This window comes from Pseudochaenichthys georgianus, chromosome 1, assembly GCF_902827115.2.
Source record: "Pseudochaenichthys georgianus chromosome 1, fPseGeo1.2, whole genome shotgun sequence".
NCBI lineage: Eukaryota > Metazoa > Chordata > Actinopteri > Perciformes > Channichthyidae > Pseudochaenichthys > Pseudochaenichthys georgianus.
This window is the reverse complement of record NC_047503.1, coordinates 46,773,608-46,895,503: the sequence shown is the minus strand read 5'-3', so window position 1 is coordinate 46,895,503 and position 121,896 is coordinate 46,773,608. Positions and strand designations below refer to the sequence as shown.

Sequence of the window (121,896 nt, the reverse complement as noted above, 5' to 3'; positions counted from 1 at the left end):
GGAAGGGTAAGTATGCAATTATTTATAATGCCTTTACGGCCACTACACACGGCGGCGTGCGTTGCCGCTTCAACGCTTCTGCCCATTCACTTTGAAAGGGGTGACGTCACGATTCGCCGAACTGAATTGTGGGAGCAAAGCGTAGCTTCTCTCGAGGTGCTCGCTGCAAAAGTAGAGCAATGTTCTACTTTTGCCGCCTCGACGGAGGCGTCAGCCAATCAAATCCCTCGTATGTAAATCTGACAGTACAAGCACTAGCCAATCAAACCGGGTGTATGTTGGGAGAGCCAGACCGCAGTTATTTCCCATATGTCAACAAAAGGAGGAGAAAATGATCGTGGTGGTAGCGAATCACCCGGTACTCTATGACCAGTCCCTCTTCACATACAGGGATACAAACTGGAGGAGCCAGGCATGGGGGGAGGGGGCAGGGACAGTGGGGGAAACTGGTAGGTCTTCGCTTGTTTGGGGAGTTTATATCCAGTGTACTTCGTTTGAATGGACAGCTAGCAAGCATAGACAGTATATTTAGCCAGCATGGATGTAGCATGAATGCTTTGCTTTGTATGTCTGGGGCGGGACATTCATGTGATTGGTTGTTGGTCGTGTTGCTCGCGTTGACTCCCCAAGCTCAAGACACGCCCACCGCCAAGCGGCAACGCACGCCGCCGTGTGTAGGGGCCGTTAGTGTTTTTATGGTAATTTAACAGTGGTGTCTTGTAAACTAGTTATTGAGTAAGTCTGGATTGTAACATAACATGTGTAAAATGTATTATTTGATTCGTGTAAATATAGCCTTTTAGTGATTGCTATGACCTTACGCTTATAGGAAGTGTCTAAAGAGTATGCAGTTAGATAACAGACAATTTGTTATTATTTATAAGTACAATTCCAATCTATCAGTGGAGAAGATTGAAGGATGTAATTTATAGATGTAACTCCGAATGACCTGACATTTTCCACACATATCCGGGTGGACTTGCTCTACAAATAATCCTCATGGAACCCTAAGCTCCGCCTACATTTTTTTCAACACCAAACTTCGTATACAGCATCGCTGGAGGGTCAGACACATTACCGTAGAAAATTAGCATGTTCAGACGATACATATTGCCGCCATTAATCAAAACGTACTCGCAAAAAGGCGGGGCTTAGAAATAAATGCTCATAACTCATCAACAATGTATCCAAACATCACAGATTTTGGTGGATAGGTTCAGTCTGTCTTGGGAAATACGCACACCAACGAATTTCTATTTTGGACTATAGGGGGTGCCAAAAACACCACCAATTTATAACTCATACATCATTTACACATACTCTGGGGGTGACTACAAACTAAGATTTAAAGCGTCGCAACATATGCAGAATGTGGGCGTGGCCTATACATAAATTGCGATAGCATAAAATGAGCTTCGGACGCAAAACTTGGGACACACGTCAGAGCCCACGACCTTTTCGAGAATGTAAAAAAAAAACGTAATTTTTCCAAAAAACTGCTCACTAGTGCCCCCTATTGTGTGGTAGACACATATAGTTTCTCAGAACTTCAAGAATTTTGGCACAAACATTCCTCATGGAATTGTGGACATATTTGTAAATAGATTCCATTAGCCCCGCCCCCCAGGAATTCGGCCATTTTGAAAAATGTGCGTTTTTCATGCATTTTGAGCACATTCTTGCAAACTCCTCCTAGGGGAATGATCGCAAAAATTCCCATCCAGGACACGTTCAGCCCCTATCCAATATGATGCTAAATTGAGAAGAACATTTTTGATAGCTCAATCGTGGAGGTCGTAAGCTAACAGCGAATATACCATTTTTGACGATTTACATGTTGAAAATTACTACAAACTACTCCGATACAGTTATTCCGATATTCACGAAACACTGTATACACATTGCTCTTATGATTGCGGACACATTTCAAATTGGCTTTTATTAGCCCCGTCCCCGACAAAGTCGGCCATTTTGATAAATGTGCGTTTTTCATGCATTTTGAGCACATTCTTGCAAACTCCTCCTAGGGGAATGATCGCAAAAATTCCCATCCAGGACACGTTCAGCCCCTATCCAATATGATGCTAAATTGAGAAGAACATTTTTGATAGCTCAATCGTGGAGGTCGTAAGCTAACAGCGAATATACCATTTTTGACGATTTACATGTTGCAAATTACTACAAACTACTCCGATACAGTTATTCCGATATTCACGAAACACTGTATACACATTGCTCTTATGATTGCGGACACATTTCAAATTGGCTTTTATTAGCCCCGTCCCCGACAAAGTCGGCCATTTTGATAAATGCGTTTTTCATGCATTTTAAGAACATTTCTGCAAACTCCTCATAGGGGAATGATCGGAAAAATTCCAATCCAGGACAACTTCAGCGCATATCCAATGTCATGCTACATTCATTTCATTTTCATTTCAAACCTTTATTTAACGAGATTGGTCCCATTGAGATCATAGATCACTTTTTCAAGGGAGACCTGCAGCATATAGGTTCCACATGAAACATAAAACAATTAAGGACATTATACATTATATTTACAGGATACATTTACATAGTTATAGACATTAACAAGTGCCCATAGTATCAACAAGCATTTCATTTAGCCTAACTTTAAAAACATGCAGAGGAATGAGATTGCTCAGTTTCAATTATTGCTGAAGATTGTTCCAAGCAAGTGGAGCTGCGCACATAAAAGCTGTCTTACCTAAGACAGTCCTTGCTCTTGGCACATCTAACAATACTACATCATGCGATCTCAGACAATAGCTGCTTGCAACTCTCTGTGTTATCAGAGAGCAGATGTAATACGGGAGTTTACCCAACAAAGCTTTATAAATAAACGTGTACCAATGACTGAGTCTCTTTACAGTAAGTGATGGCAAACCTGCCTTGGCATACAGGGTACAGTGATGAGTAAGTGCTTTACAGTTGGTAACAAATCTCAGTGCGCTGTGATAGGCGGCATCTAACTTGTTCAGGCAATAGGCAGGTGCATTCATATACAACAAATCACCATAGTCCAGCACAGGTAAAAAGGTCACAGAGCCTTTTCCTGGCCTCAAACGAGAAACATGACTTTTACATTACATTGCATTTAGCTGACGCTTTTATCCAAAGCGACTTACAATAAGTACATTCGACCAGGAAGACACAACCTTGAGGAAAACAGAATCATATAAGATCATCAGGTTTCAAAGAGCCAATCGTTTCAAGTGCTACTCAACTGGCTATAGATAAGCCAGTCCTTTATTAGTATATAAGTGCTCTGTTAGCAGTTCTTTGTTAGTCATTCTATCGCTCGAAGTGGAGTCGAAAGAGATGAGTTTTCAGTCTGCGCCGGAAGGTGTGTAAGCTTTCTGCGGTCCTGATTTCAATGGGGAGCTCATTCCACCATTTTGGAGCCAGGATAGCAAACCCACGTGTTTTTGCTGATGGGAACTTGGGTCCCCCTCGCAGCGAGGGTGCAGCGAGTCGTTTGGTTGATGCAGAGCGTAGTGCACGTGCTGGGGTGTACGGTTTAACCATGTCCTGGATGTAGGAAGGGCCAGATCCATTCGCAGCATGGTACGCAAGTACCAGTGTCTTGAAGTGGATTCTAGCAGTTACCGGAAGCCAGTGGAGGGAGCGGAGGAGCGGCGTGGTGTGGGAAAATTTTGGAAGGTTGAAGACCAGACGAGCCGCTGCATTCTGGATGAGCTGCAGAGGTCGGATGGCACATGCAGGTAGACCAGCCAGGAGGGAGTTGCAGTAGTCTAGGCGTGAGGTGACGAGAGCCTGGACCAGAACCTGCGTCGATTTCTGGGTCAGCTGTGGGCGTATCTTCCTGATGTTGAAAAGCGTGTATCTGCAGCAGCGGGTTGTAGCAGCGATGTTTGCAGTAAACGACAGGTTGTTATCTAGGATAACACCCAGATTCCTTGCAGTCTGAGTCGGGGAAACAACAGAGGGGCCGATGTTGATAGTTAGGTCAAGAGAGAGACAATCTTTTCCCGGAAGGAAAAGCACTTCAGTTTTGTCAAGGTTGAGCTTGAGATGATGAGCGGACATCCACTGAGAGATGTCAGCTAAACAAGCAGAGATGCGTGCGACGACCTGGGTCTCTGAGCGGGGAAAGGACAGAATTAATTGGGTGTCGTCAGCGTAGCAGTGGTATGAAAAACCATGCGGGCTAATGACAGATCCGAGCGAGTTTGTGTACAGGGAGAAGAGGAGAGGACCAAGAACAGAGCCCTGAGGGACCCCTGTAGTTAATTGACAAGGGTCGGACTCAGACCCTCTCCAAGTAACCCTGTAGGTGCGGTCTTTGAGGTATGAGGTGAGGAGGGAAAGTGCAGAGCCTGAAACTCCAAGTTCTTGGAGAGTGCGAAGGAGGATCTGATGATTCACCGTGTCGAATGCAGCAGACAGGTCCAACAGGATGAGGACAGAGGAGAGGGAGGCTGCTTTAGCAGTGTGCAGTTCCTCAGTGACAGCAAGGAGGGCAGTCTCTGTGGAGTGACCTGCCTTGAAACCAGACTGGTGCGGATCCAGAAGGTTGTTCTGATGGAGATAGCAGGAGAGTTGTTTAAAGACAGCGCGTTCAAGTGTTTTAGACAGGAACGGGAGGAGAGAGACAGGCCTGTAGTTTATAACATCAGACGGGTTGAGAGTGGGTTTCTTCAGGAGAGGGTTTACTCTCGCCTCCTTGAGAGTGTGTGGAAAGTGACCAGAAGTTAGAGAAGTGTTGATGAAATGGGTGAGAAACGGTAGAATATCAGGAGCGATAGTCTGAAGGAGGTTTGAAGGGATAGGGTCCAGAGGACAGGTGGTAGGGCGGGCAGAGGTAATGAGGGTAAGAACCTCACTTGGAGAGAGAGGGGAAAAGGAGGTTAGTGTGCCGGTTGAAGGTGGCTCAGGTGATCCGGCGGTGAGTAGGGGTGAGTCAGAAAAAGAAGAGCGAATGTCGTAAACCTTTTTTTCAAAGTGGTTAACAAAGTCGCTTGACAGAAGGGAGGAGGGGGAAGGGGCTTTGGGGGGGTCCAAGAGGGTGGAGAAGATGGAAAATAGTTTTTTAGGATTGGAATAGGAAGATTGGATCTTATCTTGAAAGAAAGTGCTTTTTGTCTGAGAGATGGAAGCAGAGAAAGAGGAGAGGAGAGCCTGATAGGTTAGGAGGTCGTCACGGTGTTTGGATTTCCACCATTTCCGCTCTGCTGCCCTAAGGACGGTTCTATTAGCACGCAGTGCGTCATTTAGCCAGGGAGCAGGAGGGGACTGACGAGCCTGCCGAGATGTGAGAGGACAGAGAGAGTCCAGAGAGGATGAGAGAGTAGAGAGGAGAGTTTCTGCAGCAGAGTTTGGAGGCAGGAGTTGGAACGAGTCAGAGGAAGGGAGGGCTGAGAGCACCGAGGAGGCAAAGGTAGAGGGGGAGAGGGAACGGAGGTTACGGCGGACAAGTGCAGGATGAGAAGAGATTAGTTTGTTATGTTTGGAAAGGGGTAAAGAGAATGAAATGAAGAAGTGATCGGAGGTGTGGAGCGGGTTTACAGAGAGGTTAGAAGTAGTGCAGTTCCTTGAGAATATGAGATCGAGGACATTGCCAGCTTTATGAGTCGGTGGGGACGGAGACAGTGAGAAAGCAAAGGCGGTTAACAGAGATGTTAGTTTGTCTATCTTCCCCGTCTGGAGGTTGAAGTCTCCGAGAAGTACAGCGGGAGGGCCAGTTTCAGGGATGTGTGAGAGGAGATGATCTAATTCATCCAAGAAGTCCCCCAAGGCTCCTGGTGGACGGTAGAGAACAACAATGGTCAGTTGTATAGGATGGGTCACAGTGACGGCATGGAATTCAAAGGTGGAAGGAGTGAAGTTAGGTAGCTTGAAGAGGGAAAAGCTCCATTTGGGAGAGAGCAGGAGACCAGTGCCACCTCCTCTGCCAGTGGGTCTGGGTGTATGGGAGAAGGAATATGCTGTGGAGAGAGCTGCTGGGGTGGATGTGTTGGATGGAGTAATCCACGTCTCAGTGAGAGCAAGGACATCCAGAGACTGCAGGGAGGCGTAGCCAGAGATGAAGTCAGCCTTAGGAACAGCTGACTGGCAGTTCCACAGGCCGCCTGAAACTAGGTGCTGGATCTCAGTGGAGCACGTGGGATAGACGAGAGCGGGCCGGTTATAGCGATTAGGAGATACACGGGGCCAGTGATAATTGCGAGAAGACACATGAACAGGAATGGAGAAAATACACATGATTATAGCATGAGGGGCTGGAAAGCTAAACAAAAGAAAAATAAGAATAAGACACCAGTGATACTTAGCTCAAATTAGAGTAGGATTTGCCTCCTCTTTGCCACCCTCGTGACTCCCGCAGGACTCCAATGTCTTTGGCAGTCTTACTCCCGCAGGACTCCAATGTCTTTGGCAGTCTTCGGCTGTCTGACGCTGCCGCTGACGCTCAAGAAACAGCTGCCTAAATGGACGCCTGATTGCTGAGTTCTCACAGCTAAGGTGCCACGCCCCTCTAGTTAGTTAACTCTCAACAGCTGATGGGCGACAACGCAGAGGGGTGCGTATTTAAATGGAGCCCAGACAGAAACTGGACGCAGTGACAGTTTCACGTGGACAGATCTGAGATTTAAATTCTCTCAAAAGTGCCCTTTTAGCTACAACAACTACAGAACAATTATACAGAGTAGAATAACTGAAATAGAGAAGTCTAATTAAACAAGATTATTACTTACAGCGGTTTCTGCGTCCGAGGAGGTGTAGCAGCCAGGTCAAAGGAGTACACTGAATTAACTCGTTTTTGAGACCGCTATTTAACTGCTTTGTCAGCTGGGAACTGGTTTCTCCAGCTGTTTCTACACGTCACGCACAATCAACGCAGAGGGGTGCGTATTTAAATGCAGCCCAGACAGAAACTGGACTTGTTTCTGAAAAAGAAACATAGTCTAACCCTCAGCTTTTTAAGCAGGTTATTGACATGAAGTTTAAAAGTAAGACAATCATCAAGCCAGATACCTAGGTATTTATAACAGGTAACCACTTCAAGTACTTGTCCTTGCATAGTAACAATATCCAAAACAGGCTTTGGTGTCTTTTTAGCTTTTGAAAATAGCATTACCTTAGTTTTATCAACATTTAAAAGAAGCTTAAGTTCAGCAAGCTGAGTCTGAATAATGTTAAAAACAGCCTGTAATTTAATACCAGCCTCCTTAATGGAGGGACCTGCACAGCACATCACGGTATCGTCCGCATAACAATGTAAAGTAGCTTTATTCACATTTTCACCTAAACTGTTGATATGGAGAATAAAAGTGGACCTAAAACAGAACCTTGATGAACACCATTAGCAATGTTTAACCACTCAGAAGATAGCCCTTCAAAGTGAACACATTGGGACCTTTCAGAGAGGTGGTTCACCAACCCACTGCATGGCTGGATATGCCAATACTGAGTAGCCTCTGATGATCGACGGTATCAAATGCTTTGGTAAGGTCAATAAATAGAGCTGCACAACTCTGCTTATTATCTAAAATACTCGTAATGTCATTCACCACTTTCATTGTCGCAGTGATGGTGCTATGTTGCTTTCTGAAGCCTGACTGATGTTTAGACAGGATATCATTTTTACATAAAAACTCCTTTACCTGTTCACTCACTAGGCGTTCGAGCACCTTCGCCAGAACTGACAATTTAGAGATTGCCTCCTCTCCTTTTAGCAAAGGCAAGACATAAGCTGACTTCCATACTTTTGGAATTGCATTTGTGCTGAGGGAGAGGTTAAAAAGAGTAGTGAGAGGAGGAGCAATAAAATCTGCAGCTATCTTTAAAAAGAAAGGTTCTACGTTGTCCGGGCCAGCCGGTTTCTTAGGATCTAGCTTAGATGAGGCTTCATGAACAACATTGATAGTAAAATGAGTAAAACTGAAAGGGTTTTCCAGACCACATTGTTCAGAGTCACGGATTGGGGTGTTCACAGAAGCAGAGTTAGAAACAGAATCAAACATAGAACCGCAGGACACAAAATGATCATTAAAGCAATTTAGCATAGTAGCCCTGTCCGATAAAGAGCCAGATGCTGTGGTAAGGCACAGAGGTAGCTCATTACGGATCTCACCGGTGGATATCGATTTTATGGCTTTCCAAAATTTCCTAGGATTATTTAGGTTTTCTGTGGTAACTGACACATAGTACTTCGACTTTGCACTTTTGACATTTGAAGTGAAGCTATTCCTTAGCTGCCATTCTACCTCTGAGCCTGATTGCCTAGCCTTTGCCCAGGCCTTGTTTCTCTCATGAAGGAGACTGGACAGTTCAGCAGAAAACCAAGGATTGTCTCGTCCCTTCACTCTAAATGTACGCAGGGGTGTATGTCTATCAATGATCTCCATAAAACCAAGATACAAATAAGACCATGCAGTTTCTATATCGGCACACGGATCGATTTTTCCCCAATCAAACCCAAACAGATCATGAACAAAACCCTGCTCCACAAAATGTTTTATGTCTCTCTTAATAATAATACAAGGTTTAACCTTTTGAACCTGAGTGTCCCTAATTGTGGCTACAACACAGTGATCACTCATTCGCAAATACTCCCACAGGTAAGTATTTATAGGGAGCATTAGTTAAAATGAGATAAATTAGGGAGGATTTATTAGGGGACTTAATGTTAGGGCGAGTAGGACTGTCAACAATCTGAGTAACATTCAAAGAGATACAAAGGTTTTTAAAATCCTCTGACACTGCAGTTAACCAGTCCCAGTTAAAATCTCCAAGTAGCACTATTTCCTTGTAGTCTAGTTGCGATAAAAGATTTGCTAGCGAAGACAAGGAGTCCTTGCCAGCTGAGGGGGGTCTGTAACAGCCCACCACCATTACCTGTTGCCCCTTTGCCACTTCTATATTTAAGGCTAAAAATTCGAATTGCTTACTGATAGATTTGGAAACTAACGTGGTTACACTGAACTTATTCTTAACATAAATGGCAACGCCACCACCTTTATTAGGCCGGTCGGAACGATACACATTATAACCATTTAAGGCAATGTTAGAGGCCAAAATAGATTTATTTAGCCATGTTTCTGATAAAACAATGACGTCAGCGTCAGTCGAGCTAGCCCAGATGCGGACAAAATCTAGTTTACTTAACAGACTGCACACATTCAAGTGGATGAAACCCAACTCCTGCTAAAATCAGCAGGAGTAGCGATCTGACTACTACTACTGGGTTTACCAGGGTTAGGTTGTACATTTCCTGACAGTAATAACAACAACAAAAACAGGCATATCTTCCTCTTAAACGACACACATACATTGTCATCTAATTTAGAAACACCGGAAAAGTATGCGGGAGTGTGATTAGAGCTTAAGAACCAGTCCTGAAGAACCATCATCGCAGGAAAACAAAAAAGACAAACATATTTTGTCGAGCAGATTGTCTGTGACAAGGCAACCGGTAATTGTTTGAGCAACACATCCGAACCTTTGCAGGGGGTGCCCACTGCAGGTGGCAGAACAGACCTGAATCCAGTAGACTTCTCAGAATGACTAGAGATCTTCTCATAGTCCAAAACAGTTAACAGGCACAGCAGAATCCCTATATGGGCCATTTTCCCAGACCAGCACACAGTATCCGCGATGTTCCTGGAGCAAAATCAGCACAGCAGCAAAGGACAGGAGAAAACAGCAGCGTGGAAGAGCTCCGGTCCCTCCGTGGTATCCCCGGTGTGAAAGCAGGCCTCTGCAACAGCAGGACCAGGACAGGTGGAAAACAGGCCCCAGCGGTGGTAAAATCCTCCTCCGTACAGCAGCACACGCCCGGTGGAAGCAGGCCAAGCCCGAAGCGTGGATCCACTCCGTCTCTCCGCGACGACTCCGGGATAAAAACCTCTCCAGTACAGCCGTATTCTACAGGTGGGAGCAGGCCTCTGTAGATCGCAGATCGCAGGCAGCAACAGGTGGAGCCGCTCCGTCTTTTCGCGACGTCTCCGGAGGAAAAACACCTCAGTACAGCCGTACTCGACAGGTGGGAGTAGGCCTCGGCAGATAGCAGACAACTAAAACTACTACTTGTATAAGCAGGGATGGCTAAAAGTTTGTAAGCAGGAGAGCTAGATGCTAACAGATGCCAGATGCTAACCGGTAGTGCGAGCCTGTAGACATTGCGACTGCCTCTAATGACAGCGTAGAGCAAAAATCGAAGAGAGGGGGTCCTACCTGCTTCACTCAACTCTAACACTATGTGTCCCATGCAGCTCTGTGTGAAACTTCTATTCTTGCAAGGATAATAAAGACATGTATCCTGATATTGAAGACCAAGCCGGTGACGAGTGATATTTTTATAACAATAAAATAGTTTGAATTGCATGCGTGTGCTTGATAAGAAAACACTGCAAACAGATGAAAAAATAATGAAAGTCCATTATTTGCCAACAAGGTGAAAACGGGCAGACTTAAATATTGAAGTGCCTCTTCACTGAGTGAGTAAAGTGTGTGACCACAGCACAGCCACAGTCCTGCTCTTCAGTGATGGATATAGTTGTGGTAAAGCTACAATCTATGCTGCAGTCTTGATGTATATCAACTGTGTTTCAGGGTCCTGATTCAGTATCTGATGTTTCACTGTCCTCTAGTATGGACTCATACCTGTGGCACATCCAGGCTTCATCCCTCCGTATCACTCCACCGTCTGTGTGGTGGCCTTTTACTCCTTGTCTTAATAGCCACCTCTATCGGGGTTGTGGTTTCTGACGCGTCTCTCTTTGTTTCCAAACAAATTAAGCGGAGATCGTGGTTGAATTAGATGAGCTTTATTGATTGGTCCAGACGGCATATAAACAGGAGGACACATTTCTTCGCTTCATACTTAATAAAAGTTTCAGTCTCCAACAGAACAAAAAGAGCACGGTCAAAAGACTTTTCCGTATCCCCGTCTCATCACCCTCAGCTGTGTCCTATCAACTTACCATATATAGGCATAGCCATGCACGTGATACTGACGCACATATAGCAAATAATAAGTGAGCCTTAAATTAATACATTTTAAACCATAATATGACTATATAGTTTAATCTAATTTATATTATTATTAAGCCTAACATTCAGACAATAATAACAAAAGGAAAATGACTCTAACAGTCTGCTTTAAAAGATCAGTTAACCCAAACTACAAACATACTTATTTCCTGTCCTACCTCCATTGGTATCTAAACATGAAGATCATTGATATTAAAGTTTGCTGCATGGTGTGGGGTCGTTTTATTTCAATTTAAAATATAGGACATATCTGCTTGTATTTTATTTAACTTATCAACCCAAACAAGCCAAAGTTATTTAAAATGGTCTTTCTAATTAACATCAACATATCAACATTATGTGTCTTAACCGTACCAGTTTACTTGATTATGTGGTGACATGTTCATGTTGGTTTGCCACTAAGTTTGTCTCAGTGTTCTGCATTTCTTAGAAGCAACCTGACCACAGAGATAAGAATCAAACCAAGAAAAAATGATGTGTAATTTTCCATTCTCTCTTATAATCAATACTGTGGCCTTCATCCTCTTTAGTTAAACTGCCTCATGGTTCAGAGGTTAATGCATTCCTGTTCCTTCACTACACCTGCAGACTGTGTGACGTCCTCAGTGCTCATAGAGAGGAACTATTTTACCCTTATCATTTTAAATGCTCTTTTCAAGTGTCAGTGGCATATTGGCAGAAACCCACCTTTCCTATGTGATGGGCGTTACTGGCATATCGCTCATCATGCATATTAATTATCTAAAGAGATTGGCGACAGAGGAGAGGCATCTTTGAACACATGGTTCCTCCTTCACTGTAAGTAGAAACATTTTATTGATGTAATGATTCTGTAAACCTCCTGTGAACATTATTTAATCTGACATGTTTTATAGTCTCACAGAGATGAGAGGAGCAGCTATGAGTTTAACTGCAGCAGTGAGTGGATTGGTTGTCTTCCTGCTCTCTGTGTCAGGTACTGTACATCTACACTTTCATTCAAAGCAAATCATGTGGGTAAATGAGTAGATCTGAGTTTTGTGAAATTCAAACTTCCCAAAAGCAATGCAATTAAATTGTGTATAGAATTTAGAAACACCTAGAAATTTTCAGTTTTTTTGTGACACTTGTAATGGATATTGGGAAGATCTTTCCCTGTGTTGTTCAATGTACTTTTCTGTTGTATTTTGCATAAAGTAACTGTCTACAAATTACTTAAGACATTACGTACTGTCTCTCAACCTCCCTTATGTCGCCATACCTCTGCACAAAATGCTGTTCGTTCATTCTCTTATCTCTGACATCAGTGTTTTATTTCTGAGTTGATGGCAGTCCTCAGCTTTTGTCTTATCTGTATATCAGAGAGAAGCAGCTCACTCAGTGTACTGCATTTACATTTACTTTGAACACCTAAGTCCTCAGCACCCTGAACACAGAGTGAACAGAGAGGAAACTGAACAAGAAAAGCACAGACCTGTATAATTAATATGATCCCTGAACATGCATTGATTATGTAAATTCAAAAGGAAAGGGCTCTTCTGTTCCCTGTAGTGTGTTATATAGGTTTGTGTGGATGTAAATGGTCTGCAAAGGCTAAAATCCATGTGTTCCCTTCAGAAGGAGTTTCTCTTTCCCACACGCAACATGTTCGTCCTCTGTTCTATCCTTAGGTATCCCTGCATCCCTACAATGATAAACTCTGATACATATCTCGTAAAATTCTCATTTTCAGTTCAGCTAGAGTTATAGTTAGACTTTATGATAATAACTGCTGATACTCTGAGATGTAAAAGCTTCTCCTGGTTACATTTACCCCAAAATCTATGTTCATAATTGTATCCACTTTGTGTCCATTACTAATTGTTAACTTAATTAATTAACTTTGATACTAGTGTCTGATGTGCTCTGTGTTTCAGTGGTTCAGGGTCTGGATGGCTGGGGAGTGACTTGCTCTTCTACTGAGATCTGTGCAGTGAAAGGATCAACATTGGAGATAAACTGCAGCTACACATACCGATCTACATGGGATGATGGTGAAAACACAGGGGAGAAAACATTCTGGTTTACTAAAAAGGAAGATGGTGAACGTGTAGATCTGACCACAGACGCAGAGTATGCAGGTCGTGTAGAGGATCTCTGTGAAAACAACATCTGCACTCTGAGAATCAGAAACCTGACAGAGAGCGACTCAGCTGAGTACAGGTTCAAGTTCACAACAAACCTAGATGTATACTTGGGTTATCCAGTCACTTTGTCCGTCACAGGTATCTGTTAATGTCCTCAAACATTTAACATTCTATTTTAATTTCTATACATAAACATGATTGATCTTTTTTGTATATTTCTACCATACATTCAGATCTCCAGTTGCAGGTGAGCAGATCAGGATCGTCGACTCATTGTCTCAACAGTTGTCCACCTGGTCATACTTCCTACATCTGGTTCAAGAACAGACAGGAAGTGAAGGGAAATACATCTCCTTATGCATACTTCACTTATGAGTCAGCAGACAGTTATTCCTGTGCTTTAAAGGGATATGAGGAATTCCCCTCTCCTGCAGTGTGTGAGTTTACTTACAGTCTTCCACTGACATTACATGATTGCACTCGTTTTTCATTATTTACCCACCAGAGGTCGCCAGCAGACCTGTCAGTGTCCAAAGATCCTGGTTCAGTGTCTTCATTTCCTGTGTCTTCTGAATTATACTTACATGATGTTTATGGGCTGTAGATTTTGTTCAGTTTGATTTAAAATATAGATAATAAGATATATTTCAACAATAACAGCTGCAGTCTATAGAATAAAAAAGGAAAAATGTGTTAAATGACATGAAGATTATCGCTCTCCTTCTAAATATGTGTAGTGACCAATGTGTGCACTCATTATCTTTTGATAGTAATGTTGTTTTGACAAAATTGCATGTATGCTTAGCAAAGTATTATGAACACAATGCCAGTTGTGCAAAACGTCAAGCAGTCAAAAAACAGTTTGCTCTCCACAAACAGATGATTCTTATTACCTGAAGCTTACCTTTATGCAAATCCTACATAAAGGCTCCAACCTCTGGTCAAAGTCAAAGCTGCATGTGTTTACATTCACCATTAGTTTTAGTTAAGGAGAACATTTTCATAAATAAAAACAATATTATATAAATAATTAAGCATTCAACAGTATATTTACTCTTCTTTGTCAGTTTTTAATAGAAAAGTAAATCAACTTCTACCTGCCACTTTCTAATGAACTATTATTAATTAAAACATATCTTCCACTGTGAAAACTCATCTTGAAATTAAATGTGATTGTTTCTCCTCCAGATGCTCCAAAGCTCCCCTCTGTGTCAGTGAGTCCCTCTGCTGACATGGAGGAGGGCAGTTCAGTGACTCTGACCTGTAGCAGTGATGCTAACCCAGCAGCTAACTACACCTGGTACAAGGAGGATGAAGACTCTCCAAAAGCTTCAGGACAGGTCTTCACCATCACTGACTTCAGAGCTGAACACAGTGGGAGTTATTCCTGTGGAGCCCAGAACAAGTTAGGACGTAGCAACTCCACCTTAACTCAGATTGTTGCGAAAGGTACATTTTATGCATTCAGGTACAACCACAAAGCGTGCTTGTTTTCACATCTGCATTTATTGCAGCACTCTAACATTGAATATGAAATGTTTTTTATTAACAGTTTTGAATACATTTTGTATGTAACATTTATCATTCAAGAAAAATAAACCTCACACCCCCTGCAGTACTCCAAAGTACCACTCTGCATACGTATACCCCCATTAGAGAAACACTGCTGTATTAACTGTCTGTTCCCTGTTGATCACTGTTTCTCAGGACCATGGAGGCTACTACCTTTTGTAACAATCCCTGTTGTTCTCCTGGCTGTCATTTCTCTCTCTTTCTTCCTGTGGATCAGGTGAGCAGATCTAATCGTTGTTTGGTAAATCAATGAAAGTCAGTTTGTTTTTTAAATCATTGAACATGAATTTGTCAGAACTAAAACATTTGATCATTTATATTTTATATAATCTGCTAACCAGAAAAAAGCGGGCTTCCAGAGACTCGTCTGAGCTCGAGCAGAGACCAGGCAACAGGGAAGAGGTGAGAGTAGACATATGTCATAAATTAGTACCAAAATAAACATATTCATCTCACAATCTCTTCAACTCTTGTCTTAGATGTAAATACATTCCTTGTACATTCCAAAGTGTTCCTACTTTTTGTCCTTTAATATTTTCTGTCAAACAGCATCATGTTGATGAAGCAGGGAAATGTCTCCACCATTACCACAGCTGCTGTTGCTTTGGCCTTTTTCTGTCTGGATGAATTCCTCTGTAAAATAAATACCTATTATTTTTAAAAATGTGTAGCTAAAAGTGTTTTTAACCCGGCAGCCTCTACCGGATCAGGGACAGCGGGAGCAGCAGGATGACCTTCAGTATTCCACCGTCCACTTCTCCAACAACCGAGCAGAACCTCTTTACTCCAACATGAGAGCAGGTCAACACCTCGGACACACGGAGCCACAGGAAGCAACGGAGTACGCTGCCGTCAACTTCAAAAGTTGTGCCCCGAGGTGAGCAGCTCCTCACACAGGAACATTACCTCATGTCATAACTTTGAAATATATTCACTGATTTAGTATGCCTATTGTCATTAAGAGATATTATCATGTATTTCTCAGGACCAGACCAGAGGATCCAGCTGAATTGTACAGCGTGATCACCAAAATCCACTGAATACAGCAGGCTTTGCAATTGAACTGTGATACTTCTGTTCCTAATCAATAATGTATTTACGCAGGTTAATATACATTTCTCAAACATATTTCTCAGGATGAGCCTCTCCAAGAATGTGCCATAGAGACAATTTAATATCTTAGAGAAACTTAAAATGATATTAAGTGTTCAGCTTTTATTTTTGTTTTACTCTGAATGGGTAAGCTGTTATTAATTTCAAGTAATTCAAGACTAAATGCGCTGCTTTTTAAATATAACTTGTGTTACATGATTTTTATGTAAAAAAAAAAGTAATAGCTAACTGGCTTATGTGCATATCTCTCATTTCACTTTACAATATGTATTCATGTTCTTCTTGTACTGACTGAAATACGTTCTTCTGAAATGTTTGTTTTATTGTGCCCTAATCCTTTAGAATCTGATGGATCGTTATATCATTTGGTACAGATATGTATACTTACAGAATAAACCCTAATGATTTTCATGACTACTTCACCTTTCATCTGAAATGTCACAACTAGATATGGATGGAATGCCTTGAAATATTGCACATCCATATCTCCCACAATATAAATGACCATGTTAAAGAAACTTAGTGAACATGAAGAAGGTATGGATTGATACCCCCAAATAAAACATTAATAAGTGTACCTGCTAAACATCACAAACAATCAAAAACAAAATACAATCAATACTAGGACCCATCTGTTACGACGCTGCTCCTTAACGCTAACGTACAGCAACAACTCCCCAGGTTAGATATAACATGTGTGTACTGTTTTCAATATTCTAATAAACATTTTTTATAATCGCAAGATACGTTTAGCTATTTATATTACACTGGGTGTTTCAAAGGAATAAGCATTAGTTGATCTACACTTTTTCCACTGATGAAATCACAGACATGTTGCCAAAGAATTTATTTATTTTAAAAATAATGTGTTTTACCTGAATCAAGAATTGAATCAGATACTCAGCAGAAAACGTTGTTTGTGCATCCTGATATTGGATCATCTTAAATCAGAATCAGAAACAGGTTTATTACCAAGTAGGTTAACACATACGAAGAATTTGACTTGGTGTTATGGTGCATACACACATACATACACATAAAACAAAAAATAAAAACACAGCTAAAAAACGATTTTAAGAAAACTATAATAACATGAACAAATATAGCAATATTTCATTTCATTTCATTTCAAACCTTTATTTAACCAGATTGGTCCCATTGAGATCATAGATCTCTTTTTCAAGGGAGACCTGCAGCATATAGGTTCCACATGAAACATAAAACAATAAAGGACATTATACATTATATTTACAGGATACATAGTTATAGACATTTACAAGTGCCCATTGTATCGGCAAGCATTTCATTTACCCTAGCTTTAAAAACATGCAGAGGAATGAGATTGCTCAGTTTCAATTCTTGCTGAAGATTGTTCCAAGCAAGTGGAGCTGCGCACATAAAAGCTGTCTTACCGAAGACAGTCCTTGCTCTTGGCACATCTAACAAGACCACATCATGTGACCTCAGACAATAGCTGCTTGCAACTCTCTGTGTTATCAGCGAGCAGATATAATACGGGAGTTTACCCAACAAAGCTTTATAGATAAAAGTGTACCAGTGACTGAGCCTCCGTACAGAGAGAGATGGTAAACCTGCCTTGGTATACAGTGTACAGTGATGTGTAAGCGCTTTACAATTTGTGACAAATCTCAGAGCACTGTGATACGCAGCATCCAATTTGCTCAGGTAATTGGCAGGTGCATTCATATACAACAAATCCCCATAGTCCAGCACAGGTAAAAAGGTCACAGTGACTAGCCTTTTCCTGGCCTCAAGCGAGAAACAGGACTTGTTTCTGAAAAAGAAACCTAGCCTAACCCTCAGTTTTTTTAGCAGGTTATTGACATGAAGTTTAAAAGAGAGACAATCATCAAGCCAGATACCCAGGTATTTGTAACAGGCAACAACTTCAAGTTTTGTTCCTTGCGTAGTTACAATATCTAAAACAGGCTCTGGAGTCTTTTTAGCTTTTGAAAAGAGCATTACCTTGGTTTTCTCAACATTTAAAAGAAGCTTTAGTTCAGAGAGCTGAGTCTGAATAGTGTTAAAAACAGCTTGTAATTTAACAACAGCCTCTTTAATGGAGGGACCTGCACAATACATTACAGTATCGTCCGCATAAAAATGTAAAGTAGCTTCATCCACATTATCACCTACGCTGTTAATATATATGGAGAATAAAAGTGGTCCTAAAACAGAACCTTGTGGTACACCATTATAAATGTTTAACCACTCAGAAGACAGCCCATCAAAGTGAACACATTGGGACCTTTCAGAGAGGTAGTTCACAAACCACCCCACTGCATGGCTGGATATGCCTATACTGAGTAGCCTCTGCTTTAAGATGCGATGATCAACGGTGTCAAACGCTTTGGAAAGGTCAATAAACAGAGCTGCACAACTCTGCTTATTATCTAAAATAGTAGTAATGTCATTTACCACTTTCATTGTGGCAGTGATGGTGCTGTGTTTCTTTCTGAATCCTGACTGATGTTTAGACAGGATATCATTTATACATAAAAACTCCTTTACTTGTTCACTCACTAAGCGTTCAAGCACCTTAGCCAGAACTGACAATTTAGAGATTGGCCTATAGTTATTTAAAATAGTTGCCTCCCCTCCTTTCAGTAAAGGCAAGACATAAGCAGACTTCCATACTTTTGGAATTGTGTTCGTGCTGAGGGAGAGGTTAAAAAGAGAAGTAAGAGGTGGAGCAATAAAATCTGCAGCTATCTTTAAAAAGAAAGGTTCTACGTTGTCCGGGCCAGCCGGTTTCCTAGGATCTAACTTGGATAATGCTTCATGAACAATACCAACAGTTAAAGGAGTAAAACTGAAAGGGTTTTCCAGACCACATTGTTCAGAGTCAAGGATTGGAGCGTTCACAGGAGCCACACAGCCAAACAGAGAGCCACAAGACACAAAATGCTTATTAAAACAATTTAGCATAGTAGCCCTGTCTGATATAATGCCAGATGCTGTGGTAAGGCACGGAGGTAGCTCATTTGGGATATCACCAGTGGAAATCGATTTTATGGCTTTCCAAAATTTCCTAGGATTATTCAGGTTTTCTGTGGTAACCGACAAATAGTACTTTGATTTAGCACTTTTTATTTGGGATGTGAAGCTATTTCTTAGCTATTATATTTACATTGAATATGGTTGAAATATAGGTTTATTGGTAGAAATACAATTTGAATACAATATGTGCAGTTACAATGTGCTGAATACAATGGGATGACAGTATTATAATAAAAACAACATTCTGTTATCATCATGCTTTGGCTCATTTCATCCTCACGACGATATAAATGTATGTGAATGTGAGAAATAAACCAATGTAACAATTATTTGAAATGTAATTATGTGGAAAGTTTATATATATATTTAAGGGAGAAGCTCAAATTGAAACTTTTCTGAACATTGTTTCCAATTGCAGAGTTGTCAATGGTCCTTCACTTGTCTGTTTCGTCTAAACGTATGTATATGGAGTAAAATGTGATGTGTTTAGGTCAATCTGTTACAATATACACTTCTCGCTAGAAATCTAATCAAAAAATGTTTTAATGGCCAAACTATTCTACAATTTAGGATTTTACAGAGAGAGTTATTTGTGAATAAACGACCGTCTGTAACATTTGCATTCAACGGGAGCACTAGAGGTCAACAACTTTAAAACGTAATTATAGGTCGTATTAAGCGTTTGAACAATCGACCCATTTGGTTGTATGAGTTGGAGTACTTGTTGCCTTCTAATGTATCCTGTCACTGGACTTTCATCACTGCAGCTTTTTATTTATTTACTGTTTTCAGTGTTGTTATGTCAAGCAAAGACATGCCTTTTTTCCATTTTGAAATCACAGGTTATGGAAATACTGGCAATCTTAACCTTTTTTATTAAAGCAAAAATAATACAGAACAGAATAAGACAAATGTAAACACATGAAATCCAGAAGAGTCGTAATAACAGGTGTACAACCTATAAGATGGAAAGGTAAATTAAAGAAAATCATGGCAGACAAAGCATGTGGGAAGAAGGAGTTTCTACACCTTTATAAATACAGTATGGTCTACACACAATGTATATAATTATACTCGCAGGCTCTTGGAAATAGTTTTCTATCAGTGAAATATGACTCTTTACTTTAACCTAGTGGCAGCAGTGGGAAACTGCAACTAGATCAGCTAACGCATGTAGCTACAACACCACCATGTGCAGTGAAGAGCAGGACTGTGGCTGTGCTGGGGTCACACTCTTTACTCACTCAGTGTGACACTTTCATCACTGCAGCTTATTTTCTTTTGACAGTTTCCAGCGTTTTTATTTTAAGCAGACACATGCGATTGTTTTATTTTGACATCACAGGTAATGCCACTACAGTAGTATGGATATATTTTTGTATTAATTCTAGAGCTGGGACTCGATTAAAAAAATTAATCTAATTAATTAGAGGCTTTGTAATTAATTAATCGAAATTAATCGCATTTTTAATCAAATATACATATTTGACCTGAGAACAGTGAGAAGCAATTTTCACATGGATTTTACTCCAAGTGGTATACAGTCGAGTGCAGCCCAGGGAGCTGGTTATTCTCTCAGACGTGGACTTACTTATCCTGGCCCTGAAACCAGTCGTCTGGTTGAGTGTGGGTTGGGTCAGGGTGTGGTTCCTTGCACTCGGTGTCGGGCTAACTGCTACATGCTAGCCGCTACATGCTTTGCATTTAGGTGATACTTTAGGCTTGATGTGCTGCGGTAATATGCAAATTCTTTTTTGCATAATTTGCACACAACCGTGCTCTTATCGACGCTTCCATCCGTCCGTTTTTTAAAACAACATTTCCCATCCACGGGGCCGACCAAAGCGGTCTCATCAGCTTGTTCGTTCATGTTTGACTATTGTTCACCGTGGTTTGTTGTTGTTTGAAGTCCCATGCTGAAGTCATGAACGTTAGTTGGTGCTCCAGTATAATCGGTACGCCTGAAACTCATCCAGTGAGAAACGTTCCGCTGTGCAAAAATAAGTGCGATTAAAGTGCGATTAAAACGCGTTAATTTTTGTGTAAATAATTCATCTTAATTAACGCGTTAAAGTCCCGGCCCTAATTAATTCAAATCAATTCAGACCAGCACAAGGAAAATGTAAACACATGTTATACAGAGCACAAGAAAAGGGTCCTTATAACAGTTATAAAAAAGGAAGCATGATACACAATTGTAATGAGCTGTGATGGTTATATCCCTACAAAACAACTACATGTAACTCTATGCAATGTGAATAATTCTGGGTAGTGTAGTGTCTTCTGCCATCCTTTACTCCGAAAAAATATTTGTTTCTCCGAATCGAAGGGGGAAAATACAAAAGCATTGCACACAATTTAAACCAATCAATGTTGTGTAATCAACAAGGATAATCTGGTGTTTTAGTCGATGAGTAGTGCAGATATCACTGTAAAATCAATCGACAGTAAGGGGAATACTTACATCCGGGTGTACAATTCTCCGTTATCCAATGAGAATGGACGCTCACATTGCCTTTTTAAGGGCAGCCGACACAAACGAATGCCGTGCTTCCATGAGCATCAAATCCCGCCGCAGATGGGAATACATTGCAATCAGTTGAGAGCTATTTGCGTCCCTTTATGAAGCTGAAGGAGCCTAGGAGCGTCATAACTGCACGCCACGGGACCCTGACTAAACGTCGCTCTTGGACGATTATGGAGTGAGAGTGTGTTGTTCACAACGAAACACTTACCCTCGTCAAGACTACTCCCAAACAACCAGCTGTGCGCCCCATCACGGCCCACTGCTCGTAACACGCTACAGCTGTGTGTTAAGTTCCTCTCTGTTCACAACACAACAACTCCATTTTCGAAAGTTACCTCCGAAACGACCAGGTTCAACCACGAGCCCCCATATGTTACAACCCGGCTCGTGGGCTGTAACATAAAGCAGGGAGGCGAGAGGTAAGAATATATAGTTTATTTGTTTAAACACAACACTAAATGGTAGTGATGACAGTTTGACACTGAAGCTTCGAACGGAGCTTCAACCCTGGACTTCCTATTTCATAGAAGCAGTGCTTCGAAGCTTGCTTCAAATCACGTGATATATGACGTCAGAAGCAGCAACTGCTTCAAATCACGTGACATGTGACGTCCGAACCAGCAACTGCTTTATTTCCTGAATGAATCACTTGACTGGTTCACGGTCCAGTCACGCGATTCAATGCACTGCCTCGTCTCGATTCTGACAGGTCACAGGTTGAAACAGTTTTGAATTTGAGCGCTTCAACACTTTATGACCGCTCTAAACAATGTGCAATGTGTGGGTTGTTGCTGTTGAGTTGTTGTTGGCATTACATTTGAATTGGATCATTATAGAGCAAGCCAGGAAGAAAGATAGGTCGTTCTGGCTCGGGAAACACTTCGAAATGTGGAGAAGTTCTGAACTAAAAGACAATTATCACTAATATAAAAACAGTCCAATATTTCAAGGAATAGATAGCCCAGTGGGTAGAGCCGGCGGCCAGAATGCGGCGATGTCCTCCGCGCAGCTGGTTCAAAGCCCGGAATGGATGTACTTTTAATCATTGCTTTTCAACTTTAATACTTTAATAACTGATAAAAGGCCGTCTCCTCCCAAAAAAATGTCCAGTACTCTATATAGAGTCTCTTCTCAATAACCCAATGCACACAATTATCAATCTTTAATTGCAAATAGAACATGATATTCAGTCTTAGTGTGTGTGTGCATCGAATATTTTTCAAAGCAAAGATACGTTAAACCCACTGCAGCCTTGCACTTCGCCAGGAGAGGTCGCTGTAACTGAAGCTTCGAGAAATGAACCTATTTCCGACACAATTGTCCAAGTGGTTCGATGCTTCATTCAAAGCTTCATTTTGCTATCACTACTAAATGGACACCAGCAACAAGTCCCTGAAGCTGGCGCAGAGAGAGTGCCCAAAGGAGTGAGAGAGCGACGTATCCGGCTGGGCTCTTTCTTGAAGGCTTCCGGCCAGGTGTAGCTCATCAAGGCTTATGCAGCTCGTCAGGCAAAGGAACCTGCAAACACAACCAGACGGCACCCCACGTGGTGTGGAGGGGTCGTCACAAATGCAAATACACTACTTCTACTAATAGTAATCATAATCAATTCAATAATATAAATACTATATTATTTTATTATAATATAGTTGTAATATAGTCAAGACAAAACATGCTTATGACATGCTCTAAAACTGATATTTCTTAAATCTGTATTCAAATGTAGTTCTCTCTGTCAGCAATGTATCAACAACTACACACACATTTCTATCTGTATTTCTCTGTGTTGTGGTTGACATGATGCTGACTGTTAGGAGTTAAGGGGAGAGGCTGAGCATCACCATGAAATGTGCAAATTGACATAAAAATGAATAAAAGGGGAAAAATGCTCCATGTTTTTTAGGCTGTAAACTGTAACTGTTATGTAAGCCAACTAGACAGACAGTTTATCACTCTTCCTCCTGTACATATATATTGCGCGGAGAACTGGGCTGAGAACTGCGCACAAGCCGAGCTCATAAGCCGAGGCCCCCTGTGCAATGTGAGGCCCCATGCAGCCTGCATGATCGGCCTGTAGGGAGGGACGGCCCTGGTTTTACAAAGTCAGGGCAAAGGAAGATTGGAAAATGCCTTCATATAAATGAACAGTGAATGATTAGCGATCACATTAATTAGAATAGTGTGTGATTCTCTGAACAGTTCCCTCTCTGTTCGCTCTGTGGTCAGGTTGCTGCTGAGGTCAGTGTGAAAATAACAATAAATGCAGAACACTGAGGTGTGAGCAGCTTCTGTCTGATATACAGATAAGAAAAAGAAGAAGACTGCTTTAAACTCAGAGCGTGGAAATATAACACTGAGGTCAGAGAGGAGAGAAGGAACTAGAAGGGTTTGGTGCAGAGTTATGGCGACATGAGAGAAGTTGAGACATAACAAGTGGACAAAACCCTGAAAAAGTAGCAGACCCAACATAATACAGACAGAGTAATAACCCAGAGTCAGAGGACTGGATGGAGCTGAAGACAAGCTGTGGTCCTTCATTGAAATAAGAAAGATTTGCATTTTGATCCCCCTTGTACCAGCTGTAGTTAGCTGCTGTGTTAGCATCACTGCTACAGGTCAGAGTCACTGAACTGCCCTCCTCTTTTTCAGCAGAGGGACTCACTGACACAGAGGGGAGCTTTGGAGCATCTGGAGATTCAGAGAGACCCGGGTCATTCACAAATGCTTTAAATGTTAATGTGACTTTCTCAGATGTTGCATTTTGGATAAATGGATCAATTTGGATTAATCAATATTGTTTGGTAATTATTTTCATACATGTCCTTTAAAAAAAAAGGACATGTATGAAAAAAAAGTGTATGCTGAGTTTTACATTCAGGGCACAGAAAGATTGGAAAATGCCATGTATTTTTTTCTGCATGGAGACATTTGAAGATCACGTGACATAGACGCCAGCCATTGGATTGAATGGTGAAAAAATGTAGGGATCTTACAATTTCAGAGGCGTTTTTGTAGAAATACTACGTCCCAAGTTGTGGACCAACGTAGTTATTACACGTTTTTTTGTGAGACTGGGTTGGAAAAACACGTGAATTCCTTCTATGGCACTTTAAAACCAATGATACTCTTTGGCTTTGTTGTTTCTTAATCAAACCAGGTAGAACAGAAGTCTACGCAAAAAGGGTTCAGTTTGACACGAGATTGGAAAATGCCTTCATATAAATGAACAGGTCAGATCTGAGGTCAGATTAGCGATCACATTAATTAGAATAGTGTGAGACTCTCTGTCCAGTTCCCTCTCTGTTCGCTCTGTGGTCAGGTTGCTGCTGAGGTAAGTGTGACAAATAACAATAAATGCAGAACACTGAGGTGTGAGCAGCTTCCGTCTGATATACAGATAAGAAAAAGAAGAAGACTGCTTTTTGCTCAGGGTGTGGCAATATAACACTGAGGTCAGAGAGGAGAGAAGGAACTAGAAGGGTTTGGTGCAGAGGTATGATCGCTAAGAGTTGAGTCAATATGTTATGACTTAGAATAAGAATATCTCTCTAAATCACTTAACTTAATAAAAACAGAGCTGGAGATTCTTTAAGTCGTCTTAAGAAAAAAACAAAGCAAAATGTTTTCACAGAGAGAGAGGATGGAACAGTTATGCATGCACTATATTCTCATTTTAACGCTTGTTAAGGTGATAAGCACACTGATATGTTATGCAGATGATTCGAGTAAAGGACAGCTTTTAACTCAGAGTGTGGGAATATACAGTAACACTGAGGTCAGAGAGGAGAGAAGGAACTAGAAGGGTTTGGTACAGAGTTATGGTGACACAAGAGAAGTTGAGAAATAAAAACACAAGAAAACAAAACTCAAAGAAAAGTAGCAGCCAGAGAGATTATAGCAGAGTTCAATTCAGTGACAAGAGTGAAACTAAGACAACTGAAGATCACCTTACATTATTAAACATGAATAAGAAGAATGACTATGATGGGGTCATAAACTAAGGTCCAGTTGTAAATAAGGAACAAGATGAAGGCACAAGCTACTAAAAATATAATAATAATCTAGATGCAATCAAAGCTTTTTGTTTGCAAAGAACAAGGTGGTTCAATAAAAGATCAGTATGTATGTGACGAAGGTAAGCAAGAGTGTAGAGTACCTGGCAGAGAAAGATTTTATTTTTCAATTATTGTATTGCTTCACGGAGTTAACCGTTTACACAAATCCATCCCACTTATTTTCACAGATGATCTGATTTTAACAAGTCCCACATTTCCCAGAATCCCCTCTGTTCATGTGATGAATATAAGTGTAGATGTACAGTACCTGACACAGAGAGCAGGAAGACAACTAATCCACTCGCTGCTGCAGTGAAACTCATAGCTGCTCCTCTCATCTCTGTGAGACTATAAAACATGCCAGATTAAATAATGTCCACAGGAGGTTTACAGAATCATTACATCAATAAACTGTTTCTACTCACAGTGAAGGAGGAACGACGTGTTGAAAGATGCCTTTCCTCTGTCGTCAATGAGCAGAAGACGGATATCAGGCTGTTAACAGACTAGATGTACTTCCTCTTTAGACGATTAATATACATAAAGAGCCAAACCAATCCAGTCTCACGGCATTTCCTGTTATAGTCACGACATTTAATCTATTGATTCCTGTTCACCAACACGAGTTTCCTCTTTTTTTCGTGTCACACAAAACAATTTTAAAAGCAATGTATTTCTATTGGTAGTATGTTTTGTGCCTGCAGCACGTTCGGATTTCATATCGCATTAACACCATATCCCTACATGCATTGCGGCTAAAACATCCAATCAGTGAGCTTAAACCATAGCTGAGGATCTTGGGTAATCAGTTCAGTGGCAGTGTATCACAATGATGCTCGAAATGTCCCTTATAGGCCTACGTCTGTTTCCGGTTACTTTTATTTTGAAATTCAGTTCCTGACGGACGCCAAAAAAAAAACGAGATTATGGAATTAAACAAATAAATAAAAACAAGGATAATTGTGTGTTATTGATGAGTAAATAACAGTGTGTTATTTAGAAAAGAATAACAAATTAGAAGGAAAAAATATTTTAAAAATACAGATTTCAATATTCTGAGGCTCTGAGCCCCATTTATTTTCCTCACAGACGACAAAAAAAATCCGACATTATACGATTACAAATAAAAACAATAATCGTAGCTATTGAGTAAGAACATGTTTTTATGAACCCCACAGCTTCCGGTCTTCCAAGACTCGACCGGAGAAAAATACGTGCTGCAGGCACGAAACATACTACCAATAGAAATACATTGCTTTTAAAATCGTTCTGTGTGACACGAAAAAAAGGGGGAAATCGTGTTGGTGAACACAAATCAATAGATTAAATGTTGTGACTATAACACGAAATGCCGTGAGACTGGGTTGGCAAAACCCCAGTAACACCCACTACACAATCAAGTTTGGTCGTTTAACAAACAATACACTTTTCTTAAACTAAATAAACTCTGGGTAAAGACCCGTTTAGCTGCCTATCCTAGAAAGGATTTAAAATGATAAGGGTGAAACAGTTCATCTCTATGAGCAATGAGGATGTCACACAGTCTCCAGGTGGAGTGAAGGAACAGGAATGCATTAACCTGAAACACCACGAGGCAGTTTGACTGAACAGGATGAAGAGAACCAAATTAATTATAAGAGAGGATGGAAAATGCCATATAATTTCTCTTTGTTTGTTTCTTCTCTGCTCTCTCTGCGGTCAGGTTGCTTCTGTTTCAGAGAAATGCAGAACACTGAGACGTGAGAAACTCACATGCCTGTAAGTGTGAACCCAACATGAAACACACACATCACACACATAATCACACTATAGTTAAAGAACGCCATTGCTGTGTATATACTACTGACTTCTGAGAAGAATCTTGACAAATAATGCTGTTCTCTCTGCGGTCAGGTTGCTTCTGTTTGCAGAGAGATACAGAAAACTGAGAAGTGAGAAACTCACATGCCTGTAAGTGTCAACCCAACATGAAACACACACATCACACCCATAATCACACTATAGTTAAAGAACGCCTTTGCTATACTGATACTACTGACTTCTGAAAAGAAGCATGACAAATAATTCTGTTCTCTCTGCGATCACGTTGCTTCGATTTGCAAAGAAATGCAGAACACTAAGTCTTTAAATACTGTACGTGACAACCCAACATGAACTGTCACGTGATGGTAAGGCTGCGGGACCCAAACACAGTCCAAAGAAAGGGGAGGAGGATATAGGGATACAATCAAAAGGCTTGCTTTTATTACAAAGCCGATACAAAAGGGGGACCAGGCCAGGTAATGCAAAATACACAAAACAAGGCAGGGCATCTGGGGCAGGTGGCCCGGGGGGCAAGGCAGAGGCTGAGCATTAGCAGAGTTTCTGGCAGGGAAATCTGGGGGTCTGAGACAGGGGCGAAGGCAGCGGTGGGGAAACTCTGGGGGACGGGAGTGGACCGGGGAGCAAGAGCCGACAGGAGAGGGTAAAGGAGTGAGGGACCCCGACGGGAAAGGAACTGGTGCCAGTGGGACTCCCGACGGAGCTGGAGGTATCCGTTTTATTACCAGGTAGGTTTACACGCACGAGGAATTTGACTAGATGTCGTGGTGCATAAAAACAAGAATTAAAAACACAGGTAGAGAACTGGACATTTTTTAAAAATAATAAAAAATATACAGTAAAATGTAACAGTATTTACATTGCAATAGAATCTAATAGAGGAATACAATATGGAATACAAATCAGCTGTAATACAAAATAATGTTGTACATTACGTGCTAGGGGTGGGAATCCCCAGGCTCCCCACAATACGATACTACCGCGATACTTAAGCCACGATACGATAGTATTGTTATTCTACGATATGCTAAGTATTGCGATACGATATATTGCGATATTGCAAATCACATGGGTCATATCCATGTCCGTCTTCCCTTCCTGGTTAAACAATGTATTTGCAATATGAAGAGTTTATGTATCTTTGAACCTGAAAAGGAGATGGCGTTGTTTTTGTTACTTTCATTGCAATTGTATTAATGTCTTAACGTAACTTCCTGTTTTATATATGACCATCTTTTTTCTTTATCACTGCTTGTCAGGGTTTGAGTTTTTGTGTGTCTAGTTTTGGGGTTATTTTGCTGTTCTGTCCTCCCTGTCGTTAGTTTCCCTGGTGTGTCTAATTGTGTTCACCTGTTGCCCTTGTGTTTCTCCTCCCCTGCCCGGCTGTTTCTCGTCTCGTGATTACCCCTCCCTGTATTTAGTCTTGTCTCTTCCTGTGTTCAGTGTTGGTTCATTATTTGTCATTCATGTCTCCCTTCATGTTGGTCACAGTCAATTTTTGTTTGGATGCTACCTCGTGCCTTGTACCTGTTCATGGATTAATGTTTCTCAGCTTTTTTGAGTAAAGCTCGCCTTTTTTTCATTTTGAAACCTGCTTCCTTCCTCAATCTGCATTTGGGTCCTATTTTTCCCCAACCCTGACACTGCTTGCAGCTTTAATTTTTTATTTTAGTCTTCAGCTAATGAATTTATTGATGTAAAAGTTAGATTAAGAAAAAAAGAAGCTGAAATCTAAACCTTTCTGATCACAAATGCTGGCTTTTATTTCAATTTAACACAAGAATCCGTCCACATCCTGCACAGCCTCGCTCTCCACAGGGATTTTTCAATGTCGTCCTTCTTTTTTTCCATCAAGTGAGCATCTGAAGAAAATCAAAAATACTTATATGTGACTATAAAAATGTGGAGTGGGCCTGTTCTGATATCTGATGCGGGAGGCTCTAACCTGACTGGACTTCACACCATGTGCTGCAGTGACTCTGAAGTTCTCATACACAGGATCAGAGTCCAACTGATGAAGAGAGAAGACAACATACTGTAAGGCTTTATGGACCTCATTCACTAAACCTGTTTATAATTTAACATTTTAGCAAACATGTTTTCATTAGATTATAAAACACAAGTTCACTTTTGGTGTAAAGTACATTTACTCAAGTACTATATTCTACTAATGAACACACATATAAAAGACTTGTACTTTACTTGAGTATTTCAATTGTTTGATACTTTGTACTTTTGCTCCACTGCAGTTCAGAGGTAAATGGTGTACTTTTACTCTACTACATTTAGTTACTTTGCAGATTTGGATGAATGAATTGAAATATAAACAACTCTTAAATCAGACTTTAGTTACACCTGGAGTAAATTCACAAGCTACCCTGCAGTGGACCAAATGGACCAATCTGCACAATGACTACTTGTATTAATTTTACTTTTGGTATATTTTGATCCTAATACTTTTGTACTTTTATTTTAGTAACATTTTGAATGCAGGACTTATACTTTCAACAGAGTATTACTACACTCTGGTACTTCTACTTTTACTGAAGTACAAGATCGGAGTACTTCTTCCACCTCTGTCCATGAGTCAATTTATAACCAGGTCCTCTCCCTCACCTCTATCTCTTCAGGTTCCTGTGCTTCAGTGGTGGGGTGAGAAATAGTTTTCTTCTTCCTGGATTGAGTACAATAACATCAAATACAGAATTCATGACAGTGAAATGTATGGTTGATAGAAGATTAAAAAAAGAAATGGTGGGAGAACTGAGGGATTTATTTTGTTGTACCTCATCCACAGACCCACGAGGAACACAGGAATCAGAATCAAGACCACCGGAGTCGTCCTGATGATATTCACAATCATTGTTGAACTCCCTAGAAACATGAATACATATGTGATACTTCTAACTACTAGATTAGTAGATTGATACATCTCTTTGTCAGTGTCATCCACGTCTGACACCATGGAGGTTCCTCCTTGAAGACTGACATTTTGTACTATGAATGTAAATTAATGTGAATCAGGTTTGGTGAATGTGGAGAACTTACCTGCCACAACCCTCAGATGAAAGGTGGAGTTACTACGTCCTAACTTGTTCTGGGCTCCACAGGAATACCTCCCACTGTGTTCAGCTCTGAAGTCAGTGATGGTGAAGATCTGTCCTGAAGCTTTTGGAGAGTCTTCATCCTCCTTGTACCAGGTGTAGTTAGCTGCTGGGTTAGCATCACTGCTACAGGTCAGAGTCACTGAACTGCCCTCCTCTATCTCAGCAGAGGGACTCACTGACACAGAGGGAAGATTTGGACCATCTGGAAGAGAAACCATGAATACATTTAATATTACATTTGACTATCACTTCTCAAAGTGGAAGATACTTTTAATTGACAAAAGGTCAGAAAAAACTAAGTTGGAGCTTGATCTCCTTCTGTATAATAAACTGTTACTGACACAGTGGAGTCAACACATTGTTGGAGCCATGATGATGTTTTTAGATTATCCACAGCCAAAGGTAAATGGAGCGTTGACAGTGACCACAGGGTTGAGCCTCAATGTAGGAAGTGGTAAACCCTAGGTGACTGGGATTGTTTGTGAACAGTTTTTTTGTGAGGGACATTGTGTAAGCATGATGTTGATTAATTGTGTACATAATGGTATGGTAAGCATTCATGTTCATCTGTGAATTAATGCATTTTCAGCACATTGTTCAGGTTGATTGTTTTTCTTATAGAAATGTCCAAAAGAAGTTCCTCTGTTTGCCTACAGGGAATGTTACTGGTTCAGTGTCTTTGGACACAGCCATGTCTACTGGCTACCTCTGGTGTGTGAATATGATAAACAAAGTGTAATAATGTTTTGTCAGTGGAAGACTGTAAGTAAACTCACACACAGAAGGAGAGGGGAAGTCATCATATCCCGTTAAAGCACAGGTATAACTGTCTGCAGTATCATAACTGAAGTCTGCATAAAGAGATGTGTCTTCCTTGACTTCCTGTCCATTCTTGAACCAGATGTAGGAAGTATGACCAGGTGGACAACTGCTGAGACACTGAAGTTTAACATCCGATCCTGATCTGCTCACCTCCACCTGCATATCTGAATAAAGGTAGAATGAACAGACTGCCACTATGTTCTAAGTTTTACATTTAGACATGAATGGCGATAATTTCCAGTGTAAATGTTACCTGTGACAGACAGAGTGGTTCCAGGATAACCCACGTATTTATCGTTGCTTGTTGTGAACCTGAACATGAACTCAGCTGAGTCGCTCTCTCTCAGGTTTTTGATTCTCAGAGTGCAGATGTTGTTTTCACAGAGATCCTCTACACGACCTGTGTACTCTGAGTCTGTTCTCAGATCTACAGGTTCACCATCTTTATTTTTAGTAAACCAGATTATTTTCTGAATTGTGATAAATCCACCTTTCCATATGGATGGGTATGTGTAGCTGCAGCTTATTTCCACTGTTGATCCTTTTACTGCACATATCTTAGAAGTGTAAGTCACGCCCCAGCTGCCCAGAACATGTACCACTGTAACACAGAGCACATCAGAGACTATGATCAACAGTCATGGCTTAAGTTAACAAACTAAAAGTGGATCATACTACCAATATGATTTGGGGTTATTAAAGTTAGGAAATGTTCCGTTATCTCCAATAATTAGCTGTCAAGATCATTACAAACTGGAACTGAGCTGAAAGTATCACATTTACAGGTCTCTCATAACTTATTAAAGTTGAGATGCAAGAATATTTCCTACTAATAGCTTAGGTCTATTCATTCTTAAAACAATTTTTTATGGAATTTTCTAACTGGCTCAAATAATAACAGAACAGAAGTCCAAAGACAACGTGTTTGCTCAGTTATATATATTCAGTGCAAAGGAAGAGAAAGATTGCCATGACACATGACTCATTCATAGGTTAATAATATAGTTATCTCCACAACTTCACACATATGTTCTCACGTAACAATCCTGGTCAAACACTTATTTTTATTTAGAATAAAATTGGCACAAACATAATTTAACAGAATATAAACACGAGGTTTGTTTTCTGGCTATTACATCATATACTGAAGCTGCTCAGTGAACTACAGCAGCAGACTGGATAAAGTTACTTGAGAAATATTACAATAATTACAATTCTATTCATTTGCACCAAAATGTTTTTATCCAATGAGACAACAAGATTGTGGGGAACTAAAATGAGTCAGACATTGACAAGCTAAAGAGCTGGTGTGATGTTTAGGAATGTTGTTTGAGAATTAAATAAAAGATTCAAGTTAATAACACTGATGATACTACCTGAACATCAGATGCATACAGTTCAGCAGTGCTGAATTCAGGTGAGAGGAAATGTTCCTGGTTCAGTGTCTTTGGACACTGTCATGTCTGCTAATGGCCTCTGGTGGGTAAACATGATACATTAATGCAATTGTGTTATGTTAGTGGAAGTAAGTTAACTCACACACTGAAGGAGAGGGGACGTCTTCATATCCTTTTACAGCACAGGAATAACCATCTGCAGAATCATAACTGATTTCTGCATAAGGAGATGTGTCTTCCTTTATTTTCTGTCCATTCTTGAACCAGATGTAGGAAGTGTTAACAGGTGGACGACAACTGCTGAGACACTGAAGGCGAGTATTCGGTCGGGATCTGCTCACATGCACCTGGAGATCTGAATATAGGTATAGAAAAACCTATTAAATATGTTCATATATACATATACTTAGATGATATCATGCACAGTATTTGCAAGCATTTTGACTTCTAGACATGAATATAATTTCAAGTGAAAAAGTTACCTGTCACAAACAAAGTGACTCCAGGTTCACCCAAATATTTATCTTCGCTTGTTGTGATCCTGAACCTGTACTCAGCTGAGTCGCTCTCTCTCAGGTTTCTGATTCTCAGAGTGCAGGTGTTGTTTTTACAGCGATCCTCTACACGACCTGCATACTCTGAGACTGTTTTCAGATCTACAAGTTCACCATCTTTGTTCTCAGTGAACCAGAATGTTTTTCCTACTGTGTTAACAGCGTCTTTCCATGTAGATGGGTATGTGTAGCAACAGTTTATCTCCACTGTTGATCCTTTCACTGCACAGATCTCAGTAGACGAGTAAGTCACTCCCCAGTCATCCTGACCCTGAGCCACTGTAACGCAGAGCACAACAGAAGCCACACTCAAAGTTCATGACTTAAGTTAACAATTAGTAAATAAGACACATGGCATCAAACTAAAAACGTATTTATGGGGTTGATGTATCAAGAACAAACTTCAATATCTCCAATTATCAGCAGACAATATTATAAAACCATTCCCTGAAAATGAATCTATCTAAAAAATAAATAAAACTATTTATCATAGTTGAGTTGCTAAAATTTAAAAACATCAGCCCACTCTCTTCAGTCTGCGTACAAATGACACGACTTTGCAAAGGCGTGCAATAGATACGCAGAAGTCAAATTTTGCGTGCATATGATACACCCACGTTATGTTTGTTATGAACGTATCTTAAATGCGTTTATTTTCTATATATCTTTGCCATTTATTTAACCCTAGCCTTAACCATAACCCTATTTAGAGACAATGGACGTCCACTCTCAGGAGAGAGACCTCCAGCATGTGTCCCTGAAATGGGACTCAGGTTATTTCACACATCCGGGACAGAGACCGGGGAAATCACCTCTCTGTGGCCCTTCCAAGACCCCCAAAGGATGGACTACAGACCTCCAGCATGTGTCCCTGAAATGGACACCTCCATAACCTTGCACACCGTGAGTCCCCGGGCCCCCGGAGTTAAGCACTCCTCCACGGACTAAACCCAGATGATCACACCCTACAGAACCTCATGCCCCTGGTAACCCTAAAAGGGGGGTGGATTTTGTGGTGCTTTACCGTCTGCCCATCGGCATCCATATTCAACCTTATTCACGGCACCACCACCCCTTCTGTGGAGGACATTCTCATGCTCCTGGTAACCCTTTAAATAGTCTGATACTACCAGGGCTCATCACTGAACTTTACAAGCCATAAATAATGTTTAAATGGTCGGGAAAAGTGTTTTTAAATGTCTGGAAGAGAGTTTTAGCTTGTCATTTTGCACAATATCATTGAACATTGAACCTCTCCTGGAAATGCACAGAATATGTGAATTTTCAGGAGAGGGTCAATGTTAAATATATGTATAGCAGGTACTGGGTGATTGAGGTCTGATTGCTAGCCATCAGGTCAAGAAGATCAGGGATGCGCTTCTCAGCAGAGATGTTCACAAGTCTTTTTTTGCAAGTCCAAGTCTCAAGTCTTTGGTCACGAGTCCAAGTCAAGTCTCAAGTCTTTGTGGGGTGAGACTTGATCAAGTCTCAAGTCTTTGGTCACGAGTCCAAGTCAAGTCTCAAGTCTCTAAAAAAATAAAAGTCTCATGTCTCTTCTGGTTGTAATAAGCCTTCTATCGTCTGCTGCTATCCAGTCTGTTAAGAATACTGCACAGCTATATCTAAGAAATTCAAAGCACTTACTGTGTTATTATCACTCCTATATCTATGAGCATACAGTATCAGTACTGATTAGTTGTTTGTTATATGATCACTTTAAACAGGCTATTGCAATATGAGGAAAAACATCACACTTTAGCTAAATGCAAACAACTCATAAGCAAAACACTTCAGAATCAGAAATCAGTATCACAAATACAAAGCTAGTAGCAAGCTAAGTTAACATTCCATAGCTGATGCTGAGCTAAACATGTTTGCTAACCGTCCATATGCGTTAATGTGACTGACCTCTCCGGGTGAGTTTTCAAGTGCCTGATGAAATTCGACGTTGTTGCGCCAGCATCCTTGATTTTGATATTGCAGACTTTGCAGTGTGCGCTCCTTTTGTTGGTGCCGCCGGTGTTTTGTTCGAAGTGTTTGTAGTTGAACCTAATTACAAGCGGTACAGCCGCAGGTGTGCCGCCGGTCGCCATTGTGTTACTACGAGGTAGTAACAGAGGCGCGCACGTCTGCGTAATGAGCCCGGCTAAAGTAACTGGATGGCCTACCTGCCTGTCAGCCTTCCATCTGGGCACACATTTATCTCGTGCCCTCATTGGTCATGTGCGCGTTCGTGTGTGTTGGAGGAGGCGGGCTCTATAAGGAAGTAGCAGCCTCTAGCCGGTTGTGTATTTTCAAATTCTAGCGATCTCGAGCCGGTTTCTCTCAAATGTACCTACCCCACCTTTAATACGCCAAAAATAGAAAACACAATGATTGTTCACGAGTCCCAACACACGAGTCCAAGTCGAGTCTGAAGTCTTTTGGTCACGAGTCCAAGTCAAGTCTGAAGTCTCTGTGTGTGCGACTCGAGTCCGAGTCGCAGACTCGAGTCCCCATCTCTGCTTCTCAGCGGCCGCCATGGCGGCGAGAAGCTCCGCCTGGCTCGGCAAACGATCCAGCTTGTTCCTCTTCACCTTAAACTGGTGGACAGTGACAGACTTTTTCAAGTCGTTCATGTTGGCTGTCACCTCTCTGATGATGTGGGTCATATCAGACTGAGTGGAGGGTGTACCGGGTATTCCTCCTCATTGTCTATATCCAATGATGTAGCCATTCCAATGATGGGATTAGTCTCTCGGAGGTCATGGAGCAACTGCAGGGCCACACTATGCTTCAGCCTTGCCATGACCTGATGTGCCTCATCTCGGGAGAACTCAGGGTGGTCATGAGTTACATGACGGTCTAGTCTCTTCCCAGCATACGAACACCCTGTGATGGGACAGGGTTTGGTCCGAACATTTATTCTGCCACTGGCCATTTTAAGAATGATAACTCTTTCCTCCAAGTTCCGCACTGCATGTTTGTGCTTAAGGTGCTTGTTCAAAGCCAGATAGAAGAGTCTGCACACCGGGCATTCGGACGACATCCTTACTAAAACAGACACAGTGAATTGTATTTAAATAATGTTCTGTTTCTCCGTTTATATGCATTAGCGTAACCGGTGATTGCAACAATGGGTACGATGCTTCGAAGCCTGGTACACGGACCAAGGGGGGACTTGGGTTATCACCGGGTTAAATGGTCCCACCTCCGCACCAACGCGGGGCTGGAGATGGCAACATTGGGTCCGATGCATCAATTCATGGTGCCCCGACAATGAGAGGGTTTGGGGTGCCCCGGAACCAGGCAGTACCCCAGCAGGAAACATGTTTTATGGTCAAAGGAGGAAAGAGTGATAGAACCGGGGTAAAGCAAAGAAAGTGTCCGACAATAGTGACTTGTGAGGCGGACAGAGAGTCTGTCATCTCTCGGTCCTATCCTCCAGGCAATGCGGTACCAGAACTGGGTCAAATTGACCAAAATGTAAAACAAATAAGTCTCAATTCATCCATGGAAAAGGGCTGAAAATGAAAAAAAGTATCCAGAAATAGTGCATCATGAGCCCGCAAGAGTCCCCTGTCAACTCCCCTTGCATTCCTCCACAGTCAGAACAAGTCTGAGTTCACTTTTTGGAGATCCATAGAAAAGGGGTGAAAGTGAGAATGTATCCAAAAATAGTGTCTCATAATGCGGGTAGAGTCCCCTCAAACTCCCCTTGCATTCCTCCACATTCAGAAAAAGTCTGAGTTAACTTTTTGGAGATCCATAGAAAAGGGGTGAAAGTGAGAATGTATCCGAAAATAGTGTCTCATAAGGCGGTTAGAGTCCCCTAACAACTCTCCTTATATTCCTCCAGAGTCAGAAAAAGTCTGAGTTAACTTTTTTGGAGAACCATAGAAAAGGGGTGAAAATGGAAAAAAGTATCCAAAAATAGTGTCTCATAAGGCGGATAGAGTCCACTGACAACTCTCCTTACATTCCTCCAGAGTCAGAAAAAGTCTGAGTTAACTTTTTAGAGAACCATGGAAAAAAGTATCCGAAAATAGTGTCTCATAAGGCGGATAGAGTCCCCTGACACCTCCCCTTACATTCTTCCAGAGACCAGTTAAAAAACTTAAAGTTTGGTAAGAACCATGCTGGGGGGTCTCCATGCAACAATTGTATCCGAGCCAGAGCACACATGGAGCGATACACATTCCTCCATGAAGTGAAACAGTCGGTTTTTTCTGAATCCTCTCAAAAACCGGGTTTCCGATTTCGTGCAGACGGTAGCTTAATTAAAAATGATGAATGCATTTTTTTGACGGAGAAGGGGAGGCTTGGATTCCCCTCTCCGTTGTAAGTTGCAACGGGGGAGTGTAAAAGTGTAAGGGTTGAGCTTTTTTGAGCCCCTTCTCCGTTGGCACTTAGTCGTTTTTTCAAGAATATTTTAAAACTTAATTTTTGATTATTTTAAGATATAATTGACCGTTTTCTTTACTTTTTTCTTCTTTCCGCGGTTCGGGGTGCATAGCAGGCCGCCTATGAGCTCCCAAATTCGGGCTGGAACCTCCAGGAATTGTGGGCTAAGCTCCATAAACTGACAAAGTTACCCAGAAATGTGACTTTAATAGCCCAAAAATATATAATACAAATACATTTAAATAGTAAAAGGTACAATTGTGCTCCGAATTACCCGGAATTTGATTTATATAGCCCAATGATAGTGAATACAAATAATTTTCATGGAAAAAAGTGTTAAAACGCCTGATTAATATGTTCGTAATGCTGGCAGCAGGTTCACTGCTGTTAGCAGGGTCTCACACTCACAGGCACCTATGCAGAGATCCAGGGTGATGCACGTGGCTTTTTCTGCAATAAGTCTCTGAAAGGCAGGGGAAAGTGCTGTGAATACAGGGAGAGAGCAGCCAGAGAGAAGCTCCTTGCAGCACATGGCTCTCCCACCCAGACTGCACCCAGAGGACAGGCTGCTTCACAGCACTTTGTAACCCAGGAAAGCAGCTTGAATCGTGGGTACATGAGTATTAAAAGTGCATTAAACTGTTTTAATTCACATAGGCAGAGATCCAGGGTGAAGCACATGGCTCTTCCACCCAGCAATAAGTCTTTGAAAGCTGGGGAAAAGTGCTGTGAATAGAGGGAGAGAGCAGCCAGAGAGAAGCGGGCTGTGAGAGCCACAGAGCGCACCCACAGAGCTCCTTGCAGCACATGGCTCTCCCACCCAGAGGACAGGCAGCTTCACAGCACTTTGTAACCCAGGAAAAGGCAAACAGGTTTGTTCACACTTCCAGGATACAGACCGCAAAAACCACCTCTCTGTGGCCCTTCACAGAGCCCCAAAGGACGGACTAAGCAGCTCCAGCATTTCTCCCTGACATGGGCAAACAGGTTTTTCACACTTCCAGGAGACAGACCGCAAAAACCACCTCTCTGTGGCCCTTCACAGAGCCCCAAAGGACGGACTAAGTAGCTCCAGCATCTCTCCCTAACATGGGCTGTGACGGAGCGGATCATATGAGTGATAAAGTTTTGGAGCTTACCCAACCGACTAGGCCAGTGTTTTCGGACGGACAATTAGAACCCCGTCACATGGGCAAACAGGTTTTTTCACACCTCCAGGACAGAGACCGCGAAAACCACCTCTCTGTGGCCCCTCACAGACCACCAAAGGACGGACTACAGACCTCCAGCATGTCTCCCTAACATGGGCACTTCCATAACCTTGCACACCATGAGACCCCGGGCCCCCGGACTTAAGCACTCCCCCACGGACTAAACCCAGATGATCACACTCTACAGAACCTCATGCCGCTGGTAACCCTAAAAGGGGGGTGGATTTTGCGGTGCTTTACCATCCGCCCATCAGCATCTATATTCGGCCTTCTTCACGGCAACCCCCCTGTGCTGGAGGTTCACACTTGAACTGTTTTGTCATATTCGTCTTTCCACGGGTGGGTGCGCCTGGCAAAGCTGTGTACCCAAACTTAAGCACTCTCACTCTGACTAAACACATAAGGACATCCGGGTAAGACCCTAGTGCCCCTGGTACTCCATGTCGTTAAATGAGCTCAGTAATGTACTGCACAACATCACATGGGTAAATGAGCTCCGTAATGCCCTGCAATATCACATTTGGTGTATTTCCAAAATGCCAGGAAGCTACACCTATCTCCGTCATGTCCTGTAAAATATCATTCTTTGTTTATTTCCATCATTCAGGCAAATACACATATCTTTGTCTGTGAATAGAGGGAGAGAGCAGCCAGAGAGAAGCGGGCTGTGACAGAGCGCACCCACAGAGGTCCTTGCAGCACGTGGCTCTCCCACCCAGAGGACAGGCTGTTTCACAGCACTTTGTAACCCAGGAAAGCAGCTTGAATCGTGGGTACATGAGTGTTAAAAGTGCATTAAACTGTTTTAATTCCAATGCGCATTTGACTGCATAAACAGCCGGTCATATGGACAGGAAACTCATTTGTCCACATTTGACTCATGAAATGTACAAGAAGATAAGTACAGCAGAGTCACCGCTGTTAGCAGGGTCTCACACTCACAGGCACACAGGCAGAAAGCTGGGGGAAAGTGCTGTGAATAGAGGGAGAGAGCAGCCAGAGAGAAGCGGGTGTGAGACTCACAGAGATCCTTGCAGCACATGGCTCTTGCACCCAGACTGCACCCAGAGAACAGGCTGCTTCACAGCACTTTACAAGCCAGGAAAAGTGATTGAATTCTGGGTATACATGTTTTAAATACTCTGATACCTCCAGGGCGCATCACCGCATTTTACAAGCCAGGGAAGGTGCCTGAATCCTGGGTAAACATTGTTTAATTGTTTTTAAACGTGTGAAACAAGTGTTTTGTCACTTTCAAAACTCTCCCGTCATTGACCAGAGAAATTGGGTCGATGTTGTATTCAATCTGACCGTTAATATTGCAGTGAGACAAAGTACGTACAATGACCGGAGTGATCCCATGTTCATTTTGTCCCAAAACCGGAGCATTCCCTCACCCAATAAGCTGCTGTATCGTTTATTGCACCGCAAACATTAAAACTGTCATTGGAACGGCGATCAAGCCTGAAGCCACAGAGCTCTTTGTTTTAATGTTTGAGGTGCAATATCAGCGTATCATATGCACGCAAAATCGGACTTCTGCGTATCTATTGCACGCCTTTGCAAAGTCGTGTCATTTGTACGCAGACTGTGAGTGTGTTAAAAAACATATATAGGCCTACATATCGAGGGGTGAGAACGTGACATTTGACATTTGACCAACTTTACAGGAGAGCCAAAACAAATAATTACCATACTTTGTCCTGACTTTGTTTATTAAATTAAATCTTTAATATGAAAACTTCATAAACATGTGGATGACAATATACTTAATGAACAATATTTTGACTTTCAATGAAAAAAATATTCTTCTATCTTTTTTTTATTCGGAAGAAAGTCACATGCGCCTTTTTGGAACGAAATAGTTCAGTGTGTTCTGTGTTAGGTCTTTTAGTTTTTGATGAGTAACTCTGGATTGGTTTAGAAGTCACATGCACCCTTTTGGCAGTAGAAAGAGCTCATCGAGAGCTTTTATTTGATATATATAACTCATTTTTGACCAAAATGTCACTTACCCCTCTGGTTCTCACCCCTCGATATGACACACTAGAGAATAGGAGCACATGTACATCACCTGTTACCGTTTTTTTCAATTGCTAAAGCAATTTCCTTTGAAAGCAGGGCTTATTTTCTCAAAACACTAAACACAATTCACTAAACCACACACAAAGTTTAAAACCCCTCATGTATCCTCCAAAACTACAGAAACACTTACCAAAACCAAACGTTTGCACCAGATATCACAGACTTCCTTTATAGTACAAGACACTTTGTCCAACCAACTACACACTGTGGTGCGCAATCTAAAGCATACTCATCTGTTATGGCGTTTTCTATGTAGAGAATTCTCCATATAAAGATTGTTCAAGTCCACAATATATGTGCAGAAACACAAATATACAGTTGTTATACTTTTATTTTTCTCAAAAACAAATTGGTGCAACATTCATGCATAACACATAGTTACAGTTGTGTACTGTAAACAAAAAAGATGTCTCTGCCAAATACAGTAAATGGAAAGGAAAACTTTGAGGACAAATAAATACAGATACAGCTTTTTTCAGTTGCTAACACTCATAAATCTCACATGAAGCGTATTTATTTAAACTCACACTCAAAGAGAAAAACCTGAAATCAAATCTCCAAAACTCTAAACACATTTTCAACTCTACACCCAATTTGCAATTCACGTGTCACTTTTTGCAAAACACTGCACACGGTTCTCTAAGAAAGACACAGCAATCTGACATATTCACTTGTTTGCCATTTTCAAAACATTGCCATTAAAAATGCTACCCACATGAACCAATCAACAAATACACATGCCAAATGACCATAAAAGCGGCTTTATTGTTGACTCGTCAATCAGGATGTAAGCACTAGAAAAAGCCTTCATGTAAGAAATGTATAAAAACAACAACATGCATGGAATGTTTCTGTTGTAAAGTATCAGAGTGTTTAGAAAAGCTACAATTATTACATTGAAAATGTGGATGTACATTACCTGGCATAGAGAGAAGGAAGACAACAAATCCAATCGCTGTTAAACTCATAGCTGCTCCTCTCGTCTCTCTCTGTTTGGCTTCTTCAATAAAGAAGATTGATGTACACAAGAAAAACTTTCTACGTTAAAAGAAAGGGAGTTCTCACAAAGCTTAACGCCCCTCTGTGGGCTTGAAGGTAGAAAGGAGACAGAAAGCAGGGGGTTTAAAACACCACTTCCTTCCTCTTCACATTATTGCTTTACATGGTTTGTTGTTCTGCAGAGAGAGACCAGTTTGTGATAAACAGAGCACCTCTCCTCACTTCAAGATCTAAAACCATGTTCTGTGAATAAAATGCAAATTACACAAAATACTAATGCAAATTAACATCACTTGATATTATTATGAAGCTGCCTGGACAGTTTCATAATGTGTACAGAAAGTCACATCTCAACATGTGTTCATTGAGGTATAGCTTGGGTTTTACATTTGATAATATTCATTCAAGCCAAACTCAAACCAAACTACAACAAGCAGCACGAGCTGAAGGTTAGCTATCAGTATTTCTGTCTGTGAAGAGCAGGACTGTGGCTGTGCTGTGGTCACACACTCACACACTTCACTCACACACTTCTCTCACTCAGTGTGACAGTCTCTCTTTACTGTGTTCTTTTCTGATGTACACTGCAGCTTGTTTTGTTTAATATTGTTTCCAGTAATTTTATTTTCAAGTGAACACGTGCAATTATTCTATTTTGAAATGACAGATTAGTGACACTAATGCTATCATTAGCATTAGTGTGGACAAGAGTTATGGCAATTTCAACCTTTATTGATTAACTCAAACCAAATCAGAACAGAACGAGAGAAAGGTAAACACATGAAGTACTGAACAAAAGACTAGGGTCAGAATAACAGGTGTTAACAACAAAGCAAAATAGACAAATGCAAGTTGTGATGGCTATGAACTTAAAGAGTAACAAAGACATTAACTATTTGAATGGGTGATAATGGAACTTTTATATTTACATAAACATATGGCAGATTAAGAATGTGTGAACCTTAAGGCCGTACACACACACACCAAAGATAAATGTACTGTACAGGCTCTTGGTAATGGTTTTCCATCAGTGAAATACGGCTCTTTACTTAAACCTAGTGGCAGCAGAATGAAACAGCAACTACATCAGAAAACGCATGTTCCTCTAATATCCCAATGTGCTTTTGAAAAACAACATTTATTTTGGAATGGATACAAAATAACACAAACAAGTAGTTGTTGATTTCAGTGTAGACAAGAAAAAGAACATTGTAAATAAATAGTATTATACAAAGAAAGTAGAAACATGTACTTACAAAACAATGGAAATGGTTTGTTATCAGTAAATAATAACTCTTTAGTAATATCTACATTTCCCAACAATAAAAGCCAGCAGTTAGGGATCAGATCCCTTGTTGCAACATCTCTATATTTTGTAATTTATTTTTGGCAAAAATCATGTTACAACATAATAATAATAATAATAATAATAATAATAAACTAGGCTGAAAACGATTTACCTCATTCTTGGAGAGGTCCACCCTGAGAAATGTTTAAAAAAAATCCATATTAGCCTGTATAAATAAAAATGTGATTGTAAAAAAACAGACGTATCATCTTTCAAAAGCAACGCCTGCTGTGTTTATCTGGATTTGTTGACCGTGCTGTACAATGCAGCTGGATCCTCTTCAGAGTCCTGACCTCTGCTCCTGAGAAATAAATGATGAGTTTTTAGTGGTAATAATAATGCAAAAGGAAGTAAATGATACATGCATAATGTTCCTGTGAGGATCTGCTCACCTCGGGGCAGCACTGCTGAACTTGACGGCAGCGTCCTCAGGGACTTCCTGTTGCTCCGTGTGTCCGAGGGGCCGAGCTGCTCTCATGTTGGAGTAAAGAGGGTCTACCCGGTTGTTGGAGAAGTGAACGCTGGCATACTGAAGGTCCTCCGGCTGATCAGGTACACACTGCAGGGAGGAAAACACTTTCAGCTACACATTTTACATTAATATATTAATAGGTATTTCATTTACAGAGGAATGGACTCAGGACAGAAGCAACAGCAGCTGTGGAAATGATGGAAACATATCCCCCCTTCATCAACTTGATGCTTTATGACAGAAAAGATTAAAGGATAAAAGATAGGAAAACTTCTGGATGAACTTGAAATGTTCTCATTTCTAAGAGGAGAATCAAAGAGATTGAGATAGAAATGAACTTTTTATAGAAGGATGTAAAAGAGCAGCAAGAGGTCCTTCTATGTCAGATCCATTTTCTAGAAGCACTTAAAGACCATGAAATACTCCTCATTATAAATTAGGCGTAATATGTTTTATTTTGTACTAGATTAATTACGTAAGCATCTATTCTCACCTCCTCCCTGTTGTCCGCTCTCTCTTCAGGCTCAGACGAGTCTCTGGAAGCCCTCTTTCTTCTGGGTAGGAGAGTTTATAAAGAGAAAGAAGATCAAATGTTGACACCAGACAAACAGACTTTTAATTACATTACTATGTAATGATTTAACAAACAACGATTACGATGATCAGATCTGCTCACCTGATCCACAGGAAGACAGAGAGAGAAATGACAGCCAGGAGAACAACAAAGATTGTTGCAGCAGCTGGTAGCTTCCATGATCCTGAGAAACAGACATCAACAGAGAACAGATGGTTAATACAGCAGTGGTTCTCTAATATGTGTACCAGTAGTACCCCTAGGTGTACTGTGGGGGGCACATGAGATTGTTATGCCTATAGTTTTTATTATTTCTAAATTATTGAAACTGTTCCAGTTGAATTTAAATAATGATGTAAATAAAACAAATTTATATTTTATACTCCTATTTCCCAATTGCAATTACATTCATGATGAGGCTTTAACTTTATATTTGAATTTAAAGAAAACATTATGAACCCTATCACTGATCCAAGAAACATTTTTTAGAAGTCGGACTACTATGCAGATGATGTGACTGAAACAAACAAGCTTATACGTTTCTGGTAGTGGATGAATGCATGAAACTTACCTGCCACAACCCTCAGATGAAAGGTGGAGTTACTACGTCCTAACTTGTTCTGGGCTCCTGTTACGGTTGCTGTTTGTCTGCTCCTTAATCTGCCTGTGAGTGTTTTCAGCTGTGTGTGTGTTTATGCAAATGAGCTGTGTGGTTGCTCCAGCATCCTTGGCTGCCCATCTCCTGGTCCGCCTCTGAAGATGGTGATTGGATCGACGTCCTCCAATGTGTGTGTTTATGCAAATGAGCTGTGTGGTTGCTCCAGCATCCTTGGCTGCCCATCTCCTGGTCCGCCTCTGAAGATGGTGATTGGATCGACGTCCTCCAATCGCAGCGCACAGCCGGCGCACAGCCGGCGCACACCTGCTGGGGAGGAGTACAAAGGCTGCTGACTATCACCACTCTGGAGGCTCTGTTGAGTGAACAGACGCCTCTCGCATTTTGCTCTTCATTCTGTGGTTAACCTTGTGTGTTTATCTCCGTGTGATATTGGGTGTTAGTAGAGTGTAGAGTAGGTTAGTTAGTGTTTAGAGTATCGTTAGGATTTGTGACTGTTGCCTTTAGGTTAGCTGTGTGTTTTGTGTAGACTCCCTTTGTTAGTTGTACCACTCTTGAAGTGAGGTTTTGTTTCGTTCTTTATTTAGTATATTAGTATTCATTTCCCCGGTATGCCTTTAGACTCCTTTTGAGTCCTCCCTTAGTTTGGTTATCTGTCAACCTGTGCCCTTGTGGCCCTTTTGTTTGTTTCAGGCTGCCTGCCTGCCATTTTGTTACACCTTGCTTTATAATAAAACCACTTATAATTAATACCAATACCACTCTGGTCGTGTCGCTTCCCTTTGGTTCCCCTAGCCCAATAGGGAATGTAACAGCTCCACAGGAATAACTCCCACTGTGTTCAGCTCTGAAGTCAGTGATGGTGAAGATCTGTCCTGAAGCTTTTGGAGAGTCTTCATCCTCCTTGTACCAGGTGTAGTTAGCTGATGGGTTAGCATCACTGCTACAGGTCAGAGTCACTGAACTGCCCTCTTCTATCTCAGCAGAGGGACTCACTGACACAGAGGGGAGCTTTGGAGCATCTGGAAGAACAAATTAATACATTTAATATTACATTTGAATATGAGTTCTCACAGTGAAAGATCATTTTAACTGACAAAAGTTCATAAATAAATACATCAATCAATGTATATAGCTCAATATCACAAATGTTACATTTGTCTCAGTAGACTTTACAGTTTGTACAGAATATGAGTATGACAACACGACACCCTCACATCGTACAAGGAAACACTTCTATAGGAACCCCACATTTAATGGGGGAAAAGGAAGAAACCTCAGGGAGAGCAACAGAGGAGGGATCCCTCTCCCAGGACGGACAGATGTGCAATAGATGCCGTGTGTAAATCGAAGAGATAATACATTTACAGCATAGGTAGACCAAATGTTTAAAAATGCATGTGTTTATAATAAGAAGATGAATCGAGGTGGATTTCAACAATCCTGTGGGAGCCATCAAGAAGTAGCATGGTGAGAATCAGGCAGGACCACAGAGAAAGGTTCAGCAATGACTCAGGATCCCGGCGCAGACAGACACCAAAACATATTTGGAGGAAGCTGGGTTATTCAGAACATGAGAGTATGGTAGAGACAGAGAGAAGGAAGAAGTAAGGTGTCCCCCGACAGTCTAAGCCTATAGCAGAAATGATCCTGGTGCAGTGTCTTTGGGCAAAGCCATGTCTACTGGCTTCCTCTGGCGTGTGAATACGATAAATACAATGTAATAATGTTTTGTCAGTGGAAGACTGTAAGTGAACTCACACACTGAAGGAGAGGGGAAGTCCTCATATCCCTTCAAAGCACAGGAATAACTGTCTGCTGAACCATAACTGAAGTCTGCATAAAGAGATGTGTCTTCCTTCACTTCCTGTCCATTCTTGAACCAGACGTAGGAAGTATGGCCAGGTGGACAACTGCTGAGACACTGAAGGTTAACATCCGATCCCAATCTGCTCACCTCCACCTGCATATCTGAATAAAGGTAGAATGAACAGACTGTCACTATTTTTCTAAGTTTTGTGCTTGTTTTGAACCTGAACCTGTACTCAGCTGAGTCGCTCTCTCTCAGGTTTCTGATTCTCAGAGTGCAGATGTTGTTTTCACAGAGATCCTCTACACGACCTGCAAACTCTGAGTCTGTGGTCAGATCTACAGGTTCACCATCTTTCCATATTTCCATTTAGTAAACCAGAATGTTTTTCCTACTGTGTTAACAACGTCTTTCCATGTAGATGGGTATGTGTAGCTGCAGTTTATTTCCACTGTTGATCCTTTCACTGCACAGATCTTAGTAGAAGTGCAAGTCACTGCCCAGCCATCCTGACCCTGAACCACTGAAACACAGAGCACACCAGAAACTAGAATAAGACCATAACAATAAGTTAATGAGAAAAAGTGGATCATACTACTAATATTATTTAGAGAAATTGTAACCAGGTCAAGCTTCAAGTTCCCCAATTGTCGGAGGTCTACATGTATATCTCTGATGAATCTATAGCGGCCAAAATCCTATTGAACTAAAACAGCCGCCGAGGCACTAGTTAGCGGATCTTACGCAGGGCAATGATCATCCAAGTCCAGACAAGAACCTCCATTTGTGCATTTTATTCCAATAATATAGTACAATGAACAGGTTTCCTATACCTATTTTCCTTAAGCCTTTCCTATGGCTTTCCTTTGTGTGGCTTGAAACACCCTGGTAAAAAAACGTTTGCCTACTGGTGCTCTGGCTCCCACCACCCACCTGTCTCCAATATATACAATTACACCAGGTGCTCTAATCACCCGGTGCCCAAACATGCCTTCAAAATAAAAGCATAGAAACTACTTGTCACGCTAACTACGAATACATATAAATAAATGATAATAATAAACACTATAAACAGCAAGAAAATAAATGTTAAACTATTAAATAATATAATGAGATATATATAGCTCATGAGTAGGGACAGTATTGATAATAAGAGTGTGTGCATGTCAGTTTCCTCTCTGTTCCCTCAGGTTGCTGCTGAGCTAAGTGTGAACAATAGAGATAAAGGCAGAACCCTGAGGTGTGAGCTGTCTCTGATAAACAGATCAGAGCAAAGCTGAGCGTTGCAAGAGAAGGAACGAGCAGGTTTGGTGAAGATTTGTGATCAATAAGAGAAGATTATATCTTCAAAACGAGCTGGCTAGTTTTAAGAATAAACAGTGCAGCATAGGGGTGTAACGGTATCCGTATTCGTCCCGTACCGTCACGGTTCGGACGTCACGGTTCGGACGTCACGGTTCGGCACATGCAGTCACATGGGGAATACGCCTTTTTTTTCACGAGTGGGAAAAAAGTCTGTCCTTCAGGGCAGCATCAACTACACTATTTATAATCCAGGGGGCGGTATTGCACCTAAAAGCTGTTTGCCAGCCGCCCTTAAACAACAAATGAAGAACAAGAAGAAACACAACAACAAAACGAACTAAATACAAGAAGAAGAAAAGTTAGTATGGCGATTTCAGATAACACACAGGAGCTAGAACCCACCTGCTTCTTTTAAATCCGCTGTGTGGGAACATTTCGGGTTCCCTGTGGACTACAATAACGATGAAGTGTGCGAGTGGTGGATCCGACGAGGACGGTGTGTCGGCGTTGTTCTACAGCGGTGCGGTATGCTAATGGAAACACACGCGATACATGCTAAATCATATCAGGAGGCATCACCCAGATTTGCCAATCACCGGAGCCGGCAAAAGACAACAGCAGTTCAACAGCTGATCCCCGCTGTTTTTAAGAAGCCAATCGATATGAGAGCCGAGAGACCAAAATAAATAACGGAAGCTTTTGGCATATGTTTTTCAACGACTTTGCGCTCTTGAAACACTTTTTTATTATTTATGATGTAAGACATTCTTTTTAGTTTTACAGCTTGATGAAACCTTTTTGTTTGACATCAGCCATTATAGATAATCTGGCCATCTGAGTGTGTGTGGTTTGTTTCTAACTGTTTAATACAGTTAATTATTCAAAATGTCAGAGTTCCTTATTTTGAGACTGAAACTTGCACTACTGTTCAAACATAAATAACAACAAACCTGGAATTATGCATTTGGGACCTTTTTTTGCTTTTTCTTGTTGTACCGAACCGTACCGAACCGTGACCTCCAAACCGAGGTACGAACCGAACTGTGACTTCTGTGAACCGTTACACCCCTAGTGCAGCATGTTTTCACAGGGTGAGGAGTGACCAGTGGGAATACACAATATACTCAACAGCATGAGGAATATATTTGAGGTTACTTCATGCAAAAAACAAGCGCAAGATGTGTTTATCATAATTGATGTTGATTATTTCTTACTTCTGGGTGTTTAGATTTGGTCTGTATTACTTTGAAGACATTTTACAGTTACGATTATTAACTGCCTAATTATTAACCTAATTAATACAATTATTTCATTAGTGCTTATCTGAGGTTTTACATTTCAATTGTCAATATTTCAGAAATCCATGTGTAAAAGCAGACGACAAACAACCTGCAGCCCAAACTGAGGCTTAGCCACAAGTATGTCCGCAAGGGAAGAGCAGGACAGTGGCTGTGCTGTGGCCACACACTTCACTCACTCACACACTTCACTCACTCACACACTTCACTCACTCACTTCACTCACACACTTCACTCACTCACACACTTCACTCACACACTTCACTCACTCACACACTTCACTCACTCACACACACACTTCACTCACTCACACACACACTTCATTCACTCACACACTTCTCTCACACACTTCATTCACTCACACACTTCTCTCACACACTTCACTCACTCACACACTTCTCTCACCCACACACTTCATTCACTCACACACTTCTCTCACTCACACACTTCTCTCACTCAGTGTGACAGTCTGCCTTCACTGTGTTCACCTTCTAATGTATCCTGACAAACACTGCACTTTCATCACTGCAGCTTAATTTGTTTTTACTGTTTCCACTGTTTTTACAATCAGACAAATGCACTTTGATATTTTAACATCAACATTTATTGCATTAGATATGGGCGGTTAACATTTCAAACAGATAATTATATTTAAACCAATCAAACCAAATCAATACAGAAGAGAAAAAGAAACATGCTTACAGAGCCAACCAGAACAGGAATTAACAGCAAAGTGAGAAACACAATTATAATGAGCTCTGATGATAAAAACCTTAAAACTACAAAAACATTATATCACATAACATGTTGATAATGGAGCTGGTTAATAAAACGTGATGGCCAACAAAGCATGTGTGTTAAAATGCTGTACACAAAGATAGTTATATACCCACCAGTTCTATTAAATGGTTTTCCATTGGTGAAAAATACATCTCTTTACTAAAAGCTAGTGGCAGCCGTATGAAACTGCACCAAGATCAGCTAATGCATATTCCACTCCAATACCCAATGTGCTTTCCAATAACAAAAGGTTTTATCGGGTGGGTTTTAATCCATTCATCCATCATGTTCAATGTGTTACTTTTAGCAGAATAACTTTTATTTTACCTTTTGAAAGATATGAATGTGACATTTTAAAGGTCACCTAATATGCAAAATTCACTTTTTCATTTATTTTCTACATCAACATGTGTCCCCTCTTCTTCATGTCTCTTCTACATCAACATGTGTCCCCTCTTCTTCATGTCTCTTCTACATCAACATGTGTCCCCTCTTCTTCATGTCTCTTCTACATCAACATGTGTCCCCTCTGTGGAAAGAGACTCTGAAGGTTTAAGGAAAAAAGATTCTTTCTCTTTTTGTCCTGATCCATTTCTATAAAAACCTGTCTGAAAATGAGCTGATCAGATTTTGGCCACTTTATGATGTCATAACGATGTGTTGTCTTGTGTAACCATTAGCCAATCAGCAACCAAGGTAACCCCCGCCCCCCTTATCACCTGGATCTCATCCTAGAGCACCATTGAGTTCTTTGTAACCAAATCTCTCTCAGAGGGGCGTGGGGAGGGGCTCCTTATTTTCATCTAAAGTAACAGACAGAGAATCAGCACTTTGGAAACAGGGCTGAAACAGAGGGGATTATGGGTAATCTGTTTGGTGTTTCAGCCAATCAGAGACAGGTTCTGTATATATCTGAGAACTATAATATATTGATGAAAAACAGTATAATAGGGGACCTTTAAGGCATTTAATCCAATAGTAGTTGGGACATTTCTGATATAAGGTCAAGTAAGCTTCAAAATCATTTGGATTTATCCTTTGGATGATAAATGTTATATGAAGTAATTAGAGAAATGTACAAAGGTAATTGTTTTTTATCATTAAAATCTAGCTCTATGCTAATATCTAGAATTTCCCAATAAAAAAATGCTGGCAGTGGGAAGCCAGTTAGGGATCACATCCTTTGTTGTACCGAAAGCTACTACTTTTTTATTGTGGAAAAAGTAATGCTAACCAAGTTAAATTAACAATTTGATGCATTAAATACATTTGCTACTACAGATGTCCAACTAAGAGTAAAAAAAAGCTAAACCGAACACTTTTGAATCAATACATGTTATCTTTCTTTAAGATACATAATTGTCTCATGGCACATTTTTGGAGAGGCCCATCCTGTGAAATATATTTTAAAGATCAATATTAACCTGCGTAATTTACTCATTGTCAAAAAACAGAAGTATCAGACTTCAATGCAAAGCCTGCTGTGTTCAGTGGGCTTTGGTGATCACACTGTACAATTCAGCTGGGTCCTCTGGTCTGGTCCTGAGAAATACATGATAATATCTCTCAGTGACAATAGGCATACAAAAGCAATTGATATATTTCAAAGTAATGTTATTTTAATCTTGTAATGAGGGCAATGTTCCTGTGTGAGGATCTGCTCACCTCGGGGCAGCACTGCTGAACTTGATGGCAGCGTACTCCGGGACTCACTGTGGCTCCGTGTGTCCGAGTTGTTGAGCTGCTCTCATGTTGAAGGAAAGAGGATTCGCTCGGTTGTTGGAAAAGTGGACGGTGGCATACTAGAAAATAAAAAAAATAATACTTTTTATTTGGAAGTGCCTTGTAGGACACCCAAGGACACCTTTCAATGCATAAAACAAATTATCGAAAAAGAAAAACAGCAAATCCTGAACCAAACACAAGGGGGACAGGGTCAGTAGCATCACAGCATAAATAATGGTTGGTGTGAAGTGGGGATGGTTAGATAATCAACTGAGGATGAGTGGAAGGAGCAGGAGGGGGTATACTCATGTGAAAGGGGTCAGTGAGATGGTTGGTGGGGAGGTTGTGGAGGGCTTTGGAGGTGAGCAGAAGGTTGTATTAGTCAATGTTGGTATTGAAGAGGGAGCCAGTGTAGCTGCTTGAGAAGGGGAATGATGTGGTCAGAGGATTCTGTGCGGGTAATTATCCCAGTTCTGAAAGATTTGGAGCTTGTGGAAGAGATTAGTGGACAGACCGGAGAGGGAACCCTTGCAATAGTCAATACAGGATGTGACAAATGCATGGATTAAGACTTCATCTAGAGAGGGATGGAGGAAGTCTGGAAATGTTGCGTAGGTGGAAGAATTAAGTTTGGGTGATGTTTCTTATGTTAGGTGCATAAGAGAGGGTGGTATGGTGACAACAAGGCTTTTGACTTGACTGGAGAAAGGTACAGAGAAGCAATCAATGATTAGGTTAGGGCAGTGGTTCTCAAACTTTTTCTTTCAGGCCCTCCTTTTGGAGAAAAAAAAAAGTCGGCCCCCCCTACACAAATAGTCACGTGATGGGCCAAGTTAACATTTATTAAAATACATCAATGAGCATTCCTTTAAAAAAAAAAAAAATCCTTTTGCTAGAACAGTGATAATAAAAAAATGCTCCATAAGTCTGTGTACTCAAAGAAATAAATACTTAATACAATTGTGCAATTCCTTTGCTAGAACAATACGTTATAATACTTTGTTATAAACACAGAGACCCAGACGTACTTGTACTGTAGCATATTATTTTCAAATTAATCATTTTTCAAATTAAATAAAAATGATCTTTTTTTTGTTTTGTCATAACAATGTTTCCTCCTGGTCTCTTGCACCCCCCCCTGTCATGCCTCTGCACCCCCCCCTGTCATGCCTCTGCGCCCCCCCTGTCATGCCTCTGCGCCCCCCACTTTGAGAAACACTGGGTTAGGAGGAGTGAAGTTCTATTTCGTCCCTACTGACCGCCAGAGGCGGTGCTTTAGCACTGGATATGTCCATCACGCGCATGCGCAGCTCGAGTACCAATAACAACAAAGTCACCTGTGACCCACGTGACACCGGCTATATCAGCCGGTATTGTCAGAGGATCTGTTCCTTTTCATCTTCTCGCTGCGCGAGGGTACCGTGGCTACGTTTTCGTAGCCTACAGCGTTCAGGTTTGAACGTTTGATCTGAGGGATTTCTCTGCAAACAGCTGGCCGCGTGAAGCTTCGCGACTGACAGTCGGGGCTACGGGTCGTTAGACGCGTCCTCCAGGAGCTGCGCCGGCTGTGCAGAGCCTCGACAGACAGGTTTGTGTCAGCTTGTTGCTGGTGATGGCTGTGTTCCCGCACCCGCTCCCAGCCAAGTTGTCCTGATTACCGTCTTATTGTTTGTGGCTTAGACTTTCTGGTGACGACAGTGTTCCCGCTTCCTCTCCCATAAAGTTGCCCTTATGCTCTTTTGAAAGTTCTGCTTGTGGCGTTGTGCCCGAGCTATCATTAGCATTTGAGTCCCAGCTTTGGCTGCGTCCCTCATTCGATTTAGTATGGAAAGCCAAGAGTGTCATACTTTAAACCCGTTTTTCGTTTAGATGCAGAAAGTAAGGTAAGTACTTTCTATTTTCTAGAAGCTATTATCTGGTCTTAACATTTGTGTTCTGACTTGGTCGCTTGATTGTTAGCAGCAGCCGCTTGGCTAACACCTTGCTGTTGAGCTTAACTATTAACTCAGGGCAGTGCTCCCGCTCCCTGTAGCATAGGGTTTGATTGCAGTAGCGCTAGATCATTGTATTACTGCTCCTAGTACTAGACTCCTAGCACTAGGATGATATGCAGAGAACATCTTCACGGCGGGTGCTGTGTGCTCGGCATGTGCGGTTACTACTGTAACCAGACACGGTTCTATGCGGGCTGTTCTCTTTCTTAGAAGCTAATTATCTGGTCTTAACATTGTGTTCTGACTCGGTTGCTTGATTGTTAGCAGCAGCCGCTTGGCTAACACCTTGCATGTACGGTTAAGCTTCATTATTTAACTCAGCTGGTGAGGGCAGTGCTCTCGCTGCTGCTCAAGGTAAACGCATGGTATGGTTGCAGTAGCGCTATATCGTTGTATTTACTGCTCCTAGTACTAGACTCCTAGCACTAGGACGATATGCAGAGAACAATCTTCACTGTGTGTGCCGTGTGCTCTGCATGTATGGCCATTAAGGAGGATTTCATCCTCCCAATATTATATTGTCTAGTGGGCAGCCGTTGGCTGACACTTTTAGGCACCGGCCACAGTTACTATTGTAACTAAGGTTCTAAGCCGTAAGTACTGGCCATAATTACTACTGTAACTACGGTTCCAAGCTGTGTAAGTACTGGCCATAGTTAATACTGTAACTACGGGGTTAAGCCGTAAGTACTGGCCATAGTTACTACTGTAACTACGGTGCAAGCCGTGCACGTACTGGCCATAGGCAATACCGTAACTACGGCTCTATGCCGTGTAAGTACTGGCCATAGTTACTACTGTAACTACGGTTCTAAACCATGTAAGTACTGGCCATAGTTACTACTGTAACTACGGTTCCAAGCTGTGCAAGTACTGGCCAGAGTTACTACTGTAACTACGGCTCTATGCTGTGTAAGTATCCAAGCCGTGCAAGTACTGGCCAGAGTTACGACTGTAACTACGGTTCTGAGCCGTGTAAGTACTGGCCATAGTTACTACTGTAACTACGGTTAGATGCCGTGTGAGCCCTGGCCATGGTTATTGCTGTAACTACGGCTCTGTGCTATTCTATTCTTTAGAAGCTAGTTATCTGGTCTTAAACATGTGTGTTATTTGACTTGATCTCGCTTGATCTGAACTGCCTTGTTTCTCCGTTAAGCAGGTAGCCGGTGAAGGCTGTGTTCCCGCACCCTCTCCCGGTTACACTGCATCTGGCATTCGTCTCTAACTCAACCAGTGAAGGCAGTTCTCGCCCCCGCTCCTGGTAGACGCCAAACTGCCTTGTTTTTCTGTTAAGCAGGTAGCTGGTGAAGGCTGTGTTCCCGCACCCGCTCCCGGTTACACTGCATCTGGCATTCGTCTCTAACTCAACCAGTGAAGGCAGTTCTCGAAGATCCTCTGCTTAGCCAGGGGGTTCTACTCGGCATACTTTCTCGTGAGCAAGAAAGTCGGCGGATTTCGCCCGATCTTGGACCTCAGAGGAATCAACAGATTCCTGAAGGTTCTGCCATTCTATATGCTGACTACTGCATACGCACAGGTGGAGTGGTTCCCAACCGAGGGATGCCTACTTACACGTGGGCCGGGCAAGAGGGTGCCTTCTATTCAGTTCCTCTGGCCCTTGGGCAGACTGGCAGCTGCCTCGGCCGCTGGGCCCTTAGGCCCGCTGTCGTTGTGCCCCATGCAGATGTGGCTGAACAGCCTTCACTTGGACGCCAAGTGGCACAGGCACAGTGAAGTCAGGGTGTCGCAGCAGTGCTCCACTCTCCATCATGCTGGAGGGGCAGGGCCTATCTCTGGTAGGCGTGCCCATGGGCGCCATCCCATCCCGCCAGGAGACCATCACCATAGGTGCGTGTCTCTCAGGGTGGGGTGCAGTGCGGCAGGGAAGGACCGTTCAGGGTCAGTGGTCTGCCCAGCAGAGTGCGCGCCGGGTCAACGTGCTAGAGCTTCGGGCCATGCAGCTTGCACTCACGCACTTTCTACCCCAACTGGGGGGCAAGAATGTCCGTGTTCCTTGGGGACAGCATGTACATTGTTGCTTAGACAACAGTCCCTTCTAGATAGTGGACGTTCTCACTCCACTCTGAATTTATGTGGCTGCGATTCTGCCCAACATGTTCGGGTCGACGGCGCCACGGCGGGGTGCCACAGGTCGGTGTCCCTCTTTATGAGAGGGGCTTTACGGCAGCGTCCCCCTTGCACCCCGAGGGCTCCGGCTTGGGACCTGCCCTTGCTGCCGGATGCCCTATCACCTCCTCCCTTCGAGCCCCTGGCCCAGGTGGGGCTTAGGTGGCTGCCCACAAAGGCAGCATTTCTGCTTGCCATAGCCTCAGGGAAGTGAGTCGGGGAGTTGCATGTCCTCTCCATAAACAATACATGCCCGAGGTGAGACTCTCAGGCGTTGCCCTTTGGGCAAATGTGGCATTCCCGCCCGGGTCCTTCCACAAACTCACTTCAATCAGCCTGCCCAGCTGGCACGCTTTGACATTCAGGAGTACGGCACATCGAAGTGGCTGTGCCCGGGGGGTGCCCAAAGGGCGTATATCAAGGCTACTGCCTGTATACGGCAGGAGGAGCAACTCTTGAGTTTGCCCTGGCGGCACTAAAGGAGGTTAGGCCCTCTAACCAGTGTCTTCCCCACTGGGTTGTCGATACCATCTCACAGGCTTACGGGGCCAGTGACCGCCCCCTGCCACCAGGCTGAGATGCCACTCTACAAGGAGCATCTCAACATATTGGGCTGCCCTGAGAGGGGTGCCCCTGGAGACCATCTGCGCCGTGGCGTCGTGGGCGTCTTCTGGCACATTCTCCAGTTGTCATCAGGTCAATGTCGCCACTCCCCATTCTTTGGGCGTGGTCCTTTTGCCGAGCTCCGCTGCTTCCAGTGGTGAGCAAGGGCTTGGATTCTTCATGACATTGTTGGTATAGGTCATCCAGTGCTAAAGCACCGCCTCTGGAGGTCAGTAGGGACGAAATAGAACGATAGTTACGGCTGTAACTACGGTTCTATGAGTCCCGGATGACCGCCAGAGTTCCCTGTCACTCAGAATTCTTGTGTGCTCGCGAGAAGATTCGGGGAACAGATCCTCTGACAATACCGGCTGATATAGCCGGTGTCACGTGGGTCACAGGTGACTTTGTTGTTATTGGTACTCGAGCTGCGCATGCGCGCGATGGACATATCCAGTGCTAAAGCACCGCCTCTGGCGGTCATCCGGGACTCACAGAACTGTAGTTACAGCCGTAACTATCGGTTTGTGGCATGGAGAAGTTGGCATAGCAGTGAAAGTGGACATCATGGTGAAGGAGGTAGATGATCAACAAGAGTGGACCCAATACTGACACCTGGAGGATAACTCGTGAAACAGCAGAGCACCCTGACCTGTGATTGCTCGTTTAGACATATTGTTGTCTGACATTGGGATCAGCTGAACATTTGAATGTTATTTGGTTTATAGTTTTTCAAAGGATTGCAGCCAGGACAGAAAACTCAAATGTGGAATGATGGAAGAAATATCCCTGCTTCATCAACATCATGCTGTATGAAAGAAAATATTAAGGACGTTTCAAGACCGTATTAACCTGTTAAGCCTGTTTTTTTTTTTTTTCACGACACTGTGTCTCAGCATCTTAATATTTAAAAACCTATTAATGTGTTATACCAGATTAACGACAAGAATCTCAGCTAACTGACGATATGAACCATTTTTACAGAAACAAAACACAAGTCTCACAAGAAGCGTTAGCATTAGCCCTTAGCTAAAACCGGCAGATGCTACTTCCGGTGCTAACTAGCAAAAACAATTGTTAAAACTTAATATTTTCTGCACAAACTACATATCATCTGAAAGCTGATACTCCACAGATTATTTTGTTATAAGTATCATCACTGTAGGACACACACTCACTGAGCTATCAGCCAGAACAGAGAAGAAAAAAAACAACAGTTTTCAAAACCATAACAATAATGATGTCTTACCGTTGCTTTTTTGTGATCAAAAGTGATCACGTTGTGATCGTGTTCAAGGGAATAAAAACGCTGCTCAAGGTTAATCCAATGTCTCTTAGTCACTTTAGAATTGTTTCTGATAATCTATCATTACATTCATGGCAGCAGAGTAGGTATAAAGTTTCGCAGTCCCGAGCTAATGCTGTCTCACGTGCTGTTTACGCAAACCTCTCTCTACTTGACGTAAGTGTTTAGCGGGATTTACTAACTGTCACTCGATTATATTGGCTTTAACGGTTCAGAAAAGGTGTCAATCACCCAAATCGACCAATGGGTTCCAAAGATATGATCCTGCGTAGTATAAACTACGCCCGCTCCGGCTCCATTACGCATTACGCAGCCAGGAGGGAGAGCTTCACCACCGAGCAGGTGCTAGAGATGGTAGGTGACAATAGCGGGGCTATGATCCTACCAGATTACTCTTCGTCGGATGATGAAGATCTCCTCCAGCCAGACCTGGATCCAGACAGTAGTGACTCGGATTCCCACCACGGGAAAGGTATGTAATCTCTCTGTTTTTATATATTACTTATGTGTTTGGTGGAACTGCATCACAGTGTTATCTTAGCCAACAGGAATGATTAGCCAAAATGCTAAATAGTGTTACTTGTCTTTTTGGAGTTACATTTTCTAAATGAATGGCCAGTGAATGAATATACGTGTGTTTACTTATTTATTTGGTGTAATATTATTCATTTATAGTCCAATATTATCCTATAAGTATAAGCCAGTGAATTAATCTAATCTCTTTGTTTTTCCACATTTGTTAGATGAGGAGTGACCCCAGCAGGACAAAGTCACACACCCAGAAGACTTTCAAGGAGCAGCTTGCTGCAGAATTGTTGGAGTTTGCTGAAGGCCCTGCACCTCCACCACCCCCTCCTCCACCACTCACATGCATGCCCGAGTATTATGGGGAAGATGCCACCAAGGTCAGGAAGAACTGCAGGAGGTGCCTAGATGCTGGACTCAAAAGGGTGAAGACACCTGTGTAGTGCAGGAAGTGCCAGGTCGCTCTGTGCTTCACTGTCAAAAAGAACTGTTTCAGGGAGTGGCACGACCTAAATACTGGAATATTCAGGTAGGTATAAAGTTCAGGTAGGTATAACGTTTTTGAGAGTGTTTATTTAAAAAAAAAATACTTGTTGTTTTTTAGTGTGATTTTATTGTATAGTGTGTTGGTAAAATATTTGTTGTTTTTACAAACCTACAGTGTGGTTTTATTGTATAGTACGTTGGTAAAATGTTTGTTTTTACATGCCTATAGTGTGTTGGTAAAATGTTAATGTAATAAATCTGCCCCAGTTGGAGTCAAATGTTACTTATGTTTCCGTTTTTTTTATTGTGCAAGTACACCTACACACACTGACCTACAGTGTAGTTTTATTGTATAGTGCGTTGGTACAGTTACATACACACCCACAGCTACACTTACACATACACACCTACACATACCCACACACACACCTACACTTACACACACCTACACACACTCACACACAAACAAATATTTAAAAAAATATATATTCTTTTTAAATATTTTGTTTTGTTTTGGGTGGAATGAATACCTATAGTGATGATTCAATGTAATACAATGATTTGTATAGTCTAGTACCTGAAAAAGGTCAAATGGCACTGATGGAACCAAATGTGCCCAAATGTGCCCAAAGCTTATTCCGCCTGGACTTTATTTTCATAAACCTCTCTAAAAAGGTCAAACTTGTTTTGCCTCAATCTTGATACAGGGTACTTATTATATGTTATACTGTGGATTCATAAAGCTTTTAGGCTACCAACCCATCATTCAAGGTTAGTCTTCACTATAAGTAATGGGTTTTCTTTAGGCGGAGACAGGAATTTACATTTTGTTTGCTATGTTCCATCTGAATTTACAGAAAAATCTATATTGATTCTGACACTTCTACATCCAACTCACAGATGTAACCTTGCTTTGATGACAACAATTATTCATATAAACCTTTTAGAAGTGAAGTTATAGTCATTTGTTCTGGGAATGTCATGTTCGAGCCTGAAACCTGAAAAACAGGCTTGGGGTTTAACTATTAACTGACTAGATAAACAGTATTTGTTATAAAAATATTCTCACCTCTTCTGTGTGTCTCTCTTCAGGTTCAGCAGAGTCCCTGGAAGCCCTCTTTTTTCTGGTTACAAAAAAGTGATAAAGTTCTAACAAACAGATTTTCAATGATTTAACAAACAATGATTAAGTTGAACAGATCTGCTCACCTGATCCACATGAAGACAGAGAGAGATATGACAGCCAGGAGAACAACAGGGATTGTTACAAAAGGTAGTAGCCTCCGTGATCCTGAGAAACAGTGATCAACAGACAGTTAATACAGCGGTGTTTCTCTAATGGGGATACTTGTTAAACCTGAATACTGTTTTTCCTTCCCTTTGAATCTCCTGGTGCTCCCAGAGCAGCTGGACAGCTGACCAGCCCAGTAAGTCTAGGGTTTGTCTCAAAACTTTCTCCTGCTCAGTTGTGCCCAGAATGTCCCTAATGTTAATCTTCAACTTAATTCTGAATAAAAATACCTGCATTACTAAGGTCTTATCAGTTTTAGGCACACTGATGGTCAAGGTCTAATTAAAAGGACGGTATCGTCTGCAAACAATGAAATTGGCATCTAATGTCCCAATAAATGGGCACTGTGCAGACCTTGGATTTACCTTACTTTTCTGTTCTTATGTAAGCAAGAAGAACCCTTTATTCAAATTGGGTGTGCTTATCCCTGTTTGTAATCCCTGTTTTTAAATGCCTTTTAAATAATGTATTTATGCTGTATTTGTTCTTAAATGTATTTTGCTTTTAATCTGTAAAGCACTTTGAATCGCCACGTGCTGAAAAATATATAAATAAAATTGCCTTGCCTTGAAACACGGGCACAATACAATTAAATTAACCTATTTTAATGTAACAGAAATAAAACGTTCTTACACCCACCACATCAAGAAAGAAAACTGCATCATACAGACTTTTTTCTGCCTCCTATATGACTGAAAACACACAAGCTGATAAGTGTGTGGTAGTAGATGAATGCATAACAATTACCTGCCGCAACACTCAGATGAAAGGTGGAGTTACTACGTCCAAACTTGTTCTGCGCTCCACAGGAATAACTCCCACTGTGTTCAGCTCTGAAGTCAGAGATGGTGAAGATCTGTCCTGAAGCTTTTGGAGAGTCTTCATCCTCCTTGTACCAGGTGTAGCTAGCTGCTGGGTTAGCATCACTGCTACAGGTCAGAGTCACTGAACTGCCCTCCTCTATCTCAGCAGAGGGACTCACTGACACAGAGGGGAGCTTTGGAGCGTCTGGAGATTCAGAGATTATAATGTAATTATTGCCATAAATGTCCTTTTAAAAAAAAAACATTTTAATAACAGTAAATATTAGTTAAATATAACAATATTTAACAGTCGTTTCTCGATGATGTCATCATTAGCAACTCTATAAAATATGATTAGAAGTTACTGCCAGTTCACTTTTCATTACCCGCTTGTTCCCTGGATCCCATGTAATGTAAAGCAAGCTGAGCTGAAGAAAGTAGTGATGATAAGTAACATCTTCTCTTGAAACAACTAGACAGATTTAAGCTTGTTATCTTTAAATAAACTGTCTTACTCACATTTCACGACAATAGAGATGTTTTCAGATGTACTCCCCCCCAGCTTGTTCTTAGCTCTACAGAAATACTGTCCAGAGTCAGAGGACTGGATGGAGCTGAGGACAAGCTGTGGTCGTTCACTGAGAAGAGGAACGTTACGATTTCCATTCTTCTTGTACCAGGTGTTTGTAGCTGGTGGATAAGCATCACTGCTACAGGTCAGAGTCACTGAACTGCGCTCCTTTATCTCAGCAGAGGGTCTCACTGACACAGAAGGAAGCCTCGGAGCATCTGGAGGAGAAGTGTGAACAGTAAATATTAACAATGTGTTGCTCAATGCATTAGCTCAAAGGTCTCTACATTATTGAACGCTGAATGAAGCTGCATTTCGAGTCATTACAGAGCATTGAATGAGGAACTCATTCCAAAATAACCCTAACTTGAAGGACAGTTGTTGAGTATTTACTAATCTCATTTTGTAGAGTACACTGAAAACACTAAAACATTGACTTTAATTAAATGTATTATCTCATTAAATTAATAAATGTTGCATTAGGTGAGTTGAAAGCAATAATATTTAGTTGAACCTAATATTTTTCATTTTAAATATATATTATTGCTTTCAACCAACCTAATACAATTATGTTTAATTTGTTGACATGATACATTTAATTATAGTCAACGTTTCAATTTTTTCACTGTAGCTAAGGAATATATTTTAGAGAAACAACCGTTAGATATTATGTAAATGAATTAATATGTAACGTTAATAATTGTTCATGGGTATTTCTGAATTGTTATTGGTCATAATGAAGTAATGATTTGTCATTGGTTAAATGCCGTTTAGTGTATCACTTAATCAAGTCACAACTATGCATTGAGTCATGGAATTTAAGGATTTAAAGATAGCCTTGTACAGTTAATAACAGTACATATTAGTTAAATATAACAATATTCAACACTCGTTTCTCAATGATGTCATCATTAGCAACTCTATCAAATGTGATTAGAAGTTACTGCCAGTTCACATTTTGTTACCCGCTTGTTCCCTGGATCCCATGTGATGTAACAACCCAGTCTCACGGCATTTCGTGTTCACCATAACGATTTTTAATCTATTGATTCGTGTTCACCATCACAATTTGCCCCTTTTTTTCATGTTGCACAGCACGATTTTAAAAGCAATGTATTTCTACTGGTAATGTGTTTCGTGCCTGCAGACTGCAGCATGTCTTTTTCTCCGGTCGGGTCGTGGAAGACCGGAAGCTGTGTGGTTCATAAAAACATGTTCTTACTCAATATCAAGCCACAGTTATTGCTTTTATTTTAAATCATATCATTTCGGACATTTGTTGTCGTCTGTGAGGAAAATAAATGGGGCTCAGAGCCTCAGGATACTGAAATCTGTATTTTTTAAAATCTTTTTTTCCTTCTAATTTGTTATTCTTTTCAAAATAACACACTGTTATTTACTCACCAATAACACACAATTATCCTTGCTTTTATTTATTGGTTTAATTCCATAATCTCGGGCTTTTTTGGCATCCGTCAGGAACTGAATTTCAAAATAAATATAACAGGAAACAGACGTAGGCATTTCGAGCGATTACCCAAGATCCTCAGCTATGGTTTTAAGCTCACTGATTGGATGTGTTAGCCGCAATGCATGCTGGGATTTGGTGTTTATATTATATGAAATCCGGAAAACATTTTAAAAGTATAAAATAATACTTAATTCCGAGTGCTCTTGCTTTTCTCTTTGAAAGTCATCACATAACGGCATTGTAATACACGGTTCGGCTGCATTACATACTACAGATCTGCCGTAGTTATTTATTTAGAGAGCCCTGATGAGAAGACCTTTGTAAAAACTGGAAGAAATGGCGCCGAAACTGAATACTTGACGTGGATCATAAATATATCAACAATTAAACAACATCTTCAATTTCTCTTCACACAATACGTCTCCTTGCAGTATCAACACTAATTCGGCTGACTTTTACATTTGATCTAATTCATAGATAGGTTATATTTACACCATAACGGTGCACTGCTGATAAAAAAGGACTGTAGTTTTGAAAGATATTACTGATTTTCTTTGAATGTAAGAATGTAAATACTGAGTCTGAAATAGTATAGCAATATGCTGTAAAATGATGTGAAAGCATGCATAAAACTATACATCTTCAGATGTTGTACATACACACTAATAATGCAAAGTTATAATGGCTGTGTGTACCTTGTGTGCACCTCCTAGTGGTTAAAGCACGTTATTGAATTATTGTTTGTATGTGTTATATTTGATTAAACAAATATTAAGAGTACATACTTTCATAGGGGGAAAGTAGAAATATAGAAATATAGAATATACAAAATCAAGAAGATACTATAAGTGATCTCTACAATAAAACAGTTTAGTGCAGGATGTACACACATATTAATAGGAGGAGGTGCAAAACAGAAAAACGGATTAACCTTTATTTAAACATTAAATATTAAATATTAAGCCTGACAAAGTAATTCACGTCTAATATATTGCTTTCCTGCAATGTTAACTATATTGAAGCACTTATTTTAACTGATATTATACACATTAATTATACTCTTATGTATGTAGATAGAATAAGAAAAGTGCAGAATATGACAGTTTAATGGTGGAGGTACACACATATTGATAGATGTCTTGTAATGCACTGTTGAGGAACCTGTGACCCAAGTTTTTCATTCATTGCATAACTACACCGTAGTTGTGTATGATATGTCAATAAACCTTTGAAAATCTTGAAAGGGATGTGCAAAATAGTCATAATATACAGTCTTTAATTAACTATTAGTAGAGAATAACGAGTAATGAATATACTTTATTACTTGTTTCCATGCATGTCAATTGCAGATACATGTTTAGTCTTCTCAAGCACCAACTATCAACTATCTCTCCTGATTGTTGGCACTTGACAATCACCTTACCTGCATTTTACTCAGGTGTAACTAAAGTCTGATTTAAGGGTTGTTTATATTTCACATAATTAATCAGAATCTGCAAAGTAACTCAAATAAATGCAGTGGAGTAAAAATACCAGGTTAACCTCTGAATTGTAGTGGAGTAGAATTACAAAGTAGCAATGAGCTGTCATGTGGGTATATTAATGCTATATATTGATGCTGCGCATTATGGACACAAGTGATGTTCACCCATTTATTAATTATATGTTTTACATTTGATAACACCAATGTGTTTAATAATGGCAACTTCTAATTGTGGGAAAAACGAAAACGTTCAGTAGAGACGTCCCATAGAACATTTTGCGAAACACAATAGCCAGCATGTGTAGTTCTGGGGGGGTGTTCGATTCTAGTTTTGGATAGTCTGGCGTGGTTTCGTTCCATTTCACACAGCTGTTTGACGCTCTGCGTAACCTTACGGGAACTGTAGTCCTAAACGATAGCTGGGGATTATGGGTAGTGTAGTGTCTTCGGCCATCCTAAACTCAGAAATGTTGACAATCGCAATGATGCTCGAAATGTCCCTTATAGGCCTACGTCTGTTTCCGGTTATTTTTATTTTGAAATTCAGTTCCTGACGGACACGAAAAAAGCCCGAGGTTATGGAATTAAACCAATAAATAAAAGCAAGGATAATTGTGTGTTATTGGTGAGTAAATAACAGTGTGTTATTTTTGAAAAGAATAACAAATTAGAAGGAAAGAAATATTTAAAAATACAGATTTCAGTATCCTGAGGCTCTGAGCCCCGTTTATTTTCCTCACAGACAGCAACAAAAGTCCGAAATTATACGATTTAAAATAAAAGCAATAATTGTGGCTTGATATTGAGTAAGAACATGTTTTTATGAACCACACAGCTTCCGGTCTTCCACGACCCGACCGGAGAAAAAGACGTGCTGCAGCCTGCAGGCACGAAACACGTTACCAGTAGAAATACATTGCTTTTAAAATCGTGCTGTGCAACACGGAAAAAAGGGGCAAATCGTGATGGTGAACACGAATCAATAGATTAAAAATCATGTTGGTGAACACGAAATGCCGTGAGACTGGGTTGGATGTAAAGCAAGCTGAGCTGAAGAAAGTAGTGATGATAAGTAACATCTTCTCTTGAAACAACTAGACAGATTTAAGCTTGTTATCTTTAAATAAACTGTCTTACTCACATTTCACGTCGATACGGATGCTTGCAGTTGAACTCGCCCCCAGCTCGTTCTCAGCTATACAGAAATACCATGCAGAGTCAGAGGACTGGATGTAGCTGAAGACAAGCTGTGGTCCTTCATTGAAATAATAAAGGATTCCATGTCTACCCTTGAACCAGGTGCAGTTAGCTGCTGGGTTAGCATCACTGCTACAGGTCAGAGTCACTGAACTGCCCTCCTCTATCTCAGCAGAGGGACTCACTGACACAGAGGGAAGATTTGGAGCATCTGGGGATACATAAATAAATGATGGGTGTAAATTGCAATCAAGCAACATGTAAATTCAAAGGATAAATAGTGTGTCCATATCCCAAGTATGTTTTCATCGTAATGTAGATCCTGGATGTGTAACACGTCTCCTGCTGATGAGCACTGACAGCCAAAAACACGTGTTTATTCATTTGAAACCTGAACATCTTCATCTTGCTAGCAGACTAACTCTAACCCTGCATGGAGACAGTGATGTTAATCACGGTGCACTCAGTGTTCTTGGAGATTAGGATATTACACGTCATATTGAGCTGTACATCTCTCTGTAGGATAAACTGGTTCTTTTGATTTATAACTGTTTTTTCACCTCCTTAATGTTTATTTCAAAGTGGGCCCACATCATGATTACATTCTGTGGCAGCTGCCGACTGAGCTTTTTAGTGAGAATCCAGTTTTTTCTTCATCTTGCTCCTGTAACTTGGAATAACATGAAGAACAATATAAAGCTAACCTTATTTATGATATATATTTGTGATGTTTCTTGCTGCCTACAGGATTTTCTGTTATTGTTGATATTTTGTATTTTTATCTCTGATATGTTGTTAATGCGGTCTCTACCAACATCTATTTAATCTGTATGTTGTTTACCTGAGAAGCTTTTTGTTTGTATCAATAATACTGCTGCGTCTGCATTACGAATCAGAAGACTATTGTAAGGTTTCTATCTGAGATTGTCAATGTATTGAAATGTCAGTGTGTGTGTATGAGTGAACTCACACACTGTAGGAGAAGAGAAGGCTTCATGACCTTCCAGAGCACAAGAGATCATGTCTGTGAGTTGAATCCAGCCTTCAAAGGAAGATGTTGATATTTGAGTGATTTTCTCTCCGTTATGGAACCAGACGTAGGAAACACCAGCTGGACTGCAGCTGCTGTGACACTTCAGCTCTGCTAAGGTATTAGAGTTCTGGTAACTTATGTTGATCACCTGCACCTGGAGAGCTGGATATGAGAAAAAGAAACAATATTATATCACTAGGTCTGAAATGAAACTGATGATAAATGTAACTTTAACACAACAGTCTAAAGTAGGTGAACACATATGATAACTCATCCAACAGTAATTACACAAACTCAACTTCCAGTATTCTCTAATTGTAATGTGTTGGTGTATACATACATCAGTGTGTGTTGATCAGTACCTGTGACAGTCAGAGTGGTTCCAGGTAAATCACTCCTCCATTCAAACCCTGGTGTTTTGAATGTGAAGAGATACTGAGCTGAATCTGAGTCTCTCAGGTCAGAGATCCTCAGAGTGGAGCGTCCTCTCTCTGTTTCAAGGATCTGAACACGACCTGCATACTGGGAGTCTTCACTAAGGTCCTCAGGTTGAGAGGGATTCTGTCCCTGATGACTACGCTCAGGACTGAACCAGAACTTAGATGTAATACTGTCATTACTGCTGTACGTGCAGGAAATGTCCACTGATGATCCTTTTGGTGCACAGATACTTCCTTCAGTATAAGTCACCGTGTTGCTTTCTCGACCAGTGACACCTGAAAAATGAGAAAACTCATTTTTAAACAATTGTTTTTCCAGAGTTGATGAGAAGTCACATACCCATACAGTTAGCTAAGGCTTCCACTAGATGGTGTTATATTAGAATAAGGTAGTGAAGTGAACTCACACACTGAAGGGGAGAGAGAGTCCTCAAATCCTTTCAAGGCACAGGAATAGCTGTCTTGAAAACTCAAGTCGACTTGAAGAGAAGATGTTCCTGACAGAGTGCTTCCTCTGTTCTTGTACCAGACGTAATCATCATCAGGTAAATCACAACTGCTCTGACACTTCAGGTTTGCTCTGCTAGAATCTTCACGTTCCACCTGCACCGAGAGATCTGTATTTGTGAAGAAGGAACAGGAAGGTTATTTAAGAATAAACTCAACATTCATGTATATAAAAACACATCACAATGATATTATTGTTTTCTTAAAGTTGAACGTTTGGAACTGATTGGTGTTACCTGTGAGAGACAAAGTGACTCCAGGTGAACCACTATATTTTCCATCTGGTTGGTTGGTTGTGATCCTGAACTTGTACTCAGCTGAGTCGCTCTCTGTCAGGTTTCTGATTCTCAGAGTGCAGGTGTTGTTTTCACAGCGATCCTCTACACGACCTGCATACTCTGATTCTGTTGTCACATCTACATATTCACCATCTTTCTTTTCAACAAACCAGAATGTTTTCTCAACTGTGTTTACACTGCCTTTCAATGTAGATGGGTATTCGTAGCTGCATCTCATCTCCACTGATGATCCTTTCACTGCACAGATCTCAGTAGAAGAGTAAGTCACTCCCCAGCCATCCTGACCCTGAGCCACTGAAACACAGAGCACATCAGAAACTAGAATCAAAGTTAATCTATAAATTGTTGAGAAATGTCCTGATCAGTACTTTCAACAAAGAATGTAAAAATAAATATTTTACAAACTTTACTGGGATAGAGCAGAAAAACACATGTGAATTCCTTCTTAGGCATTTTAAAACCAATGATACTCTTTGACTTTGTTGTTTCTTAATTAAAGCAGGTAGAACAGAAGTCTACGCAAAAAGGGTATGCTCAGTTTTACAGTCAAGGCAAAGGAAGATTGGAAAATGCCTTCATATAAATGAACAGTGAATGATTAGCGATCACATTAATTAGAATAGTGTGTGATTCTCTGTCCAGTTCCCTCTCTGTTCGCTCTGTGGTCAGGTTGCTGCTGAGGTCAGTGTGAACAATAACAATACATGCAGAGCACTGAGGTGTGAGCAGCTTCCGTCTGATATACAGATGAGAAAAAGAAGAATACTGCTTTAAACTCAGAGCATGGAAATATAACACTGAGGTCATAGAGGAGAGAAGGAACTAGAAGGGTTGGGTGCAGATGTATGGCGACATGAGAGAAGTTGACACGGTATAAAAGGAGTTGTGAGAAAAATATCCCTCAAACACTAAAGATTAATAAAAAACAATATTTTTTTATAATCTTAGAAATAAAACTAAGCAAAGGTTTTCACAGGGTGAGGAGGGAACAATATCCTCAGTTTACAAATGTTCTGGGCACACAGTTACTTTAAGCAAAAGATAAAAGCAAATGACGTCGATCAACACAGGAACGATCTTTTTACGAATAGCCATTACAAGTAAAAACTTGGTAACATCTAAGTGTTTCATCAAAGCTACATGAAACATATATTTGGAATATTTCTGGAAAGTTTGCATTTCATCCAACCCTGATCCACTTATTCCCACATGTGACTTGATTAAACAAGTCCCACATTTCCCAGAATCCCCTCTGTTCATGTGATGAATGTAAGTGTAGATGTACAGTACCTGACACAGAGAGCAGGAAGACAACTAATCCACTCGCTGCTGCAGTGAAACTCATAGCTGCTCCTCTCATCTCTGTGAGACTATAAAACATGTCAGATTAAATAATGTTCACAGGAGGTTTACAGAATCATTACATCAATAAACTGTTTCTACTCACAGTGAAGGAGGAACGATGGGTTGAAAGATGCCTTTCCTCTGTCGCAATGAGCAGAAGACGGATATCAGGCTGTTAAGAGACTAGATTTACTTCCTCTTTAGATTATTCATATGCATGATGACCCAAACCCCAGTAACACCCACTACACAGTAAAGTTTGGTTTTTTAACAAACAATAAACTTTTCTTAAACTAAATAAACTATGGGTAAAGACCCGTTTTGCTGCCAATACTGACTTCTGAAAAAAGCATTATCCTCCTGGGACCCGAGGAAAATTTCAGCCAAAATTAACAGATGGACTATGTAACGTATTATGGTTATAGAGTGATATTAATACAATAATACATTCACCTTTATTTAAAACATAACTAAGTAATTGATCTGAACATTGCTGTTTATTTGGTCAATACAAAACTAGCTTGTTTGTTGGTGAATCTTTCCAGATCTTCAAAGATTTGTAGTCAATGTAGTGGGAAAGTACCTCATTGACTCCAGTCAGCATGGGCTACTCTAGTCAAGATGACTCTAGTCATCTTGACTAGTTTTATGGATGTGGTCTCCATTTGACCTGCTCATAGAAACAAAGCTTGCATTCCTGAGGGAATTCTCATTTTTCATGGCTCCACTTCAAATGAAAACAACAATAAGACATACGTGCTTCTCTTGGTCCACAGAGGGCCATGTCTTTCCAGCTCGTCCCTATCTATCTGTGCGCTCATGGAGCCTCCTGCATATTTCCCCCCCTTCTTTTTGACCCTCTTCTATCCCAAGTGTGAAGGTCTCATCTCTCTCATCATCTGAGAGCTCAACATCTGAATCTTCCTGAACTTTCTGGTGCAGAAAATGTCTGCTTCAGTTCCGTCTCCTGCAACAATATTGAGTCATAAAGTCCATGAAGATAGTCCTGACGTCCACTAGAATGGACATTTATAAAAGGGCTGTTATTTGAAAACTTGAATTATTTAATTGCTTTCAGAACTAATTATATAGTTCCTCACATGTTAATAAACAAGAATATATATGATTTTCATGGTAAAAATTACAATTATTCAACAATATTTGATTTCTCCTCCTGCTTCTATACAATTGTGTTTTTCGTATGCCAGCCATTTTGGATGAAAAGAAAGAGGAACTTCCCAGCATGCAATTTTAACCAATGTCATATCACTGGAAAGACCAGGATGTCCTCTGTACAGTACATCAGGGATTGATAGAGTATCCTAAAAGAGTAAAAGGAGATGCATGTTAACAAAATGTCCACTACAGTAGACATTTTCAATGGGCTGGGTCCCAGGAGGAAAGGATATTAAATGATAGGGGTAAAACAGTTGATCTCTCTGAGCACTGAGGACGTCACACAGTCTGCAGGTGTAGTGAAGGAACAGGAATGCATTAACCTTTGAACCATCAGTTGGATCAGTTGAATTAACTGTGAACATATGTCCAATGTTTACATTTATTAAAACACTTTAACATTTGAAAAACAACCTCACAGCATGCAGCAAACTTTATTATGAATGATTTGCATGTTTAGGAGGTAAGAGAGGACATCAGCACTTTAGTAGTTTGGGTGAACTGACCCTTTAAAGCAGACAGTGGAGGGAGCTCTCGGAGTGAAGAAGCCTGAATGTGTCTCACTTAAGATCCCCCAGTAGAGGACAGTGAAACATCAGAAACTGTATCAGGACCCGGAAACAATGTACAGTTTAATATTTAAAACGGATTGTTTTTGCACATTTAAATGTACTTGTTCGTCGTTATCTCAATGAAGCAGGATAAACTGTTCAGCCCAATCAACACGGGGCAACCTTTCTAAAGAGGGGTCAGTGTCGCTCTTGCTCCCTCTTGCTCTTTGGCACGAAGACCACTTCCCGTTTACGTGCTTTCTCCGATGGCACCATGGATGTATAATAAGAACTGGATACAGCGTGGGAGGCGGGGCCTCATTCATTCCTATGAGAGTTGCTCAATGGCGCATGATGACAAAATGGCCCAACTTTTGAGAGAGCGAAACGTCACAGATTACCCAGCATGCCTGAGAAGTATCCGTATGTGCACTCATAGAGCATGCGCAACTTGGACCACGCCGCCCAAAAGGCTCGTTCACATTAAGCACGTGAATTTGCGTACACGTAACAGCACCGCGCGTTCATGACAGCATGGTACTGGATTTATATTAGTGAGGCGGCAAGCTAGTAAATTATGCTAAGTTACACATCAATCGTTATGTACTTTTATATTACGCTGACATCAGGATCTAGTGATATCCAAGCAACAGAGCTTCATTTAGCATGATACTTGTGTGGGTTGTACATGAAACCACTTGGTAATATATACAAATGTATATGTTGAAGCCTGTTATGATCAATTGTGAGTTAAAACTTTATCTAAAAAGTAAAGCTGATGATGGATTACTGTGGTGGAGTTAAAATAACAATAGCCTATTTCTTTTTGAAATGTGATGGAGTAAAAGGATAGTAACTGTGATTATTCATGTTATGTAGCCCACAAGTAACTAAAACAATTGCAAGTGCAATAAGAAGCTAGAGGAACGTTAATCTACGTCGGTAATATTAACTTTATTTAATACAACATTTACGGTACAAGATTTACATCATACAGCCCATGTAGTATAATATTTTAAAAATGATGAATTACAGCAAACATGTGCAATATATCCATTATTACAGCTCCGTGGGCTGGCAGTAAGGCGATATGGTCCGTTGTTATTGTGCATCCATGGGTAAAGAGAAACGCATGTAGTGCTGAACACGTGACATGAACGTGCCGGGCGGCGCGGTCCCGTGGGTTAGATGCGCGTTCATAATGCAGAGGGAAATATCTCTCAGAATAACGTTATTAGCACATTTTTACAACTTGAGGAATGAATGGTTTTAATAAGGGCTATACAAACATTCATACTGGGTAGTTTATTTAGTTTAAAAAAAATTATCCAACGAGTTACAGACCACTCTTTCCCAAGGTAAGTCAATGGGAAAAAGTGTTTCCGGGCCCAGCAACCTAAAGGAAGTGTAGTACCACCGTTTGACCAGCACGAATATTCTCATCAGACTCCGGCGCACTTCCTCGGGGCTTGGATGGCACCGGTGAGTTTGCTGCAAGCCCCCAGGAAGTGCGCCGGACTCAGATGCAAATATTCGTGCTGACCAAATGGCGGTACTACACTTCCATTTGGTTGCCAGGCCCGGAAACATTTTTTCCCATTGACATACATTGGGAAAGAGTGGTCTGTAAATAGTTGGATAATTTTTTTTAACCTAAATAAACTACCCAGTATGAACACTTGTATAGCCCTTATTAAAAAGATTCGGTCCTCAAGTTGTAATAATGTGCTAATAACCTTATTCTGAGAGTTATTACCCTCTGCATTATGAACGTGCATCTAACCCACGGGACCGCGCCGCCCGGCACGTTCATCTTACGTGTCCCGACCAATCAGAGCACACTGTGCTCACAGGGAGGGTGGGGGCTGGAGCTATTGGAGCTACAACGAGCCGTTAAAGGCAGAGAGTGCAATTCAGTGAATACACGTAGTTTACAGAGATGCTGTTTGAGAAACCAATGTGAGTTGCGTTTATCTTTAAGAACGGACCCATATCGACTTACTGCCATCCCACGGAGCTGTAATAATGGATATAGTGCACATGTTTGCTGTAATTCATTATCATACTACATGGGCTGTATGATTAAATCTTGTACCGTAAATGTTGTATTAAATAAAGTTAATATTACAAGTATATATATATATATATATATATATATATATATATATATACACAGTGCAATCATTATTTCATGCTAAATGAAGCTCTGTTGGATATCACTAGATCCTGTTACAGCGTAATATAAGTACATAACGATTGATATCACATTAGCATAATTACTAGCTAGCCGCTCGCTGCTAACTGCCGCGTCGTTAATATCAAATCCATCATAATAAAAAAATCATTACCATGCTGTCATGAACGTGCGTTGCTGTTATGTGTATGCAAATTGACGTGCTTGATGTGAACGAGCATTTTGGTAAAAGTTGCGCATGCGCTATGAGCGCACATACGGGTACTTCTCACGCATGCCGGGTAATCTGTGACGTTTCACTCTCTCAAAAGTTGGGCCATTTTATCATCATGCGCCAATGAGCAATTCTCATAGGAATGAATGAGGCCCCGCCTCCCACGCTGTATCCAGTTCTTATTATACATCCATGGTTTGCGGTGGCTGCCGTTTGTTGTATGCATAGCATGACAAGTAGCATACATACTACATGTTTATTGCTGGTTGTAGACCCTTGCAGGGATCCTGTCTGCTACCGCTGCTGAACGAAGCTCTCCTGCTGAGTGTCTTAACTTTGCCTGATCAGTAGGTACGCTTTTTGCTTGTCACATCCTTCCTGAATAATATGAATGTAGTATTATTATCGTAACATCACCTGCGCTGGAAGCAGTGGCGGTTCAAGACCAATTTGACTGGGGGGCCAGTTATTTTCTGAGGGGGTGTTACGTTCCCTATTGGGCTAGGGGAACCAAAGGGAAACGACACGACCAGAGTGGTATTGGTATTAATTATAAGTGGTTTTATTATAACGCAAGGTGTAACAAAATGGCAGGCAGGCAGCCTGAAACAAACAAAATGGCCAAAAGGGCACAGGTTGACAGATAACCAAACTAAGGGAGGACTCAAAAGGAGTCTAAAGGCATACAGGGAAAATAAATACTAATAATAATAATAATAATTCAAGAGTGGTACAACTAACAAATGGAGTCTACACAAAACACACAGCTAACCTAAAGGCAACAGTCACAAATCCTAACGATACTCTAAACACTAACTAACCTACTCTACACTCTACTAACACACAATATCACACAGAGATAAACGCACCAGATTAACGACAGAATGATGAGCAAAATGTGAGAGGCGTCTGTTCACTCAACAGAGCCTCCAGAGTGATGATAGTCCGCAGTAGTGATGGCAGTTTGACACTGAAGCTTCGAACGGAGCTTCAACCCTGGATTTCCTATTCCATAGAAGCAGTGCTTCGAAGCTTGCTTCAAATCACGTGACATGTGACGTCCGAAGCAGAAACTGCTTCAAGTCACGTGACATGTGACGTCCGAACCAGCAACTGCTTCATTTCCTGAATGAATCACTTGACTGGTTCACGGTCCATTCACGCGATTCAATGCACTGCCTCGTCTCGATTCTGACAGGTGACAGGTTGAACCCGTTTCAAATTTGAGCGCTTCAACACTTTATAACCGCTCTAAACAATGCGCAATGTGTGGGTTGTTGTTGCTGTTGAGTTGTTGTTGGCATTGCATTTGAATTGGATCATTATAGAGCAAGCCAGGAAGAAAGATAGGTCGTTATGGCTCGTGAAACACTTCGAAATGTGGAGAAGCTGTGAACAAAAAGAAAATGAGTAATATAAAATTAAAAACACTTCAATGGTTTAAGGAATAGATAGCCCAGTGGATAGAGCAGGCGGCCAGGGTGCGGCGATGTCCTCTGCGCAGCTGGTTCAAAGCCTGGAATAGTTAAACTTGTAATCATTGCTTTTCAACTTTAATACTTTAATAACTGATAAAAGGCCCTCTCAGCCCAAAAAAAGGTCCAGCACTCTCTAGTCTCTTCTCAATAACCCAATACACACAATTATCAATCTTTAATTGCAAATAGAACATGATATTCAGTCTTAGTGTGTGTGTGCATCGAATATTTTTCAAGGCAAAGATACGTTAAACCCACTGCAGCCTTGCACTTCGCCAGGAGAGGTCGCTGTAACTGTCTGCACAATCTCACATTACAGCAACAAAATCCAGCGTTTTTTGGCAAACCGAGTACAAGAAAATATACATTTAAAAAAAAAACAAAAAAAATCTTTTCATTGTTAGGGGGGCCACAGGAGGGTCAGAGGTCAGTGTTAGGGGGGCGCTGGCCCCCCCTGCCCCCCTCTAGAACCGCCCCTGACTGGAAGCCTAACACAGAAAGACGGCTGTTTTGCCTCAACGTCTGTGCTTCAGCGCTACACTGCTGCCTGGCGGGTGTTGCTCTTGGCCTGCATCGTCTGTGTGAAGCTGACCGTTGAGCGGCCCAGACCAAGCAAGGAGGCAGAGGCAGAACGTCCAAAAATATAACCCGACGTGGGCATTTATTAAAAACATGGGCAGAAAGTTCACAGCCTCAATCCTGCTGTTCTCCTTGTCCACATCTTGCAGCCACAAGGATCTCACACACACACCCCTCTCAACAGACAGGGCAACAGAGCCTAAATACCCACACTCCAATCATCACAACAAGACACAGGTGAGGGGGGAGGAGACAACACAGGACACCAGGTGCACACAATCATCAGCCACAGACAACATATACTGTGCAATCCCACGGACTGTTCAGAAGGGGCATAACGCGAAATCCGCAGGTCCCCACCAACCCGTTCACGTATCTAACAGATATTCCCCACTCAGCGAGACACCCGCTGAGAAGCCAACTCTGGTTATTGGTAGCTCTATTATGAGACATGTGAATTTAGAGACCGAAGCCTCCACAGTCACATGCATTCCGGGGGCCAGAGCGGGCGACGTTGAGGCGCATCTTAAACTGCTGGCTAAAAATAAACATAAATACGGTAGGATTGTTATTCACGTCGGTGGTAATGATGTTCGTTTACGCCAATCAGAATGCACCAAACTTAATGTGGAGTCGGTGTGTAGTTATGCTAAAACAATGTCGGACACCGTAATCTTCTCTGGTCCCCTCCCCAATCTGATCAATGATGACATGTATAGCCGCATGTCATCATTTCAGCGCTGGTTGTCTTGGTGGTGCCCAGCAAACAATGTGGGCTTCGTAAATAATTGGACAGCCTTCTGGGGAAAACCTGGTCTGATTAAGAGAGACGGCATTCATCCTACTTTGAAAGGTGCAGATCTCATTTCGGCAAACATTTCAGGGCTTTGTGGACTTAATCCATGACAAACTGGAGTTGAGACCAGGGGGGTATACTGCGAAGCAGGATTTTCGCTTAGCCGGCTAAATTCAGGGAAAACTCCGGCTTTCCGGTCATACGAAGCTGGTTCTCTTTTTAGCAGGCTAGATCTCCATGGTAATATATGCTAAGCAGCTAACCTGGTCGGGACCAGGTTAGGTTGCAGGCTAAGAGCTCAACTCAGTGAAAGCACCGCCTGCTGACCAATCAGAGCTCCGTGTGCGGAGTTTAAAGCGATCAAGTCATATTACAGGAGAAAGGAAATACAGAAAAGCTGCCGTCGCAGGAAAGACGGCCGGCAAAAATCACCGACTGTGTGAACGTGAACGTGAACATCAATAGAATATCACCTCCCATCTTCAGAGCAATCTGACTATTATAACATTAGCGTTAAGAAAGCTTACTTAAATATCGGCCACAACATAAGTAACCGGATCAGAGTACATTAAGTACAGTCCGCGGCATATCACTTCATAATGTATCATATATCTCCTGATCTGAGTCAGCTGAGCCGTATCTGGCCGTGCAACACTCACAGTGTCACATACTGTATGCAGAAGTATTATTTTAAGCAACACATAACTTGACGAAACACTCGAGACAAATGTAATTGAAGTCAGATCGTGTTTTAGACGGGGCAGTGATATCATAAACCTGTTAATGTACGCATTCAAACACTTTTTCTTTTTCCAGCTGTATTCACCTTGCAGGTGCAGCTATGTGGCTTTTATCCTGGATAAAGTGTTTAAGTCATGGATGTTTAAAGTTTAACTTCTTCATTTTTGACTAGTATTAAAGTTCACTTTTCATTCAGGAAGTATGACGCTGCGCTGTCAGTGCGCTTCTCCATGTTTGTGATTGGTCGAATGCTCCAAATACCACCCCTTTCATGTGAACGCGCACCTAACTAGATAGGACACGGTTGGCTTGAGCGATCCACTTGATAACCAGCGTCGTAGTACAGTTTAGCGAGAGCGCGTATGTTTTGGATTAAGCCAACCGGCTAACTCAAATATATCCAGGTTAGGTTGAACCAGGTTCGCAGTATAGGCCCCAGGAGGCAGAGTCGCAGTCTTACACACTTCTCTGCACTCTCTCCTAGGCAGTCACCCATAGGAATCCCGAACCCAATAAAATACCCAATATTAGCGGTGTGTGTGTCTGCCCAAGGACAATTTAAGGTAAAACCTAATAGAGGTGTCATACATAATAACCTAATAAAAGTAAATGTAACAACTACTACAGTGCAACAAAACAGGAAGATTAAATGTGGTCTCTTAAACATAAGATCTCTAGCATCTAAAGCAATATTGGTAAATGATTTCATATCAGATTATAATATTGATATATGCTGTCTCACTGAAACTTGGTTGAGACATGAAGAATATGTCAGCATAAATGAGGCCACTCCACCCAGCCATGTCAACACTCATATTGCTCGAGGCACGGGCCGAGGAGGTGGAGTTGCAGCAATCTTTGACTCAAGTTTACTTATCAATACTAAACCAAAATTAAATTATACCTCTTTTGAAAGCCTCGTTTTTAGTCTTACGCATCCAACCTGGAAAACTTTGCAGCCAATCTTATTTGTTACAGTGTATCGTGCACCAGGTCCTTATACAGAATTCTTATCAGAATTCTCTGAGTTTTTATCAACTTTGGTTCTTAAAACAGACAAAGTAATTATCGTAGGTGACTTTAATATTCATGTTGACGATGATAAAAATAGCCTTACTGTTGCATTTAACTCTATATTAGATTCTGTTGGTTTCTGTCAGAGTGTAAATAAACCAACCCACTGCTATAATCACACTCTCGACCTTGTTCTGACTTATGGTATTGAAATTGAGCCAGAGATGTTCACAAGTCTTTTTTTGCAAGTCCAAGTCAAGTCTCAAGTCTTTGGTCATGAGTCCAAGTCAAGTCTCAAGTCTTTGTGAGGTGAGACTTGATCAAGTCTCAAGTCTTTGGTCACGAGTCCAAGTCAAGTCTCAAGTCTCTAAAAAAATAAAAGTCTCATGTCTCTTCTGGTTGTAATCAGCCTTCTATTGTCTGCTGCTATCCAGTCTGTTAAGAATACTGCACAGCTATATTTAAGAAATTCAAAGCACTGACTGTGTTATTATCACTCCTATATCTATTAGCATACGGTATCAGTACTGATTAGTTGTTTGTTATATGATCACTTTAAACAGGCTATTGCAATATGAGGAAAAACATCACACTTTAGCTAAATGCAAACAACTTATAAGCAAAACACTTCAGAATCAGAAATACGTCAAATACGTCTTTGTATCAACCGTATTGTTTAATTACACTGGGTCTCTAATGACATCTTTTAAGTCTACTATTAATAAACATATTCCTCTATCCTCTCACTCAAAGCCAGTGTCATGGTAACCTGATAAACCTGTAACATTAACGCTACGTGGTCAACAATAAACCTGTAACCTGCCTATAAACCCACAGATGTATTTATGTATGTAACTATGTATTTTTCTACGTTTAACGTTAGCCAGTAAATGGTGGCAGCGGAACGTAATGATTAACGTTACCGACCTTTTTTATGCCATGTCAAGAGTTGGATGTCAACGCCACTCAACTCAAACAAGTGCGACAATAACACATTCACTCATCTTTTCAAATATTCAGTTACAAAGCTAGTAGCAAGCTAAGTTAACATTACATAGCTGATGCTGAGCTAAACATGTTTGCTAACCGTCCATGCGTTAATGTGACTGATCTCTCCGGGTGAGTTTTCAAGTGCCTGATGAAATCCGACGTTGTTGCGCCAGCATCCTTGATTTTGATATTGCAGACTTTGCAGTGTGCGCTCCTTTTGTTGGTGCCGCCGGCGTTTTGTTCGAAGTGTTTGTAGTTGAACCTAATTACAAGCGGTACAGCTGCAGGTGTGCCGCCGGTCGCCATGGTGTTACTACGAGGTAGTAACAGAGGCGCGCACGTCTGCGTAATGAGCCCGGCTAAAATAACTGGATGGCCTACCTGCCTGTCAGCCTTCCATCTGGGCACAAACTGATCTCGTGCCCTCATTGGTCATGTGCGCGTTCGTGTGTGTTGGAGGAGGCGGGCTCTATAAGGAAGTAGCAGCCTCTAGCAGATTATCTCCGGTTGTGTATTTTCAAATTCTAGCGATCTCGAGCCGGTTTCTCTCAAATGTACCTACCCCACCTTTAATACGCCAAAAATAGAAAACACAATGATTGTTCACGAGTCCCAACACACGAGTCCAAGTCGAGTCTGAAGTCTTTTGGTCATGAGTCCAAGTCAAGTCTCAAGTCTCTGTGTGTGCGACTTAAGTGCGACTCGAGTCCGAGTCGCAGACTCGAGTCCCCATCTCTGAATTGAGCAACTATTAGTCGAACCGCATAATCCTGCTTTATCCGACCATTTCTTAGTAACTTTTGAAGTACTGTTACTAGACTACAAAGCATCAGTCAAAAGCTCTTGCAGCAGAAACCTATCTGTTAGTGCTATAGCCACATTTAAGGAAGAGATTCCACCAATACTTAACTCGATAGCATGTCTGCATGTAGGGGAGGAAACTTATACAAAATGTACACCACCCCAAATTGATCATGTTGTTGATAGTGCTATAGATGCGCTGCGAATAAAATTAGACTCTGTTGCTCCTTTGAAAAAGAAGAAAATGAAACAACATAGATTAGCTCCATGGCATAATGCCGAAACCCGCAAAATAAAGCAAAAGTCTAGACAACTTGAAAGGATATGGCGTTCCACTAAACTTGAAGAATCTCGTTTAATTTGGCATATTACTCTCAATGAATATAAGAAAGCACTGCGTAAAGCGAGAGCAGCCTACTACTCTTCATTAATAGATGAGAATAAGAATAATGCAAGATTTCTTTTCAGCACTGGAGCCAGGCTGACAGAGAGCCACAGCTCCATTGAGCCTTCTATTCCCATAGCACTCAGTAGTAATGATTTTATGTGCTTTTTTAACGATAAAATTGTTACTCTTAGAAACAAAATTAATGACCTCTTGCCTTTGACCAGTATAGTGTTATCAACAGCTCCCGGAATCGTAAGTTCTAATATTACACTAGATAGTAAACTAGAATGCTTTTCAGCCATTAACCTTGAACAATTAAATTCAATGATTCTCTCTTCTAAACCATCAACGTGCATGTTAGACCTAATTCCAACTAAGCTGTTGAAGGAAGTTTTTCCATTAATTAGCACTTCTTTATTAAATATTATGAATATGTCTTTATTATCAGGCTATGTTCCACAGTCATTCAAAGTAGCAGTGATAAAACCGCTTCTTAAAAAGCACAACCTCGATCCAGAGGTTTTGGCCAACTATAGACCTATTTATAATCTTCCGTTCCTCTCAAAAATTCTTGAGAAAGCGGTCGCAAAACAGTTGTGTGATTACTTAAAAAACAATGATTTATTTGAAGATTTTCAGTCTGGCTTTAGAACACATCATAGCACAGAGACAGCTCTGGTTAAAGTCACAAATGATATTCTAATAGCCTCAGACAAGGGACTTGTCTCTATTCTTGTTTTGCTCGATCTCAGTGCTGCATTTGATACTATCGACCATGATATCCTATTGCAAAGACTAGAGCACTTAGTTGGCATACAGGGAACTGCTTTAGGCTGGTTTAGGTCCTATCTATCTGAACGCTCTCAGTTTGTACGTGTTAACGATGAATCTTCCACGCAAACCAAAGTTAGCCATGGAGTGCCACAGGGCTCAGTGCTCGGACCTATTTTGTTCACATTATATATGCTTCCGTTAGGCAATATTATAAGGAATCATTCTGTAAACTTTCATTGTTATGCGGATGATACTCAACTATATTTATCAATCAAGCCTGATGAAATTAATCATCTAAATAAAATTCAAGACTGCCTTAAGGACTTAAAAACGTGGATGACCTTAAACTTTTTGATGTTAAACACGACCAAAACTGAAGTTATTGTACTTGGCCCGAAGAATCTACGAAACAAATTATCTAAAGATATACTAACTATGGATGGCATTAATTTGGCCTCCAGTGAGACTATAAGGAATCTTGGTGTTATATTTGATCAGGATTTATCCTTTAACGCCCACATAAAATCAATTTCAAGGACCGCCTACTTCCATCTACGTAACATTGCAAAAATCAGGCATATCTTGCCTCACAACGATGCAGAGAAACTAGTCCATGCATTTGTTACTTCTAGGCTGGATTATTGTAACTCTTTATTATCAGGGAGTACCAAGAAGTCAATCAAGTCGCTTCAGCTGATTCAAAATGCTGCGGCTCGTGTACTAACCAGAGTAAGGCAAATGTCAGCCTTATGAACGGAGGTACCGTGGGACTTGCCCTTCACATGTACGGGAGTCCGCTCAATGGAAATGCGATGTCAAGTTCCAATGTCAAGTTCCTGTCAGCGGCTAGACAGATGTTACCAGTGTTTACCAGTGTTGCCAGGGGCATGATAACATCCTCCACTGGAGGTTGGGTGGTGCTGCTGTGAATAAGGCCGACTATGGGTGCCGATGGGCGGACGGTAAAGCACCGCAAAGTAGACCCCCTTTAAGTGTAGCCAGGGGCACGAGAAAAATCCTCCATGGAGGTTGGGTGGTGCTGCTGTGAATAAGGCCGACTATGGGTGCCGATGGGCGGACGGTAAAGCACCGCAAAGTAGACCCCCTTTAAGTGTAGCCAGGGGCACGAGAAAAATCCTCCATGGAGGTTGGGTGGTGCTGCTGTGAATAAGGCCGACTATGGGTGCCGATGGGCGGACGGTAAAGCACCGCAAAGTAGACCCCCTTTAAGTGTAGCCAGGGGCACGAGAAAAATCCTCCATGGAGGTTGGGTGGTGCTGCTGTGAATAAGGCCGCCTATGGGTGCCGATGGGCGGACGGTAAAGCACCGCAAAGTAGACCCCCTTTAAGTGTAGCCAGGGGCACGAGAAAAATTCTCCATGGAGGTTGGGTGGTGCTGCTGTGAATAAGGCCGACTATGGGTGCCGATGGGCGGACGGTAAAGCACCGCAAAGTAGACCCCCTTTAAGTGTAGCCAGGGTCACCCTGCATGCGTCGTCAAATGTGATTGAAATGGACAGATTCCTGTACATTTCAATCACTTTTAATGGGAGTCGTCAGTATATGGAGCTTAACCCATAATTCCCGGAGGTTCCAGGCCGAATTTGGAAGCTCATATGCGGCCTGCCATGCGCCTCCACCCGTGGAAAGCAAAAAAAAGTAAAGAAAACGGTCAATTATATGTTAAAATAATCAAAAATGAAGTTTTTGAAAATTCTCGAAAAAGTGCCAACGGGGGAGTGGGTCAAGTCTTCGGCGCTTCGGAACGAAGCCCCGGAGACTTTTGCACTCCCCCGTTGCAATTTACAACGGAGAGGGGAAACGAGAGCTCCCCTCCTCCATCCAAAAAATTCATTCATCTTTTCCAAGCTACCATCTGCACAAAATCGGAAACCCGGTTTTTGAGAGCACTTAGAAAAAAACGAGCTATTTTCACATGATGGGGAAATCATGGAGGAATGTATCCGCCTCATGAGCACTTTGGATCGGATGAAATTGTTGCCTGAGTCCCCTGACAACTCCCCCAATCATGGTTCTCACAAAACTTTAAGTTTTCAAACTGGTCTCTGGAGGAATGCAAGGGGAGTTGTCAGGGGACTCTACCCGCCTCAAGAGGCACTATTTTGGGATACATTTTATCCATTTTCACCCCTTTTTATGGTTCTTCCAAAAAGTTAACTTAGACTTTTTCCGACTCTGGAGAAAGGTAGGGGGAGTTGTCAGGGGACTCTACCCGCCTTTTGGAACACTATTTTGGGATACAATTTATCCATTTTCACCCTTTTCTCTGGTTCTTCCAAAAGTTGACTTAAACTTTTTCCCACCCTGGAGAAAGGTATGGGGAGTTGTCAGGGGACTCTACCCGCCTTTTGGAACACTATTTTCGGATACAATTTATCCATTTTCACCCTTTTCTCTGGTTCTTCCAAAAGTTGACTTGTACTTTTTCCCACCCTGGAGAAAGGTATGGGGAGTTGTCAGGGGACTCTACCCGCCTTATGGAACACTATTTTGGGGTACTTTTTTCCCATTTTCACCCCTTTTCTCTGGTTCTCAGGTTGTGACGGCCTCGCCCTGGCCGTCCACCCTCTGGGTACCTGACTCCCCTGCCTCCTCCGGGGGGCAGTTGAGAGGGGTTCAATGCCTCCCCGGAGGATACTGTTATCCCGGCAACCCGCCAGCAGATGAAAAGACCCACCCCTCCGCCTCTCCACCTCTTCTGAGGGACGAGGGAACCGCGCGGGGGTCTGCTGGAGGCTACTGCCGGGTGCTCCGTCCTGCGCCTCACCGGGACCCTGACTCCAGCGCGGTGTGGCGGCCTCGCCCTGGCCGTCCACCGTGCGCCCTCTGGGTCGTACCCGAAACTGTCGGGTATCCTTTGGGAGAATCAGACTCTGGAGGAACGTGAGGGGAGATTACAGGGATCTCTGCCCGCCTAACGAGTGCCTAAATGGGACACCGCACCATGATGCAAATGAAAACAAACACTGATTTGAAAATAAGCTGAGTGCGTCTTTCGTGAGTCTTTTCACGCTTCCTTCTTTTTTACCCACGATTCTGGTGACATTTCCCGGTACCGAAATGCTCAAGAATACAGGTCGGATGGCGGTCCGTTGTCCGATCTGCAATAGCTCCTACCGTGCCCTGAGCAAGCACCTACAGAGGAACCATGGTGTGCGTAACTTGGATGAAAGAAAAATTCTGCTGTTGTTGGCCAACGGACGGACCAACATTAGGCTCCATCCCTGTACCATTCTGGGATGCGAGTACCGCGGCACAAGGCTGGATCGCCACTTGGCCAGAGACCATGTTGAGCTGGCCCGGGAGGAACTACATGTGGTTCAAAATCAAATGAAAATGACAGTGGCCAAGAAGGAGCTTTATGAACTCCGAATGACAAACCCCACCATAGAAATGATTACCGCTTGGGCTGTTGACACGGTGGCAGACGACGATATACTGTCACAACCTCCACCCTTGTCCCCGGTGAATGAATGTGACAACCCGGACTGCAAAGAATGGAGGCTGGAGGCTAACGCAGTGAGGGCTCAGCGGGACATATATGCTGCTGAGGTGAAATCCCTGCGCTGCAAGTTGCAGCAGAGGATAAAGGACAAGCGACAGAGGATGGATCAGCGGGCCGGGGACATGCCCGCGTTCGATGGGGAGGAACGAGAGCGGGTCATTCTGAAGAAACGACCCCGACCAGAGTCGACACCAACGAGGCTGTCCAAGTCGAAAGGTCCCTCCTGCAGCAAGTCTCCCATTCCTGCCTGCAGCACGTCTCCCATTCCCGCCTGCAGCACGTCTCCCATTCCCGCCTGCAGCAAGTCCCCCACTGGCTCTCACACCCATTCATCCAGCTCCTCAGAGCCTGCATCCATCCATACCGAGGCCTCGTCAACCTCCCCTCCCATAAATTCCCCCTGGTTCCGGGGCAGGGGCCGGGGAAATATAATGCGGGACATAACATTCCCACGGATCATGGGTAAGTGTTTTGGCTATGTGACACATGCAGTTTCTGTTTCTGTCATTAAAGTACTGTTTATATTTCACAGAGGATTATCTGCAAGGATACCGGGAGCATTATGCAGGTATCGACCCACCAGTGAGGCTCCAGGAAAACACAGTCTCCAAACTAAGCAGAGTGAAGTCGTTCCTCAGGTTTAGGGTTAGGGTCAGACGGTTTCAATCGCCTGTCTGACTGGCTCTTTTTGAGGGATCTCAAGAGGATACGCGGGTGGTCCCGGAGCCTGATGAAGTCAAGCCTTCAGGTCACGACCTCCGACTTCTACATCAAGAATATATCACACTTTCTCAAGTACATGGCCGACACACCGTGCAAGGGGAGCAGGCTCAGCCAAACCGACATGATTTTAATCAAACGGGAAGTAGTTGCCATCCTGAAGTCCCTGAAGAGAAAAGTACTTATCCACCAGATGCAAGTGAAGCGTGACAAGATGGAAGGTCTGCCGAGCCACAACGACCTAATGACATGCTTGACTTCGACCACCACTCGCATCTCTCAGCTCCTGGATGTGATGGCCAGCAATCCGACTACCGCGACCCGGACACTGCTCTATGGGTATATGACTCTTCATTGGAGCTGCATTTATGGCCACCGTCCGGGGGTCTACTCCAACATGACCAACGCCGAGGTCCGAAAGGCGGATACAACTGGCACTGCCTTCGGCTACCTGGTTCATGTGAGTGCTATTAATCAATGTATTTATTCTGGCAGTTATATGCATGATTGACATTGTATTGACACTCTCTATCTCTGTCATAACAGGTAAGTAACCACAAGACGGCCAACGCGTTCGGGGAGGCGCAGCTGTACCTCACCGTAGAAGAATTTGGATGGATGAAGAGGTGGCTGGAAATTAAGGGTACGCTGACCTGCACCCAGAGCCGTTACTTTCTGTACACAGAGGGGAAGAACCCGTTCAGGAAGCTTGCCTACTCCCTGAGGTTGGCATTGGCTGATGTGGGGCTCCGCAGTCCCATTAACTTCACCGACCTCCGCACAGTCCACGCCGATAATGCGAAGAGGTTTCAAGACAAAGGCAACCGCCAAAGAGTGAGTGATTTCATGTGTCACAACACTGCAACTGCGGACACATTTTACGCGAATAATCCTTCTTTGAAGGAGGCTGCGGACATTCGGTTGCTCTTCACAGAGTCACTGCAAGCAGCGGCGGCGGCATCGACAGCAGCAGCAGCGGGAAATGAAGACACTTTTGCGGGTATTGACATCGACAGTGACAGCTCTGGAGAGGAGCACAGCCCGGCTCCCTACCAAGACTCCCTACCAAGACATGTCCCGAAGAGGGACCAGTCACTGGCCGAACACAACCCCTCAGACATGGGTGAAGAGAGGGTGCCATACTCTGCCCCAACTTCACCCACTGTTGCCAGTGATCAACTTGTAAATATGCAGTGTGTTGTTGTAATCAGTCCCCTTGTAAATACGTTATATCCTGTTTGAATGTATTTATTACTGTCAATATTACTGTAAATAAAGTTTGTTAAAATTACTAAGTCTTCTGTTTTTAAATCCCACTATGGGTTTTCTTCCTTTAAGATCCCCAGGGGCACGATATTCTGGTTCTGGTGGTAGCATGGAGGTGTTTAGTCCGAGTGAGGAGTGCTCAAGTGTGGGATGATTTGTAAGGTAGAAGAGGGTAAAAAAAGTTAAAGTGTGAACCTCCAGCAGGGCAGGTGGTGCTGTGAAGAAGGGGCACGAGCAAAATCCTCCATGGAGGTTGGGTGCTGCTGCTGTGAAGAAGGCCGACTATGGGTGCCGATGGGCGGGCGGCAAAGCACCGCAAAGTAGACCCCCTTTAAGTGTAGCCAGGGGCACGAGCAAAATCCTCCATGGAGGTTGGGTGCTGCTGCTGTGAAGAAGGCCGACTATGGGTGCCGATGGGCGGACGGCAAAGCACCGCAAAGTAGACCCCCTTTAAGTGTAGCCAGGGGCACGAGCAAAATCCTCCATGGAGGTTGGGTGCTGCTGCTGTGAAGAAGGCCGACTATGGGTGCCGATGGGCGGACGGCAAAGCACCGCAAAGTAGACCCCCTTTAAGTGTAGCCAGGGGCACGAGCAAAATCCTCCATGGAGGTTGGGTGCTGCTGCTGTGAAGAAGGCCGACTACGGGTGCCGATGGGCGGACGGCAAAGCACCGCAAAGTAGACCCCCTTTAAGTGTAGCCAGGGGCACGAGCAAAATCCTCCATGGAGGTTGGGTGCTGCTGCTGTGAAGAAGGCCGACTATGGGTGCCGATGGGCGGACGGTAAAGCACCGCAAAATACACCCCCCTTTAAGTGTAGCCAGGGGCACGAGATTCTTGAGGGTGTGATCATCTTGGTTTAGTCCGTGGGGGAGTGCTTAAGTTCGGGGGCCCGGGGACCCAAGGTGCTCGAGGTTCTGGAGGTACATGGGAGGGATCCTGGAGCTCCTCAGTCCGTGTTTTGGGGGTCTTGGAGCGGCCCCGAAGAGGTGCCTTTGTCGGTGTACCTAATGGGTAAGAAAGCCAGTCTACACAGGTCGTGAAATGTGATTGAAATGTACAGAGTGCTGTACATTTCAATCACTTTGAATGGGAGTCGTGAGGTGTGGATGAAATGGCCATATCTCCCTTAAATTCACAGCAAAGTTACCCATCTTTCACACACTAATTCATGGGTAACAGAGCCATGTGCACCATGCATTTAAAGTAATGTTAGCCAGCTTTCAGACACTAATTCGTGGGGAAGAAAGTCACCCTGGTCGGGTCGTGAAATGTGATTGAAATGTACAGAGTGCTGTACATTTCAATCACTTTGAATGGGAGTCGTGAGGTGTGGATGAAATGGCCATATCTCCCTTAAATTCACAGCAAAGTTACCCATCTTTCACACACTATTTCATGGGTAATAAAGCCATGTGCACACTGTATTTAAAGTAATGTTAGCCAGCTTTCAGACACTAATTCCTGGGGAAGAAAGTCACCCTGGACGGGTCATCAAATGTGATTGAAATGGACAGATTCCTGTACATTTCAATCACTTTTAATGGGAGTCGTGAGGTGTGGATGAAATGGCCATATCTTCCTTAAATTCACATCAAACTCACCCAGCTTTCACACACTATTTCATGGGTAATAAAGCCATGTGCACACTGTATTTAAAGTAATGTTAGCCAGCTTTCAGACACTAATTCGTGGGTAATAAAGGCCTGTACATCTCCCTGTTTGAAAGGGCCATATCTTCCTTAAATTCACATCAAACTCACCCAGCTTTCACACACTATTTCATGGGTAATAAAGCCATGTGCACACTGTATTTAAAGTAATGTTAGCCAGCTTTCAGACACTAATTCCTGGGGAAGAAAGTCACCCTGGACGGGTCATCAAATGTGATTGAAATGGACAGATTCCTGTACATTTCAATCACTTTTAATGGGAGTCGTGAGGTGTGGATGAAATGGCCATATCTTCCTTAAATTCACATCAAACTCACCCAGCTTTCACACACTATTTCATGGGTAATAAAGCCATGTGCACACTGTATTTAAAGTAATGTTAGCCAGCTTTCAGACACTAATTCGTGGGTAATAAAGGCCTGTACATCTCCCTGTTTGAAAGGGCCATATCTTCCTTAAATTCACATCAAACTCACCCAGCTTTCACACACTATTTCATGGGTAATAAAGCCATGTGCACACTGTATTTAAAGTAATGTTAGCCAGCTTTCAGACACTAATTCCTGGGGAAGAAAGTCACCCTGGACGGGTCATCAAATGTGATTGAAATGGACAGATTCCTGTACATTTCAATCACTTTTAATGGGAGTCGGTGTGGATGGCCTGTTGAATCCGATTTTGAGCACTCTTTTCCCCGCATAAACTAGTTTAAATCACCGTTAAACACTTATTCTGTTGATGTCTATATAACCGACTTCCCGCTATGCATTAAGTCGGTTATATGGACCCTGTACACTAGGCATACTGCGGCCGGTAGTAAATGTCCAACCATTGTACCCTCTGGTCCCTAGGGTATGTTAGGAAAAGGGACCACATTACTCCTGTTCTGGCTGCCTTACACTGGCTCCCTATAGAACACAGGATAGAATTTAAAATTCTTCTTCTCGCCTACAAAGCCCTTAATGGGCAGGCGCCATCTTACCTTAAAGAACTCATTATACCCTACTGTCCTACTAGGGCATTGCGTTCCAAGAACGCAGGGTTGTTGGTTGTTCCTAGAATCTCTAAAAGTACAATGGGAGCCAGAGCCTTTTCTTATCAAGCTCCACATTTGTGGAATCAGCTTCCAGTTTGTGTTCGGGCGGCAGACACCCTATCCGTTTTTAAGAGTGCGCTTAAGACCTTCCTTTTTGATAAAGCTTATAGTTAGGGATGATTAGATTCAGCCCCTAGTTTTGCTGATATAGGCTTAGTTTGTCGGGGGACATCTTACTTCTTCCTTCTCTCTGTCTATACCTGTGTACTCTCATGTTCCGATTAACCCAGCTTCCCCAAATGTCTTTCTTTTTGGTGTCTATATACGCTGGGATCCGGAGTCATGGATGATCCTGCGGTCCTGTGTCCTGGATCGCGAGCGCTGGATCTTGAGTCGTGGCTGTGGTCCTGGATCATCGGTCCTGGATGGATATCCTCATGGATTCATCTTCCTGTTATGCACACATGCATTTCCAGGCATTTGGACTGCCTATGTTGCAAATGTATTATCTTTTCAATTTACACACGGCATCTATTGCACGTCTGTCCGTCCTGGGAGAGGGACCCCTCCTCTGTTGCTCTCCCTGAGGTTTCTCCCATTTTTCCCTTTAAACTGGGTTTTCTTTGGAAGTTTTTCGTTGTACGATGTGAGGGTCTAAGGACAGAGGGTGTCGTATTGTCATACTGATATTCTGTACACACTGTGAAGACCACTGAGACAAATGTAACATTTGTGATATTGGGCTATATAAATAAACATTGATTGATTGATTGATTGATTGATTGATTGATTGATTGATGATTAGTTATTTCATTGACCCTGTTGAGTTAAGCTTGTTTTATTTATTTAATTCAATATTAAGTTGATTGTTGGGTTAATTTCCGTTTCTTTCTGTTGTCTCTTTGTATTTTCTCCAAATTAATTTAATTGCATCTTGTTATTTTGCTAATATATGCCTGCGTATTTTTTCTCTATGCTTGTATGGAATGTTTAATAAAGTGTCAAAGTGTTTAGAAAAGCTAAATATAATGTGGATACAAAAATATGTGGATGTACATTACCTGGCATAGAGAGAAGGACAACAACAAATCAACTCGCTGTTAAACTCATAGCTGCTCCTCTCGTCTCCGTGCGGCTTCAGTGACAATAAAATAAATAAGAAGATTGATGTACACAAGTAAAACCTTCTACATTCAAAGAAAGGGAGTTCTCACGAACCTTAACGCCCCTCTGTGGGATTGAAGGTAGAAATTAGACAGAAAGCAGGGGGTTTAAAACACAACTTCCTTCCTCTTCACATTATTGCTTTACATGGTTTGTTGTTCTGCAGAGAGAGACCAGTTTGTGGTAAACAGAGCACATCTCCTCACTGACAAGAGAAGACACATCCTAATGTCTTCCTTTATTATAAAAGCAGCCAAAATTCAAGATCTAAAACCATGTTCAGTGAATAAATTATTAGCAAAATAGACAAAATTAAACAAGTTGTGATGGTTATGAACTTAAAGAGTAACAAAGACATTAACTATTTGAATTGGTGATAATGTTATATGTAATGTATAATGTATAAATCATGTTACAAAATAATAATAATAATAATAATAATAATAATAATAATAATAATAATAATAATAATAATAATAATAATAATAATAATAATAATAAACTAGGCTGGAAACGATTTGCCTCATTCTTGGAGAGGTCCACCCTGAGAAATGTTTAAAAAAAAAATCCATATTAGCCTGTATAAATAAAAATGTGATTGTAAAAAAACAGAAGTGTCATCCTTCAAAAGCAACGCTTGCTGTGTTTATCTGGATTTGTTGACCGTGCTGTACACTGCAGCTGGATCCTCTTCAGAGTCCTGGGGGGTATACTGCGAAGCAGGATTTTCGCTTAGCGGGCTAAATTCAGGGCAAACTCCGGCTTTCCGGTCATCCGAAGCTGGTTCTCTTTTTAGCAGGCTAGATCTCCATGGTAATATATGCTAAGCAGCTAACCTGGTCGGGACCAGGGGCCTATACTACGAACCTGGTTCAACCTAACCTGGATATGTTTGAGTTAGCCGGTTGGCCTAATCCAAAACATACGCGCTCTCGCTAAACTGTACTACGACGCTGGTTATCAAGTGGATCGCTCAAGCCAGCCGTTTCCTATCTAGTTAGGTGCGCGTTCACATGAAAGGGGTGGTATTTGGAGCATTCGACCAATCACAAACATGGAGAAGCGTACTGACAGCGCAGCGTCATACTTCCTGAATGAAAAGTGAACTTTAAGTATTATTTTAAGCAACACATAAGTTGACGAAACACTCGAGACAAATGTAATTGAAGTCAGATCGTGTTTTAGACGGGGCAGTGATATCATAAACCTGTTAATGTACGCATTCAAACACTTTTTCTTTTTCCAGCTGTATTCACCTTGCAGGTGCAGCTCTGAGGCTTTGATCCTGGATAAAGTGTTTAAGTCATGGATGTTTAAAGTTTAACTTCTTCATTTTTGACTAGTATTAAAGTTCACTTTTCATTCAGGAAGTATGACGCTGCGCTGTCAGTGCGCTTCTCCATGTTTGTGATTGGTCGAATGCTCCAAATACCACCCCTTTCATGTGAACGCGCACCTAACTAGATAGGACACGGCTGGCTTGAGCGATCCACTTGATAACCAGCGTCGTAGTACAGTTTAGCGAGAGCGCGTATGTTTTGGATTAGGCCAACCGGCTAACTCAAACATATCCAGGTTAGGTTGAACCAGCTTCGTAGCATAGGCCCCTGGTCCCGACCAGGTTAGCTGCTTAGCATATATTACCATGGAGATCTAGCCTGCTAAAAAGAGAACCAGCTTCGGATGACCGGAAAGCCGGAGTTTTCCCTGAATTTAGCCGGCTAAGCGAAAATCCTGCTTCGCAGTATACCCCCCAGGTTAGGTTGCAGGCTAAGAGATCAACTCAGTGAAAGCACTGCCTGCTGACCAATCAGAGCTCAGTGTGCGGAGTTTAAAGTGATCAAGTCATATTACAGGAGAAAGGAAATACAGAAAAACTGCCGTCGCAGGAAAGACGGCCGGCAAAAATCACCGACTGTGTGAACGTGAACATTAATAGAATATCACCTCCCATCTTCAGAGCAATCTGACTATTATAACATTAGCATTAAGAAAGCTTAATTAAATATCTGCCACAACATAAGTAACCGGATCAGAGTAACATTAAGTACAGTCCGCGGCATATCACTTCATAATGTATCATATATCTCCTGATCTGAGTCAGCTGAGCCGTATCTGGCCGTGCAACACTCACTGTGTCACATACTGTATGCAGAAGTATTATTTTAAGCAACACATTAAGTTGACGAAACACTCGAGACAAATGTAATTGAAGTCAGATCGTGTTTTAGACGGGGCAGTGATATCATAAACCTGTTAATGTACGCATTCAAACACGTGTTCTGTTCCAGCTGTATTCACCTTGCAGGTGCAGCTCTGAGGCTTTGATCCTGATCAAGTGTTTAAGTCATGGATGTTTAAAGTTTAACTTCTTCATTTTTGACTAGTATTAAAGTTCACTTTTCATTCAGGAAGTATGACGCTGCGCTGTCAGTATGCTTCTCCATGTTTGTGATTGGTCGAATGCTCCAAATACCACCCTTTTCATGTGAACGCGCACCTAACTAGATAGGACACGGCTGGCTTGAGCGATCCACTTGATAACCAGCGTCGTAGTACAGTTTAGCGAGAGCGCGTATGTTTTGGATTAGGCCAACCGGCTAACTCAAACATATCCAGGTTAGGTTGAACCAGTTTCGTAGTATAGGCCCCCGGTACAAGGAGGATGAAGACTCTCCAAAAGCTTCAGGACAGATCTTCACCATCACTGACTTCAGAGCTGAACACAGAGGGAGTTATTCCTGTGGAGCCCAGAACAAGTTAGGATGTAGTAACTCCACCTTTCATCTGAGGGTTGTGGCAGGTAAGTTTCATGCATTCATCCACTACCAGAAACGTATAAGCTTGTTTGTTTCAGTCACATCATCTGCATAGTAGTCCGACTTCTAAAATGTTTTTCTTGGATCAGTGATAGGGTTCATAATGTTTTCTTTAAATTCAAATAAAAAGTTAAAGCCTCATCATGAATGTAATTGCAATTGGGAAATAGGAGTATAAAATATACATTTGTTTTATTTACATCATTATTTAAATTCAACTGGAACAGTTTCAATAATTTAGAAATAATAAAAACTATAGGCATACAAATCTCATGTGCCCCCCACAGTACACCTAGGGGTACTACTGGTACACATATTAGAGAACTACTGCTGTATTAACCATCTGTTCTCTGTTGATGTCTGTTTCTCAGGATCATGGAAGCTACCAGCTGCTGTAACAATCTTTGTTGTTCTCCTGGCTGTCATTTCTCTCTCTGTCTTCCTGTGGATCAGGTGAGCAGATCTGATCATCGTAATCGTTGTTTGTTGTTTGTTAAATCATTTGTCAAATCATCTTATTTCTCTTTATAAACTCTCCTACCCAGAAGGCTTCCAGAGACTCGTCTGAGCCTGAAGAGAGAGAGCGAACAACAAGGAGGAGGTGAGAATAGATGCTTATGTAATTAATCTAGTACAAAATAAAACATATTACGCCCAATTTATAATGAGGAGTATTTCATGGTCTTTAAGTGCTTCTAGAAAATGGAACTGACATAGAAGGACCTCTTGCTGCTCTTTTTACATCCTTCAATAAAAAGTTAATTTCTATCACAATCTCTTTAATTCTCCTCTTAGACGTGAGTACATTTCAAGTTCATCCATAAGTTTTCCTATCTTTTATCCTTTTATCTTTTCCGTCATAAAGCATCAAGTTGATGAAGGGGGGACATTTTTCCATCATTTCCACAGCTGCTGTTGCTTTGGCCTTTTCTGTCCTGGGTCCATTCCTCTGTAAATGAAATACCTATTAATGTAAAATGATACACTCCCTGCAGTGTGTACCTGATCAGCCGGAGCAGCAGGAGGACCTTCAGTATGCCAGCGTTCACTTCTCCAACAACCGGGCAGACCCTCTTTACCCCAACATGAGAGCAGCTCGGCCCCTCAGACACACGGAGCAACAGGAAGTCCCGGAGTACGCTGCCGTCAAGTTCAGCAGTGCTGCCCCGAGGTGAGCAGATCCTCGCACAGGAACATTGTTCACATATCATTTAATTCCTTTTGCTTTATTATTACCACTAAAAACTCATCATTTATTTCTCAGGAGCAGAGGTCAGGACTCTGAAGAGGATCCAGCTGCATTGTACAGCACGGTCAACAAATCCAGATAAACACAGCAAGCGTTGCTTTTGAAGGATGACACTTCTGTTTTTTTACAATCACATTTTTATTTATACAGGCTAATATGGATTTTTTTTAAACATTTCTCAGGGTGGACCTCTCCAAGAATGAGGCAAATCGTTTCCAGCCTAGTTTATTATTATTATTATTATTATTATTATTATTATTATTATTATTATTATTATTATTATTATTATTATTATTATTTTGTAACATGATTTTTGCCAAAATAAATTACAAAATGTAGAGATGTTGCAACAAGGGATCTGATCCCTAACTGCTGGCTTTTATTGTTGGGAAATGTAGATATTACTAAGGAGTTATTATTTACTGATAACAAACCATTTCCATTGTTTTGTAAGTACATGTTTCTACTTTCTTTGTATAATAATAATTTATTTACAATGTTCTTCTTCTTGTCTACACTGAAATCAACAACTGCTTATTTGTGTCATTTTTTTTATCCATACCAAAATAAATGTTTTTGAAAAGCACGTTGGGATATTAGAGGAACATGCGTTTGCTGAGTTGCAGTTTCATTCTGCTGCCACTAGGTTTCAGTAAAGAGCCGTATTTCACTGATGGAAAACCATTACCAAGAGCCTGTACAGTACATTTATCTTTGGTGTGTGTACGGCCTTAATGTTCACACATTCTTAATCTGCCATATGTTTATGTAAATATAAAAGTTCCATTATCACCAATTCAAATAGTTAATGTCTTTGTTACTCTTTAAGTTCATAACCATCACAACTTGTTACATTTGTCTATTTTTCTAATAATTTATTCACTGAACATGGTTTTAGATCTTGAATTTTGGTTGCTTTTATAATAAAGGAAGACATTAGGATGTGTCTTCTCTTGTCAGTGAGGAGATGTGCTCTGTTTACCACAAACTGGTCTCTCTCTGCAGAACAACAAACCATGTAAAGCAATAATGTGAAGAGGAAGGAAGTTGTGTTTTAAACCCCCTGCTTTCTGTCTACTTTCTACCTTCAAGCCCACAGAGGGGCGTTAAGGTTCGTGAGAACTCCCTTTCTTTGAATGTAGAAGGTTTTACTTGTGTACATCAATCTTCTTATTTATTTTATTGTCACTGAAGCCGCACGGAGACGAGAGGAGCAGCTATGAGTTTAACAGCGAGTTGATTTGTTGTTGTCCTTCTCTCTATGCCAGGTAATGTACATCCACATATTTTTGTATCCACATTATATTTAGCTTTTCTAAACACTTTGACACTTTATTAAACATTCCATACAAGCATAGAGAAAAAATACGCAGGCATATATTAGCAAAATAACAAGATGCAATTAAATTAATTTGGAGAAAATACAAAGAGACAACAGAAAGAAACGTAAATTAACCCAACAATCAACTTAATCTTGAATTAAATAAATAAAATAAGCTTAACTCAACAGGGTCAATGAAATAACCAGAGTTGGGTGTAACGCGTTACTTTGTAACGCGTTACTGTAATAATATTACTTTGTCGGTAACGGAGTAGTGTAACGCGCTACTTTTATAATCCAGTAATCACACTACAGTTACTAACATTGCCCCGACACACGTTACTTCGTTACTTTCTAAAATCAGTCATAATCAAACCTCAACAAACACCTGCAAAGAACACATGCTAGGTGAAGCTAACGCACATAGCTGTTGTTTATTTATATCACACACACACACACACACACACACACACACACACACACACACACACACACACACACACACACACACACACACACACACACACACACACACACACACACACACACACACACACACACACACACACACACACACACACACACACACACACACACACACACGCACACACACACACACACACACACACACGTAGTTCTTCTTCTCTGTTTTCCGGTTGTTGCTTGTTTTGAATGACGAATACACACTACCGCTGCCTGCTGGTAAGGAGAGTTATTGCCACTCACGCATGCGCAGTTCGTACGTGCTCGGCTGAAGTCTGGCTCCAGTGCAACACATGGCCAACACGCAGGAGAACACGCTGACGCACAGTGTTGGGAAAGTTCACTTTCTACATGAACTAGTTCAGTTCACAGTTCACATATTTTAAAATGAACTAGTTCAGTTCATAGTTCATAATTCAAAATTTTGAACTAAAGTTCATGGTTTCAAAAATGAACTAATTTATAGTTCATAGTTCTTTTTTCAATAAGTTGCTGCGAGCTATTATTTGTCTCCTGTACGATGTTAATGGGCCATTTCAATTTTTACAATATCCTCAGAGGGCCGTACAAGTTATTGACCTCTGCTTAAAAAAACTAAAATCACAGCTCATTCATTTCATTCTGTGCAAAGAAAAAGCAACCTCCTAATCCAGATATCTCACCATGACTCGCGTATGCATGCACGTGCAGGGTGTGGCGTGACCACCTAAACAGAAAGATAATTTATGGACACAAGATGTGTGCAAATGTATTTAGTTTCCTATCCATGTGAACATGGTTTAAGTGGGGGGGACCTAACCTCCTATAGGGGGGTCCGGGGGGCATGCTCCCCTGGCAAGATGTGTTGCACTTTGAGAGCAACATTAGGAGATCTATGGACACATCTCTCAACACCCAAACACAACTGTAAGCAGATTTTCTTTTAATTTATGGATATTTGACAAATCACTACCCTTTCAAACTGTATTCTTCTTTATTAATAACTGTCTTATAGTATTTTATACCCGTTTACTTTATTCTCTTATTTTTTTTATAACTATAATGATCATATAAAGATGTGCCTTTACCTCACTGGTTGTAGACAAAGCTTCTTATATTCGTTAGCATAGCTAGCTAACCAGATGCTAATGACAACAACACAGTTATTATAGTATGACAGATGAGCAGATCGCCACTGGGCTTACAACTAAAGACACAGACACGCAGAAACTGTGGCATGTGTACGGACTTATCGGTACTGCAATTTCTGAAGTGCTGGAGTGGCGTTCTGGTGCTCTCCGTCAGAACTGCACCCCTGTCAGTCGAGACATATACCACGTGATGACACGTTAGGCTCGTATTGTGTTCAAGGACCCTGACCTTGGCCAGGAAAAACAGGTACTCGCTTGTTTAATTTTTTTGCGGTCTAGATTTCTTTCATTTTTTGCGTGTGTTTATAAATTACCTCGAGGGCCGTACCAAATTGTCTCGCGGGCCGTATACGGCCGGAGGTTCCCCACCCCTGCCGTAGAGTCTCACTCTGAGCGAGTGCTGCTGCAGCTGCTCTCGGCTTCGTCCATACTAATTCATTCATTCATTCATTCATTCATTCATTCATTCAATGCTCGCCGGTTCCGCGGTTCCACATTGTTTGTTGTGAGGAGTCTGATATATTTAGTATATTTATATTTTAGTGCGACAGCCAGGGGTGACAGGCGCGTACGCGTCACAGGCAGCTTGCTGTTGCCAGATTGGGTGGTTTTCCGCATTATTTTGAAGCCTGTTTACGGTGTGTTTTAACTGGGTTTTCGGCTGAAAGGCATATGAAATCTGGCACACTTTTGAACGCCGTTATAATACAGTGCTGAGAATGAACGCACGTTTGAACGCCGTTATACAGCGCTGAGAATGAACGCGTTCTCAATTACGTTCATCTAGCGGAAATACAGTACGTTCAGTTCACGTTCGCCCAAAATATGAACGCGTTCATGAACGATCGTTCATTGAACGCGTTCAGGTACATCACTGCTGACGCAACAGCGTGAGCAGAGATAGACTGCGCAAAATATACAGATAGCAGGAGACAGAGGACAGCCACGGTCAGATAGCAGGAGACAGAGGACAGCCACGGTCAGATAGCAGGAGACAGAGGACAGCCATGGTCAGATAGGAAAACATTCAGGAGCTATCTGGATCAGTCTTATGCGACAATGGAAACTGAACTAAAGAGAACATTTGAAACTTTAGCCAACACACTCTCACTCCCTAAGCGTCCAATAGCGACGTTTGGTCAGTGTCCGTGGCGTCCAATTGTGACGCTCCTAGGCTCCTTCAGCGTCATAAAGGGACGCAAATAGCTTTCAACTGATTGCAATGTATTCCCATCTGCGTCGGGATTTGACGCTCATGGAAGCACGGCATTCGTTTATGCCGGCTGCCCTGAAAGGCAATGTGAGCATCCATTCCCATTGGATAACGGAGAATTTTACACCCGGAAGTAAGTACTCCTCTTACTGTCGATTGATTTTACAGTGATATCTGCACTACTCATCGACTAAAAAACACCAGATTATCCTTGTTAATTACACAACATTGATTGGTTTAAATTGTGTACAATGCTTTTGTATTTTTCCCCTTCGATTCGGAGAAACAAATATGTTTTCTGAGTAAAGGATGGCAGAAGACACTACACTACCCAGAATCCCCAGCTATCGTTTGGCCTACACCATGTGCTCTGTTTGACAAACCCCGTTTTTTTCACCATTAATTCCAATGGCTGGCGTCTATGTCACGTGATCTTCAAATGTCTCCCTGCAGAAAAAGAAAACATGGCCGAACTTCGTTTTATTCTAGGTGTAAAATGCCTATTTTAAAGTTAGTTTGGCCATTAAAATGCGTTTTGATGTCATTTGATGCGATAAATATGAGTTGTTATTTCAGATTATGTGTGCAGTGGATGTACATGATCTTTAGTTTGCTAGTTATTACAAAGATTACTTCAGGAAATCGCAACGTTTTCATTGTTACCAAGGTGGTTGCTAGGGACGCTGCTATCGATATTATTTATGTTATGTTGTGTAACTGTTTAATGGTGTTATCTTTATTGCTACCCCCTTCCCCGTCAATGTATAGTGTTGGTCCACAGCCTAAACATATTAGTTTAACAAAATCCGCATCTAAAGATAGCCTACGTTATTTCCCCCATGTGCAATTCCAGTCTCACATCTCAGAGCACATCGTCATTAACAAATACCGGAAACAGACCGAAATAATAATAATACCTTATTCCGAGTGTGCTTGCTTTTCTCTTTGAAAGTCATCACATAACGGCATTGTAATACACGGTTCGGCTGCATTACATATTACATATCTGCCGTAGTTCTGTATTTATAGAGCCCTGATGAGAAGACAAACATGAGGAACTGAAAACGTGACGTGGATCATAAATATATCAGCCATTAAACAACATCTTACATTTCTTTTCACACAATGCGTCTCCTTGCAGTATCAACACTAATTCGGCTCACTTTTATATTTGATCCAATTGGTAGATAGGCTGTATTTACACCATAAAGGTGCACAGTTGATATAAAGGGACACCTGGTGGTTAAAGCATGTTATTGAATTTCAATATTTTTATTATTAGATATTAATACGATCCCTATAAAGTATATTCATTACTCGTTATTCTCTACTAATTGTTAATTAAAGACTGTATGTAATGACTATTTTGCACATCCCTTTCAAGATTTCAAGATTTTCTAAGGTTTATTGACATATCATATAGGCCTACACAACTGTGGTGTAGTTCTGCACTGAATGAAAAACTTGGGTTGCAGGTTCCTCAATAGTGCATTACAAGACATCTATCAATATTTGTGCATACCTCCAGCAATGTTAACTATGTTGAAGCACTTATTTTAACTGATATTATACATAATGTATTATACTCTTATAGATGTATGTAGATATTTCATCTCCGGCCTTGTCAGGTATTGAACAATCAATACATAAAGAACACAGAATTGTTGAATATAAAACACAGAATTTATGTGATTATACTAAATGATTTTCAAATAAACACAACTGCATATTTAACTGTTACACATGCTGATGTAACGCAAATGTTCCAACTTGGGATCAATAAAGTATATCTTATCTTAAGCTGATCGATGGCTACTGCCATATTTGCACAATGTGCCTCTGAACCTTGACAAGTGCATGTTTCAGGCTTATCAATTAATGTAATGTAATGTTATCACAGGGGTCACACACATAAGACCAGCTGTTAAATAAAGCTCTTCTGACCTTAGCTGGCATGTGGGTATATATATTAATACTGCCCATAATGGGCACAAGCAATTTTCACCCATTTATTAATTATATGTTTTAAATGTGAGTGTTTCCTGTCCCCTAAACCTCCAGGGATGTACACAGTTTAATACTGGCAACTTCTTATTATGGGAAATACGAAAACGTCTTTTAAAACTACAACTCCCAGTAGAGACGTGCCATAGAGAACATGTTGCGAAACAGAATAGCCAGCATGTGTAGTTCTGGGGAGGGGGGACGCGGTGGACCCGTTCAAATCCAGTTTTGGACAGTCTGCCGTGGTTCCATCCCATTTCAAGTGCTGTTCGAGAATCGGCTTAACCCTCGGAGCACACTCTCCAATCACAGAGCTTGAGGACTATCACGGGGTTTGTCAAGAGCACATGGTGTAGTCCAAACGATAGCTGGGGATTCTGGGTAGTGTAGTGTCTTCTGCCATCCTTTACTCCTGGGAATGGACGCTCACATTACCTTTAAGGGCAGCCGACATAAACGAATTGTGCTTCCATGAGCGTCAAATCCCGACGCAGATGGGAATACATTGCAATCAGTTGAAAGCTATTTGCGTCTCTTTATGACGCTGAAGGAGCCTAGGAGCGTCACAATTGGACGCCACGGACACTGACCAAACGTCGCTATTGGACGCTTAGGGAGTGAGAGTGTGTTGCTTTAGCAGTCTGCGTAATCTGCCTGTAGGGAGGGGCGGGCCGGCCCTGCGAGTAAAGTAACGAGTAAAGTAACGAGTAAAGTAACGAATTACTTTATGTAGATAGTAACGAAGTAGTGTAATATATTACTTTTTTTTAAAGTAATATGTAATATGTAATATATTACTTTTTTTTAGTAACGACCCCATCTCTGGAAATAACTAATCATAAACAGAAATTAATCGAACAGTCCACTATAACAATGTTTAAAATGTGGTCATGTAGTGTAATGCACAGTGACACAAAGAGGCAATACAGACTGTGACGTAGGTAACTTCGTCACTATGGACTGACGCCTTCAGGCCGGGTAATATGGAACTTTATTAGCGTGATTGCACAGTATATGTTGTCTGTGGCTGATGATTGTGTGCACCTGGTGTCCTGTGTTGTCTCCTCCCCCCTCACCTGTGTCTTGTTGTGATGATTGGAGTGTGGGTATTTAGGCTCTGTTGCCCTGTCTGTTGAGAGGGGTGTGTGTGTGAGATCCTTGTGGCTGCAGGATGTGGACAAGGAGAACAGCAGGATTGAGGCTGTGAACTTTCTGCCCATGTTTTTAATAAATGCCCACGTCAGGTTATATTTTTGGACGTTCTGCCTCTGCCTCCTTGCTTGGTCTGGGCCGCTCAACGGTCAGCTTCACACAGACGATGCAGGCCAAGAGCAACACCCGCCAGGCAGCAGTGTAGCGCTGAAGCACAGACGTTGAGGCAAAACAGCCGTCTTTCTGTGTTAGGCTTCCAGTCAGGGGCGGTTCTAGAGGGGGGCAGGGGGGGCCAGTGCCCCCCTAACACTGACCTCTGACCCCCCTGTGGCCCCCCTAACAATGAACATTTTTTTTTTGTTTTTTTTTAAATGTATATTTTCTTGTACTCGGTTTGCCAAAAAACCCTGGATTTTGTTGCTGTAATGTGAGATTGTGCAGACACCCTTATGTAAAGTAGAGATGTAACTGTTCATTGCCTTTAATTTTATATAAATATGGTGTTAGTGCAAACATTGCACTATAACTTAAGCTGAAGCTAACGGTAATAACGATAAGATCTATCTGAAATAAATAACAATAACTGTATTGCATTGTTTTCTTATGCGCAATTACTTCATACTGTCTAGTTCCCTTTTTCGTCCTGCATTTATTGTGCCCCCCTGTTACGGTTGCTGTTTGTCTGCTCCTTAATCTGCCTGTGAGTGTTTTCAGCTGTGTGTGTGTTTATGCAAATGAGCTGTGTGGTTGCTCCAGCATCATTGGCTGCCCATCTCCTGGTCCGCCTCTGAAGATGGTGATTGGATCGACGTCGTCCAATCGCAGTGCACAGCCGGCGCACACCTGCTGGGGAGGATTACAAAGGCTGCGGACTATCATCACTCTGGAGGCTCTGTTGAGTGAACAGACGCCGCTCGCATTTTGCTCATCATTCTGTGGTTAATCTGGTGCGTTTATCTCTGTGTGATATTGTGTGTTAGTAGAGTGTAGAGTAGGTTAGTTAGTGTTTAGAGTATCGTTAGGATTTGTGACTGTTGCCTTTAGGTTAGCTGTGTGTTTTGTGTAGACTCCATTTGTTAGTTGTACCACTCTTGAAGTGAGGTTTTGTTTCGTTCTTTATTTAGTATATTAGTATTTATTTTCCCTGTATGCCTTTAGACTCCTTTTGAGTCCTCCCTTAGTTTGGTTATCTGTCAACCTGTGCCCTTTTGGCCCTTTTTGTTTGTTTCAGGCTGCCTGCCTGCCATTTTGTTACACCTTGCTTTATAATAAAACCACTTATAATTAATACCAATACCACTCTGGTCGTGTCGTTTCCCTTTGGTTCCCCTAGCCCAGCGGTCGGGAACCTATGGCTCTTCCGGTGACGGCATATGGCTCCCAGACAATTTTGAGTTGAAAAAAAAAAAAATATATCAGTTTGGAACTGATTTTAAAATACTTGTGATATTTCTTAATAATACTGTGTCATTTTAAAGTAAACAGAAATTAGTTTTGAAGATACATTTCACGGGTCACCCGTGGGTCGGGTCGGGAACCAATGGCTCGCGAGCATGTCCGGGTCATTGTAAAGGTGAAGAAATCAAGTTTATCCGCTTCAACCCTTGTAACGGAAAAGATGGCGAAAAGAAAAAAAGACGATGATTACCGTGCATTCCAGGCTGCGTGGACAGAGGAATTTGCATGTGTGGAGAGAGCAGGATCTGCAGTATGTCTAATATGCAATGATAAAATTGCATCGATGAAACGGTCAAATATAAAGCGGCACTTCGATACGCACCATGCTTCATTTGCATCGAAATATCCAGCGGGGGACAGCAGGAAAAGGGCATGCGAGGAGCTACAGCAGAGAGTGCAGACGAGTCAGCAGCAACTACGTGTGTGGACCAAGCAAGGTGACGGAAATTCCGCTAGCTTTGCGGGTGCTTTGGCAATAGTAAGGAATGGAAAGCCATTCACAGATGGCGAGTATGCCAAAACATTCATGCTTGATGTGGCCAATGAACTGTTTGATGACTTCCCAAATAAAGACAAGATAATCAAACGAATAAAAGACATGCCCCTGTCAGCAAGAACTGTGCACGATCGTAGCATCATGATGGCAAATCAAGTCGAGGAAACACAAATTAAGGACATAAACGCCGGGACTTTTCTCTCGCGTTAGATGAGTCAACAGACGTTAGCCATATATCTCAGTGCAGTATAATTGCCAGGTATGCTGCAGGTGACACACTGCGTGAGGAAAGCTTGGCTGTTTTGCCAATGAAAGGGACAACAAGAGGAGAGGATTTATTCACGTCTTTTATGGAGTTTGCTAAAGAAAAAAAATTACCGATGGACAAACTTATTTCTGTCTGTACTGATGGTGCACCCTGTATGTTGGGGAAGAACAAAGGATTTGTAGCGCTTCTCCGTGAACATGAAAAGAGAGCCATCCTAAGTTTTCATTGCATCCTGCACCAGGAGGCGCTTTGTGCTCAGACGTGTGGCCAGGAGCTTGGTGAGGTGATGTCGCTGGTCATTCGAGTGGTCAACTTTATTGTTGCCCGAGCTTTAAATGATCGCCAGTTTAAAGCTCTGTTAGAAGAAGTTGGGAATCATTATCCCGGCCTGCTTTTACACAGCAACGTGCGTTGGTTGTCAAGGGGGAAGGTGCTCAGCCGTTTTGCAGCTTGCCTGAGTGAAATCCGGACTTTTCTTGAAATGAAAGGCGTCAAGCATCCTGAGCTAGACAACACTGACTGGCTCCTGCAGTTTCACTATCTCGTGGACATAACTGGCCATCTGAACCAGCTCAATGTGAAAATGCAAGGTATTGGAAATACAATCTCATCCCTTCAACAAGCAGTGTTTGCATTTGAAAGCAAGCTGGAAGTCTTTCTCAGGGACATTGAAACAGGTCGTCTTCTGCACTTTGAAAGACTGCAACAATTTAGAGATGCATGCTTAGCAAGTGACTCCACTCAACATCTGGATCTCCTGCAGCTAGCTGGCTTTACGTCCAATCTCCTGCAGTCATTCAAAGCACGTTTTGGAGAATTTCGTGCGCGCACTGGTCTTTTCAAGTTCATCACTCATCCACATGAGTGTGCCGTGGACAAAATCGACCTGACATGCATCCCCGGGGTCTCTATCGGAGACTTTGAGCTTGAAGTTGCTGACCTGAAGGCATCAGACATGTGGATGAGTAAGTTCAAGTCACTTAATGGAGAGTTGGAAAGTCTTACGCGACAGCGAGCAGAGCTGGCGAGGGAGCACAAGTGGACAGAAATTAAAAATCTTCAACCTGAAGACCAGCTGATTCTTAAAACTTGGAACGAGCTTCCTGTGACATACCACACAATGCAGCGTGTGAGTATTGCCGTATTGACCATGTTTGGCTCTACATATGCATGTGAGCAGTCATTCTCGCATATGAGGAACATTAAGACCAACCTACGCTCACGTTTAACTGATGGAAGCCTCAACGCCTGCATGAAGCTCAACCTCACCACGTATGAACCAGACTACAAGGCCATCAGCAAAACCATGCAGCACCAGAAGTCACATTAAAAGTAAGACATATTTAATTTATTATACGTTAAAAATACTATATGGCTCTCAATGAAATATATTTGGCTTTTATGGCTCTCCCAGTCAAAAAGGTTCCTGACCCCTGCCCTAGCCCAATAGGGAACGTAACACCCCCTCAGAAAATAACTGGCCCCCCAGTCAAATTGGTCTTGAACCGCCACTGCTTCCAGCGCAGGTGATGTTACGATAATAATACTACATTCATATTATTCAGGAAGGATGAGACAAGCAAAAAGCGTACCTACCGATCAGGCAAAGTTAAGACACTCAGCAGGAGAGCTTCGTTCAGCAGCGGTAGCAGACAGGATCCCTGCAAGGGTCTACAACCAGCAATAAACATTTAGTATGTATGCTACTTGTCATGCTATGCATACAACAAACGGCAGCCACCGCAAACCATGGATGTATAATAAGAACTGGATACAGCGTGGGAGGCGGGGCCTCATTCATTCCTATGAGAATTGCTCATTGGCGCATGATGATAAAATAGCCCAACTTTTGAGAGAGTGAAACGTCACAGATTACCCGGCATGCCTGAGAAGTACCCGTATGTGCGCTCATAGCGCATGCGCAACTTTTACCAAAATGCTCGTTCACATCAAGCACGTCAATTTGCATACACATAACAGCACCGCACGTTCATGACAGCATGGTAATGATTTTTTATTATGATGGATTTGATATTAACGACGCGGCAGTTAGCAGCGAGCGGCTAGCTAGTAATTATGCTAATGTGACATCAATCGTTATGTACTTATATTACGCTGTAACAGGATCTAGTGATATCCAACAGAGCTTCATTTAGCATGAAATAATGATTGCACTGTGTAATATTAACTTTATTTAATACAACATTTACGGTACAAAATTTAATCATACAGCCCATGTAGTATGATAATGAATTACAGCAAACATGTGCACTATATCCATTATTACAGCTCCGTGGGATGGCAGTAAGTCGATATGGGTCCGTTCTTAAAGATAAACGCAACTCACATTGGTTTCTCAAACAGCATCTCTGTAAACTACGTGTATTCACTGAATTTCACTCTCTGCCTTTAACGGCTCGTTGTAGCTCCAATAGCTCCAGCCCCCACCCTCCCTGTGAGCACAGTGTGCTCTGATTGGTCGGGACACGTACGATGAACGTGCCGGGCGGCGCGTTCCCGTGGGTTAGATGCACGTTCATAATGCAGAGGGTAATAACTCTCAGAATAACGTTATTAGCACATTATTACAACTTGAGGACCGAATATTTTTAATAAGGGCTATACAAGTGTTCATACTGGGTAGTTTATTTAGGTTAAAAAAAATTATCCAACGATTTAAAGACCACTCTTTCCCAATGTATGTCAATGGGAAAAAATGTTTCCGGGCCTGGCAACCAAACGGAAGTGTAGTACCGCCGTTTGGTCAGCACGAATATTTTCATCTGAGTGCGGCGCACTTCCTGGGGGCTTGCAGCAAACTCACCGGTGCCATCCAAGCCCCCAGGAAGTGCGCCGGAGTCTGATGAGAATATTCGTGCTGGTCAAACGGCGGTACTACACTTCCTTTAGGTTGCTGGGCCCGGAAACACTTTTTCCCATTGACTTACTTTGGGAAAGAGTGGTCTGTAACTCGTTGGATAATTTTTTTTAAACTAAATAAACTACCCAGTATGAATGTTTGTATAGCCCTTATTAAAACCATTCATTCCTCAAGTTGTAAAAATGTGCTAATAACGTTATTCTGAGAGTTATTTCCCTCTGCATTATGAACGCGCATCTCACCCACGGGACCGCGCCGCCCGGCACGTTCATGTTGCGTGTTCAGCCCTACATGCGTTTCTCTTTACCCATGGATGCACAATAACAACGGACCATATCGCCTTACTGCCAGCCCACGGAGCTGTAATAATGGATATATTGCACATGTTTGCTGTAATTCATCATTTGTAAAATATTATACTACATGGGCTGTATGATGTAAATCTTGTACCGTAAATGTTGTATTAAATAAAGTTAATATTACCGACGTAGATTAACGTTCCCGTAGCATCTTATTGCACTTGCAATTGTTTTAGTTACTTGTGGGCTACTTAACATGAATAATCACAGTTACTATCCTTTTACTTCATCACATTTCAAAAAGAAATAGGCTATTGTTATTTTAACTCCACCACAGTAATCCATCATCAGCTTTACTTTTTAGATAAAGTTTTAACTCACAATTGATCATAACAGGCTTCAACATATACATTTTTATATATTACCAAGTGGTTTCATGTACAACCCACACAAGTATCATGCTAAATGAAGCTCTGTTGCTTGGATATCACTAGATCCTGATGTCAGCGTAATATAAAAGTACATAACGATTGATGTGTAACTTAGCATAATTTACTAGCTTGCCGCCTCATTAATATAAATCCAGTACCATGCTGTCATGAACGCGCGGTGCTGTTACGTGTACGCAAATTCACGTGCTTAATGTGAACGAGCCTTTTGGGCGGCGTGGTCAAAGTTGCGCATGCTCTATGAGTGCACATACGGGTACTTCGCAGGCATGCCGGGTAATCTGTGACGTTTCGCTCTCTCAAAAGTTGGGCCATTTTGTCATCATGCGCCATTGAGCAACTCTCATAGGAATGAATGAGGCCCTGCCTCCCACGCTGTATCCAGTTCTTATTATACATCCATGGTGCCATCGGAGAAAGCACGTAAACGGGAAGTGGTCTTCGTGCCAAAGAGCAAGAGGGAGCAAGTGTGAGACTGACCCCTCTTTAGAAAGGTTGTCCCGTGTCGATAGGGCTGAACAGTTTATCCTGCTTCATTGAGATAACGACGAACAAGTATATTTAAATGTGCAAAAACAATCCGTTTTAAATAATAAACTGTACATTGTTTCCGGGTCCTGATTCAGTTTCTGATGTTTCACTGTCCTCTACTGAGGGATCTTAAGTGAGACACATGCAGGCTTCTTCACTCAGAGAGCTCCCTCCACTGTCTGCTTTAAAGGGTCAGTTCACCCAAACTACTAAAGTACTGATGTCCTCTCTTACCTCCTAAACATGCAAATCATTCATAATAAAGTTTGCTGCATGCTGTGAGGTTATTTTTCAAATGTTAAAGTGTTTTAATAAATGTAAACATTGGACATATGTTCACAGTTAATTCAACTGATCCACCTAAACATCCAAAGTCATTGAACATGTGTTTTTCGTATCATTAAACACTGTGTGTCCAAATCCTACAGTCCACTTGATTATGTGTGTGTTCATATTGGGTTCACACTAACAGGCATGTGAGTTTATCACGTCTCAGAGTTCTGCATTTCTCTGAAACAGAAGCAACCTGACCGCAGAGAGAGCAGAGAAGAAACAAACCAAGAGAAATTATATGGCATTTTCCATTCTCTCTGATAATTAATTTGGTTCTCTTCATGCTGTTCAGTCAAACTGCCTCGTGGGTTCAGAGGTTAATGCATTCCTGTTCCTTCACTACACCTGCAGACTGTGTGACGTCCTCAGTGCTCAGAGAGATCAACTGTTTTACCCCTATCATTTAATATCCTTTCCTCCTGGGACCCAGCCCATTGAAAATGTCCACTGTAGTGGACATTTTGTTAACATGCATCTCCTTTTACTCTTTTGGGATACTCTATCAATCCCTGATGTACTGTACAGAGGACATCCTGGTCTTACAAAATTGTATAGAAGCAGGAGGAGAAATCAAATATTGTTGAATAATTGTAATTTTTACCATGAAAATCATATATATTCTTGTTTATTAACATGTGAGGAACTATATAATTAGTTCTGAAAGCAATTAAATAATTCAAGTTTTCAAATAACAGCCCTTTTATAAATGTCCATTCTAGTGGACGTCAGGACTATCTTCATGGACTTTATGACTCAATATTGTTGCAGGAGACGGAACTGAAGCAGACATTTTCTGCACCAGAAAGTTCAGGAAGATTCAGATGTTGAGCTCTCAGATGATGAGAGAGATGAGACCTTCACACCTGGGATAGAAGAGGGTCAAAAAGAAGGGGGGGAAATATGCAGGAGGCTCCATGAGCGCACAGATAGATAGGGACGAGCTGGAAAGACATGGCCCTCTGTGGACCAAGAGAAGCACGTATGTCTTATTGTTGTTTTCATTTGAAGTGGAGCCATGAAAAATGAGAATTCCCTCAGGAATGCAAGCTTTGTTTCTATGAACAGGTCAAATGGAGACCACATCCATAAAACTAGTCAAGATGACTAGAGTCATCTTGACTAGAGTAGCCCATGCTGACTGGAGTCAATGAGGTACTTTCCCACTACGTTGACTACAAATCTTTGAAGATCTGGAAAGATTCACCAACAAACAAGCTAGTTTTGTATTGACCAAATAAACAGCAATGTTCAGATCAATTACTTAGTTATGTTTTAAATAAAGGTGAATGTATTATTGTATTAATATCACTCTATAACCATAATACATTACATAGTCCATCTGTTAATTTTGGCTGAAATTGGAAGACACTTTTTTTCCTCGGGTCCCAGGAGGATAATGCTTTTTTCAGGAGTCAGTATTGGCAGCAAAACGGGTCTTTACCCATAGTTTATTTAGTTTAAGAAAAGTTTATTGTTTGTTAAAAAACCAAACTTTACTGTGTAGTGGGTGTTACTGGGGTTTGGGTCATCATGCTTATGAATAATCTAAAGAGGAAGTAAATCTAGTCTCTTAACAGCCTGATATCCGTCTTCTGCTCATTGCGACAGAGGAAAGGCATCTTTCAACCCATCATTCCTCCTTCACTGTGAGTAGAAACAGTTTATTGATGTAATGATTCTGTAAACCTCCTGTGAACATTATTTAATCTGACATGTTTTATAGTCTCACAGAGATGAGAGGAGCAGCTATGAGTTTCACTGCAGCAGCGAGTGGATTAGTTGTCTTCCTGCTCTCTGTGTCAGGTACTGTACATCTACACTTACATTCATCACATGAACAGAGGGGATTCTGGGAAATGTGGGACTTGTTTAATCAAGTCACATGTGGGAATAAGTGGATCAGGGTTGGATGAAATGCAAACTTTCCAGAAATATTCCAAATATATGTTTCATGTAGCTTTGATGAAACACTTAGATGTTACCAAGTTTTTACTTGTAATGGATATTCGTAAAAAGATCGTTCCTGTGTTGATCGACGTCATTTGCTTTTATCTTTTGCTTAAAGTAACTGTGTGCCCAGAACATTTGTAAACTGAGGATATTGTTCCCTCCTCACCCTGTGAAAACCTTTGCTTAGTTTTATTTCTAAGATTATAAAAAAATATTGTTTTTTATTAATCTTTAGTGTTTGAGGGATATTTTTCTCACAACTCCTTTTATACCGTGTCAACTTCTCTCATGTCGCCATACATCTGCACCCAACCCTTCTAGTTCCTTCTCTCCTCTATGACCTCAGTGTTATATTTCCACGCTCTGAGTTTAAAGCAGTATTCTTCTTTTTCTCATCTGTATATCAGACGGAAGCTGCTCACACCTCAGTGCTCTGCATGTATTGTTATTGTTCACACTGACCTCAGCAGCAACCTGACCACAGAGCGAACAGAGAGGGAACTGGACAGAGAATCACACACTATTCTAATTAATGTGATCGCTAATCATTCACTGTTCATTTATATGAAGGCATTTTCCAATCTTCCTTTGCCTTGACTGTAAAACTGAGCATACCCTTTTTGCGTAGACTTCTGTTCTACCTGCTTTAATTAAGAAACAACAAAGTCAAAGAGTATCATTGGTTTTAAAATGCCTAAGAAGGAATTCACATGTGTTTTTCTGCTCTATCCCAGTAAAGTTTGTAAAATATTTATTTTTACATTCTTTGTTGAAAGTACTGATCAGGACATTTCTCAACAATTTATAGATTAACTTTGATTCTAGTTTCTGATGTGCTCTGTGTTTCAGTGGCTCAGGGTCAGGATGGCTGGGGAGTGACTTACTCTTCTACTGAGATCTGTGCAGTGAAAGGATCATCAGTGGAGATGAGATGCAGCTACGAATACCCATCTACATTGAAAGGCAGTGTAAACACAGTTGAGAAAACATTCTGGTTTGTTGAAAAGAAAGATGGTGAATATGTAGATGTGACAACAGAATCAGAGTATGCAGGTCGTGTAGAGGATCGCTGTGAAAACAACACCTGCACTCTGAGAATCAGAAACCTGACAGAGAGCGACTCAGCTGAGTACAAGTTCAGGATCACAACCAACCAACCAGATGGAAAATATAGTGGTTCACCTGGAGTCACTTTGTCTCTCACAGGTAACACCAATCAGTTCCAAACGTTCAACTTTAAGAAAACAATAATATCATTGTGATGTGTTTTTATATACATGAATGTTGAGTTTATTCTTAAATAACCTTCCTGTTCCTTCTTCACAAATACAGATCTCTCGGTGCAGGTGGAACGTGAAGATTCTAGCAGAGCAAACCTGAAGTGTCAGAGCAGTTGTGATTTACCTGATGATGATTACGTCTGGTACAAGAACAGAGGAAGCACTCTGTCAGGAACATCTTCTCTTCAAGTCGACTTGAGTTTTCAAGACAGCTATTCCTGTGCCTTGAAAGGATTTGAGGACTCTCCCTCCCCTTCAGTGTGTGAGTTCACTTCACTACCTTATTCTAATATAACACCATCTAGTGGAAGCCTTAGCTAACTGTATGGGTATGTGACTTCTCATCAACTCTGGAAAAACAATTGTTTAAAAATGAGTTTTCTCATTTTTCAGGTGTCACTGGTCGAGAAAGCAACACGGTGACTTATACTGAAGGAAGTATCTGTGCACCAAAAGGATCATCAGTGGACATTTCCTGCACGTACAGCAGTAATGACAGTATTACATCTAAGTTCTGGTTCAGTCCTGAGCGTAGTCATCAGGGACAGAATCCCTCTCAACCTGAGGACCTTAGTGAAGACTCCCAGTATGCAGGTCGTGTTCAGATCCTTGAAACAGAGAGAGGACGCTCCACTCTGAGGATCTCTGACCTGAGAGACTCAGATTCAGCTCAGTATCTCTTCACATTCAAAACACCAGGGTTTGAATGGAGGAGTGATTTACCTGGAACAACTCTGACTGTCACAGGTACTGACCAACACACTGATGTATGTATACACCAACACATTACAATTAGAGAATACTGGAAGTTGAGTTTGTGTAATTACTGTTGGATGAGTTATCATATGTGTTCACCTACTTTAGACTGTTGTGTTAAAGTTACATTTATCATCAATTTCATTTCAGACCTAGTGATATAATATTGTTTCTTTTTCTCATATCCAGCTCTCCAGGTGCAGGTGACCATAAAAAGTTACGAGAACTCTAATACCTTAGCAGAGCTGAAGTGTCACAGCAGCTGCAGTCCAGCTGGTGTTTCCTACGTCTGGTTCCATAACGGAGAGAAAGTCACTCAAATATCAACATCTTCCTTTGAAGGCTGGATTCAACCCATAGACAGGTTCTCTTGTGCTCTGGAAGGTCATGAAGCCTTCTCTTCTCCTACAGTGTGTGAGTTCACTCATACACACACACACTGACATTTCAATACATTGACAATCTCAGATAGAAACCTTACAATAGTCTTCTGATTCGTAATGCAGACGCAGCAGTATTATTGATACAAACAAAAAGCTTCTCAGGTAAACAACATACAGATTAAATAGATTTTGGTAGAGACCGCATTAACAACATATCAGAGATAAAAATACAAAATATCAACAATAACAGAAAATCCTGTAGGCAGCAAGAAACATCACAAATATATATCATAAATAAGGTTAGCTTTATATTGTTCTTCATGTTATTCCAAGTTACAGGAGCAAGATGAAGGAAAACTGGATTCTCACTAAAAAGCTCAGTCGGCAGCTGCCACAGAATGTAATCATGATGTGGGCCCACTTTGAAATAAACATTAAGGAGGTGAAAAAACAGTTATAAATCAAAAGAACCAGTTTATCCTACAGAGAGATGTACAGCTCAATATGACGTGTAATATCCTAATCTCCAAGAACACTTAGTGCACCGTGATTAACATCACTGTCTTCATGCAGGGTTAGAGTTAGTCTGCTAGCAAGATGAAGATGTTCAGGTTTCAAATGAATAAACACGTGTTTTTGGCTGTCAGTGCTCATCAGCAGGAGACATGTTACACATCCAGGATCTACATTACAATGTAAACATACTTGGGATATGGACACACTATTTATCCTTTGAATTTACATGTTGCTTGATTGCAATTTACACCCATAATTTATTTATGTATCCCCAGATGCTCCAAAGCGTCCCTCTGTGTCAGTGTCAGTCTCTGGTGGGATAGAGGAGGGCAATTCAGTGACTCTGACCTGTAGCAGTGATGCTAACCCAGCAGCTGAATACAAATGGTACAAGAAGGATAGAATTGGACTCTCTTCTTATTTCAATGAAGGACCACAGCTTGTCTTCAGCTACATCCAGTCCTCTGACTCTGCACGGTATTACTGTAAAGCTGAGAACGAGCTATACAGGTGGAGTATATCTCAAGGCTTCCTTATCGACGTGAAATGTGAGTAAGACAGTTTATTTAAAGATAACAAGCTTAAATCTGTCTAGTTGTTTCAAGAGAAGATGTTACTTATCATCACTACTTTCTTCAGCTCAGCTTGCTTTGCATTACATGGGATCCAGGGAACAAGCGGGTAACAAAATGTGAACTGGCAGTAACTTCTAATCACATTTGATAGAGTTGCTAATGATGACATCATTGAGAAAATAGTGTTGAATATTGTTATATTTAACTAATATTTACTGTTATTAACTTTACAAGGCTATCTCTAAATCCTTAAATTCCATGACTCAATGCATAGTTGTGACTTGATTAAGTGATACACTAAACGGCATTTAACCAATGACAAATCATTACTTTATTATGACTAATAAGAATTCAGAAACACCCATGAACAATTATTAACGTTACATATTAATTCATTTACATAATATCTAACGGTTGTTTCTCTAAAATATATTCCTTAGCTACAGTGAAAAAACTGAAACGTTGACTATAATTAAATGTATCATGTCAACAAATTAAACATAATTGTATTAGGTTGGTTGAAAGCAATAATATATATTTAAAATGAAAAATATTAGGTTCAACTAAATATTATTGCTTTCAACTCACCTAATGCAACATTTATTAATTTATTGACATAATACATTGAATTAAAGTCAATGTTTTAGTATTTTAAGTGTACTCTACAAAATGTGATTAGTAAATACTCAACAACTGTCCTTCAAGTTAGGGTTATTTTGGAATGAGTTCCTCATTCAATGCTCTGTAATGACTCGAAATGCAGCTTCATTCAGCGTTCAGTAATGTAGAGACCTTTGAGCTAATGCAGTGAGCAACACATTGTTAATATTTACTGTTAACACTTCTCCTCCAGATGCTCCGAGGCTTCCTTCTGTGTCAGTGAGTCCCTCTGCTGAGATAAATGAGGGCAGTTCAGTGACTCTGACCTGTAGCAGTGATGCTAACCCAGCAGCTACAAACACCTGGTACAAGAAGAATGGAAATCGTAATGTTCCTCTTCTCAGTGAACGACCACAGCTTGTCCTCAGCTCCATCCAGTCCTCTGACTCTGGACAGTATTTCTGTAGAGCTAAGAACAAGCTGGGGGGGAGTACATCTGAAAACATCTCTATTGTCGTGAAATGTGAGTAAGACAGTTTATTTAAAGATAACAAGCTTAAATCTGTCTAGTTGTTTCAAGAGAAGATGTTACTTATCATCACTACTTTCTTCAGCTCAGCTTGCTTTACATTACATGGGATCCAGGGAACAAGCGGGTAACGAAAAGTGAACTGGCAGTAACTTCTAATCATATTTTATAGAGTTGCTAATGATGACATCATCGAGAAACGACTGTTAAATATTGTTATATTTAACTAATATTTACTGTTATTAAAATGTTTTTTCTTAAAAGGACATTTATGGCAATAATTACATTATAATCTCTGAATCTCCAGACGCTCCAAAGCTCCCCTCTGTGTCAGTGAGTCCCTCTGCTGAGATAGAGGAGGGCAGTTCAGTGACTCTGACCTGTAGCAGTGATGCTAACCCAGCAGCTAGCTACACCTGGTACAAGGAGAATGAAGACTCTCCAAAAGCTTCAGGACAGATCTTCACCATCTCTGACTTCAGAGCTGAACACAGTGGGAGTTATTCCTGTGGAGCGCAGAACAAGTTTGGACGTAGTAACTCCACCTTTCATCTGAGTGTTGCGGCAGGTAATTGTTATGCATTCATCTACTACCACACACTTATCAGCTTGTGTGTTTTCAGTCATATAGGAGGCAGAAAAAAGTCTGTATGATGCAGTTTTCTTTCTTGATGTGGTGGGTGTAAGAAAGTTTTATTTCTGTTACATTAAAATAGGTTCATTTAATTGTATTGTGCCCGTGTTTCAAGGCAAGGCAAATTATATTTATTTATATATTTTTCAGCACGTGGCGATTCAAAGTGCTTTACAGATTAAAAGCAAAATACATTTAAGAACAAATACAGCATAAATACATTATTTAAAAGGCATTTAAAAACAGGGATTACAAACAGGGATAAGCACACCCAATTTGAATAAAGGGTTCTTCTTGCTTACATAAGAACAGAAAAGTAAGATAAATCCAAGGTCTGCACAGTGCCCATTTATTGGGACATTAGATGCCAATTTCATTGTTTGCAGACGATACCGTCCTTTTAATTAGACCTTGACCATCAGTGTGCCTAAAACTGATAAGACCTTAGTAATGCAGGTATTTGTATTCAGAATTAAGTTGAAGATTAACATTAGGGACATTCTGGGCACAACTGAGCAGGAGAAAGTTTTGAGACAAACCCTAGACTTACTGGGCTGGTCAGCTGTCCAGCTGCTCTGGGAGCACCAGGAGATTCAAAGGGAAGGAAAAACAGTATTCAGGTTTAACAAGTATCCCCATTAGAGAAACACCGCTGTATTAACTGTCTGTTGATCACTGTTTCTCAGGATCACGGAGGCTACTACCTTTTGTAACAATCCCTGTTGTTCTCCTGGCTGTCATATCTCTCTCTGTCTTCATGTGGATCAGGTGAGCAGATCTGTTCAACTTAATCATTGTTTGTTAAATCATTGAAAATCTGTATGTTAGAACTTTATCACTTTTTTGTAACCAGAAAAAAGAGGGCTTCCAGGGACTCTGCTGAACCTGAAGAGAGACACACAGAAGAGGTGAGAATATTTTTATAACGAATACTGTTTATCTAGTCAGTTAATAGTTAAACCCCAAGCCTGTTTTTCAGGTTTCAGGCTCGAACATGACATTCCCAGAACAAATGACTATAACTTCACTTCTAAAAGGTTTATATGAATATTTGTTGTCATCAAAGCAAGGTTACATCTGTGAGTTGGATGTAGAAGTGTCAGAATCAATATAGCTTTTTCTGTGTCAGAGTAAATTCAGATGGAACATAGCAAACAAAATGTAAATTCCTGTCTCCGCCTAAAGAAAACCCATTTACTTATAGTGAAGACTAACCTTGAATGATGGGTTGGTAGCCTAAAAGCTTTATGAATCCACAGTATAACATATAATAAGTACCCTGTATCAAGATTGAGGCAAAACAAGTTTGACCTTTTTAGAGAGGTTTATGAAAATAAAGTCCAGGCGGAATAAGCTTTGGGCACATTTGGGCACATTTGGTTCCATCAGTGCCATTTGACCTTTTTCAGGTACTAGACTATACAAATCATTGTATTACATTGAATCATCACTATAGGTATTCATTCCACCCAAAACAAAACAAAATATTTAAAAAGAATATATATTTTTTTAAATATTTGTTTGTGTGTGAGTGTGTGTAGGTGTGTGTAAGTGTCGGTGTGTGTGTGGGTATGTGTAGGTGTGTATGTGTAAGTGTAGCTGTGGGTGTGTATGTAACTGTACCAACGCACTATACAATAAAACTACACTGTAGGTCAGTGTGTGTAGGTGTACTTGCACAATAAAAAAAACGGAAACATAGGTAACATTTGACTCCAACTGGGGCAGATTTATTACATTAACATTTTACCAACACACTATAGGCATGTAAAAACAAACATTTTACCAACGTACTATACAATAAAACCACACTGTAGGTTTGTAAAAACAACAAATATTTTACCAACACACTATACAATAAAATCACACTAAAAAACAACAAGTATTTTTTTTTTAAATAAACACTCTCAAAAACGTTATACCTACCTGAACTTTATACCTACCTGAATATTCCAGTATTTAGGTCGTGCCACTCCCTGAAACAGTTCTTTTTGACAGTGAAGCACAGAGCGACCTGGCACTTCCTGCACTACACAGGTGTCTTCACCCTTTTGAGTCCAGCATCTAGGCACCTCCTGCAGTTCTTCCTGACCTTGGTGGCATCTTCCCCATAATACTCGGTTATGCATGTGAGTGGTGGAGGAGGGGGTGGTGGAGGTGCAGGGCCTTCAGCAAACTCCAACAATTCTGCAGCAAGCTGCTCCTTGAAAGTCTTCTGGGTGTGTGACTTTGTCCTGCTGGGGTCACTCCTCATCTAACAAATGTGGAAAAACAAAGAGATTAGATTAATTCACTGGCTTATACTTATAGGATAATATTGGACTATAAATGAATAATATTACACCAAATAAATAAGTAAACACATGTATATTCATTCACTGGCCATTCATTTAGAAAATGTAACTCCAAAAAGACAAGTAACACTATTTAGCATGTTGGCTAATCATTCCTGTTGGCTAAGCTAACACTGTGATGCAGTTCCACCAAACACATAAGTAATATATAAAAACAGAGAGATTACATACCTTTCCCGTGGTGGGAATCCGAGTCACTACTGTCTGGATCCAGGTCTGGCTGGAGGAGATCTTCATCATCCGACGAAGAGTCATCTGGTAGGATCATAGCCCCGCTATTGTCAGCTACCATCTCTAGCACCTGCTTGGTGGTGAAGCTCTCCCTTCTGGCTGCGTAATGCGTAATGGAGCCGGAGCGGGCGTAGTTTATACTACGCAGGATCATATCTTTGGAACCCATTGGTCGATTTGGGTGATTGACACCTTTTCTGAACCGTTAGAGCCAATATAATCGAGTGACAGTTAGTAAATCCCGCTAAACACTTACGTCAAGTAGAGAGAGGTTTGCGTAAACAGCACGTGAGACAGCATTAGCTCGGGACTGCGAAACTTTATACCTACTCTGCTGCCATGAATGTAATGATAGATTATCAGAAACAATTCTAAAGTGACTAAGAGACATTGGATTAACCTTGAGCAGCGTTTTTATTCCCTTGAACACGATCACAACGTGATCACTTTTGATCACAAAAAAGCAACGGTAAGACATAATTATTGTTATGGTTTTGAAAACTGTTGTTTTTTCTCTTCTCTGTTCTGGCTGCTAGCTCAGTAAGTGTGTGTCCGACAGTGAGGATACTTATAACAAAATAATCTGTGGAGTATCAGCTTTCAGATGATATGTAGTTTGTGCAGAAAATATTAATTTTAACAATTGTTTTTGCTAGTTAGCACCGGAAGTAGCATCTGCCGGTTTTAGCTAAGGGCTAATGCTAACGCTTCTTGTGAGACTTGTGTTTTGTTTCTGTAAAAATGGTTCATATCGTCAGTTAGCTGAGATTCTTCTCGTTAATCTGGTATAACACATTAATAGGTTTTTAAATATTAAGATGCTGAGACACAGTGTCGTGAAAAAAAAAAACAGGCTTAACAGGTTAATACGGTCTTGAAACGTCCTTAATATTTTCTTTCATACAGCATGATGTTGATGAAGCAGGGATATTTCTTCCATCATACCACATTTGAGTTTTCTGTCCTGGCTGCAATCCTTTGAAAAACTATAAACCAAATAACATTCAAATGTACAGCTGATCCCAATGTCAGACAACAATATGTCTAAACGAGCAATCACAGGTCAGGGTGCTCTGCTGTTTCACGAGTTATCCTCCAGGTGTCAGTATTGGGTCCACTCTTGTTGATCATCTACCTCCTTCACCATGATGTCCACTTTCACTGCTCTGCCAACTTCTCCATGCCACAAACCGATAGTTACGGCTGTAACTACGGTTCTATGAGTCCCGGATGACCGCCAGAGGCGGTGCTTTAGCACTGGATATGTCCATCGCGCGCATGCGCGGCTCGAGTACCAATAACAACAAAGTCACCTGTGACCCACGTGACACCGGCTATATCAGCCGGTATTGTCAGAGGATCTGTTCCCCGAATCTTCTCGCGAGCACACAATAATTCTGAGTGACAGGGAACTCTGGCGGTCATCCGGGACTCATAGAACCGTAGTTACAGCCGTAACTATCGTTCTATTTCGTCCCTACTGACCGCCAGAGGCGGTGCTTTAGCACTGGATGACCTATACCAACAATGTCATGAAGAATCCAAGCCCTTGCTCACCACTGGAAGCAGCGGAGCTCGGCAAAAGGACCACGCCCAAAGAATGGGGAGTGGCGACATTGACCTGATGACAACTGGAGAATGTGCCAGAAGACGCCCACGACGCCGCGGCGCAGATGGTCTCCAGGGGCACCCCTCTCAGGGCAGCCCAATATGTTGAGATGCTCCTTGTAGAGTGGCATCTCAGCCTGGTGGCAGGGGGCGGTCACTGGCCCCGTAAGCCTGTGAGATGGTATCGACAACCCAGTGGGGAAGCCACTGGTTAGAGGGCCTAACCTCCTTTAGTGCCGCCAGGGCAAACTCAAGAGTTGCTCCTCCTGCCGTATACAGGCAGTAGCCTTGATATACGCCCTTTGGGCACCCCCCGGGCACAGCCACTTCGATGTGCCGTACTCCTGAATGTCAAAGCGTGCCAGCTGGGCAGGCTGATTGAAGTGAGTTTGTGGAAGGACCCCGGGCGGGAATGCCACATTTGCCCAAAGGGCAACGCCTGAGAGTCTCACCTCGGGCATGTATTGTTTATGGAGAGGACATGCAACTCCCCGACTCACTTCCCTGAGGCTATGGCAAGCAGAAATGCTGCCTTTGTGGGCAGCCACCTAAGCCCCACCTGGGCCAGGGGCTCGAAGGGAGGAGGTGATAGGGCATCCGGCAGCAAGGGAAGGTCCCAAGCCGGAGCCCTCTGGGTGCAAGGGGGACGCTGCCGTAAAGCCCCTCTCATAAAGAGGGACACCAACCTGTGGCACCCCGCCGTGGCGCCGTCGACCCGAACATGTTGGGCAGAATCGCAGCCACATAAATTCAGAGTGGAGTGAGAACGTCCACTATCTAGAAGGGACTGTTGTCTAAGCAACAATGTACATGCTGTCCCCAAGGAACACGCACATTCTTGCCCCCCAGTTGGGGTAGAAAGTGCGTGAGTGCAAGCTGCATGGCCCGAAGCTCTAGCACGTTGACCCGGCGCGCACTCTGCTGGGCAGACCACTGACCCTGAATGGTTCTGCCCTGCCGCACTGCACCCCACCCTGAGAGACATGCACCTATGGTGATGGTCTCCTGGCGGGATGGGATGGCGCCCATGGGCACGCCTACCAGAGATAGGCCCTGCCCCTCCAGCGTGACGGAGAGTGGAGCACTGCTGCGACACCCTGACTTCACTGTGCCTGTGCCACTTGGCGTCCAAGTGAAGGCTGTTCAGCCACATCTGCATGGGGCACAACGACAGCGGGCCTAAGGGCCCAGCGGCCGAGGCAGCTGCCAGTCTGCCCAAGGGCCGGAGGAACTGAATAGAAGGCACCCTCTTGCCCGGCCCACGTGGAAGTAGGCATCCCTCGGTTGGGAACCACTCCACCTGTGCATATGCAGTAGTCAGCATATAGAATGGCAGAACCTTCAGGAATCTGTTGATTCCTCTGAGGTCCAAGATCGGGCGAAATCCGCCGACTTTCTTGCTCACGAGAAAGTATGCCGAGTAGAACCCCCTGGATAAGCAGAGGGTCTTACTGGGTTGATTGCGTTCTTGGACAAAAGGACGGACAACTCTTGGCCCAGAGGTAGGGCCCCTGCCGGATCGCTGATGACTGTCAATTAGACCCAGCCGAAGGCTAGGGGCCGGAGCTGCGGTCCGTACCCCTGGGTTAAGGTGAAAACCACCCAAGGGACGGAAGTACAGACTGCCCAGAAACTGAGCTGCTGCTGGGAAAGCAGCCGCCGACCACCCCCGGGATTTCAGAGCCCAGCCCCCCGGACCCTGGAGCCTCTTGGGGGGTTCCAGTAAGGCTCTGGGGCACGAGGCCGCCTGGAAGGCGGGCGACATGGGGCACGAAAGTCATTGGGAGGCGGTTGAGTGGGCCGCTAAGACCTCTGCAGACCACCCCTGTAATCCAGCGGCTGAGTGCGGCTGCTAGAGCGGCCCCTGGGCCTGCTGGGAGTGGGCACAGGTCTGCGAGGACCCGAGTGCTGCTGCCTGGTCTGCCTAGCTTGGGCGGCACACTCCAGTGCCTCCAGGGCAGCTGATCTAAACAGCTCCCCTGGCTCGACTGGTACGCGACTCTCCGTCAACCGGAGGAGGTGCGTCAGCCGAAGGAGGGGGGGGGGGCTACACCGGGCCCAGGCTGAAGGGCCAAGAGGCGACTTCATCATGCCCCTA

At 41.8% G+C, this 121,896-nt stretch overlaps 5 protein-coding genes and 1 long non-coding RNA gene across 6 annotated transcripts in view; 3 read left to right on the top strand and 3 right to left on the bottom strand.

The window, feature by feature from the left end:
* The first annotated feature begins 11,919 nt into the window (after positions 1 to 11,919).
* LOC117453287 (cell adhesion molecule 2-like) lies at positions 11,920 to 16,187 on the top strand. Its single transcript, XM_034092109.1, has 8 exons — positions 11,920 to 11,989; positions 12,930 to 13,277; positions 13,373 to 13,576; positions 14,328 to 14,588; positions 14,847 to 14,928; positions 15,053 to 15,113; positions 15,407 to 15,588; positions 15,697 to 16,187. The coding sequence occupies exons 1-8, from the start codon at positions 11,920 to 11,922 to the stop codon at positions 15,749 to 15,751; spliced, it is 1,263 nt and encodes a 420-aa protein (XP_033948000.1). The 3' UTR covers positions 15,752 to 16,187.
* A 2,786-nt stretch (positions 16,188 to 18,973) lies between these two features.
* LOC117455022 (uncharacterized) lies at positions 18,974 to 25,975 on the bottom strand. Its single transcript, XR_004553054.2, has 3 exons — positions 25,853 to 25,975; positions 25,696 to 25,775; positions 18,974 to 22,890 (listed from the first exon to the last, which is right to left on the bottom strand). It is a non-coding gene; the product is annotated as an uncharacterized lncRNA (long non-coding RNA).
* Positions 25,976 to 28,131: 2,156 nt separating this feature from the next.
* Positions 28,132 to 46,785, bottom strand: LOC117453271 (uncharacterized). The gene is made up of 16 exons (XM_034092108.2): positions 46,578 to 46,785; positions 45,653 to 45,838; positions 44,303 to 44,384; positions 44,120 to 44,180; positions 43,547 to 43,713; positions 43,267 to 43,288; positions 40,738 to 40,768; positions 33,057 to 33,407; positions 32,717 to 32,929; positions 31,431 to 31,778; positions 31,132 to 31,341; positions 30,297 to 30,557; positions 30,035 to 30,122; positions 29,865 to 29,922; positions 29,194 to 29,259; positions 28,132 to 29,110 (listed from the first exon to the last, which is right to left on the bottom strand). The coding sequence occupies exons 1-16, from the start codon at positions 46,783 to 46,785 to the stop codon at positions 29,099 to 29,101; spliced, it is 2,364 nt and encodes a 787-aa protein (XP_033947999.1). The 3' UTR covers positions 28,132 to 29,098.
* A 3,038-nt stretch (positions 46,786 to 49,823) lies between these two features.
* Positions 49,824 to 69,352, bottom strand: LOC117451224 (B-cell receptor CD22-like). The gene is made up of 13 exons (XM_034089427.2): positions 69,321 to 69,352; positions 69,164 to 69,243; positions 67,811 to 68,167; positions 67,475 to 67,684; positions 66,990 to 67,343; positions 66,565 to 66,789; positions 65,539 to 65,805; positions 61,392 to 61,661; positions 60,817 to 61,077; positions 59,988 to 60,069; positions 59,848 to 59,902; positions 51,723 to 51,811; positions 49,824 to 51,551 (listed from the first exon to the last, which is right to left on the bottom strand). Exons 2-13 carry the CDS (start codon positions 69,231 to 69,233, stop codon positions 51,497 to 51,499), a joined length of 2,295 nt encoding a protein of 764 aa, XP_033945318.1. The 5' UTR covers positions 69,234 to 69,243; positions 69,321 to 69,352; the 3' UTR covers positions 49,824 to 51,496.
* Positions 69,353 to 85,127: 15,775 nt separating this feature from the next.
* Positions 85,128 to 86,406, top strand: LOC139434837 (uncharacterized). The gene is made up of 2 exons (XM_071204877.1): positions 85,128 to 85,619; positions 85,706 to 86,406. The coding sequence occupies exons 1-2, from the start codon at positions 85,170 to 85,172 to the stop codon at positions 86,399 to 86,401; spliced, it is 1,146 nt and encodes a 381-aa protein (XP_071060978.1). The 5' UTR covers positions 85,128 to 85,169; the 3' UTR covers positions 86,402 to 86,406.
* Positions 86,407 to 109,997: 23,591 nt separating this feature from the next.
* The window catches only part of LOC117451220 (sialic acid-binding Ig-like lectin 10), an 18,756-nt gene continuing 6,857 nt past the window's right edge, over positions 109,998 to 121,896 (top strand). The window contains exons 1-11 of the mRNA XM_034089413.2: positions 109,998 to 110,028; positions 110,106 to 110,185; positions 111,182 to 111,538; positions 111,665 to 111,874; positions 112,006 to 112,359; positions 112,558 to 112,782; positions 113,543 to 113,815; positions 114,696 to 114,965; positions 115,279 to 115,539; positions 116,292 to 116,373; positions 116,459 to 116,513. Of these exons, the coding sequence (XP_033945304.1) occupies positions 110,116 to 110,185; positions 111,182 to 111,538; positions 111,665 to 111,874; positions 112,006 to 112,359; positions 112,558 to 112,782; positions 113,543 to 113,815; positions 114,696 to 114,965; positions 115,279 to 115,539; positions 116,292 to 116,373; positions 116,459 to 116,513 (2,157 nt within the window). The 5' untranslated portion in view covers positions 109,998 to 110,028; positions 110,106 to 110,115. The remainder of the gene's footprint in view (positions 110,029 to 110,105; positions 110,186 to 111,181; positions 111,539 to 111,664; positions 111,875 to 112,005; positions 112,360 to 112,557; positions 112,783 to 113,542; positions 113,816 to 114,695; positions 114,966 to 115,278; positions 115,540 to 116,291; positions 116,374 to 116,458; positions 116,514 to 121,896) is intronic.

Coding starts and splice junctions, on each gene's coding strand:
- LOC117453287 (XM_034092109.1), top strand. CDS start 11,920: ATGAGAGGAGCAGCTATGAGTTTAACTGCAGCAGTGAGTGGATTGGTT. Junction 13,278..13,372: donor AGTCACTTTGTCCGTCACAG/GTATCTGTTAAT, acceptor CCATACATTCAG/ATCTCCAGTTGCAGGTGAGC. Junction 15,589..15,696: donor TTCAAAAGTTGTGCCCCGAG/GTGAGCAGCTCC, acceptor TGTATTTCTCAG/GACCAGACCAGAGGATCCAG.
- LOC117453271 (XM_034092108.2), bottom strand. CDS start 46,785: ATGCAGGTGGAGGTGAGCAGATTGGGATCGGATGTTAACCTTCAGTGT. Junction 43,289..43,546: donor TTCAGCAGTGCTGCCCCGAG/GTGAGCAGATCC, acceptor AACATTTCTCAG/GGTGGACCTCTCCAAGAATG. Junction 30,123..30,296: donor TCATCTGAGGGTTGTGGCAG/GTAAGTTCTCCA, acceptor TCATGTTTCTAG/GGAGTTCAACAATGATTGTG.
- LOC117451224 (XM_034089427.2), bottom strand. CDS start 69,233: ATGAGAGGAGCAGCTATGAGTTTCACTGCAGCAGCGAGTGGATTAGTT. Junction 65,806..66,564: donor CTTCTCTTCTCCTACAGTGT/GTGAGTTCACTC, acceptor ATGTATCCCCAG/ATGCTCCAAATCTTCCCTCT. Junction 61,662..65,538: donor CATCCGTATCGACGTGAAAT/GTGAGTAAGACA, acceptor CTTCTCCTCCAG/ATGCTCCGAGGCTTCCTTCT.
- LOC139434837 (XM_071204877.1), top strand. CDS start 85,170: ATGAAGTCAAGCCTTCAGGTCACGACCTCCGACTTCTACATCAAGAAT. Junction 85,620..85,705: donor CCTTCGGCTACCTGGTTCAT/GTGAGTGCTATT, acceptor CTGTCATAACAG/GTAAGTAACCACAAGACGGC.